General features: G+C 41.3%; 2 protein-coding genes across 2 annotated transcripts; both read left to right on the forward strand.

The window, feature by feature from the left end:
• The first annotated feature begins 251 nt into the window (after nucleotides 1-251).
• On the forward strand, nucleotides 252-106549 carry BMP7 (bone morphogenetic protein 7). The gene is made up of 7 exons (XM_063297024.1): nucleotides 252-969; nucleotides 84544-84736; nucleotides 95583-95731; nucleotides 98902-99099; nucleotides 100186-100262; nucleotides 103283-103393; nucleotides 106131-106549. The coding sequence occupies exons 1-7, from the start codon at nucleotides 543-545 to the stop codon at nucleotides 106278-106280; spliced, it is 1305 nt and encodes a 434-aa protein (XP_063153094.1). The 5' UTR covers nucleotides 252-542; the 3' UTR covers nucleotides 106281-106549.
• LOC134492948 (small EDRK-rich factor 1-like) lies at nucleotides 12289-12491 on the forward strand. The gene is given in 2 exon segments (XM_063297133.1): nucleotides 12289-12391; nucleotides 12394-12491. Coding segments are annotated over 2 exon segments (201 nt in total).
• Nucleotides 106550-144179: the final 37630 nt, after the last annotated feature.

Here is a 144179-nt window from a genome sequence, read left to right on the forward strand (position 1 = left end):
GGCTGGAGGCGGGGAATCAAGGGGCTCGCTTGGAATGCCTCCGAGACCGCGTTGGAGCCCGGCGAGGGAAGAGGCTTGATTTTCCTGCGGATTTTCCCCGAGACACTTCGGAGAGGCAGTGAGAAGAGGCGAGCTCCGCCCCCCGAGTGCCCGAGCTGCCGCTGCCGCCTGCTGCTTCGCGAAAGCTGCAGTTCAAACGCCCCTGGACTTGCGGCGAGGCGCGCACAGAGTGGAGCGGGCGGCCGGGCGAACGACCGCGGTCCCCGAAAGAAGCGGCGAGCTGGGGGATCGGTCGATCTCCTTTCTTTTCCCTGTGCATGGGTTTTGCCAACTGAGCCGCTTCCCGCCGCGATCGCCCAGGCTATCATGTGCGCCTCGAGATCGGCTTCCCAGGGCAGCTCCCGAGCCGAGTGATCCCTCCGCGGGGCGCTCCGCTCAGCTGCCCCCTTCTTTTTAATGGTCAGCTCTTTCGTCCGGCCGCCGCCGCTCTTGCCGCCGCCCAGCCCCTTGGCTTCCTAGATCTGCACCCCCCCGTGACGGAGATGCACGCGGCGGAGTGGTTCAAGCAGCTGGCGGCTGCCTCCCGGATCCTCTGGATCCTCCTCTGGACTCTGGAGCTGCGGTGCGCCCTGGCGGACTTCACCCTGGAGAACGAGGTGCATTCGAGTTTCATCCACAGGAGGCTCCGGAGTCAGGAGCGCCGGGAGATGCAGCGGGAGATCCTGTCCATCCTGGGTTTGCCCCACCGGCCGAGGCCCCACTTGCACGGCAAGCACAACTCGGCGCCCATGTTCATGCTGGACCTCTACAATGCTATGTCGGTGGAGGAAGAGGGCCCCAGTGAAAGCGGTGAGGGTTTCTCCTACCCCTACAAGCCTATCTTCAGTACGCAGGGGCCACCCCTGGCCAGCCTGCAGGACAGCAATTTCCTCACCGAGGCAGATATGGTCATGAGCTTCGTGAACTTGGGTGAGTCTCTTTGGCTGATGGTGGAAAGTGGTTGGTAGTACATACTAGGAAATCCGTGGGTTAGAAGGTGGCTCTTGGAAGGTCAGAACGAACCTGGTGGAGGTGGGACCAGCACTTGGTCCTAGTAGCCCCAAGCCTGGTGACCTGCCAGAGACCTTTGGGCACTGAGGATGCTTGTCCTAGATTCCCAGGTGCAGGTTTATCTGGCGGAGGCAGCCATCTTCGTCCATGCCCCATGCTGATCTGAGGTATTGTGGGAAACAAAAATGACCCACAATAATTGGGTCATTAAAGGCCTGCTTAAACCTGAACCTAGCCTTCCAGCAGCCTTCTTTTTCTTTATGGTTGGCATGAATCAGTCAGGAAATGTTGATTATCATCCTTTCAGACTTTGCTTGATCACTCACAGCCAACCACTCACTTTTAAACTGAACTTTAAAAAAACAGCCAACCTCTCTTAGAGCTTCTTTTGGATCCTCTGTTAAAGAAACAGAATTGTGTTTCTTATTTTTCAAATGCTTATATTTCCTCACCATTACAAAGTGGTTTTATCTCCTGGACTTTTCTGTCCCCACATCAACCCAGATGGACAACAGGGTGTCTCTAGATCCTTGGCACAGTGCCCTCAGTGTATGCTTTCTGATGCTGTGATGGCCAAATCTGTGGATTGGGACCCTTGTCCAATTTTGCCCTTGGAAAGGGAGACAGAACAAGCATTTCTGATTTCTCCTAAAATCACATGTAGAGAGATACCATTAGAATAAAGGGTGGAGATTCTCAAACCTGGTTGGGGTGATGATCAAATAGGGGGGCTATGATCTCCAAAATACTTTGTGAATCAGTGTGGATTCTTTATTAAGTTGCATTTATCCCAGCCATATATCTTGAACACTGAAAAAAGGGTTGACTTGTACTTCTCTGCTTTCTTTTCTTGGATTTCAGCATCTTTCTCTTCTGGATATGAGACCCACTAGATTAATGGGTAACCAGTTGTTGAGTGATCTTCAAGTGTTAGCCTATTCTTACAGATTTTTTTCCCAAGATACCCCTGAAGTCTTTTCAAGGGCTAAAGATTTGTGATCAGCTGGCCTTAAAGGACCTTGTAAAGTGCACCTGTATGGGATCTAATGCTGCAACACCATGCACACTAACTTGAGAATGAGTGGAGTACAATTCCTTTAGTGCAGTGTTTTTCAACCTTAGAGACTTGAAGCTGTGTGGACTTCAACTCCCAGAATTCCCCAGCTGGCATGCTGGCTGGGGAATTCTGGGAGCTGAAGTCCACATAGCTTAAAGTCGCTAAGGTTGAGAAATACTGCTTTAGTGTATGAAAGTAGATGACTGGGATTGATGACAAATTGCACTACTTTAACTAGTGAAATTAATTAATCTGTAACATCTGCAACCCATTAGGTTCTACCATTGCAATAACTAAGACAGACAAACACCTTGTTTAATCCTTGTCTCATCCAATGGACAGATGAAATAAACTGAGAACATCCATTTGCCACATTTTACTCTTCTTATGTATACAGTTCGGTTTGAGCCTACACATAATGAAATCTTGAATATGCTCCCCTAGAGCACTTGATTTATTCCTCAACATAAACTGGAAACAAAGAATGTGAGGTTTCTTCTATTTAAAAAGCATATGAACATAAGATGCAATCTTTGTTCTGGAGTGATTTGATGATACCATAGCCCCATTTAATCCAGTGATTAAATGTCCAGTGCAGGATTGGGAAAATAGCCTCATGTACGGTTACTGACCAAAAAGAAAAAAAATCAGAGTGAACAAAAGTGTGCTAAGAGATACAAACTGCTTATCAAGATGTTTGGAGAATTAGTCTAAAAAGCTCTCAGTTTTATTTGCTATCGTGACTTGCCATGAGCTGTTGTACATCATAAATGAATTAATCGCAGTTTTATGAATGCACTCTGGAAATTGCTCAGAGATACATGTTATCTTATTGCCACATGCAGGTGCATCGTATGTGTGCTTCTAGTCCTCTCAGCATTTTGCAATGAAGGTGAGTTCAATCCTGGGTCTGAGAGAGGAACAGAAGTTTCAGCCATAGTTTGTAGTACATGGTAAAGGACTTGGACCACTCTGAAGAGCAGTGGGGATGCTGTAGGAACAGCAGCTACAAATGGAAATGTCCCAGTGGAAAGAAGAAGACTCAGACCGGTTTTAAAGAGCCAGCTTGCTTAGGTTTACTCAATGAACTTCTTTCTCCTCTGGTTTGTAGTCCTCAAACTCATTACTTTTGAGACACATTTTCAGATGAGGAAAAAGTTTGCTTGGGGGCGCGGGGAAGCAAAGCAGGTTGTGGATTGGGAACTTAATGACCTAAGAAAGCTTTCCTGGCAGTTCCTCCTTTGCTGTGGCTTCGTAATGAGCAAAGCCTGAGTGCATGGCAGTCGGTTTATGCAAATTAGATGAAACTTGTCACTTTTAGTTTGGATGGTCTGATTTTTTTTTTAATGGAGAACTATTATTCCTGGGGATTTCTCTTTGCTTGTTAATGGGGCTGAATAAACTAGCTGGATTTGAGTAGAATACTCTCTGGGGCAAAGTTCTATTTAAAATATATAATTATAGGTACGGGTTTCTCTGTATCTGTTTTTAGCCTAGGTCACGTGTTGCCTGTGAAACCACCACATGTACAGATTGGATGCCTTTGAATCCACACCAAATCTGAATAGAATTCAGAACGAAGGGAACTTGAAACCCATTCCCCCTTCCCCAACCACCCAGTTTGGCCTAAACAAAAAGGAAGTAGTAAAGAGGGACACACCCTTTGCATAGGAAATGGCACAAATGATAGTCAGATTCTTCTTTATCATTGCAACAGGAGCTGTGGTTCCCCGGGACTTGCTTTCTAATTGTCCAAATGTCCACCCAGCTAAGAAAGTTGACTAACACGTGGTAGTTTTGGAAAAGAGTTCTGTGGACAATCAGTGAACTGTGCCTGCAGGGGCTGAAAGGACAGCAAAACATCAGGAGCTTAAAGCGGCTTTAATCAAACTGGCTGGCTATTCTGGGAGGTGAAGTCCAGACATATCTGGTGAATAGCAGGCTAGGAAAAGCTGCTTTAAGAATGTGTATTTGAGCCTTTATGCCATTGGGAGAAGGCACAGTAAAAAGTTTGGGGGCTGTTGATCCAAATTCCTATATGGGGCTCAGAGTCTAAGTCCAGATTAGCCTACCCTGTTTATACAAAGTACAGATTTGTTGAAGAAAATTGCTTATACTAGTAAAATCTTGCAATTTCTACATTAGTCAGACTTCTGGTCTGTTGTGGAAGATCTGAACTCTTTAGGAATTTTGGGCTACAACTCTTCCTAAGGCTAGGGCAAACTTGGACAGTAGAGAAACTTCAGTCCAAAACGTCTGGAAGGCAACTCAGTTCACCCCCATGTAGATGTGAATCAGTAATGCCCAGTGAACACCAGTGTCATATGCTTGGTACACTCAAGTCCATCACAAGTAAAATAGTTTTACAGTGGAGCTCATGTGAACCTCTCTTTGGCTGGATGGACAAATTATTTATTTGGTTGTATACTGCTGGTTTTACTAGAAATCACTCAAAAATTTATTTGTAAAGCATATATTTGCATGTATGAGATTGAATGAATTCAGGCATACTTTTCAAAACTAGGAGAATTAGAGTGAAACTCAGTTCATGTTCTTTTAACTTGATTATAAGCATGCTGACTGGCTGAGGTTACATGTGAAGAAAAACCTGGCAGGATAAAATGTGGTGCCTTGTGTTCTCATTACAAAGCTATGCACAAACAAACAAAAAATACATTATTATGGCTTAATATGAGGGACTGGTTCACATAGTATGCTAAGACAACAGCTGGGTCCCCACAGTGTACTGATCTGCAGGTAACCCAACTATTTTAGCCAGTATAGTGAGTTGTGCAAGCCAACTCTGAAGTAAAGTTTGCTGCATCCCATGGCAGGACCAATACGTATCTGTCCTAAGGACCAGTATCTCCGAGATGGTGTATAGCTACAGTAGCATCAAGTGATGACTCGTGTATGTGAATAAGCCATCACAGATGAATTGTCAGAGATAGAACCTTGTTATTCCATTAAATGCATGCTTTCTGTGTGGAGACCTTCAGCTACATAAAGCAGTGAAAAACCAAGAGGAATGTAAGAACAAATGAACCAGCTATTGTTTTCATTTAACAATATTTAGTGTTGCTTTATTTTCTGAAGTATTAATATAGGTATGGCTAGAGGTTAATAAAATAGAAGTTAAAAAACAGTAATAACAACAATTAGGAGTACAACAAAATGGATTATTAGTTTTCTAATAACCAAATATAGATGTTATTTGAGAGTAATATTCATCCCATCCTAAAAAGGAAACTGAAATTCTTTAAATATTTGAGAATCGGTTTCTGTGAAATGTGCTTTAGCACAAATTATTTGAAAAAAATAAAACTGCTTTGGCTTTAAACTCTGGCCTATGGTATTATTTGTTACTCATTGTTTATTGAATAAATCACAATTGGTTAAGTTTGCAAAGCTCACTAATCCATAAACCAGACCTCAATGGCTGGATACACATAAAGCCAAAGAAACCACATTATAATTTAACATGATGTGTAAACTCAGCCTATATGAAAGTTCAAGCAACTTCCCAAAAATTGTATTCCAAAAATACTTTTGAAACCTTTCTGTTGAAACACTGAATAGGGAGATCTTAATTATCCTTAGCTGGCAAAATTATGTTCTTTGAAACTATAAAAATCAATGCATAGTTCATAATATATTATATTGCATTTCTCTGCAGGATATATTTCTACAAGTTGGAGCCCTGATCTTATAGTGCTGGTGTATACAATCAACTAAGAAAACTTTTTCTGGTCTGAACTAGTTTAGGCTACGTGAATTTGGATGGGGAAGAAAATCCTTGTACCTAGACTATTCCTGCGATCCGTTTGTGTGAATTAACCTAGTACTGAATTAACCCATTTTCTAGTATCACACACTCCACTAAACCATAAAGTAACCAAACATGTGGGGTTCATATCACATGTGAAGCCAGACACACAAAAAAACCTCTTAACTAAAATCTAAAATTAACCAAGTTTATGATGTTGTGCTAATATAACTCCTGGGCATTTAACTGAGTTAAATGTGTGGTGTGAACACAGCTCTAGAAAAAAATAGCACGTCAGTGAGATGAAGGGTATTGCTTTATGGGAAAGCATTCAAACCTCCCCCTTCCCCGTACTCAGCTCATGGAAAGCTAATCCATTTGGTCATGCCTCTAATACGGACTGGGCTACACTGTAGGGGAAAGAAGCTCTTCTGGAAATTGTGATTCTATAGTAGTGGTATTTTCCCTCTATTGGTGTGGCTTTTCATTAGTAAGCTGATAGGAAAGATTCAGTCGTTTTAACAGAGACAGGTGGAACAAGGTGAGTTTTCTCTGCATGGATTTGTTCCCCTGTGAACAATGCATGCCAGGACAAGTTTAAGAAAGGACATAGATCCATAATAGCTTTCTTCATCCTTGTGCACACCTTTCATCCCATTATAGTTACAGGTCTTTCATCTCCGTAGGACAAAGGCCATCTTGTTTATGGAGTTTTTAATGCATTAGACTCATTGCTCACCAGACTATATAGTCAAGCACAGCATCTGTTTGGAGCATACAGATTTCTATTGACAGTGAAAATCAGAAGATCTATTGTCAGGCTGATTTCCCCCTCTTTTAATTGAAAGCTTTCTATAGCAATCTTTCAAAATTGCAGCCTCTGAATTAAAACTGTGCCATGGGTGCATAAAAAGATACCCTTGTGGGCATTGGGTTTCCCAGGTAGGGTCTTGTTACATACGAAGGAAGTGTCATAACACAAGACTGAAAATGTATTGCAGTGAGCAAGTGTCACAGCACCAAAAAGGTTGCTTATAGTTAAGAAGATTGAACTAAAGCACCTCAGTATTTGAAATAATTCATTGCAACTGTGTGTGTGTGTGTGTTAAATCAGGTCTTCTTTCTCACTTTTCTATGTCTGGCTGCTAAGAGCTAGAGAATGAGTTTTCAGGAAGGTGCAAAGTGGGTGAGCTTTGCAGGGATGGGTGAAGATTGAAAAGATTTTGTATTAGGAACACATAATCCTTTATGACAAAGACAGAGTGGCTTTGTGAGTTGTAAGGAAGCATCAAAAGATAAAGGAGGAGTGAGTGGCGCTTATTTTTTCTCTTGCCATGGTTAATATGCAGTAATGTGCATGGAGGGTACTGAGGTTGGAACAGCTGCTGAGAAGATATGCAATTTCTCCCTCCACAGGTTACCTTGATGTTGCCAAAAAAGGAAACAGAAAAGACTGTATTTCCTTATAATGACCAAAGATACTTCAAGAACATATACATGCCGCTAACCTCTCTCTCTGTGTATGTGTTACCTATGATCATAGTTTCCTTTGAAGAATCCAGAGATTAATTTTGTGAAGATGCCAAGACCTTATTGATGGTGGTTCTGTCTTTTCACAGAATAAAAGTTCTCAGCGTGTGATGTCCATTTTCTGGTATGCACAGCTCTTCCAGGATACCAGTCGGAACAGTTTGACTTTTGCTGTAGGATTTTGGGATAGTGAGGATTATAGCACCAAGTCTCACTGTCAGTAGAAGAATGGATTTGGAGGTATTCTGCCAAGCTAGCCTGCAGTGTGAAAGCAGAGTTTCTGGAGGTCAAGTGAATTTCAGAGATTGGCTTATTGTGGCAGCTGTGGGTATTTGGTGGCTGGTCAACAGCCCATTTCTGATATAGTACTGCCTTTGTTCTCCAGATTCTTTAAACTGAGGATGGGGAATCCTGAGAAACAAGGACTGGGTTAATGCATAGTTCAGACTTCTTCAATCAAGTACTCTCCAGATATCTTTCTGCTATAACTACTATTATACCCATTCATTGAACGCCTTCTAGTGCCTTCCAGTTGCGATATACCATAGTTCTCATCCAGCATGCTACCTCTAGAAGTTAAAAGCACAGGATTGCTCAAATGGGGAAAGATTATCATAGGATTAAGTTGCGGGATTGAATGCCAGACCACAATCAATGTCAAAACTCAGTTGCTTTCAAATAATGGGAAAACAAATGATGGGGGTTATTCACAAGAGGAACTTTGGAACAAATATTTTGGGGAAAGACAGATATGGGTAATACTTTGGGCCTGGGAAAGGTAAATCAAGAAGGGAATGGATTTGTGGATACAGTATTATGGGTTCATATTCTATCCTTTGATCAAGTTTGGAAGCCTAAAAGAAGGACGTGAAGAAAAAAGTTTTCTTTCTGTTTATCTCTGATGTCTCCTCTTTAGAAGCATTTGGAAGCCTCAGAACATGCAGTCTCCATAGCTGCTAAGAGAGGCTTTTGTGAATATTGCTGGGATAGAGCATGTGGGAAAAACTATATGGATAGAACTAATAAGAGGAAGATTGGTGTGATGGGAGTACTCTGCAGTCACTTACCCTTTATGCAGGTACCTCCACCATGGTTCATTTTCTGGGAAGTGAAAACCAATTCAAACCTGTGATGAAATATGTCAGCCTTTCCCTTTATATGGATCCTTTATATCACATTTAAATGTTTTTTTGACCAGGGTTCAGCAACATCATGCCTTCAAACTCCATGCCACATATAATCCCTTCCAATTCATCCACAGGATACCAGCTTTATTTTTTTTTCTAAACAAAACTTACAGCTCTCCAGACCTGAATAGCCCCAGCATGTAAAGAGGATGACGATGGAGACAGGAGAGCATCAAAGCATAGGATCCAAAACAAGGTGTGCATAAACATCTCAGTCAGACATCCCCCTAATTCACATGAATATAAAGAAAGGAAGGAGGTAAAGCATAATCAGACTTACAAGATTCTGTTACTGTAGCCCATCTTAATAAAACTAGTTGGTTTTATTTAACTATTTCTGTGGAGTTGGTCCAGTCTAATTGTTAGGCTGAGATCCAGTAAAGACAGAAGTGCAAAATGTTGGGAAAGGTAGTCCAGCCATGTTGGGAGAGCTACAGATTTCCCAGTCCCACCACACTACAGTGCTTCTCGTAAATTGGCAAAGCAAGTTAGCAAGGAAGAGAACATCATTAGGATTGGTCCCATTCTTTCAAATTCCATAAGAGTAGCAAGCAAGTGCTTGGCAGTTGCCTAGCAACCATGGTTTGCTTCCTCTATCTCAGAACAGGCCCCAGGCAAGTCTTCAGATTGTTGGCTTTGCCAGAGCCACAAGGAAATAAAACTTCTCCATGAAAGCAGAGACTGATACTATCCGCACCCTCCATACATAATATGTACATAGCTGGGGAGAGGTGGAGGAAAATAAAGTGTTTCTTCTTGCATTCAGCACACACCCAGAATGAAACCTGTACACTTTCTGGACTGAGTGGAGGCTTGAAATCATTTTCTGGAACACTTTTCTCAACCTGGTGCCCTCTAGATATTTTGGGTTCCAACTCCCATCCCTTCCAGCATGGTCTCAGTGGATGGTGCAACTTGTAGTCAAAGACATCTGGAGGAAACTGGCTTGAATGAAAGTTGGTCGTTCATGAGAATTCAGCCTCTCTTCTACCCCTGTCCCTGAACCCCCGCACCACCACTCCAAACCCAGCAAATGTGTTTCCGATTGATGTTTCAATATAGCCTTTCTCAAGCTGGTGCCCATGCTGGATTGGGATGATGGGAGCTACAATGTGAATTAGTGGTTCTCATGGGGGAAAGCCTCATTACAGAAGCCTTTTGAACAAATCCATATTTCCTAATGGGAAGAGTGCTATACTAGAAACCAAAAATGACATCATAACAATAACAGTAACAACAATAATTCAAACCGTACCCCCATCCTGTTGCTCAGAACAGCATTAAAAGTATTTGGCAGAATTCTTGTAAAAAAGTAAACAAAATATCAGAATTTAAATTCTTAGATAGGGAACTCAAAAGGACATTATAGAGGAAGGCAGTGGTAAACTGCTTTTATATCGTCCCAAGAAAACTGCACAAATGTACCCATAAAGCTCATCGGCATCTGAGTTCAGAGTGGTGGTCTCACTTTTTTCATTAGTGATAAAATCAGTTAACAATTAAACACCTGATGGTGAAAAGTTGCATCTTTACAGATTTTCTATAGGCAGAATGAACAGGGACCAAACATAGCTCCTTTGATGTTGTGGCCCTCACACTTTGCAACTCTCTATCCCCCACAGGTCTGCTTAGTCTGTCCAACGTGGTATTTTGAAAAGCAGCCCAAACAGCCCTATTCTACTGAGTTTTTAACCCTAGCTGGTTGCTGGAGGCATCCATCTTGCAGAAAGTGTTTCAGTTCCTGTATTGTTTGGTATTTATTTTTATTTATTTAATTTATTTATCATATTTTTATCACCGCCCATCTCCCCCCCACAGGTATTACAGCCTAGGTAGAGTCTTCTGATTGGGGTTGGCTATGAAAACTGCAAATCTATATACTACTAAAACTCTCCTGTCTGTTTGTAATCTTCAGTTGGCTGAAACGGTGCATCATAGGGCAACAATTTTTGAACCAAGGTACCTCCAATGGGCTAACTTAAAGAATGCGTCCAAAATCCGGGATCCATGACTCCAGTGGAATTGAAATTTCAAGGATCTTCACACCACTTCTATTCACAAAGTTGTGGCCATAATTTCCAACTATATTTCCCAGAAACCCATAGTGTGGTAGATTTTGGCGGTGCCATTGGTTCTCAGGAGCACATTCTAAAGACGTGGAGGAGGTAAGTGGAGGCACAGTCCAGAAGGCAATGGTGGGAAAACAAAGAGGTTCAGGATAGCCCTGCCCTAGAGCTCTCCCAGGTTATTTCCCCTTAGGTAGCTTTAGTCTGGCAAGATTCTGTCTATACGGTGTGATCAAATAAAGAACTGGAGTTTGGATGGACTGACTCTTCGTTGTTCTTGGGCTGGGCCTGATACATAACGTAGGTTGCAGGGTGCAAGGGAAGATGGGAGGGGTGTATCCCCACCCTCTTTCTTGCCTCCTTCTGGCCCCTGCCCCCAATTGGCTGCTAGCAAGGCCTGATGGGAGAGTGGTCATTGGCTGCTTTGGAACTGAGGCTGAAAATTGAAATCTCTTAATGGCAGTGCGTGGCAAGGGAAGGACAAGGGAGTGAATTGGATGTCTGCTGGCAAGGTAGGGCTGGCTGGGGCGCACTGGTGTTTCACAGGTGAGCCCTCTTCTTCCCTGGAGGGAGGGGCCCTTGGGGACACACTGGGATGGGGAACGGGTGCAGTTTTCCTTGTGGTCCACGGCTCCCTTTATTCCCCATTCCCCAGCAAAGTGGCAGGCAGAGGAGGCAGCGGGTTTGCCGTGGCTCTGCTGAGGGACATGAGGGGAGGGGAAATGGCGCCAGCCTATATTATATGTGGAAAGAAGGATGATTCAATGGGTCATGGGTTGCTAGTAAATAGATAAACTCTGAAATAAATGCATTCTAAAACCTGGAACTAATGCAGAAAAGCTTCTGTCCTATGTTGGATCAACAGGCATTTGACAGCAAGGACCTTTTCAGTGGGACCTCTCCTGCACATGTTAACATCCACGCAGGTTCATGATGGAAGAGTGGTCCCTCGGGTAGTCAGGGTCTAATCTGTTCAGAGAGTTAAAGGTCAGATCAATACCTTAAATTGTCCTCAGAGAGTAATTACTCAGAGAGTAATAGCAGATCTTTCAACAGGGATATCATGTCATCCTCTTACCTTGTACCAGTTAATAGCCAAGCTGATGCATTTTGCACCAGCTGCAAATTTATTTATTTATTTATTTATCCCGCCTTTATTAATTTTATAAATAACATCAAGGCAGTGAACATATCTAATACTCCTTCCTCCTCCTATTTTCTCCACAACAACAACCCTGTGAGGTGACTTGGGCTGAGACAGAGGGACTGGCCCTTTCTCTGTCCATGATGGCTGCAAAGTCTGGGAGTTGCCGCCCCAACATAGTCTGGAGGGCATCATCTTAACTGCCCAGAGTTGCTGGGAGTTGGGCAGCATATAAATTTAATAAAGTATTATTACTATTCTATTACTATTACCTTCGAAAAGGCAGCTGTGCATTATAAAACTCTGTGACAGCAAGTTCTCACAGGGTCACCAGCAAAAAGCCTGATAGCAGAACTGTCCATTACCAGATCAAGAGTCAGACTGAAGCCAAAACGCCTGAGCAAAAGGTTCTGGCATTTGGAGTGGTTGGTGGGAAGTTGGAGCTTGTGAGTATAATGGTTGTTACCACTGGTAATTATTGTTTTGCCATGGCCCATGGGAACCAGCATGAACTTGCCCGCCAGAAAGATATGAAGAAGGCACAAGAACTGAAGGAAGAGAACAAGGATAGTTTTTCAGCCTCTCAGGGGAAACAGACCCTGAGATTGCACAGCAGAAGTGAAAAGCAGTTGATGAGAAGAAAGCTCTTCAGGCCAGAGCAAAATCATCTGTGACTACAGAGAAGACCTAAAAATTTATTTATTTATTTATTTATCCAATTTGTCCCTACCCATCTCCTTCCTTCGGGGGGGCTCTGGGCGGTTTACAGTAATCAATTAAAACAACAATCATACAATGAATAAAATACACAATATAAAATTACAGTAATAAATAATATAAAGAAGAGTAAAAAATAACAATAAAAAATAACAACAACAATAATAATAATAATGCAGAATCTCAAAATGTAGGGCCTATAAAGATGTAATTGTAAAAGTAGCCATTCTGCTTGCTTACTTATCCAGTAAGCATTTGTTTTAGTATGTTTGGTTAGTATAATGCAATTACAGCTGATTTATCTTTGGCTGAATTACTAAAATATGATCCCCAAAATTGGATTTTAAGCTCCTATTTCTCTTTCTGTGTCTATTAGTAATAATAACAATAGCTCAATAACAGTTTTAATTGTTAAAATATTGGCTTACTAAATGGCTTAGGTTACTGAACATGTAAGTAGGATGGGAAAAGTACAGTGCAACACTTGAGAATAACATTCAGAAATGATATTGTTTAAAAGGTCAGGTATCTGTACTTGCTCTGCTTTGTAAAATGTCAGCCATAAAGTTAAGCATAAATTATATTTATATTTATTTATGTACCTTTCATGCAATAAAATATTGCGTGAAGAAGAGAAGAGAAGAGAATGGCTTCCAGCCCATTACATCATGTGAGAGCGGAAAGAATACAAAAATCTGAACCTTGATTTCACTATAAATGGGGTTCACAATTGATCCATAGCAATCCCTGGAATTCTTTCATAATGGCTTCTTTAGCTTTTCTATAGTAAATCTACTGATCAGATGTTCTTGTGCTTTTCACAATCTGTTTATCTCTTTCCAGTCCAACTTACTGAGAAGCTAACATCCTCCATGCTCTTCCTCTGCAGAGTTCCAAGCAGGATACTTGGAAACAGTCACAAGCTCTGCTTTAGCTCCAAAGGGACCGAGTGTTCTAGACGGAACTTTATGTATTATTTATTAATGCTATTTATTTATTTCCTCAATTTATATGGCTGCCCAATTAAAAACAACTGTGGACAGCTCTGTAAATTGAGGATCTAAATAAATAAATCTGAAACCAAATTAAGTGTTATGGAGATTGCTGGTGAAGAAGAGGGGGGAAAAGCACACACACAGTACTGAAACCAGAGTGCTTTCTCTAAATCATCATCATCATCATCATCATCATCATCATCATCCCAAATCAGTCCATTGTAGGATGAAGGTGTACCCCGTCTTCTTTGCAGGATGAAGGTGCAGGATGAAGGTGTACCCGGTCTTCTTTGCAGGATGAAGGTGCAGGATGAAGGTGTACCCGGGTGTACCCGCTCTTCCAATCAAGAAGACCAGAAAAGAACAGCCTTAGGTTTCTGGGTTTTTCCAGAAGGGTTTGCTAGTGCCTTTTCAGTTTAGGAGGATTTTGTCTTGTAGAGTAGAACAATAAACATTAGAGCTTAATCTTCTGGTCTCAGCGTGGTTCTTCGCTCTATATCCTGACATTAAGCCTATTTAATTTAAATTTAAACAAATTGAAAAACCAAGAGAAAAACATCTACTTCAAAACAGAATACACAGAACCTGAGAACTAATGTTTAACATCTCTTAAAATATCTCAGAGTTGGACTCACTCAACACCCTGGCTGATGCCTGAGGGAACAGCTGGGTCTTCAGTGCCTTTCAAAAGCCCAACAGGGTTGGAGCTGTCTGAATTCTCTTGGTAAGCTATTCCACAGGGCATAGCTCCAGGACAGAAGCAGTTGCTGAGAGCCCATGGAGTGGTTAAGGTGCTGGAGAGAACAAAGTTCTACTGCTCCCTTGGGCACAGAGCAGGCAATTGAGTAACTCTAGGCCAATCATTCTCTTTCAGCCCTAGACTGGGAGGCTGTAAAACATCTACCTACCAACCTGCATTGGACCAGTGTGGTAGATTACAGTCCATAATCTTCAAGTGAAGACACCTTCATCCTGCAATGGACTGATTTGGGATGATGATGATGATGATTTAGAGAAAGCAGATTTCTGTGCATCAGTTGGAGAGCTCAGGCAAAGAACCAAGAACTGTGACTCATTAATTTTCATTAATAATAAAATAGCAATAATATAAATTATGTAGGCATAGCCTTTCCAGTGGTGATTTTAGTGATCTGGTTGCAATAAGATATTATCCTGGCAGGTTTACGAACGGTCTTTGCTGTTCCGGGTATCCCTTTATAAAGGTTTGCTAAAATTTTCCTTTTGTTTTAGCAAATCTACTTTTGTTTGGATTGAAAGAAGATTGGTATGGGAGTCCTTTCTCTTTCTCTTCCCCTTCCTCCCCTTCCACCCCTCCTCCCCCAGTTCTATAATCTTCTGGGTCTTAAGTTTAACAAGGTTTCCACAAACAGCTGTCTGTGATGCCTTCCCACCTGCTTGGAGCAAGTTGCTGAAAATATATGCTGTTAAGAGCAGGCCTGTCTTTGATGTTTCCTTTCAGGCCCAGCCTCGGTGAAAAATGCTGTCAGCTCCAGTTGCTTCATTGACAACTATAAAATTGTGGTTAAATGCTTGACTAAGTAAGTAAGGGAGGGAGGTGGGAATGGGAAAATTAGTCATTCTTGGAAAGAGCATAGAAAAGTGGCTTTGGGTTCATGTAAACGAAGATGCTAAGAAACCCTTGAGTTTCAGTTTACTTCATACCATCTGGCAGCCCTCTTTCTTCCCCCCCCACCCATCTTTTCCCCCTGACAAGTGTTTGGCATCAGAAAATCCATCTCTTTGCCCCATTTAATAACAAGCTTTTAGCACTGTGGGGTATTAGAGTTTTCCTTCTACAACTGTGTATGAGAAGGGGGGGCACCCTCCTTTGGGGATTACTTTGTAAAGAGAATGCAGGGGGCAGGCATTTGCAGCTGTAACCTGGCTTGTGTTAAAATTTGGAAAGCCTGCCTTGCATTCCTTCTCACTACAGGCCTTCCTTGGTGTACAGCCAAAGGTTAATATAGATGTCGCAAAGTTTCTCTCCCCCTCAAAGCCTCCCCCTCCACTTTAGAGAGCTTCAGATATATGAGTATGTATACAGCTGTGTTTGTAGTAACCCTTTCATAATCGCCCTTCTTAAACTGCATTTTCCTGCTTGTATAAATCAAAAGAATTTTTGAAGGATATTTGACCTGCATTTGAACTTATTTGATCTTTGCGCATTTCCACTTGAAACAAAGCAGATTAAATCTTGGCCCTGAAAAGGCCTGTCCAGGATCACATGATGTGGTCCATACCTCAGGGTAAACATCCCCCGCTCCTGCCCACCCCTTTGGCCATCCTTTTAAGCTTCTCTGCTTGTTTTGAAAGCTTGTACATTGAATCGTTCCTTATTCCCTGGGATTTATAACCCACCCAGAGATTTGAATGAAAGAGAGCTTCAGTGTAAAAATTCTGTTATCATTATAACAGAATTCGTGATATTAATAAGGATAAGCCAAGAGTAGGTACTTTTGCTTTGTAGCTGAATGTAGAAATCAGAAAAATGCCTCTGCTTAGAACAGAAGTGAGCTTTACAGTTTGTGGCTCTCCAGTGTTGTTGTGTTGCAGCTTCTATCAGCCCCTTGGTAATTTCCATTTAGAGTTGATTGGATTTGGATTTCAACTACAATCTAGAAGTCATCAATTACTCAATCCAGTCTTAGGAGTAAGACTGGAGTTGGATCATATAACTCAGCTCTGCACCAGGCAGTAAAACCACAAATCTGATATGCAAAGTAAGTAAAGAGTAAAGTAAATGAGAAACACACTAGGTTAGCTACTGTTTTTGTGCTTTAGAATTTCTGGAGAAGGAGAATGTTGAGACTTGGGGAAGAGTTATGAAGATACTCCTTAATGCTTGGACCATCCTGGAGAAGATAGATATGAGCAGACTATCCTATTCCTTAATCACCTCTCAGTCAGATGGTTGATGCAAGGAACCATATGTTAGGATGGTTAAACTAGTTCAAAAGGCAACAGCAAAATGCTTTCCAGTGCATGTCAAACATGATCCTGTTGGCCTGGTCTTATATTAACTTTGATGATCTATCACCCTTATTCGTTTGATAATAATGGGGCACACAAACATGACTTGATATATATTACTTCTTTTTTAGGATATACACTTAGGTGGCAATAGAGTTAAATTTGCATCTGGTTTTAGTCTATCCAAAATAAATCTTAACATTTCAGAGAATATATGTTTTGAATGTTCTGCGCTAAAAATGGGATACCTATCTTTTGCCCTCACAGTAATTGGTTGAACATTTCAAGGGAAAGAATGAGCAAGGTGCTATATAAGCTTGTGTCAAAAACATTCTGACTTCCGAACATTTAGGATGATCGGGACAAGGCATCCTGTATAGACTTTTTCTCCTTCTAATGTCTATGTGCAGATGTTGTTTTCCATATTTTTAACACAGAGGAAAGCACTAAAATATGCAACAACTTCCTCCTATATTTTTTAATAGAAATGTTTCTGAATTTTCCTCTGTCTAAATTCTTCTTCGCCCTTTCACTTGGCAGTTCCAGTTTACTCTGTTATGGTCAGACACTCATTTTCTGATGTGAATTTCTTCCTTTGTAGAAATCACTGCATTAATAGGTTTGAAAGTCCTTGTGCAAGAAAAAAAAACTTTAAAAAAAATTATTTCAGAGATAATTGCAGTATGTACCAGTACTGATATTATCACGTTTTAAAAACCAATAAAATAAAATAAATTGCTTGCCTGTGTTATCTGGAGAAGGGAAGCAATAAATAACTATCTTTGGTGGAGATGATTGCTGCTTCAAGCAAAATTAACAAGGTGTGGCAGAAAAGGTTGCTATTTTTATTATTGGTTGATTTTAAAAATACATTACTATCAAACCACAGCTGGTATGCCCATCCTTTTGAACAGGCAGCTGAAATATCTAAAATTTAAAAGGGTATTTTTTGGGTAGGAAAAGGTTGCTTTAGCTGATGACTTAGGTAGAACATTGGGCTGAATCTAGGTTTAATAATGCTTGAAGTAGGGCCTTTAAACCAGTGGGACTTACGGTGGTTTCACTGAGTTCAATGGGTATATGCTTTAGCATATACTTTACTTCAGCAAAGGATCGTTACCTTGTCGTGGTGCTGGAGCTTGAGCACCTCAATGATGCCATGAGCTAAACCGTGAAGGGCCGCCCAAGATGGGAAGGTCATGACAGAGAGGTCAGACTAAATGCGATCCCTGGGGAAGGTAATGGCAACCCACCCCAGTATTCTTGCCGTGAAAACTAAATGGATCAGTATAACCAGAGATATGTCGGTATACCATCGGAAGATGAGAGCCCCAGGTCGGAAGATGGTCAAAATGCTATTGGGGAGGAACAGAGGATGAGTTCAACTAGCCCCAGATGTGATGACGCAGCTGGATCAAAGCCAAAAGGACGGCTAGCGGCCGACGGTGCTGGTGGTGAACGGCGAATCCGATGTTCTAAGGATCAACACACCATTGGAACCTGGAATGTAAGATCTATGAGCCAGGGCAAATTGGATGTGGTTATTGGTGAGATGTCAAGATTAAAGATAGACATTTTGGGCGTCAGTGAACTGAAATGGACTGGAATGGGCCACTTCACATCAAATGACCACCAGATCTACTACTGTGGACAAGAGGACCACAGAAGAAATGCAGTAGCCTTCATAATTAATAGCAAAGTGGCTAGAGCAGTGCTTGGATACAATCCAAAAAACGATAGAATGATCTCAGTTCGAATTCAGGGCAAGCCATCTAACATCACAGTGATCCAAATATAGGCCCCAACCACAGATGCTGAAGAAGCTGAAGTAGAGCAGTTCTATGAGGATCTGCAGCACCTACTGGACAACATGCCTAAAAGAGATGTTATTTTTGTCACGGGAGACTGGAATGCTAAGGTGGGCAGTCAAATGACACCTGGAATTACAGGTAAGCATGGCCTGGGAGAACAAAACGAAGCAGGACATAGGCTGATAGAATTTTGCCAAGATACCTCACTCTGCATAACAAACACTCTCTTCCAACAACCTAAGAGACGGCTTTATACATGGACTTCCCCAGATGGACAACACCAAAATCAGATTGACTACATCCTTTGCAGCCAAAGGTGGTGGACATCTATACAGTTGGTAAAAACAAGACCTGGAGCTGACTGTAGTTCCGATCACGAACTTCTTGCACCATTTAGGATCAGACTAAAGAGATTAGGGAAGACCCACAGATCAGCTAGATATGAGCTCACTAATATTCCTAAGGAATATGCAGTGGAGGTGAAGAATCGATTTAAGGGACTGGACTTAGTAGATAGGGTCCCGGAAGAACTCTGGACAGAAGTTCACAACGTTGTTCAGGAGGCGGCAACAAAATATATCCCAAAGAAAGAGAAAACCAAGAAGGCAAAATGGCTGTCTGCTGAGACACTAGAAGTAGCCCAAGAAAGAAGGAAAGCAAAGGGCAACAGTGATAGGGGGAGATATGCCCAATTAAATGCAACATTCCAGAGGTTAGCCAGAAGAGATAAGGAATTATTTTTAAACAAGCAATGCGTGGAAGTGGAAGAAGACAATAGAATAGGAAGGACAAGAGACCTCTTCCAGAAAATTAGAAACATCAGAGGTAAATTCCAGGCAAAAATGGGTATGATCAAAAACAAAGATGGCAAGGACCTAACAGAAGAAGAAGAGATCAAGGAAAGGTGGCAAGAATATACAGAAGACCTGCATAGGAAGGATAACAATATCGGGGATAGCTTTGACGGTGTGGTCAGTGAGCTAGAGCCAGACATCCTGAAGAGTGAGGTTGAATGGGCCTTAAGAAGCATTGCTAATAACAAGACAGCAGGAGACGACGGCATCCCAGCTGAACTGTTCAAAATCTTGCAAGATGATGCTGTCAAGGTAATGCATGCTCTATGCCAGCAAATTTGGAAAACACAAGAATGGCCATCAGACTGGAAAAAATCAACTTATATCCCCATACCAAAAAAGGGAAACACTAAAGAACGTTCAAACTATCGAACAGGGGCACTCATTTCACATGCCAGTAAGGTAATGCTCAAGATCCTGCAAGGTAGACTTCAGCAATTCATGGAGCGAGAATTGCCAGATGTACAAGCTGGGTTTAGAAAAGGCAGAGGAACTAGGGACCAAATTGCCAATATCCGCTGGATAATGGAAAAAGCCAGGGAGTTTCAGAAAAAGACCTATTTCTGTTTTATTGACTATTCTAAAGCCTTTGACTGTGTGGACCAGAACAAATTGTGGCAGGTTCTTAGTGGTATGGGAATACCAAGTCATCTTGTCTGCCTCCTGAAGTATCTGTATAACGACCAAGTTGCAACGGTAAGAACAGACCACGGAACAACAGACTGGTTTAAGATTGGGAAAGGAGTACGGCAGGGCTGTATCCTCTCACCCTACCTATTCAACTTGTATGCAGAACACATCATGCGACATGCTGGGCTTGAGGAATCCAAGGCTGGAGTTAAAATCGCTGGAAGAAGCATTAACAAACTCAGATATGCAGATGATACCACTTTGATGGCTGAAAGCGAAGAGGAACTGAGGAGCCTTATTGTAATGGTTGCCTATCCCAAACAAGAGGTTACTTAAATGAAATCTGATTTATTAGGGACATTATGGCAGATACAGAGAAAGCTGAGAATGACTAAAAGCGCGCCAAATACAAACTAAAAACCCTCAGCTCCAAACGTAATCCCTCCCCCCTACCAGCCATAGCAACCACCCCCCTCCCAGGTGCTGGTAACCGTTTTCCACACATCCTGGGAAAGCAACCTTGAACACATGAGATAACCCAAACACATTCCAACTCAGCGGCCAACAGATAACTCCCTGACGAGGAATCCTCCTCTCTCCCGAGATCAAACACGTATCAGGCAAATGACATGCGAAATGTTACGATGTACCAAGCACATTGAAACGGTGAACATGACATACTGCCCCCCCAAAAAAATTTACGGACCCGGTTTGGAGGGGTAAGCATTATGGAAACGATGAACAAGACTAGGGGAAGCCACATCGTGAGCGGCCACCCATTTCGGGTGGGGGAAATGTTTCCAGCGAACTAGGTACTGAAGGGTGTTGCGAAGCCGGCGAGAGTCAAGAATTTCTTTTACTTCGAAGTGTTGTTGCCCATCAATCATGATGGGAGGAGGCGGCGGAGGTTGATCATGCCAGCGGTCAGAGCGAGTAAGGGGTTTGAACAAACTGCAATGAAAGACAGGGTGTAAGCGTTTCAAATTATGTGGCAAATCAAGTTTAAAAGTCACTGGGTTAATTTGTGCGACAATAGGAAATGGACCCACAAACTTAGGAGCTAATTTCTTCAAAGGTTGAGAGGACTTGATGAACTTGGTAGACAGATACACCATGTCACCCACTTGAAATGAAGGGTGAGGGGCACGCTTTTTATCAGCGTGCTGTTTGTAAGCAGACTGTGCGTCCGCTAGTGCCTGCTGGATGACTGGCCAAGAGTCCGCCAGCTGTGTTGCCCATTCGGATGGTGAAGCAGGCGGGATAGATGGCTGTGGCAAGTCAGGGATTGGGACAAAATCCCTGCCATGAACGGTGCGAAAAGGGGTTTGACCGGTGCTTTGATGCACGGCGTTGTTGTAGGCAACCTCAGCAAAGGGAAGAAGGTCAACCCAGTCGTCTTGTTGATAATTCACGAAAGCATGCAAATATTGTTCCAGTGTTGAATTTAGCGCCTCTGTGGCCCCGTCAGTCTCAGGATGCCACGCCGTGGACAATGCCTGTTTAGTGCCCAAAAGTTTTAAAAATGCCCGCCAAAATTGAGAGGTGAATTGTGTGCCCCTGTCAGAAATTAAGCGGGAGGGACATCCGTGTAACCTGTACACGTGTACAAGGAATAGGCGGGCCAATTGTGCTGAAGGAATGGAGACGCATGGGATAAAATGAGCTTGCTTGGAGAAATAGTCTTTTACTACCCAAATAACAGTTTTTCGTTGGCTAGGAGGCAACTCCACTATGAAATCCATGGAAACCTCCTCCCAGGGGCAAGCAGGACTGGCCACTGGTTGTAACAAACCTTGAGGCTTTCCCACCTTACGTTTAGACATAGCACACACAGAACAAGACGCCACATAATCCTTCACATCTTTGCGCAATGTGGGCCACCAAAACTGTCTGTGAACCAGGTGCAAAGTTTTTACAAAGCCAAAATGCCCAGCAACCTTATCGTGCGAACGGAGTAAAACCTCCTTTCGCAAGCTGCCAGGGACATAGAGACGGTTGGATTTCCAAGTGAATCCCCGGTCAAAAGTAACATTGTCTCTATTGGCTAGCAACCAAGTGTCAGTTTTTTGCTCCTTTAGAAACTTTTGTTGCAATTGAGATGAAATGGACAAGGTGCCTTGTGGAGCGGAATCACTGCCGGCAGGCTGCTGCGCACGGGCTTGGCTGCGGGTCACAGCCGGCATTCCCAGTTGTGGCTGTGTCCACAGCATGCTGACCACCTCTGGTGCTGAGCTGGAGTCCTGGGGTTGCCGGGACAGCACGTCTGCTAAAAAGTTCTTTTTCCCTGGGATAAACTTCAGTTTGAAGTTGAACCGGTTAAAGAACTGAGCCCAGCGAACTTGTTTAGGGCTCAGCTTGGGAGGGGTACTAAGGGCTTCCAAGTTCTTATGGTCAGTCCACACCTCAAATGGATGATTAGCCCCTTCCAACAAGTGGCGCCAAGAGTCCAAAGCCGCTTTGACTGCAAAAGCCTCCTTTTCCCACACATGCCAACGTCTCTCGGTCTCAGAGAATTTACGGGACAGGTAGGCACATGGTTTTAAGCAACCCGCCCCATCTGCTTGCAACAACAGGGCTCCAATAGAATAATCAGAGGCATCCACCTGAACAACAAAAGGCTTGGAGGGGTCAGGATGTTGTAAAATAGGCTCCTGTGTAAAAGACTCCTTCAGCTTATCGAACGCCGCCTGACAAGCCGGAGTCCATCTAAGCAGCGCACCTGGGTTTTTTACCCGGTGGGTTTCTCCCACCCCCTTTGTCCGAAGCAAATCAGTCAGGGGCAAAGTTATTTCTGCGAACCCCTTTATGAACAACCTGTAGTAATTGCTGAACCCCAGGAAACTTTGAAGTTGCCTGCGGGTGCGGGGTCTCTCCCATTCTAAGATGGCCTGGATTTTAGCAGGATCCATTTCAATGCCTTTATCTGAGATCCTGTACCCCAGATAATCAATTTGTGTTTGATGGAAGGCACATTTTGACAGTTTGGCATACAACTCAGCTTTCCTTAGTTTGCTTAACCAAGTGTACATATTCTTCCAGAGTTTCAGTATAAATCAATACATCATCCAAGTAGACCAATACCCCTTTAAACAGATGTTCATGTAGTACTTCATTGATCAATTGCATAAACACCCCGGGAGCCCCAGCCAAACCAAAAGGTAAAACCTTATATTGAAAAGCTCCCAATGGGCAATTGAATGCCGTTTTCCATTCATCCCCCTCCCGGATCCTCACACGGTAATAGGCTTCCCTTAAATCCAGTTTTGAGAAGATTTTCCCCTTAGCCAGATGTGATAACATATCTTTTATCAAAGGCAGGGGATATTTATTTGATATTGAGACTGCATTGAACCCACGGAAATCGGTACAGAGTCTTAATGTCCCATCTTTCTTCGGGCGGAAGAGAACCGGTGCCCCCACTGGCGAGCTAGCTGGTTCAATGAACCCTCTTGCCAAGTTTTTGTCCACAAACTCCCGTAACAAAGTTAGTTCCTTCTGAGTCATTGAATAAATCTTTGGCTTAGACAATTGGGTGTTAGGCACCAGCTCAATGGCACAGTCAGTTTTCCGATGGGGGGGCAGTTGATCCGCTTCTTTCTCCCCAAACACATCAGCAAATGCCTGGTATTCCTCCGGTAGTCCCTCAAGAGGAGGGGTTGGGTACTGCGGAGTCGCAGCTGCCGCTACCCCCACCACCTCCTCTGGGGCTTCGTTTCCCTCTGGTGCTTGATAAAATCCATCCCTAAAGGTTACAGTTCGATAGACCCAATTTATCTGAGGATTCTGCTGGACCAACCATGGGACACCCAAAACCACCAAAGGACCCCCCACCAGAGCCACTACAAATGACAACCCTTCCCGGTGGCTACCCATTTGCAAGGCTACCAAACCAGTGAAATGCGTGACCGGTTTGCCCCCGGCCATGGATCCGTCCAATTGGGTGAAAGCAATGGGTCGTTGCAACAGAAAGGTGGGTAACTCCAAGGCAGCTACCACGTCGGGATGCATTAAGCACCGTGAGCACCCAGAATCGATCATCGCCCACACTTCTATCGTCTTCGAATGGGATCCCAATTTTACTTTCACAGTGAGAATGCGATAGTTGCCACTCACCGACACAGGCTCGCACCCGTCCTCTACCACCTGCCCTGCGGCGCCCTGCCATTTCCCGCCAGCTGCAGCAATTCCGGTTCACCCTCGTCCCCGTAGAACGGCACACTTTCCAGCTCGCTGTCGGCCACAGCTGCTTTCATTTTCCTCGGTAGAGAGGCGGACTTCGCAGTCGACTTTCCCTGCCGGTCCTCACCCTTTGCCCTCGGGCACGCCGCCGCGTGGTGCCCCTCCTTGCCGCAGCGCAGGCACTGCCCCTTTGCATAACGGCACTCCTTCTCCTCTTCCCACAAACGCTGTCCGGATCTTCCAAAGGAGCCCGAAGGGCGGGTGGGTTTTCCATCTCGCCCCGACTTCATCGCTCATCTCTGCGCAAACACCTCATGGGCATGCTCAGCCTTTCCAGCGAGCTGGATCCACCCGTACAAGCTGTCAGGGTCATCTCGCCCCAGCAACCAGCGCAGCACTTCAGTGTTTAAACCATCCTTGAACAGCTCTATGACAGTTGCCTGCGACCAATCTTCCACCTTCCCCACTAGCGCTTTAAACTCCAGCGCATAGTCAGCCACAGTTCTCAATCCCTGCTTGAGTTCTTTCAAGGCACGCTTCGCCCGCTCCTTCGCTAGTGGATCCTCGAAATTATGCTGTAGGGCCCAGAGGAATTCATCGAATTTCTCCAGTTCAGGGGCTTCCGACTGGCACATCTGTACATACCAGTCCACTGCCCTCCCCTTAAGCTTGGTGGCAATGGTGATGATTTTCGCTTTTTCTGATCGAAAAAGCGACCCCCTCTTCCATGTACGCCTTGGCATTCGTCAGGAAGAACGAGAGTTTTGTTGGGTCTCTATCGAACTTGACAGAGAAGTCCCTCAATCCTCCGCCCGACGGGCTGCGTCCCCCCACTGGCAGTTCAGCTGCTCTGACAGCTCCCGCCCGCCTCCGCTCAGGGACGGGCGGCAACGCTAGTTCCACCCTGGGAGCTCGGTCCCCCTCTCTCGGGCGAGCTCCCCTTCTCCCTTCCGGGGACTGTGCCTGGGAGGAAGGGGTCGAATGCCGCTGGCTTGACCCCTCCCGCACCTCTTTCAGCGAACTCAGGTCCATGCTCATTTTCTGCAGAATGAGCTCCAGAGAGTCCATCTTCGACTCTAGCACCCCAATTTGGTCTGGAGTGGGGGAGTCCCCCCTTGGCGGCACCTGTACCAACGTTGGGGACAGCGGGTATCTCTGCCTCCAGGTCGAGCCCCTTGCCTCTGAGAAGTCCCCCCGACTGTCGTCCCAGGTGACCAGTTCGCCCGGGGTCGTGACCGTGGTCTCTGGCGCGGTCTTCATGCCCGTAGCTTCGCCTTCAGACCCCGAACCCGCCTCCTCCTGAATCGCTGAGAGTTCTCCCAGGGGGGTTCTGTCGGGGCGCATCATGGTAGAATCGGGCTCTCCCTCACTCGACCCCTCACTCTCCATGAGTAGCACATCTGGATCGGTCATCGCCAGCACTCTCCCTCACAGGATCAGACGAACCTGTCTTTTCCTGGATAGGGGCCAGTGGGATTTGAAGTTTTGAATTCTCAGCTTTATGTAATGGTTGCCTATCCCAAACACTCAGACTCACAAGAGGTTACTTAAATAAAATCTGATTTATTAGGGAAATTATGGCAGATACAGAGAAAGCTGAGAATGACTAAAAGCGCGCCAAATACAAACTAAAAACCCTCGGCTCCAAACATAATCCCTCCCCCCTACCAGCCATAGCAACCACCCCCCTCCCAGGTGCTGGTAACCGTTTTCCACACATCCTGGGAAAGCAACCTTGAACACATGAGATAACCCAAACACATTCCAACTCAGCGGCCAACAGATAACTCCCTGACGAGGAATCCTCCTCTCTCCCGAGATCAAACACGTATCAGGCAAATGACATGCGAAACGTTACGATGTACCAAGCACATTGAAATGGTGAACATGACACTTATGATGAAGGTGAAAGAAGAAAGTGCAAAAGCTGGCTTGCAGCTAAACCTGAAAAAAACCAAGATTATGGCAACCAGCTTGATTGATAACTGGCAAATAGAGATATAAAATGTAGAAGCAGTGAAAGACTTTGTATATCTAGGTGCAAAGATTACTGCCGATGCTGACTGCAGTCAGAAGACGCTTAATCCTTGGGAGAAGAGCAATGATCAATCTCGATAAAATAGTTAAGAGCAGAGACATCACACTGACAACAAAGGTCCGCATAGTTAAAGCAATGGTGTTCCCCATAGTAACATATGGCTGCGAGAGCTGGACCATAAGGAAGGCTGAGAGAAGGAAGATAGATGCTTTTGAACTGTGGTGTTGGAGGAAAATTCTGAGAGTGCCTTGGGCTGCAAGAAGATCAAACCAGTCCATCCTCCAGGAAATAAAGCCAGACTGCTCACTTGAGGGAATGATATTAAAGGCCAAACTGAAATACTTTGGCCACATAATGAGAAGACAGGATACCCTGGAGAAGATGCTGATGCTAGGGAGAGTGGAAGGCAAAAGGAAGAGGGGCCGACCAAGGGCAAGATGGATGGATGATATTCTAGAGGTGACGGACTCGTCCCGGGGGAGCTGGGGGTGTTGACGACCGACAGGAAGCTCTGGCGTGGGCTGGTCCATGAAGTCACGAAGAGTCGGAAGGGACTAAACGAATAAACAAATGCTTTAGCATGACGAAGGCTGGATTGATATAGCAACTGAACCATAAATTAATTGCCCAGGCTTGGTTTACTCAATAAGGCTTAATACATTCCCTAAGTAAAGGACATTATGCTATTCTCTATCATAGATAGTTTGACTGAAGGGTGCTTAAGTTAAGCATCCACAGGGGAAGCAGGTGATGAAATGTGCATTATGACTACATGCAAATCATTTGTGACTTATATAAGAATCCAATGTCAAAAAGCAAGTATGGAAGACCAGAGTTTGCATCATGACCTCACAATGTCTCCCCCCCCCCCCATTATCATGGTTTGTGCAGGACACCCATGCACTAGAATATCGGAACCCATGGAATATATTATGAAAAATTAAGATACAGTATTCTCCAATCTAGTGCATTCCAGACTATAGAGAATACAGAGAACTTTCAGGATTTTCAGCTGACATGTCTAGTGTGGAGATGCTGGCTGGGGATTCTAGTACTTAAAATCTTAATCTATCTGAGGGCAGCAGTTTAGGGAGCAATAGTTTGTTTGCTAGTAACATGGGGGAAGGTGGCTCACATTTCTTCTGGCACATCCATTTTGTAGTGGGAAGAAAGTAATATTTATCATAATTTATCTGAAATATCTGATGGTTCATCCCTGGTCAATTAACTGGTTTCTTTTATTCAAAAGACTATGTGATATGATCTCTTTGGAAATTTCCTCAGTTATCTGAGAAGAAAAAATACTATTTGTGACATATTAATGAGGTGTAAATAGCTTCGAGAGAGGTGTAAATAGTTTTTAAAATGGCCTTAATAGCAGCTCATGGAAGGAAAAGAAGAATGAAAACAACAACAACAAAAAGATTTTCTTTCAACAGGAGAGAATCCTTTACAGAATGAAGGTGGCCTTATTGGAATCAGATAAGGAAAGATTTGAAAGGCCTATTAGAAATATTTTAATAGGTCCAAAGGGAAGCCCAGATTAGTAGCTTAATCACACTAGAGCAGTGTTTCTCAACCTTGGTAACTTGAAGATGTATGGACTTCAACTCCCAGAATTCCCCAGCCGGCCATGCTGGCTGGGGAATTCTGGGAGTTGAAGTCCACACATCTTCAAGCTGCCAAGGTTGAGAAACACTGCGCTAGAGGAATCTACATATGGTCTCAAAGGAAATGATTGAGTTTAGTCTACATTCAGAGTTGCCTTCACATGGATCAAACCTGTTGTCCCTGAAAAAAAGTTGACTTGACATGGATTGACCTAATCATTATCAATATGCTTTGAAGTGGTTATTCCTTTGTTGTTTATTCATTTAGTTGCTTCCGACTCTTCGTGACTTCATGGACCAGCCCACGCCAGAGCTTCCTGTCGGTCGTCAACACCCCCAGCTCCCCCGGAACGAGTCCATCACCTCTAGAATATCATCCATCCATCTTGCCCTTGGTCAGCCCCTCTTCCTTTAGCCTTCCACTCTCCCTAGCATCAGCATCTTCTCCAGGGTGTCCTGTCTTCTCATTATGTGGCCAAAGTATTTCAGTTTGGCCTTTAATAGCATTCCCTCAAGTGAGCAGTCTGGCTTTATTTCCTGGAGGATGGACTGGTTTGATCTTCTTGCAGTCCAAGGCACTCTCAGAATTTTCCTCCAACACCACAGTTCAAAAGCATCGATCTTCCTTCTCTCAGCCTTCCTTATGGTCCAGCTCTCGCAGCCATATGTTACTACAGGGAACACCATTGCTTTAACTATGTGGACCTTTGTTGTCAGTGTGATGTCTCTGCTCTTAACTATTTTATCGAGATTTGTCATTGCTCTTCTCCCAAGGATGGTTATTCCTTAACTCCCTGCATTTCTATCCCTATTGTACATGCTTTTTCCCCAAATGAATAACTGTAATTTGAACAGACATTATACTTTGTGAGACAGGTCCAGGCTGAGTAATGCAGGTTAATGTAGGATTGAAAGAACATTTGCCAAGGTTTCTTTAAGACTCTTCCATCTTGACATAATGATAATTAGAGCCAGAGAATGGTTAATTAATGCACATTGTAGTCTGTAACCCATAGAATGGCACATATGACTTATCCAAAAATGAAACCATAACCTTTGTAATAGATTATATTCTTTAACTAATGAACTTGAGTTGAATTAGGGGTCTGGGGCTTTTTTGAAAAATGAGTTTGCATAGAAGAGAGTTTAACTGCAATTCTAACTATATCTACACTAATATAAAGCCCAAATAATTCAGTGGGGCTTACTTTTAAGTAAAACAGTACAGAATTACAGGCTAATTTGTTTTGTTTTGTTTAATATGACAGCATAATAGGCTTGATTTTGTATGGTACTTGGGTAATTTTGCCCAAAGTAATGTTTCAGTATTTTCTCAAAAAGTGAATCTGCTTGATTCTGCTAGCTGATGACCTAATACTTAAGGTGTTTGACTAGGACTTAGAAGATCCAGATTTAAGTTAGATCTTAGCTACAGAGCATTGGGTGAGTCAGTCACTGTCTCTTAGCTTAGTCTACCTGGAGAGAGTACTGTGTATGCCATCTTGGTCTCCTGGAGGAGACCAGACAAAATACACTTCTAAGATATAATAACAGATTCTCTAGAATGATTTGTCTCACACGTGTGGTTTTGAAGCACCAAGATAAGGCTAATTAAAAAACTGCTTCAAATAATATCCCATCTTGACACCTGCTACTAAGTGTTCATGCAGTGCCACCATATTGGTGATTGACAGCTTATGATGGACTCAGTCACCAGCAAGAACAGATGCCAAGATGGTGGTGAAGCTGTTTCACATGAGTTTGGGATAGAGTTTTATTGCAGGACCCAGAGAAATGCAATTGGCTGTGTTGTGTTTCACACAATTGTTGCTTATTCAGCTGTTATTAAGATACCCCCCTCCTAATCTTCTGTTTTGTTCATAAAAATTTACTCAGTTTGGAATCTATTTGAGGAAGGAATGGCAGACAGGAGCAAAAATGGCTGGAAAGATTAATTTTTGCGAAAGCTTATAACTATCAAAGCTGAGTCAAGATCTGTTGACAGATTTCTTTTTAAATGGGACATGTTATGCTTTAGTTTAATACATTCTGGCAATGTCACTGGGGTTAAGGCTAATGCAGAGATGTGTGGATCCTGTCATGTTATTGTCAGGAAGAATGTGGGGATTAGGTTTAAAAAGGGCAGTGGGTGAGTGGTGCAGCTGTGTGTACATATTATTAAAGAAAAAGGGGGTTAGATCCCACTGCTAGAATCAATGTATTAAATTGCAAGGATCTTTGTTTTTAATTAGAATAAAATATGTTGCTAGAGCTCTTACGGCTTCCCTCCTTGAACCACAGTGAGGAAATGTTAATATTTACACAGAAACTGTTAATTTGTGGTTAAAATGATAACATCTTTAGTTTTTGCAGAACTCAATGTTTCTAACGCAATGGAAGCCCAAAGCAGCTGATGTGATTGACTGATAAAAATCAGGCAAACCAGTGAACAAAAGAGTTTGCACAGTAGAGGCTAGATTATTTATTTATATATTTATTTATTTGTCCGTTTGTTTAAAAGATTTGCATAGCCACCCATCTTATGTAGCATAACCCTGGGTGGTTCACAAGCAATAATAAAACAGTAAAAACAATTAAAAAAAACCATAAAAGCCAACAAAATCTTCCTGGCACCCCAAACCGAGCACATCCCCACACATCCTGGACAAAATTTCATCCTTCCCTGGAGTCCAGCCTCACTCTGCCCTAAGCCTTCATGGCTTTCTGGATCTCATGATGGAAGGTGTTCCAAAGAGCAGGGGCAGCTACTGAGAAGGTGTGCAGTCTAGTCCTGCTAGATGGCAACATTTAAAGGAAAGGACCTGGAATACCCCACTTTATCTGACCTGGTGAAATGGGCAGATACCCTCAGGGGAGGGATGGTCCCACAGATAAGTACAGGTCAAGTCAGGGGTGTCTGCAGGGTGTAGTAAACGCTGAGATGGCAACTGCAGCAGTGTGATTGAAGCTCTGTCTGTTTTTTATGTGCATTGTGTGATGTGCATAAAAAACAGGTGGAACTTTGATCACCCTGCCATGGCCACTAGCTTGACTTTTTTGACCATACCCCACCCAAACCTCTGGCTCAAGAAATGATAATTTACAGACATAAATCAACCAGTGGCAATTAGCCTTGGATATTAGGTTCTGGAGAGCAGAATCCAAGTCTTTACTTTAATGCCCTGCTGGTTATAGGCACTGGGTTGGCTGATATAGAAAGCAGGGAATTGAAATTAATGGACTCAAGGCCTGCTCTATTAAAGCCTTCATATAATAGTCTAATGTAGAACGATTACATATAGCCATCCCCAAAATGTTACATCAGTTGTATATTTGGAATGATTGATTGATTGATTGATAGATTTGATTATAGCAAAAGGCTGGTCAAATATATCTCAGGCACCTTGTTTTTATTTTGAAGTCTGGAACCGGTAGGAACAAACCCTTCCTCTGAGTTGAGAATTTACTGGCTCACCTTAGAAAAGCTATCTTTGAAAACAGCTCACAGTTGCTGGTGAGGTAGAATGTAGTTCACTGTTACTAGGATTGTTTTGTGCTAAAGTTGTATGGTGTTTAGGATAAAATGTTGCTAGCAAGTAACATAAATTACACTAACAGAAAGGTTCCTTGCACAATGAGTAGGTACCAATAATAAAGAGGGGGCTAGGGTTAAGGTTAAACCTTTTGTCTGACCTGATGTACTACAAAGCCTTTTGTCTGACCTGATATACTACAAAGCCTAAATTCTGTTTACAAGATGTTCTGCGTTCTGTTCTTTAAAAGCATAGTCAACATTCTTTGGCAAAATTACTCAGATTCTGTTTGGAAGAAAATTGGCATTCTAGTTAGCCGAATGATGGCAAGTAAAGTTAATTGCTAAGCCCAGATCTAAGGTATATGTTAAGTATGGGTGCAACAATTGGTAGAGGAATCAGTGTTCCGTGACAATGTAAGTGCATTGCCTCTTGTTGGAAAAATAGGTTTGATACTACTGAATAGGTAGGTTCACAGAGCCTTGTGTGGTGGACCTTCAACCTGATATCTCAGCTGTCTTCCTCTGTTACCAACTTACCTATATGATACATCTGCTTGCAATTGTAGGTACCTTCCGTTATTTTGTTGGTTTGTTGAAAGGTGATAGGCTATTTATTCTGCAGTAAAACTGATTTCATGTTAAAAGGTCCTAATATGTGTATACTAAGAAAGACATTTATTAAAGTGAGCTTCAGATAGCCATGTGGAATTGTAATGGTACGGCTTTTCTAGCTGGCTTGGATTTTTCTTCTTGAGGGAGAGTAGAATAATTACCTTTGCCACTGCTTTAGGAAAGGGTGTAGTAGTTGAAGAAACCAGAAGACTGAGTTCTATTCCTGCCTTGAGTGTAAACACTGCTGGTGACTATGAGCCAGTCATTGTCTCTCAGCCCTTGGAAGAAGGCAAGGGCAAACCACTTCTGAAAAATTCTGCCAAGAAAACTATGGAGTTGTTCATGTAGTCAATAAGACTGACTCAAAGGCACTATAAAGAGAGAGAGAACGAGAGACTGACAATATAGTATGATCAGTTCTGTTGTGACTTTTCAGAACATAGCTTGATGCTGGACCTCTTTAAAGGATGATGCAAGTGGGATTGCTATGGGGTATTTCCACAGTAGTACCATTTTAATTCAGAGGACCCTCAAGCAAGCAATGTGAATCCTAAGTGACCATGCATTCCTAGTAATTCACACCAGAAGAAGATTTAAAAAAACAACAACAACATGCAGTTATGCTGAGATGACTTGATGTACATCTATAGTAGTGTTTATTTGCCTCTAGAGCAAGCCAAAACTGCAAGTGAATGACACAGTTCTATGGTCACACCAGGTTTATAGAAGTCTCTCTCCTTGGAGGTCAGGATGGGCCCCTTCTTAATATCTTTTAGGAAAGAGATGAAAACTGTCCTCCTTTATTGGAACTCTAGAGCAAAGACTTGGTATTGTGATGGTTGGTGTTCACTGCGGTTGGTGACTTTCTCTTGCTTATAGTTTTGACGTTTTTATGATGGATTTTACTATTGTGAGCTGTTTGGAATTGATGATTGGATTGAGATACCAATACTGTGAAATAAAATAAATTGATAAAATCACACGCTCTACAGATCAGATGAATCAAAATATTGTTGGAGCATCAGATGAGAGTGTGTCATTGCCAGAAATGTAACAATGGTATTGTTGAAGGTATTTGATGTTATAATTCCTGTTCTGTAGGAAAATGGAGGTCTATTTGTATATTTCTGTGCAGATTATACCAGTGCAGTCTTGGGCAACTGAATGAAGTTTCCAGGCATTGCAGTCTCCACACACCTGGGGGAAGAACTACATTGGAGAAAAGTTGCACCAGTGGAATACAGCAGTCACACAGCTACTTTCTTGAACCCCCTGAGACACGAGACATTTTTCTTATATTATTTTATATTAAATGGCTTTTTTTGATCAAGACATCTACCAGCTATATGTCATAGTGGCTAAGCTCATATGTAATGCTAAGCCAGGATTTTTTATCCATGGTTTATTAAACAGATCATAGTGGTGTGGTTCATGCATAATCGAATAGTATAATGGGGCTGGTTCATACATCACACTAAACTAAGAACAAACCAACTGCATTGCCAAAATCCATCTCATAATATGAAAAGAAGTAAGATGTTTCTTAAATTCAGCCCTCACTTCTAGTATATAAAAAAAATGATGCTTCTAATAGATGCCCTTCAAGTCCTAATTGGTGATCTGGAGGAATAAGTCACCTTCCTTTCTTTTAATCACACATGATAGAGTTACAGTACATTTATGCAGTCACTAAGCTGTAGTTTGTTCGTTACAGTTTGCTGAATTCATATAATATGCCTAGCAAAAAGCAGACAAACCACCTTATGACTTAACATTATGACTTAATATGATGTGTGAATCCAGTCATCTGCCTGAATCAGAGAGCCATAACTTGATAATATCTACAGGTAAAGCAAAACTCATACTTCTAGGAAAATTGTTCAGAAAAAAGGAACATAGAGAAATCCTGGAGAACATTGAAGTACTAAATTCCTGGAGAGGAGCAAATGTGCCTATCTTCAAACCATGGAAAAAGGAGAATTAGAGACATTCAGACCAATCAATCTGACACTGATATCTAGGAAAATTTTTTAGTAGATCGTGCTTGTACCTTAAAAATAATGTGGCATTTATTAGAACAGTTTTTTTTTTTAATGTACCTCATGTTTTGATCAGGCAGCTTGCTTGGTAGGTTGTGGGAATGCTGTAGATGTAATATATCTTGACTTTTGCAAAGCATTTGACAAGGTATCCCATGACATTTTTGATTAATAAGCGAGTTAAGAATGGGTCAAATCTACACAAATGGATATATAGTTGGCTAGAAAATCATATATAAAGAGCCCTTATCAGCCACTCACTAGAGGATATTGTTATGTGCCATGAACTTCAGTCCTGGGTTCCATACTCTGAAACATTTTTTAAAATTAATGACTTGGATGAGGAAGTAGAAGGAATGCGGATCAAATTTCCAAACTTTCTCTGAGATGGTATCCTTGTAGGTATAGGGATCTAATTGTCAACAAAAGGGGCTGAGTAAACAATGGTTCACTCAATTAACTCTGTTATCTGAATAACACTGAGCTATAAACTAATCACACATGCTTGATTAAAGCCTTGATTAAAATATAGTTGGCTAGTTTGGAGTTCAGTGTGTCATGTGAACACACCTTATCTCAACTGCTGCCTCAGAGCCTCCAAGTCAGCTAGAACAGTATATCTCTTGCACATATACAGAGGTACATTTTTCACTGGGATGTTGCCACATCCAGGAAGGCAAAGCTTCTAAATCTGAAGAATGGCTGAAGTTTTTAGATGTGGATGTAGATGAAGATATAGATGAAGATTTGTGTCTCTGTGTAGCTGTAGATATAGGTGATACAGATATAGGCTCATATAACACAAAACCATATAATAAAGTGTAGTACAAATTTAAATTCCATAGTTATCATTTTAATTTTTTATATTTTTCTGGTGCATATATTGGAGATAACCTGAAGGCATTTCAGAGAGCAGACAATCTTCAAAGAGAGCTGAATTTTGCAACTGGATGGACAAAAGCTACCATTTCAGACTTCGGTGGAGGAAAGTGAATGACTGAATACTTATGAAGGAGTCTGGAATCTTGTCATATATCAGGGCAGAATATTTGTCTGTCTATTCCACGTGATCGCCATTTTTGATCTTCCCAGATGGTTTCTGCCAAGCAAAATCAATGGAGGACCGTGTGATTCACTTAATGACCATGTGGTTCGCTTAACGACCACGGCAAAAATGGTCATAATATTGAGTTGGATTTGCTTAATGACTGCTTTGCTTAGCAACCAAAATTCCGGTCCCAATTGTGGTTGTTAAGCAAGGACTACCTGCATTGTTTAGCAGTTGCCATCCAAAATGCTGATAGACCCTCCTGCCTGAGATCTTTTTGACTTTAAATCCCAAGGATTAAATAAGGGATATGCTATATAGAAGGCAAGTGCTATGCTCTGGGGAAAGGTCTGAATTCTGTTCTTACAGTATCTAAAGTCTTCTCTGTGTGAAAATTTTCTGTATGCAGAAAATCTGTGCACTAGGCAAACAACTAGAAATGTCTTTTCCCTCTTAATACTCCAGCATTCCACAAACAATTTTGGTGTGCTGTTTTTTTGATTTTTTGTTTTTGAAGGAGAGAAGTTCAGTTGCATCCTTTTTTTAAAAAAAAAAATCTACATTTTATGCTTCTATAATCCCTAAACTCCCTGAACATGTACTTCAGATCTGGGTGTACTCAGTTTTGAGACTGCAAGTCCCACTGTATTTGCTTTATTGTTTAGGAACCAAGATGTTTATAATCTGATTCCTGTGCAAACATGCTGAATATGTGTTAATGTGTTTCAGAACCAGACCCCCTCAGCAAAATCTCTGCTTTTCATTAATTGACATCAGTAGCACATGGTACAGTATTTCAAAGTGCCGGCCAAATCTGAACTGTGTTTCTAATTTCTTGACTTTCCTGTGCTTGGAATTCCAATGTTAATTTGTTCCCATGGAAGAGCAAGCCATGGCCAACCATCATTTTATGTAAATGGATTTGCCGTGTAGAGCTGCCAATGCTAAAATGGTATTTGGGGAGATCCCTTGGCTAAGCACATCAGATTTGGTACCTAACACTGGGAGCACCAAGTAAAGATAGGATATAGTATTGATACAGAGAGATCAGCTCTTTTTCCCACAGAAAAGGTTTAGTAAAATAGGCTTGTTTTCAGTTAATGATTAATCAAAGTTATTGAATGAGTTTGTTCAATTAAGTAAACCCATGGAAAACATTGACTGTTTCCATAATTTCCAAATTTCACCCAAAGGCACGGAAACTTGCAGGCTAATCCTCGGATTTACTTGATTTTAGTGAGATTTTCTATGAAGCCAGTACATTTAGAAGGTCAGCCCTAATAGGTACAATATGTAATTCATGGTTTACCTCTATTCCCCTCCAGGAGTTTTAAGATATTTAATTTTATGTATCATAGCGTCCTATCCGGTTCTTTCTGGAATCGCTATGGTACGCCCTGACAAACAGGGTGGGTATGGCTTTTTCATAATATTATCCAGCTGCAACAGATTTTTTTTTTTTACATGCATGTCTTTGGCTGGCATAAAGGCATGTCCACAGAGCATTTGTCACTCCCTCCCTACTCAGTTTTGAACAAAGGACTAGTACATTTAAAGAAACATTACATGATGCATCTCTGTCTGTCTGTCAATTGCTGCTGGACTCATCTTTCTCCATTTCTCCTTATTCTCTTTTAAGAGATAATGCTTAAATGTATTTTTTAAAATATAAATTTAATATATTTCATGTCACTTTCCATGTGGTCATTTCAAAGTCAGTTAACATTTTTTGGAAAAAAAAATCAAAATTTAATCAGTGGCATTAAAGCAGTATAAAATATTCATTAAACATTCATTAAAAAAGGTATGAAAGAGAAACAGTGTTGGGGGAGAGAGGGAAGAGAACAGGAAGAACAAAACAAAACCGTTCATCCATAAAGGACAGAAAATCTAGTTCAGCTTTTTTCCATTATGGCTCTTCTAATTATCAGTGGTAACCCTTTTTGCATTATCTCACAGAGAAGGGTTCTCTATTCAATAGATTTAAAGTGATGTACATTGCAATTGTGGTCATGTCTTTTCATAAGAAAATGCTATTAACTTCTGTAGCATTTCTCCCAAGTAAGTGTATACAGGATTTCAGTTTTAATGTCAATTCCTTGTCTCCTAGAAGAGGTAATCTCGAAACAAGATTTGCAAATCAAAATTTATGCCACTCCAGCCAGCTGCAAATAATTGGTTATACCAATTCAACTTTCTCTTGGCTGGGAATTCTGGGAGATGCAGTCTCAGAGTAACTGGAAAGTACCATGTTGGAAAAGTTTTGTTCATGCAAACAATATAACATCTGAAGTGAGTTTTCAGTGAATAATGTACCAGCTACTTTGGTGGTTCTAAAAATTCCAATACGATTTTTTCTGTGCTTGTGGGAGTGCACATATTAAACATAAATTAATTCAAAGAACATCTTAATGTAATGCCTGCAAAACATCTTCCAATATATTCTGATGCTAAGAAACATATGCACAGCCACGGAGTGTCTGAAAACAGTAATTAAGGCAGGGGGTGGCATTTTTAATAGTAAGCCGTTGAATGTTGAACGAGCCATGAGCTTCTTCCTCCAGATTCCTCTCTACCCAGCTGCCAACTTAAGCAGAAAGACTATAGGCAACACGAAAGGGTTAAATGAAGATTCTGAATTGGTCATTCTCCCAGTGTTATCAACGAAGACTAACTGCTAATGATGCTGGAATTATGAAAGAATGAAACCGTTGGGAGAGAGAAAGAAAAACTATTTGAGACACCTTGAAAAGTCAGTTTAATTAGTTTCAAATCTGGGATGTGCAGAGATGCCAAACTGTTCTCAATTTTTGCTATTGCTATCCACTGTCAAAGCACTTTTACCCACTGTATTTATCTGAAAGGAAGAGTAGAGTTTTTCCTAAAATAATTTACTCTTAAAATCTGAAGGTCTTCTTACATTTATTAAGAATACTGTAATGAAGGCCAATGAGGATTTTTTTCTGTTTATTTTTCCTTTTTGGCAGAAGGGTGGGAAATCATCCCCAGTTTACAATGGCGTCAGGTAAATACTGTTTGGTGGAGCATCCATTTCCCCCTCATCACCACCATCAACAGCAGGAGTTCTTGGGAAGGGGTTGGATAAGGAAAGATCTCCTTTCCTTATCCAACCCCTTCCCAAGAACTCCTGCTGCCTATTCCCAGTTTTGCTCCATCTTTACCCTTTAACACATTATTGTTGCAAGAGTTTCGTAGGCATAAAATAAAATTCCTAAGACTCTCTGGGGAAAGTCATTATTTTTAAAATTGTATCAAACTAATATATGTAGATACAGCCTTAAAAGAAAGAGTTCTATTTTCCACAGGACTCATGACATTATACAGATGAGGCTGGTTTTTAGATAATCTAATCTCTTTCCCCTGCTAGATCTATTTCTGACGGATGGCTCTCTAGTAATCTTCTAGGGAAAAAATCCCATCAGTTGAGTAAGGCCGCTACAGGAGATTCATCTTATCAAGCAGTTTTTCCTCAGATTCAACAAAAAACCTGCTTTCCTGTCATTTAAACCTATTAAATCTCATCTTGACTTTTGGGTCTGAAGAACAAGTCTGCCTCATAATGTGATATTCTTCAGATTTCTGAAGCATCTCCCATCCCATTCAGCTTTCACCAGGCTCAGCATATTCAGTTCCTTCAATATTTCTTCAAAGGATTGTTTTCCATTCCACTGACCAGCTTAGATTCTTCCCCATTCCAATTTGCCCACATCCTCCTTAAAGTATTTTGAGGTGTGACTGGTAGAGAATAAGTTATTTTTCCTGATGTTTTCAAAACTAGTTGAAAATTGTATTCACCTCTGTTAAGTTATATTTGTGGTGATAATGCCAAGTTGAAATGTTATCAGTTGGTTAAAAGTTAAACTGTAAATCAATTAGCATGCACATTTTGTTGATCATTGAATTGCTTATAATTTTGTCCACCGGTAATACATTCCTGGCACCAAAGAGTCCTACAGATCAAGGCCTGTCTACAGGCCCCAACTAGGTTCTGTGTCACCCGGGGCAAACATGGATTCTGCACCCATTTTGGCGCCCCCCGTGCTCATTTTGGCACCCCTTCAGCGTGGCACCCGGGGCACATGCCCCGGTTGCCCCCCCCCCAAGTTGCAGTCCCGCCTGTCAAATCCAACTTCCTTTTTTGGGGGGCGGGGATTGGCCAACTAGATCCTATGGGAAACATACAAGTAGTTGAGAGTAGTTGTTCTGTGGTTGTCCATATTTATTTTGCCTTGCAGGGTAGCTTACAAATATTAGTAGTAAGATGTGGTTTCCCCTGGAAAAAAAGATGGAAAGTAAGCAACACTAGTGCCTGAGCTAGCTTTATGTTTTTTTATTCTCCTTTCATCCTTTTTCTTCCAAGGAGGCTTATCTGCACTGCTTCCTAACTAACAACTGGAAAGATTCAAAAGTAGATGGTTCCTGAGCAGAGGTGACCACTGTTTCTTTCCTCTCCTCCTCTTCTGATTTCTATTTGTCAGATTTACATTTCATCTTTCTTCCAGGTGCTCAAGATAGCATGAGTAGCATTCTCACCTCCAGTTTTTCCCACAACAGTAAACATGTGAAGTAGAGAGGGCTGAGGGCAAGCTGCTGGTTGAAGGTGGACAGATAGGGAGATAAAACAGAAGTGTTCCAACATGTGATCCACCTATACCACACAACTTCCCCTCACTCTGGCTGCTTCTCCTGATGTCATTTTCCCTCTGGGCACATCCGTTTTCCACAGTCACCACCACAAACTGGTGGTTGGTCAGTGCTAGATTTTTTTTTTTAATCTGTTCAATTGTGTCCAATTCTTGGCGACTGCCTGGACTAGTCCCTGCAGTTTTCTTGGCAAGATTTCAGAAGTGGTTTGCTGTTGCTTCCTTCCTAGCTGGCTCTCAATGCTAGATTAGTCTTCCCTAATATGGTGATAATATTAACCAGCCTGGTACCCTACAGCCTGCCATTGCCACTCAGTAGTATGCACAAGGGAAGTAAAAGTCAAAATGGTAGCCATGACCATCTTTGTGCATGTAATCTTGATACCTATTCATGTAGCCCCAACTGCCTTCTTGACTTTTTTGACCCCCATCTTGCAGACACCCCTGCTTTGGCTATAATGGCTGGGAGTTCCAACAGATGCAGCTCTAAGAAATCTGGGAATACCACACTGAGGAGGACTGCCTTAAATGCAAAATTTACTCAATTTGCATGTATGGAAATGATGCTCAGTTCATAAAGCACTGACACATTATGAACTGAGTAAATTTACTTTCTCAATCTAGGAATTTATAAATGTTTCAGACTGGGCTAAAAAAGAGACAGGACTCCATCTCAGCCTAGGAAAATTCCAGACTGTTTCCTCATATTTCAAGATAAAAATAGAAGTTAGAAAAGAAAAATAAAGGAGGCTGATTATTCAGGGATTCTCTTTTTATGGGTTTTCCTCAGATTGAGCCACAAATTTAGAAACGTACCACTGGGTAAAAGTGTCTGCACTGAGACCAAAAGGAAACCTTTAGCAGTTAGACGTAAGGAGAAGTAAAAAAAAATTAACAAGCACCTGTATAATTATGTAAAGCTATTTATTTCAGGGTTGTTTTCTCATTAAGCAAAGGGGTGCCAAGAGGGAAAAGAGTAGATGGTGCTTAAAATGTTTTAAGGAGTTTCCTAGAACAATAAAACCAGCTGGAAAAAGTCAGTTTAAATTCCCAAACTAAATAGATCTGATATTAGAAACTGCAGACTGAAAACGTGGAGGGAGTTCATTTGCCTGCCTCAGGCACTTTAGTTCTTAAGCCTTTCTCTGACACATTGACTTCTCTGTGTCAGATCAGATGGCATAGAAGGTGGCCGTGGTCGTTTTAGTTGCATTCTTGTTTTCGCTTTAGAACCTGCCCTTTTCAAAGGCATGGAGGAGATTATGGTGCGAACTTTTTAAAGTTTCACGAATCGAAGGGAATCAGCTCACTTTTCCAGCTTTGAAAATTGGTGCCACATTTTATATTTTGGGGGGAGGGAAAGCATACTCTTTATGGAATACATCTAGACAACAACAAAGGAACACCCCTTAAAGGAACGTTCAAGAAGATACAGATGTTAAGAATACACAGTGCGAATAGAACACTCTTTTGATGGCTTCCTGCTCTTCTGTCCTCCATTCCACCCTCCCCTTCCCCTAAGTAGTTTTAGGAATATTTGAAGGCAATTTTCTAGAAGCCTTGAGTGACAAAACTCATTACTTAAAGCGCCTTTCCTTGCCAAGTGCTTTCTGCATTTGTTCACTGCTTCGCTCTCAAGAGACATTTAAATCCATTGAACCAAAACAGCCCTCGCTTTGCTGGCTTAGGAAGATCCTGGCAGAGCTGATAGTGGCTACACCTGTTCCAATAAAACAGGAGATTTAAACCCATTTGGTGCCCTTATCTGGATGAAACCTAAGGCAGCCTGTACTCTGAAACCCTTCTCAGGAGAGGTAGAAACAGGGGGAAGAAACCATTTGTTTATGTCATGCTATGCTTTTAACAAAAAGAGGTATACTCTGACTCTTCTAGGAAAGAGAACATATGCGATTAAAGCTAAACATGAACACATGCAATTTCATGTTGTTTCTTTTGGGAAAAGAGGTTAACAGTGTTGTTTTTCTAAAGATCCCTTTTCACATCACTTCACATCATGGGGAAGTTACAGTGCCTCACTTAGCCTGTTATTCTAATCATACTTGCAAGGAAGCAGTCACTCAGCTACCAACTTGGGTGACTTTAGAACAGCCTTTCTCAACCTTTTGACCCCGGAGGGACCCTTGAAATATTTTTCAGGCCTTGGGGAACTCCTACACATTTAGGCTCCAATATAGGCCAGAAGGTACAAAATTATTATATGCATTTCATTGTAGGCCTGTATGTATGCATTAACAGAGTTCTTAAACTAAAAGAATGAAACTTACCTCTTTAATGTGAAGTTACCAAAATTTGAAACAATTTTTTAAATAAGTCATGATCTCCCAGGGAACCCCTGGTGACCTCTCATGGAGCCCTAGGGTTCCATGGAACCCTGGTTGAGAAACCCTGCTTTACAAGAACAGGCATGGCAACTTTTTCCTAAAAAGGCTGCATTTGCTCATGGGTAAGCTAGTGTAGGCCACCTAGGAGGCAGGGCTAATGAAAGCAACGGAGGGTGCCAGAAACAAAAATAGGTAGGGACCTCATTTCCTCTGTTACTCTTTTTAATTTTTCTGGTTACCCCTTCCCTCAGTCCCCAACTGAAGGCTTTAAAGAAGAGACAACTCTACCCTAATGTCCTGCAGAAGGCTTTTGAAGTTAGCTCTAGGGTTACAAGTTGGCCAATCATGTTTTGGAAGGAACTTAGACAAATCTATGGAGGATAAAGCTCTCCATAGCTCTTGGCCATAATGGCATGAACTACCCCAAGGATCAAGAGCAGAAGAAGGGAGATCCAAGATCAAGTCCACCCTGAAGTCCTTTTTGCTTCTTGTTCCCTTCTACATCTGCTGTGCCTGTTTGTCAGATGGAGATGTCACGAAGCCTTTTCAGGACACTAGTGTCATGGGCTTATGGGATAGTGTGCACTTCCTGAAGAAAGTGGGTGAAGATTTTATTTTCCCAAAATGGCAGCCTTTGAACCAGCTAGTGTGATTATTTGCTGAGAGACACCCCCGCCCCCTCACGAGGAGATTGACTGGGGAGATCTGACTGGGTCAACCCTGTTATGAAGACAGGACCAGAGAACTGGAAAAGGCTATTTCAACTATTAAATTCTACTCCCAATGAATGTCAATTTGGCAGGTGCCTCAACGCATCTAAAAAGGGGGCACTCATCACTTTTCCGATAGTTGTTCCACTGTCAAACTGCTGTTACTGTTACACATTTCTAATATTCAACCAGAATCTCTGTCCTTCATTTCAGGATGATAGACAAAAGGATGTGGTCTTCTTCCATCTGATACTCCTTTGGATATGAGTGCTATTATATCTCTCATCGCTCCTCTTTTTTCAAGGCTAAACATATCTAATATTCTCAGTCTCTCCATCAGACTTAGCTTTCACTTTCTTCATCATCCTACTTGGTCTTCTTCATACAGGATTCTGTTTCTCTAAATCTTTCTTAAAATGAAGTGCCCAGAATTGGGCACAGTATTCAAGGTGGAGTCTGCTCAGTGCAAAATAAAGTGGAACTAGGCTAGGCTAGATCGCCTCCACATCGCTACCAATAAAACTTCATGGACATGTCCATGAAGTCACCTGGAGTTGATCTCAATTGAGGGAGGCATTACATTTAATACTTCTGGTGGCTTAGAAACTGTATTTCTGTTGATGCAGCCCAAAATGTTGTTTGCCTTTTTAGTAGTTATATTATGCCGCTGGTTCATATTCAGCTTATGAATGGCTATGGTTCTAAGTACTGAAACTTACGTAGAAATTGATAATTTATATAACATGTAGCTTCCATGTTCATAGAAAAGTCTGTGTGTGATGATGAAGGGGGGAGGTCCAGCCTCCCAACAGTAAAATTAGTTCCGGTGATTTCAACTTTTTCATAGGCTCCAACCAGATTTATCCACAGGAAATATGTAAGCTGGACATAAAGGCAACAGTTGCCCTCACAGTTGTCTTCCTCAATAATTCCTATTTAGAGATGTTCTATCTCTGATTCTGAAGTTATTGCCATATTTAAGATAACTTCCCCCCACCACCCTCCAAAAAAACCCACTCAAGAGCAGACCAAAGTTACAAACACAGGGAAAATCCTCTGCATTGCCCAACTTCCATACTTCATTAACCTAGGGTTGTCTACACAAGCTGAAACCAGTCTTGGAGGTTTCTTCCTCCCCAATAAATGTGTACATGTATCACTTTGTATTTGCATCCAAATATACTCATCAGAAGCCCTTGTCAACAAAAAAGCAGACTGAGCCCCCCCCAAATATTAAAAAATAGTAATTAAAATGGATTTCTTCTAAAATAAAGAAATTAACCATTTATAAAATTAATGGATCCCCATGCATATGACCGTTCTTTCTCTCACATGTAAAATCACACAATTGTACATACATCCTAAAAAAATACAAGTATATATACCCATATTTCTCACACCCTTCCAGCTGAAACTGCAAAGAACCATTATAGTTGTTGGAGATTTCTGTGTGTGCTTTATGCATGCGTAGAAGCCTCTTGTGATACTCTCAGTATCAGATAGGAAGTGTCTTCCAGCTTTTACAAGTGCTAGTCAGAGCTGGTGGAGCAAAAGAACAGAGACACGTCAAATTCTCTCTCAATGAATGAAGTCTTGGAAGAGATGGGCTGCATTGCTTGCTAAATAGCTTTGAACAGATTTGAGGAAGTGCATCCCTTGGGCCTCTTTCAAAGCACTCCCTCTACAATCTGCACAGACGTAAAAGCACACAAACAAAAAAATACTATGTTAGACCATTTTTCTACAGGGGAGGCCATGCAAGTGTAGGCTGCTTATTCTGCTTTGGCCAGCTGGCAAAACCAATCTTTTTTGTTTTTAATCGTTCTTAATATGAGAGGAAGACCTACTTTCTGATCTTGTCTAGTTCGGAGTTGCAGGATTTTGCTGAGCACTCCATAGTTCCCTAGGTCAATGCTTTTTAACTAAATAAATGTTTGGAAAATGCAGGGACCGCTGCTGCCTGTGTTTTTGTGTTTAAGATTATTGCTCTATATGTTTTTTTTTCGACAAATAAGGTAATGATTATATTTGCATTTCTCTGTGCCTCCCCATCCTCTTCCTTTTAAATGCTCTTTTTATACTGTAAGCTGCCTTTGTGAATATTTAGAGCCAGATCACCATCGATCACAGAGTTTTTCACAATTTCTACTTCCCCAAGATTTCAGTGTCCACAACAGCACAGTGTTCTACTTTGAGCTGTTGGCAACCTGAGTCAAATCAAGGCAACAGACTTGATGCCATTTGTGAAAATGTTCTGTAACTCTTATTTTATTTCACAAGGCCTAAGAACATGGTTTGTCACCAGGCTTGGAGACCCAGATGTGTTGCACTGATTATGTTGATTTGTTGGTGGTGGTTCTGGTTTTTTAACTTAGCTTGTATTGTTTTATAGTTAGGTGTTTTTAACTGTTGTTAGCCACCCACAGTAATGAATTTGAGATGGGTGGCCATATAAACTGAATTAATTAATATATAAATATTCTTCTTTAGCCTAAAAGAGAACCGGGACTGAAATATTCTAGATCTCAAATGGTGAATTAATGTGCCAACACAGACAAATGTCATAGGGGTACCCTTACAACCATTTCACATACCATCTCACCTCTTCCATCTAATTATCTTCAGCCCTTGGGGGTGATTCTGGACACAGAAACAGGATTGTGTTTTTTTCTCCTGAAATCTTTGTGATAGACCATCCATGAAACAAAAGACATACATGCTGTGACTCTAAGCAAGACTCCGAGGTCTTATGATAGCCATTATCTAAGTACCACAGGCAAGGATTCACTCCCACCCAGATTTGTGTGGGTTATGACTTCATGCCTGGAGGCTTAGCAGGGCCAATTCTCTATGCCAGGAAAGGAATAAAATGGCATTATTCTTGCCTAACACTTGGGTTTCATCAATTATGGCTATAAAATCACCTAGAGAGCTTTTTTGTGGATGGTACAAAAATTACACCTCCATACTTAGCTGCTGCCTTTAACAGCAACAGGATGTAAAACTTCAGCCTAGCGCTCTGTATAGACAGGTGCCTGTCCTTTCCTCAGTTATTCAGCTGACAAGGGTTTTCAGCCAAGAGATCACCAAGTAAAGTTGCTCTCTTGAATCTTTTCCCAGTGCTTTGTTTTCATAGAATCACAGGGTTGGAAGGGACCTTGGAGGTCTTCTAGTCCAACCCCCTGCCCAAGGCAGGAATCCTCATACCATCTCAGACAAATGTTGGCCAGTCTTTTCTTGAAAACTTCCAGCGATGGAGCACCCACAACTCCGGGAGGCAAGCTTAATAGTTCTCCATGTCAGGAAATTCCTCCTTGTTTCCCGGTTGGATCTCCCTCTGACGAGCTTCCACCCATGGCTTCTTGTCCTGCTCTCAGGTGCCATGGAGAATAAGTTGGCGCCCTCTTCCCTGTGGCAGCTCTTCAAGTATTGGAGGACGGCTATCATGTCTCCCCCCAGCCTTCTCTTCGTTACGCTAAACAAACCTAGTTCCTTTAGCTGTTCTTCATAGGATTTAGCCGCCGGACCCCTTAATATCTTTGTTGTTCTTGTCTGCACTCTTTCTAGGGCCTCAGCATCTCTTTTGCTGTGTAAAAGCGAGGATTGGTCATTTTCCCTCTTGGGATCTAGGCCTAGGTCTGAAGGCCCTGTGGTACCCTCCATTTGCACCTTTATCATCTGTGTGAAACATCTGTCCTGGAAATTAGCATGTTTGATGGCTATAAGAACTGGGGACTTTTTTTAGAACAGGAACTCTTTGTCATGCTTAGGCTCAAACATACAGTATTACATCCAGATCCCTTATTTATAGTAAAAGTCAGTCCTATTTTTCACCCATGTACGGAGTTATCATTACTTTCATTTTATCCTACCTGTGGAACCAAAGAGAAAGCCCTATTGGAAAAATAATGTCTCAAACTAGTTGTCCACAAAGCTACAAGTAGTCCGCGTTTAGCAACTACAACTGGGGCCAGAAACTCGGACATTAAGCAAAGCAGTCGCTAAGTGAAATGGCGACTGTGCTTATGATCTTACTTCAGCTTTCCTTTGCTTTACAGACATGCAAAGGTTATAAATACAAGGATGGGTTGTAAAGTTACTTTTTCATCACCATTGTAACTGCAAATGGTCACTAAATGAGGCAGTCACTAAATGAGGACTCCCTGTACTTAGATACACTTGGCAAAAGCTGCAGAATTTTGGCCCTTCTAATTATTTGTCTAATTTCAGCTTTTTCTTTAGGCTGCATGGGGTTTTGTTGCAATTTTATTCATGAGGATCCATGCATATACTGTATTACCTTGGTTTATGGGTCTCAGTCTGTTGCTGATCCAGAAGAAATCAGGGCATACGTCACTAGGAGTGCAGCTACTTCATCTGTATCTGGCTTCTAATGCTGCTTTGGTAAGCATTTGAAGAGCCACTATGTGATCTTCCAATCTCCTTGTCAGATGTTTGGCAGATGCGTTCTGCAGAAAACATTCTACTCATTAGCTAATGTTCTACAAATCTTCCTTCCCAGTGGGACAACTCTGGTATGTACTATGCTAGAATGTTTTCCTGCACTATAATAAAATGATACGTTTGACTTAGGGTGAAATATCCATTTTCTATAGCGGAGGGAAGACATCTGGCTCTCCTGTTGTTGTTGGTATTGATACAGAAAGGTTTTCTATTCTTTTTTCTTTCTTACTCTTTCTCTCTTTGATGCCGTAATTGTTCTACTTGTGTGCTGAAGCCCTCTTGGGATGATATCCAGAAACTGGAGAAATTGGTCTTTTTCCTATAGTAAGAACGAAATGATTTTGGTTTCCTTCTGGAGTAAGTGGGAGAAATACAGGCAGTTCTCGACTTACCACCATTTGTTCAGCGACTGTTCGAAGTTACGACGGAGCTGAATGAATGGTGGTTATAACTGGTCCTCGGAGTTCCGGTCCCAGCACCTCCGCGGTAATGTGATCACGATCTGGGTGCTTGGCAAGTGGTTTGCACTTATGACCGGTTGCAGTGCCCACAATCACGTGATCGCCATTTGCGACCTTCCCTGCCGGCTTCCCCAGAAAGTCAACGGGGAAGCCGGCAGGGAAGGTTGCAAGTTGCTGAGGTAAGTCTCCCCCACCTGTGCACTCTCCCCAAGGCTTGCCGTGCCTCCCTTGCACGCTTATGCACCTCTGCACACCCTCCCTGAGCCTTGCCATGCCTCCCTCGCACCCTCACGCACCCCCATGTACTCTTCCTGAGCCTCGCCACTCCGCACCTCCTCCTCACACCGCCTTGCTGTGCTTGCACCGTGCCACTTAGCCACCTGCCCCCCCCCTCACCTGCCCCCCCCCCTGCATGTCCCCCACTTACCCGGCAGCAGCCACTTGCCTGCCTGCCAATCTGCTTGCGAGCCACCCGGGACTTGCAACTTCCTGCCGGCATCCCCATTGACTTTGCACTGCAATTCAGTTAATTCAGTTGGACTGCAGGGATTATGACCGCATCGTTTACTGACAGAAATCTCAGTCCCAATTGTCATTGTAACTCGAGGACTACCTGTAAACCAATATAAGTAGATAACTGGAGAAAATGCACCTTTGCCGTCAGTCTAATGCAGTATTTACTTGAACAGTAAGTAGCTGATGGGGGAATAGACAATTTTATGTTTCCTGGGATAAGCATATATTATTATTATTATTATTATTGTTATTGTTATTGTTATTGTTATTGTTATTATTATTTTAAACTACTGAATATTTTATTAGCCTTTTGGTGTTTTGGAGGTTTTTTCAAAAACATTTTGAGAAACACTTTATTTATTTATTTCTCGCATTACTGTACTGACAATTAAAAAGTCTTTGGTTTATGAAAGAAGTAACATTTTTTTAAATGTAAAAAAGAACGTTAATTAATTTACTTATTAAGTAAGGACGTAAATCCAGAACCTAACTTCAGTTTAGGATTATAGAAGTACCTGAAAAATCCAGAGACCATTCTTTCAGCACCTGAATGAATTTGTTTTTATACTCATTGCTGGAGGTTAAAGTTGCAGATAAAATAATCACTCAGTTCCCACCTGTTGAGTTCTAGAATGGCATAAAAAAAATCCAGACTAGACACAGATGTCTTAGATCACACACAGGCACACACATAGAGGCAATACACTCAATTTGCCTAGTATACACAGCTACCCCAAATCATACGTGAAAGCCCTTGCAAACCCAAGTGTACCCCCAAAATGCTGAAGTCAAATACACCCTTTTCTGAGCATTCCCAGACATTTCTCTGATCTGTTGCTCTGGAGGTATGTTTGAGTTCAGCACCCATAATTTGAAATTCCTAGTATGGCCAGAGGTAGTTTTGCTGAGTTATTTTGACAGTGAATCTAGGCATATTCTCAGGGCTGCAACATGGGACTGCAGCATGACTTGTCCATTGCCCATCCCTGGACTATGCCATAAACCCATTGTTGTTATAAACCACAATGGCTGGGTTTGCACACCCTGCTAAGCCACAATGTTTATGTTGTGTGAACTCAGCCACTGAGTGCTTCTAAGTCTGGTCTATTCAGTAAAGGAGCAGGTTTTATATTTTTAGACAGGGTGCAAGCCAGCAGGATAATTGTATCACTACGATCCCTGTGGAACTGTGCCAAGCAGAGGAAGCAATAAACTGCTACTGACTCCATCATGGATCTTTTGAACATGCCTAAACAGAAGACTTTGGAGCCTGTGAGTTTTGCTAATCTGTATTTGGCAAAGAGCATCCAGGCTAAACAGAGAAAAGCTACCTAGCTATAAATAAGTATTCACTCATTGTTAATTCTGTGTGACGACCTATATGCTTTCCACTTATTTAGTAACATATTTTTAATAAATATTCTGGCAACAAATATTAAGGCCTGCACTCAGGCTTCCAGTAAAGTGAACACCCTGAATTGCTTGATCATGATGTTTTAAAAGAACACGTTGCTGAATAGAGCCTCGGGGAATCCAGATTCCGGGCTTGTACAGATCAAGATAGTCCAAGTCTTGAAAACATTCCTCCTCCAATTTCTGCTTGTCTCCCAAGTATGTGGTAGCTTGGGATAAATGTGTTTGTTTTACACTCTCATGGGAACTCACTCAGTTTGCACTTGCTCCATAGGCGCTGAGTAGAAGCCACAACGACATCCTGCATGTTATGGCACATTCTTACCAATGACGCCAGTTATGGAACACATCAGTCAGAATGCAGTTATGTCCTGTTGCCTGCATTTCTCAGAATGTTGAGGTGTACTTTGCAAATAAAAATGAGCATTAAAATGGGTATATGAGGGGGAGGTGTATTCAAAGGAAATATGATTTTACATACACATAGCTAAATTGTAGATTTTTCTGCAAGGTGTTGTGGTAATGGGAGCCAGTTTAGATGTCTTTAAAAGGGAAGAGCTTAAATTCTGGCAGGACCAGCTGTCAGTGGCTACTGACTTGGATGGTTATTTGCTGACTCTTGAATCACACCCAGTAGTCTTAAATATTGGTTGCTGGAAAAAGGCTCTCACTCTATAGTCCAGACTGATGAGCTTCCCCAAAGCATCTAGTTGGCTATTAAGCCCAGAATGCTTAACTAGGTGGGCTGGTGGCCTGATCTAGTAGGGCTCATATAGGAGTACCTGGATATGACAGAAGATAGCTGGCAAAAAGCACTATGTTAGTCACACAGACACACATGCATATACTGTATGTGTATAAGATCCTGTGCAGGTACTGGCCAATCAACCAGACATCGTGGTAGTAGACAAGGACCAGAAGACGGCGGTGGTGATAGATGTAGCGGTGCCAAGTGACAGCAGCATCAGGAAGAAGGAGTATGAGAGCTGGAGAAGGACCAGGGCCTGAAGGAGGAACTAGAGAGGATGTGGAAAGTGAAGGCCAAAGTGGTCCCAGTGGTGGTAGGAGCACTCGGGGCTGTGACTCCCAAGCTGGGAAAGGGGCTCCAACAGATCCCAGGAGCAACATCAGAGTACTCTGTCCAGGGGAGTGCAGTGCTGGGAGCAGCTAAGATACTGTGCAGAACCCTCAAACTCCCAGGCCTCTGGTACAGGACCCGAGGTTGAGGAAGACACATACTAGCCATAGGGGTGAGAAGGGATTATATATATATATATATATATATATATATATATATATCCATCCATCCATCCATCCATCCATCCATCCATCCATCCATCCTTCAAGTCAGTGTTGACTCTCGCAGGGCCGCAACTAGGTCTGTGTCAACCGGGGCAAACATGGCTTCCATGCCCATTTTGGCACCGCCCCCAGCGTGGCACCCAGGGCAAATGGACTGCTTGCCCCCCCCCCCCCAGTTGTGGCCCTGGACTCCCAGCAATTGCCTGGGCTAGGCCCTGAAGTTTTCTTGGCAAGGTTTTTTTGGAAGTGGGTTCCCCTTGCCTCCTTCCCAGGGCTGAGAGAGAGGGACTGGCCCAGGTGACCCACCTGGCTTTCATGCCTATAGCGCATAGAATTCACGGTCCCCTGGTTTCTGGCATGGTGCCTTAACCACTACACCGGACTAGCTCTCATATGTATATTAAGTGACGTTATGTACAAGTATGTACAAGAATCTTCAGCAAAAGATCATTACCTTGTCGTGGTGCTGGAGCTTGAGCACCTCAATGATGCCATGAGCTAAACCATGAAGGGCCACCCAAGACGGGAAGGTCATGACAGAGAGGTCAGACTAAATGCGATCCCTGGGGAAGGTAATGGCAACCCACCCCAGTATTCTTGCCGTGAAAACTAAATGGATCAGTACAACCAGAGATATGTCGGTATACCATTGGAAGATGAGACCCCCAGGTCGGAAGATGGTCAAAATGCTACTGGGGAGGAACAGAGGATGAGCTCAACTAGCCCCAGACGTGATGACGCAGCTAGCTCAAAGCCGAAAGGACGGCTAGCGGCCGACGGTGCTGGTGGTGAACGGCGAATCCGATGTTCTAAGGATCAACACACCATTGGAACCTGGAATGTAAGATCTATGAGCCAGGGCAAATTGGATGTGGTTATTGGTGAGATGTCAAGATTAAAGATAGACATTTTGGGTGTCAGTGAACTGAAATGGACTGGAATGGGCCACTTCACATCAAATGACCACCAGATCTACTACTGTGGACAAGAGGACCACAGAAGAAATGGAGTAGCCTTCCTAATTAATAGCAAAGTGGCTAAAGCAGTGCTTGGATACAATCCCAAAAATGATAGAATGATCTCAATTTGAATTCAGGGCAAGCCATCTAACATCACAGTGATCCAAATATAGGCCCCAACCACAGATGCTGAAGAAGCTGAAGTAGAGCAGTTCTATGAGGATCTGCAGCACCTACTGGACAACATGCCTAAAAGAGATGTTATTTTCATCACAGGAGACTGGAATGCTAAGGTGGGCAGTCAAATGACACCTGGAATTACAGGTAAGCATGGCCTGGGAGAACAAAATGAAGCAGGACATAGGCTGATAGAATTTTGCCAAGACAACTCACTCTGCATAACAAACACTCTCTTCCAACAACCTAAGAGATGGCTTTATACATGGACTTCCCCAGATGGACAACACCGAAATCAGATTGACTACATCCTTTGCAGCCAAAGGTGGCGGACATCTATACAGTTGGTAAAAACAAGACCTGGAGTTGACTGTAGTTCCGATCAAGAACTTCTTGCACAATTTAGGATCAGACTAAAGAGATTAGGGAAGACCCACAGATCAGCTAGTTATGAGCTCACTAATATTCCTAAGGAATATGCAGTGGAGGTGAAGAATCGATTTAAGGGACTGGACTTAGTATATAGGGTCCCGGAAGAACTCTGGACAGAAGTTCGCAACATTGTTCAGGAGGCGGCAACAAAATACATCCCAAAGAAAGAGAAAACCAAGAAGGCAAAATGGCTGTCTGCTGAGACACTAGAAGTAGCCCAAGAAAGAAGGAAAGCAAAAGGCAACAGTGATAGGGGGAGATATGGCCAATTAAATGCAAAATTCCAGAGGTTAGCCAGAAGAGAAAAGGAATTATTTTTAAACAAGCAATGCACGGAAGTGGAAGCAGACAATAGAATAGGAAGGACAAGAGACCTCTTCCAGAAAATTAGAAACATCAGAGGTAAATTCCAGGCAAAAATGGGTACGATCAAAAACAAAGTTGGCAAGGACCTAACAGCATTGCTAATAACAAGGCAGCAGGAGACGACAGCACCCCAGCTGAACTGTTCAAAATCTTGCAAGATGATGCTGTCAAGGTAATGCATGCTCTATGCCAGCAAATTTGGAAAACACAAGAATGGCCATCAGATTGGAAAAAATCAACTTATATCCCCATACCAAAAAAGGGAAACACTAAAGAATGTTCAAACTATCGAACAGTGGCACTCATTTCACATGCCAGTAAGGTAATGCTCAAGATCCTGCAAGGTAGACTTCAGCAATTCATGGAGCGAGAATTGCCAGATGTACAAGCTGGGTTTAGAAAAGGCAGAGGAACTAGGGACCAAATTGCCAATATCCGCTGGATAATGGAAAAAGCCAGGGAGTTTCAGAAAAACATCTATTTCTGTTTTATTGACTATTCTAAAGCCTTTGACTGTGTGGACCATAACAAATTGTGGCAAGTTCTTAGTGGTATGGGGATACCAAGTCATCTTGTCTGCCTCCTGAAGTATCTGTATAACGACCAAGTAGCAACGATAAGAACAGACCACGGAACAACAGACTGGTTTAAGATTGGGAAAGGAGTACAGCAGGGCTGTATCCTCTCACCCTACCTATTCAACTTGTATGCAGAACACATCATGCGACATGCTGGGCCTGAGGAATCCAAGGCTGGAGTTAAAATCGCTGGAAGAAGCATTAACAATCTGAGATATGCAGATGATACCACTTTGATGGCTGAAAGCGAAGAGGAACTGAGAAGCCTTATGATGAAGATGAAAGAAGAAAGTGCAAAAGCTGGCTTGCAGCTAAACCTCAAAAAAACCAAGATGATGGCAACCAGCTTGATTGATAACTGGCAAATAGAGGGAGAAAATGTAGAAGCAGTGAAGGACTTTGTATTTCTAGGTGCGAAGATTACTGCTGATGCTGACTCCAGTCAGGAAATCAGAAGACGCTTAATCCTTGGGAGAAGAGCAATGACCAATCTCGATAAAATAGTTAAGAGCAGAGACATCACACTGACAACAAAGGTCCGCATAGTTAAAGCAATGGTGTTCCCCATAGTAACATATGGCTGCGAGAGCTGGACCATAAGGAAGGCTGAGAGAAGGAAGATCGATGCTTTTGAACTGTGGTGTTGGAGGAAAATTCTGAGAGTGCCTTGGACTGCAAGAAGATCAAACCAGTCCATCCTCCAGGAAATCAAGCCAGACTGCTCACTTAAGGGAATGATATTAAAGGCCAAACTGAAATACTTTGGCCACCTAATGAGAAGACAGGACACCCTGGAGAAGATGCTGATGCTAGGGAGAGTGGAGGGCAAAAGGAAGAGGGGCCGACCAAGGGCAAGGTGGATGGATGATATTCTAGAGGTGACGGACCCGTCCCTGGGGGAGCTGGGGGTGTTGACGACCGACAGGAAGTTCTGGCATGGGCTGGTCCATGAAGTCACGAAGAGTCGGAAGCGACTAAACGAATAAACAACAACAATGTACAAGAATGCATGCAGTATTTAGATAAATGCATACAAAAATGTATACAGATTTCCATGCAGATGTCTTTAAAAAAAGACTGTTTCTGATGGAGAAATAGGACCAATGAACATAAGATTGTAATGATGACAGGGAAATACTTGATTGATTTTGCCAACCATTAGGGAACTGGCTTCTAAGATTCCAAATAGGTTGTTGTGATTCAGTTTAGGCATAGTAATGAAAATGTTACAAGTAATGCTTTAGCTGTGAAGTAATTGAAAGATGAGTAAACCTCTTCCCAATTTCATTTTAAATATGATTGAAATTATATTTAAAAGTCTAATTAAGTTTCCAGTTAAGGCCAGGATAATGTCTGTCCAGTGCTGACATAGTGCTTGTTTAACTGCAAACTTTGATCTACAAATGCTGTCCTGATACATGCAACGGTTAACCAGTATTGTGATCAGATGTAGTGTGACATCCACATGCAGACCATGGGTTATGGTTAAGGAGAAATGTCTCTATCATAGTTTGAAATCTTGAATTGTAGTAAGTTTCCTTAACTGAATCTCAGCTTGGTGTGTTAACAGTCTGAACAGAAGATGTTCAGAATATACGTACATACATACATACATACATACATACATATTAATGTAAGATTGTTGCTATTGTATAGTTTTATTGTGTCTGGCCTTAGGGCTGTAATAAATGTGATGATGATGATGAATTATGTGTAGGTTCATAGGGGGGCAGTTAATTTATGGCAGTCTGAGTACTCTTCAGGTGTGTGAACTTCAACTCTCAGAATTTACCAGGCCTTTGCTGAGAATTCTGGGAACTGAAGTCCAGATATCTGGAGGGTGCCCAAGCTGGGGAAATGTGATCTGTGTTCCATCACGGCTTCTGTCTCTTTTGATATCTCTGGGGAATGAGATGGGGAAATGGAGTGAATGAGGGAGTCTGTTTTCCCCCACCCATCCATGGTGATTGTGACTCATTTGAGGTCTCAGCAGTTTAAAAAAACTATCCAAAGGTGGTTAGGATGTCAGCCAAAATAGAAGTAGCAAGCTGCAAAGTGCTGCTGTTTCTGATGTCATTCAAAGCAGATGGCTTACCCATGGTTTGCACCAGATTTAGGGTTACGTATTATGTGATCATATTCCATGTTTCTCATTTTCCAAGCAGATAACCATCTTCTCACTCTGGCTTAATCATTCCCTTTTCTCCCATATTGGCTTGCACTATCATTTAGTTTTACACCAGAACTAACTGGAATACTAACTGTGGTTAATGACAGCTCTTTTAATTAACCATTCTGGTTAAGATGCCAGTGTTACTATCCTGTGTGTTGAAGATGGGTGACAGATCAATTAAAAAAGCATATTGGCTTGTACATTTCAAGGGCTTATCCCAGGGGCAAGATTTAATGCCATTTTGGTGGCAGCTTTCTTTTTGTGGAATTCCTGATCTTATGAAACTTCTTAGTCCCCTCTTTTTTAGTTTCCAGGTGTAAAAAGTTTTTTTTTTTTTTACCTCTGCTTTGCCTGGCTTTGCTTAGCTGATCTTTTAACTGACCCTTCTGACTGACTGATGTTTTAAATCATACTGGCTTTTTTAAAAATGTGGTTTTAGACACTGGTTGTATTTATAACTCTCTTACTGTTAGGTGCTTCAAATATTTTAAATAGAAAAGTGGGATAAAAATAATTTAAATAATAGAGTGGGATAAAAATAATTTAAATAATAGAGCCAGTTTGGTCTAGTGGTTAAGGCACCAAGCAAGAAACTGGGAGACTGAGAGTTCTAGTCCTGCCTTAGGCCTGAAAGCCGGCTGGGTGACCTTGGGCCAATCACACACTCTCAGCCCAACTCACCTCACAGGGTTGTTGTTGTGGGAAAATAGGAGGAGGAAGGAGTGTTAGATATGTTCGCCACCTTGAGTTATTTATAAAAATAATAAAGGCGGGATAGAAAATAAATAAGCAAACAAACAAACAAATAAATAAAATAACCTTAGATCATACCGATTTGCAATTTAGTCTGTTGGCCTGTACAATATACTGTGAAGGCCCACTAAGAGCAAAATGCAAACAGTGGGAATATTGCGTAGAGTCCACTTCTTTGTGTTGTCTGTTCCCCCTATTTTGCCATTTTAATTGGAGACTTGAGTCCTGATTGCATGTCTCCCAAATTATTTTGGATTGTGATGAATCAAATTACATGTGATGAGAGACCTGTGATTAGTCTGTTGACTGCTTGTGCTAGGGTGTGTATACCCAATTACAGTAACAGAGGGATCTGAATTCAGTTGGTCGTTTGTGTGCATGCATATACACATATATATTTGTGCTATGTCTTTTTCCAGTTATAAGCAAGTTTCTTAGCCCTTCTCCTGTTCATGGGAAGCGGGTAATTTTCATTTTAAAAAGAGGCTAAAAAGAAGGGGTGAAGCACACATTCCCTCCAATTAGATTCATGACTTATTCTAGAGTTTAATCTCCCAGCATGCTTATTTTTGAACCATGGAGCTCCCACATCTCATGTAATTTAATCCTGATCTAAGATGTTGTGGCATAGGCTCTACAAAAACTTTTACAGCTATTTAAAATCCCAATTGGATTTTAAAAATCCATTCAGCTTCTGATGTTGTTTTTCCTAGACCAGCATTTCTCAACCTTAGCAACTTTAAGACATGTGGACTTCTACTCCCAGAATTTCCACAGGGAATTCTGGGAGTTGAAGTCCACATGTCTTAAAGTTGCTAAGGTTGAGAAACACTGCCCTAGAGTGATGCCCTTTGCCTGTTCTAGAGTCTAGTTTTCTTCATCCCACCTGGCACGTTTACTGGTCATATTGGCCAGAGATGATGTGAGCTATAATATAGCACTTCCAGAGGGCACCACGTTGGGGAAGACAGCATAAGAAACAGAACTAGATAAATGAAGTAGAGCAGGTGTCTGGAGAGTTAGACTTTGACAGGGAAATCTTTTTGTACTATAAGGAGCCTTGCTTTTCCAAGTCAACATCAATTTAGAAAAGAGCACATTCCACTGATAGCATTAACCCATTAGAAGATTCTGTCACCTAAGCTCCTGCTTTTAAGTGTTGCTAGTTGATGGATGTACCCATACTATATGCTTGTGCTTTTGAAGGACTTTTATTCTGAACTCAAGATGTGGATCTTAAGGTATTAAGGAAAACAGAGCAATCCTTTATGTAGCTGCACCTGCATCTTAATGCCTAATGAGTTTAGTTTGATGGAATCCAGACCTCAGGAAGGATTATAAATTCTCGTTTGATTTCATTTACTTCTGAAATACCTTAAACCAGCTGTACCAGTCTGGAATCCAGTTGGCTCTTTGAGACTGCTTTTTTCAAAGACCTGTGAATCTACTGCATTTGTAACTTTGACTTTCTAATGTACACCCAATAACTAAGAACAGAAGGATGGTTAAAGGAGGGGGAAAATCAACCAAAAAACAAATTAAATATGCAGTATATGAATTTGGAAGCAAACATCTTCTGAGTATGAAAGAAGCATTTGAAAAAAAATAACAACAGAATGCACTGCAGCCTTGTTACATTCGGAAGGAAGGAAGCTGTTTCATTGGTGAGGCTTGAATTAACAACAATGTTCTAAGCCAGAGATTTTTAAACCATGATTTATTGAATCTGGTACAATGGTTGAAGTCACCTATTGCACTAAACCCACATCATATAAGCCATGAAATGGCTTGGTCTAGCTGAGATATGTGAACCTAGCCAATGTTTAATAGAGTATTTAATGTATTAATCTGTCTGACCTAATTATAGCCTCATCCCCTGCTTCGTTAGCTACTCTTCCCTCATGTTGCTTAGAAAAATTCTCTTTCCTTATTTATTTTGCCTGTTCATGCTTCCTCTCTCCTTTGCTGCTGCTCTTGCTGCTACCTATCACCGGCAGCAGTTCTGAGGTACTTCATTTGATGAAGACCCCGTACTCAAAGGAAGCTATGGATTTTTCCCTTGAGGTCTGTCCATAATGATGCCTCCAGGTGGTACAACCTCTTCCTTCTTTCTTCTGTCAGCAGGCTGGCTTAGACATCAAGCTGACGATGTAGCGTCTCCAACTCTGTCCTCCAACATCCTTCTGTTTGTGCTCATGGGTTGCTAGCGTACTTTTTCACTGGATGTGTTCAAGCAGAGGGTGGATAGCCAACTGTTGGGAAGGCTTTAATTTTCATTTTGGTATAGAACAAGACGTAGCGCTTGGTGGGCAAGGTGGGCCCTTCAAACTGTGTGATTTTATAGTCACAGCATCTGCTTCTAGAGAGAGCAACAACTGTCTGAATAGTGGTAGGGCCACCTAGCTGAGAACACCTTCTGGGGTTCACCATTTAAAAATGTAAACATTTAAAAGTACACATATATTTTTATAGACCAGTATCCTTTAAACCAGCTTCTTCCAGGTATGTTAGACTAGAATTCTCATCATCTCCCCACTATAGTCCAGTGCATCATAGTAGAATTGATGGAACAATATGGTCTCTGGCATCTGCATCAGAGAGGAAGACATTATTATGATCTTAATAGGTATGACTGCCCCTGAATGACAGTATTTCCATCTAAAAACAATAGATGAACAAAACTGTTTCAGTGCATATAACAATAAGAGGTACAGAATCATTAAATTTATTTATTTATCATATTTTTATTACCGCCCACCTCCCCCACTTGGGGGACCCTGGGCAGTTCACAATAAATCAGTATAAAATATAATAAAATCAGAATAATATTAATAAATATACATATAAAATATAATAAAATCCAAGTGATGGCAGATCTAATTTCCCCCAAAGGGGACTGGAACTGGTCCTGGCAGGACTAGGGAACCAACCAGCCCCAAGAGTGGCTCTTCCTCTCCCCACTCCAGGCATGGTGACAAAGCCAGGTCTTCAATCATTTCCTGAAGTCCAGGAGGGAGGGGGCTAACCTCACTTCCAGGGGAAGGATGTTCCAAAGGGCGGGAGCTGCTGCAGAGAAGGCCCGCCTCCTGGGCCCCACCAGATGGAATTCTCTTGCAGACGGGGTCCGCAGCATATCTGCATGAGTGGGTGGGACGGGTTGATGTAACGGGGATGAGACGGTCCCTCAGGTAACCTGGACCCATGCCATGTAGGTCTTTAAAGGTGGTAACCAACACCTTGAATTGGAACACCTTAAATGGTACATACATAACTACAAGTGCAGCCAAGTCAGTTTGGAATCTCCTCACAACATACAGTACACACAGAAAAAGTGCTTCATGAAACTGTTACTCTACAGACATGGCTAAATATGGGTACAAATGCTACCAGGGGAAAGACATGCAGATGTCTTCAGAAAGCAGTAGTGGCAATGCACACAACACCAGCATATATTTTATACACCAAACTCTACAATCTGAGAACACTTACGTCAGACGAACCCCTTCCTCAAATAGTGGGACTGTGGTTACAACATACACATTAATTCAATGCTTAAACTTTCCCTCTGTGGGCAGCTGTCAACAGTCCTTTACTCTATTACTCCCTGGCTGACTTCTGTGAAGCAAAACTCCCTCTGATAATGTTGCTTTGGCCACAGTTAGAATTAAAATAACTTTCTAATATCCCACTGTTGCATTTCTAGAACATATTTAAGTTGTTTCTTTTCTGACAGATTGTGGCATTGAGTTAACAAACAAGCTGATTTTGCTCTTCTAATCACCAACAATCAGTAAGATTCTCCTTTACAACCCATCTGTTCTGAACCACTTTATCAGTATCTTTTTGATGTGCTGTTTTGTCACTGACTCGAAGTGTTGGAGAGGATATTTCAATTAAAGCAGAATAAGTGCAGAATAAAGCTACTTCCAGCCAGGGGTGTGAAGCTATGGTTCTCCGGACAACCATGTCCTCAGAGAACATGGCCGTTGCTGAAGGATATTGGTAGTTGTAATTCAGCAAGTTCTAGAGGACCTCATATTCCCCACCTCTTTTCTATGTAAAGATGGTATTTCTGCCTCGTAATTACAACCTACAATAATTGCAGCCTATTCTGATCCAGGGATTTTAATCTGTAGCCATCATTTTATGTTCGAACTCATTATTATATTCTTTCTCAGCAGCTGCAAGAGAAGAAATACATGCAAAAACATAACGTTCTGGGAAGGAACTCTTCCAAGAACTCTGGAATGTTCTGTCTCTCCTCTGGATTGTGCTAATCAATCAGCCTGATCTGGAGGATGGTCCAGCAGTTTTCCAGAAGCAGTTTATAATGTTCTGACTGGGATTCCCGCTTCTCGTTTGAAAGAATAACTAATGGAAACTGCTCGACCAACCCCAAACAGTAGGATCAGCATGATCTGGAAGGGAAATGGAAAGTTAAGGAGTTTTCTGGAATGTTCCTTTTCCAGAATGAGAACATTTTACACACCTCTGTAGGAGAACCTCTGTAGGGAAGAGGAGTTTGTCTCCATACCCTGAGAGCATCCCAGAAGCATATGGTGGACTTCTGTGAGGATTAGTCTTGGTCTTGAAGCAGCAGAGCTATTCTTATGACATGCAGTCCTATGTGAAGATTAATATATCAGCACTCACCATCTAATTCGAGGTCCCATGTGCCCTGGACCTGGGACCAGCGCTTAATCTGAGCCATTTTCACAATCTCCAGCTTCCACATGTGCTCTGTAGGTGCTAGAAGTATTGTTGGTTCTACCAACCAGGCAGACTTACATACCCTTTGGGGCTCACAAAGGATTAGTTTTAGCAATGTAATGGATCTATCAATTAGAACCATTTGGAAAACAACTGCAAACACTCATATTTCATATTCCCATGGTTCTGCTTGCTGCCCATTAGCAATTGTTCTAGTGAGTAAGTTGGCTCAAGAAGAATTAGGAAACAAAGCTCATGATGTACCAAGTGATGTTGTTGAGAGTTTCCACTGAAATCAACTTCTCAGGACTCTCCGAAATCTGAAACTGGGCCTTTGCATAGCTGTCTTCTATCACACTGCAGTTTCTTTTTGTCTTTGCATCATTTGTCCTTGGATCTGGTGACCATTGTTTTGCTGTCTTCATCATGGAGAGCCCACTCCACGATTTACAACATTCTAAATTTCATTCTTCATTTTTGCCTGCATAGTTGTAAGAATTCTTGGAGTTCGTAGGGAATAGGAATATATGATGTTTTCTAACTCATTGCGAGGCAGTTCTTGGATATTGGATAACTCAATACAATTTCTTCTGACAGAGGCTGGAAAAGACGTGTCCTATGAATGTATTCATTACAGAGAGTAAATGTGGGGATGGCTATTTCAGGTTTGCACAGATTAGTTTTCTAGGGTTTGATGCCATTTGAGAAGAACTCTTGAGAGTTCAAGAGATAATTGGTTCCACCTTCTTTTCAGTTCTGTCTTGTTGGGTTCTTACACAATGGTACTTTTGTTCACAGCAAATATGTTGATGTTGAAGTGTTTAATCTTGTACTACGGTATTTGGGGGGTCCCCCTAACATCTGTATATGATAAGAAATGGTTTGTATTAAGAGGATTTGTTGACAAAGTAATAGCTAATGCTTATACATGAGCAGATGGAAAATCTCTTCCCCCGTTACATTCAGCAAGAAGGAGGGGCATTCCTTTTTTCCATTCGGGTTGCAGATGTGATATGCCCCATTGCTATCAAATCTGTCTTATTTTATTTATTAGTGAAAAGTCTGTGTTGGGTGGGAAGAATGCTAAAAACTCACTGCTCTCTTCTAGGCTCTAGGTTGTTTTAGCTTGCCACAGCAGTTATTTATTTATTTTATTTAACACATTTTTTAAACTGCCCACTTCCTTTGCTCTGGAGGGACGAAAATACAGCATAAACCAGTAAAAAGTGGAACTGCAGACACCAAAATATTAGAATATTAAAAGCTTGGGTAAATAAAAAAAAAATAGAATCCCCTCCTACATTGTAATAGGCAGGGAGCTTGCCTCAACCCTGGTGGGCTGTTTGTTCCATAGGAATGAAAACTCGAGGATGACATCGATTCAAGGGAATAGTACTAGTTTTTGAAGTTTATGAAACTGAGGTTAGTCTTTCTATCTGTTAATCCTTTAGATCAGCTTTTCCTACCCAGCATTTCCAGATGTGCTTCCTAGCTAACAGATGCACAATGCCTGGATATGATGGAAACTGTAGCCCAAAACATCTGGAAGGCCCTACATTGAGGATGGCTGGAATAAACAGAAAGCTCCAATGGAGCCCCTGTTGGCGTGGGGTGGGGGAAGCTCTTGGAAATAGGAAACGTGTCTCAAGGATGTGCTTTAAATCTCATTTGATTCAAGGCAATACTACTGAATTTACACTTGCTTGGCTGCACTATAAATTAGTTTCATTTGCTATTTTCAGATTTTCAGATTTTTTGTGTATGTGTTTGTGACAGTGAAAGAATAGAGGTACAAATGGATAAAACTATTTTAATTGGATCGGTTTTCTTGCATTTGTTTGACAACATAGGGGAATATTTTTTTTTGGTGGGGAATAGAAGCTTGCACTATGATAGGTTGCCTGTTTATCTGTTTAATCCAGTATTGTCTAATCTGGCTATCATTAGGTATTTATAGTCCTACATGAGATGTTCTCCATCCTTGTTATTTAATCTTTCTTTTTTTAAAAAAAATAACAAACTTCCTCAATAATTAAATATAAAATAATTTTAGATATTCAGCCTCTTTCCTAAGCCAAGATCTGATAATATTTCCTTGTAGAAATTCATTCTGCAAATTCTCTTAGATATATTAGCTTGTTATATTTAAAATTTACATTGATATATTAACTTGTTATATTTAAAATTTACATTGAGTGATAAGAACATATATATTTTAAGTCTATTGTAGAATCCATATACCTTCATTTTTAAAGCATTTTCACTAAGTACAGGTAGTCCTCTGTTAACAACCACAATTGGGACCAGAATTTTGGTTGCTAAGCAAAGCGATCATTAAGTGAATCCAACTCGATTTTATGACCTTTTTTGTGGTGGTCATTAAGTGAACTATGCAGATGTTAAGTGAATCATGCAGTTCCCCACTGATTTTGCTTGCCAGAAGCTGGTTGGGAAGAACAAAAATGGTGATCATGTGACCATGGGACGCTGCAATGGTCATAAATGCAAACTGGTTGCCAAGTGCCCAAATTGTGATCATGTGACTGTGGGGATGCCATGATGGTCATAAGTGTAAGGACAGGTCACAAGTCGCTTTTTTCAGCACTGTCTTAAGTCCAAATTGTCACTAAACGTATGGTCATTAAATGAGGACTACCTGTAAATATCCAGGTTACATGCATTTTTTTTTTTACAGGTTAGTTTCTGCTGTTCTTGATGGACACGCACTCAATGGCAACTGTTCCTTCCCACACCTTCCCTCCTGGTTGGCTGTGTTTTCGAACATGAAGACATTTAGTTTTTTCTTGAAATAACAATTGAAAGTTTTGGTTGCTCTGTGCCTGTGTTTTTGGATGCTGTTATGTACATCAACACATCCAGGCAGAAATGACAGTAATTCTGTGGCATTCTTCCCACTTCTGTGTTGATCTGATTCCTCTAAAAAGTGCAAAGAATGGTACTGTGTGCTTTTAGTTAGAAAGGTTTAAAACCATTAGATGCTCTGGTTTCCATATTGCTATATATATCATTTTCAATTTTCACAAAAAAGGTAGCTTTGCACTACCACCCGCATAAGGCAAGACACAAGTGCCTATTTGCAAAAGCAGGGGACCAAATTTCCATTGAAGCTGGAATTTTAGGGAAGCCGCAGATACTGGTGAAAGCAGAATTGCTTTCTTCTAATGTAAAACCTCTCTCCTTTGGAAAGAATTCCATGAGTCAGCAACTAGCAGCCTCAGAACTAATCTGGCCCTAGAGCAGTGTTTCTCAACCTTGGCCACTTTCAGGTGTGTGGACTTCATCTCCCAGAATTCCCCAGCCAGGGGAAACACTGCCTAGAGGAATACTGCCTGACCTAAAGGTAGCAGGGTTTTATTCTGAAAACGAGTGTACCTTTGTAGTTCATGTAAAAGGTACTATTGGAATGCCTGTGATAATACTCAAAGAAGTCACTGTTTCCAAAATAGCCACGTGGACCATAGCAGTGAACCGATAGTCAGATTAATTTACTGAAAACCAGGAAAGCTGTGTGTTGTTCTCCTAGAGCAAAGCCTCTTTCTTTTTTAAAAATCAATTTGCTTTCCTTTCAGCGTGTTCCAAAATAATCTAATCGGGCAAGGGAGTTCATGCCTATAAATTTTGACAGTGTCAGGAAAATTCTGTTTTAACAGTATTAAAGAAACATTTTCATGTTGGTTGCACAGTGTGGAGCATTTGCTGTGCTCTCCTTCCAGAACCCCTTATTTATAGCGTTAGAAAAAAATAAAAATAAAAAGATACAAATGCTGATTCAGCTCTGTGGTCAAGTATGTTAATTCTTTTACTCAAGGGAGCCTGGATAAAGAAAAGCAAACTTGCGTAACAATGCTGTGTTGCCCATCTTAATTTTGTTGCAACAAATCCACAGAATGTAAAGCCAAGACATAATTGAGCTAGAAATACATTCTAGCTTGTCCAAGCTGTTATCACAGAGAATTAGCTTTGCAAAGTTATTAGTCTAGGGAGAATTTAGACATTAACTGTTGTATTCTTTCTTTAAAAAAAACAAACCGTTTGCTTGGCTGTTATGTCAGAATTGTTTAAAAGTTATTTGGAGCTATGGTCAATGGTGAATCTAGGGGATTTTGGGGGGAAGCTTAGTAGCAGCCCCATTTCTTCCTTATTCTCCCAACTGTCTATCCCAGCCTTTTTTAACCTTTTAACCCTGGAGGAACCCTTGAAATATTTTTCAGGCCTTGGGGAACCCCTGCACATTCAGGCTCAAATATAGGCCAGAAGTTACAAAATTATTATATTTGTTTCATGTGCAGGCCAGTATATATGCATTAACAGTGTTCTTAAACTAAAAATAAAGAATGAAACTTACCTCTTTAATGTGAAATTGCCCAAATTTGAAACAACTTTTTAGCTAAATCATGATCTCCCAGGGAACCCCCAGTGACCTCTTGCGGAACCCTAAGGTGCCATGGAACCCTGGTTGAGAAACCCTGGCCTATCCAGTTGACTTTTGACTTGGGTCTAGCACTAGAGAAAAAACGGAAGGCAAAGAGAGGAAATGCTTCCAGCTCTTCACTCTTATTGTGGCTTGCTTAACTTGGAGGCCTAATAAATAGGCAGAAGACTTTGAGAAGAAGCATCAGGGAAACGGGGGCTCAGGAAGCTAACCCTTGGCCTCTTACAGAGTGTTGGGCTTCAGTATTTGTCTGGCGATACTAGCCTTTGAAGCTATTTCTGGCCATGGCACTAGAAACTTGGAACATCTGTTAAGCTTGGTGATGTAATGGATAAAACTATGGAACATCTTGCAAACTAAACTGAGTATTACAGCAATATGGTATCCAGAAGAGTTGGTGCTTTGGCATCTGGGAAAGCTTCTGTGTGCCAGCATGGATGGAAAAAAGAAGTGTGAATGGAATGGAGTGCTTGGTCCATTATTCCTCCTTTGTCCCCAAGCAACTTTGTTTTGGATGTGATTGTATCCACTCCTAATTTAGCAGTGGAGCAACATGAATAACTCTGAAAGGAAACAGCCTCCCGCAGCATCTGTGCATGAGCCAGTGCTTCCAGGCTTGGCCTGTAATCAGGAGTTACAGCGATGTGGAAGAGCCAATGCAGTGACTTAGAAAGGAAAGAGTGGGCTACTCTATTTCATATTGGCTTTTTTCCCTTTCTTCAGAGCACAATTCCCAAAAAACAAAACTATCACACCGCAGCATGATGGGCCAATACAGGCCACTTTGACTTGCATGCATGGAACAGTTAATTGAAGTATGGTTGACCAGTCATTCCAGTGTTAGCATGTCACTTTGGATGATCTCAATGTCCATCAGTTTGGATCCATGCCATCAAGAATCACAGTTGTGCCAGGAGGGTTTATGGTTGCATAAGCATAACTCTTGCACACATGGGCTTAAAGGCCCTTGACTGCATAGATGTGGGGGCATAAATAAATAAATAGTCATAAAAAGGTTCTGATTTTGGAAGCATTGCTAAATGAGACAGCTCCCCTTACTTCTCTATTCCTTCTAGGAAATGGAAGGGGCTATTTTGGTTGTATCGGATCTTTAGTCGAGTGAGGCGAGGATTAGAGCAGTGCACTTAAGCTCCTGATCTGTCTCTTTTTCTTTCCCTGTATAAAGAGAATATATGGTTTAGTCTTTTGGAATCTACTTTCTCTTCACTTCTCTTTGAGTCTCAGGAATTCACTCAAGGAGAAGATTAAGATCTTCTGCAAATCCCCCATGGCCTTTTCTGGGGAGGAAAGCAGTCACAGATATTTAAATGTGCATTCCTGATGGTGTGGCCTTTTCTGCATCTTAGGCTATGCATGTGAAAGGGGATTTTGATCCCCAGGGTGATGCTATCAGGACCCACTTTCCCTTAGGAATGGGAAAAGGGCCACTGTTAGGAATATTTACAACCTGACTTTCCAACCAACGATTGCTTGAGGCAGCTAAAAATGAGGACACATTTGTGAAAATATACAACTAAGCCATAGTTCCCTGTAAAACAGCACCCGGATCTTTAGTGAGAGTGTGTACACCAATCTAGTTAGTGTAATCTAAATGGTTGATCCAAAAAGCAGACCCTGAACTTGCGGGAAAATGAGGAGGAGGAGGAATAGAATCATAGGATTGGAAGGGACCTTGGAGGTCTTCTAGTCCAACCCCCTGCCCAAGGCAGGAATCGTCATACCATCTTGGACAAATGGTTGTCCAATCTTTTCTTGAAAACCTCCAGCGACGGAGCACCCACAACTCCAGGGGGCAAGCTGTTCCACGGAGGAGGAGGAGGAGGAGGAGGAGGAGGAGGAACACTAATCTTACCTACAACAGAACTGGAACATACAGTGAAAACTACCCATCTGCTAGCTAGAATGAATGTAGTTGAGTAAGAAGGGCTTTGCCTCCCCCAGGAACACCATCAGAGAAGTGACACTGTTGAGGAAGGAGGGAATTTCAGAATCTGGAAATTCTGTTTAGAACATGGGAAACTACCTTATATTGAGTGAAATCTGGCTCAGTCTTTAGCTAGATCAGAAGTGTGTAGATTACAGTTTCCATAAGCCCCAGTCAGCTCCCACAAAGAATAATGGATTGGGAACAATCTGGTGAAGGCAGCTTTGGCCTACAGGCAAGTGTTACATTACTAAGTTAAGGTTGTCAGGTTGCAGAGCAGAACTATACTGCATATCTTGATGTCTGGACAGGCTCATATTAAAATGAAGCCACCTGGTTCTCATATCCAAGCCATTTTTGAAATGCAACCAGAAGTCCATGAGAATACTATAAATAGTCTCTAGCACAGGTGCCAAAGTGATTTTTTAAAAATGGCCAAAATCTCGCAAGATTGTGGCATCTCTCAAGATTTTGGCATTGTCACTCCAAATCTCAAAGATTTTTGTATGGGTTTGGCAATTAATGCAACAATTAAAACCATATGTTTAATTAGGGGTCATACAAATTCCATTTGGGGGTACATAAGTACCATGGTACCACAGGACCCATACTCCTGGCTGGCTGGTTTTATATGTTGATCTCTTTTCATTGATGTTGCTTCTATTGGTTCCCATGTCAGAAAAGATGGGAGTGTGGTTTAGTGTGTTATAGAATACTTACCAGTGGAATAATTGGCATAACATCACTATGAAGGGATTTGTTTTTGTTATCCAGCAAGAATACTTTCACTGGAGTTCCAAAGTCAGAAACATTCCTGGGAGAAAATCTAAGGAGTTTTCCTCTAATTCAGAGTAAAGTGGCAAAAGAACTTAGATAGTCTGGTATAGACATAAACCACAATAGTCCAATAGGATTTAGTCTCAGGTAAGTGTACAAAACAGCATCCCCCAACCTGGAACCCTCCTAATAGGTTAGGATTGCAGTTCCCAAATTCTCCAACCAGTTTGGAAGGCACCAAGTTGGAGAAAGCTGGCGTGTAGGATCGCAGCCTTAGTTTGTTACCCCAGACTAAAGTATATTTTAAGTGTGAGATATCCAAAGCTAAGGTAAGAGAAGCTTTATTGGATCACACCAGAGATCTATCAACTTGTCACAGTAGCTCACTAGAGATTCCTAGGAAATCCATTCCTGTGGTGACATCACTTTCCTGCTAAAGCTGTCCTGATGATGTTTTTTTAGTGGTATATTGCCACTAAATCCTAGAGATATTATATAGTCAACCTGACTAAGAGCAATCGGGAAGGTTTTCTGTTGAGTGCTAGAATGTAGAGTAAACAGGAACAAAAATATAGGATTGATTGTTTTGTTCTGGAGTACTGGGAGAAGCTTTGAATGGCAAATACTAAGGCACCTGTTTTGCTTCCTGAACCCCCTCCAGAAAACCCTAATATTAAAAAAGGGCTCAAAACATCATTACCCTCCCAAGTTTAGGGTATCTTCTGCAATAACCCAATGGTACCCAGGGAGGACAGTAGGCTGTAAATAGAGCTGGAAATTTAATTTTGGCATCTAGCCCCCCAAAAGTCTTCATTAACTTTACTGCACATGTCAAATTCTTAAGGCAGGAATTCTTTGCAAGTGTTTCAACATTAAAGTGAATAAATAAATAAACATAATGCCTTTTTAAAAAGTTGTTAGTAAAACACTGGTACAGAGACATGCTGTTGAGCACAAGACAATGCAAACTATAGCTGTCTTTGTGTGTGTGTGTGTTTATGTATGTGTGAGATGTAGCATTCTCAGGGAGAAAGTGGGTGTAGTGGAGAAAACAAATCTAACAAACAAAATGGAGGCTGCACTCTCTTTTCCTCCCTGTCTTATAGACATGACCGGGGTCAAACCCAGTTCATCTTTTTGCCTAATCCTATCAGACCCAAATTGACCCTCCCTGCCCCAGACAAAGCCCCCCTTGCAATCCCATCAAGCCAAAGAATAAAAGCCTCCTTACCAGCTCACAGCACAGCCCAAGGGCTGCCATTACAAAGAAATTGCAACCTAGAGAAGCCCCAGCACTCCATCCTCCAGCAGCTCATGACCTCAACATTCCATCTCCTTCACTATGGACTTCCCCAGCTCTGCTGCCTTCCTGAAAGGCCCATTTTGCCTAATAATAGAACTAACCCCAGGCACACTGACAAAGACCTGCCTAGCTTCCCCAAACTGGCCAACAAATCAGAGCCCTAGGATTTCCCACCTTGTAGCCCTCAACTTCTATAAAAATCTTTGCTTTTCAATTTCGAGGTCCCTCTTTCTTGTAAAGCTTGGTTCTTCTATTCAGTGCTGTGCTCCTTCTTCAGACCGGATCTACAACATTGGAATGTGTGCTAAACAGGTTTCCATTTCTCTCCTGTAAAACCATAATAGGGAAGCATGTAATGTTTCCTTTATGGTGCAGGGCTCAAGACAACCAAGCCTTATTGGCTACTAGATACTCATTGACTGCTAAGGTCTGTTTAGTCAAATGTACTGCTTCAGTCTTCCTTGGTCTACCTTGATGACCTTCAAATACATTGGACTTTGGTAGAATCCTTGGTGTTGTCTGAGCTTAGCTGATTTCTTGCAAATGTTTTGTTACCTGACTAAGTAACATCTTCAGTGCTAGGACTTCCTTTGGCCATACTAGCTGGAAATGATGGGACTTGTAGTCTAACAGAAAGAGACTGTTTGGTGTCATGTGTAAAGGCACCAGGCTAGAAACCAGGAGACCATGAATTCTAGTCCCACCTTAGGCATGAAGCCAGCTGGGTGACCTTGGGCCAATCACTCTCTCACAGCCTTAGGAAGAAGAACGGAAAGCAAACCACTTCCAAAAAGTGGAAGGAGGATGGGAGGAGATGGGCAGGGACAAGTTGGATAAATAAATAAATAGATAAATAAATAAAAATGTTTCTAAGAAAACTACAGGGATTCATCCAGTGAAAACTGACTCAAAGGAACACACATCCAAAAGTCCAACAGAAGATATGGGAATGGAGAAGACTGAACAATGCATTTGATAGAATGAATCCTAGTAAAGTCTTATTTAAGACAAGCTCTACCCCTGATAATTTCATGGGGACACATCCAAGTGCTATTCTTGGCATTGATTCAGAAATGATTTGCTCTTTATCTTCTTCCAGGGTGGTTTTACAACTTCCTAGCCCTACCTGCAGTCTGCTACTTTCTGGAGATCCCCCATCCGAGTACTAACCAGTCCCAGTCATGCTTGCCTTCTGAGTCCCTATAAGATTGACATGGTGTTATTTGTATGGGTGGATAACCCTATTGTCCACGTCAATATATTTGGTATTTGAATAGCTACAAGAATCCATATAATAATGCTGTGGGCAACTGCGGCTAGTTAAAAGACCTGGCTGCTTTAATGTGCCACCGTCTGCATTAATTGTGTTACTGCTCCTTTGCATTCTGCATCAGAAGCACCTTATAACTAAATCTGAAACTGTGTATCTGTGTTTCCTGTAACACTATCTAAATTCTAACAAGCATAGTACTCCAATGACTTGCTTCAGGTTGACCATTTGTGGTTATATTCCCAATTTTAAAGCTGCAGTGACTTGGTTCAGTAAACAGCAGGCATGGGAATCATACTGCTGTATCATTCCCATATATCATGTGACTGCTCATGCATAAACAGGAACATTTTCTTTGTTGTTGTTTGTAGTTCAGCTGCATTACTGGCATGAGAAGTGAGAAAAATCTTCAAGTACTGAGGTGCAGTCAGACTGGTTAGGTCACAGTGAACTTTTACTATATATTATTAAATGATTTGAAAGTCATCATAGTGCAATTAATTTATAGCTGGCACCAATACTAGAGAAGAGATATTAATCTTTAGATTATTGGAACCCAACTCTTAATATTGCAAATAAAGTCTTATATGCTTTGAATCAGGCATCTTGAAGTGAAAGACCAAAAGGCATTGTTGGTGTGATTAAATATATGAATTACTCCTCTATCCTCAGATGTTAGATCCACAGCAGCTTATAATGTTAAAGTGACAGAATAATATAAATAACTGTAAAAAATTAGTTAGACCCAGACTATGTACTGTTTCAGATTAGTTCTTGCTAACATCGTCTGTGATTTCAATAGGGCTAAAGAAGCCTTTCCCAACCTGGTGCCCTTTAGTTGGTGCCAACTATAATGTTTGCACTTCTCAGCATCATGGCCATAGGCTGTGCTAGCTGGAATTTTGGAGGCTGTAGTCCAACATATCTAGAGGGCACCCGGTTGCTAAGGCTGGACTGAAAGATACCCAAAACATGTTAAAAGCTTTAGTGGCTTATGTGTGTATGTGCCTTTGAGTCAGTCTTGGCTCCTGGCAACTGCCTGGACAAGTCCCTGCAGTTTTCTTGGCAACATTTTCAGAAGTGGTTTACCATTGCCTTCTTCCTAGGGCTGAGTGAAAGTGACTGGCCCAAGGTCACCCAGCTGGCTTTGTCTCCCGGTTTCTAGCCCAATGCCTTTAACCACTACACCAAACTGACTCAATTTGATGTTTTTTATGTGCCTATTCCCAAATAGATTAAGGTAACCTTTGAGAAAGATTGTAGCAAAATAATTTTTATGGATACTTATAATTATTGCTCCATCTTTTCTCCATCCTGAGTGCTGATAAGGTCACTAATGGTACTCCCCGTGAAACTTTGGTGCACTGTCCCAGCTCCCATGCTGCCTTCTTGTCGCTTCAGCATCTCAATTTAATGGCTGAAATATGGATGGGGGAGATTTAAGTAAAACATAGTGACTGAGTAAAAAGTACCCAATGAGCTTCATTTCAAAACAGGGGTTTGAATTCATTCTTCCACAGCGGTGGTTTAATGTTTTTGTTAAACCCCTCTGGCTATCACTGGAATATAGTGGCTACTTATAGCACTTGGTCTGATAAATGCTTTTTGCAAAACCACAGTAACATGTGCCTAGTAATAGATATTTGAGGATTAGGAGCTTATTTACATGTGTCACTTTATTGCTGGAATTTTTCCATGCAATTATCCTCCATTGTATATTTGCAATTTAATTCAGAAAATGCCATGTGAAAATACTCAGCAGCAATCTCCATGCTAATCATGGTCATAATTTTGAGCTTGGTCACAATCACTGAAATTTTGCAAGAGAGAGTGTGTGATTACTTCCTGTTGATACTTCTTGTTAATGAACAAAAAAGGTGGGTTCGACTAAAGATGCAGACTCTGTAAACAGGTTCTCAGAAACCAACCCACCATGTGGCTGTTTTTGGTTTAAGTAATCAAACTAGAAGGTCAAATGGGGATTTGTTGATAATGTATGTGTAACTTCCCAGAGTTAATTGTTAATTGGGTAGCACAGGAAGTGTAAATGAGATCAATAGATACAACCTCAAGCCAAGCAAATACACAGAGTGGGTAAAGTACTCACTGTAGCCACAAATGGGTGATTAATTATTGGGAGATTTATGAAAGCACTCAACAGTAATCAGGATCTCTCTTCTCTCTTCTTAGCTTTCAAGTCAGAGACCAAACCAGATATGGTGGTGGCCATATAAGCATTCCATGCATGCCTCACTCCCATTTAAATAAAATCCAACTGCATTGTGCCAGTGCTTCTCATGATAGGAATTGACAGTCTCAGAGGAGTATGGTGTTGGCAAGGGCTTTGTTCATGGCCATCATTACAGCAAACCATTGTTTCAGATTTTGGAAGCATTTAATCGTATCTCACTTTTATTTTTAATTAATATATTTGTGGAGAAAGAAGATCAGTGGTACCATCAGTATGAAGTCAGTGGTGATCTACCCCTATGATTTAGCTACCATACCATTGGGTCATTTTGTTCGAGTTGGCTCAGGGTGCCGAACCATATATATTTTGAAATTAGATTCAGGGGATTTAAGAAGAAGAATGAATAATTCAGTGTGGCAGAGCACTGGACGAGGGCTGAGAAGATCCGGATTCAGGTTCCCACTTAATCATAGAGCTTATAGACTACAATAGCAACTTACTTCTAAGCCCAACCTTACAGGGCTAATGAAGCACTGCTTTCCATAAGCTCCCAGAATTAAGGCTGTCACCACACTTCTGAATGCCATTGATCTAAGGAAAGGTGGTTTTTTCCCCCCAATGTCATAATAATAACTTTTAACAGCTAACAAAAATGGATAACTCACTGATCACCACAGAGTCAGTGTGGTGTAGTGGTTAAGGTATTTGTCATGAGTAAGGATGGCGAGCAGGGGGCTCTCACCCAGACTGTCAAGCGCATGCGTAGCACTGAGGAACTGTTCAGCCATTCAAAGAGACACAGATCGGGACCGCCTTAACCTTTGGGGTTTATATGGCTGGGTTTTCCCACGCTTTCTCAGTTTGTTAGGATTCTTGTTAAGTACTACTAATAAATATTAGAGACCAAGTCCTCGCCTCAGTGTGTTTCCTGGTAATCAGGACAGTATTGGACTGGCATTAGAAGACTTGGGGTCTAGTCCATCCTCGGCTACAGAAGCTGTCAGGCCAACTTACCTGTAAGGAAGCATGGAGATAGTCTTAAATAAAATATGTAGCAGCTGTTACAAAGATGTGAATTTAGCCCTTTCAAGACTGATGTCAGCCTTTCAAGGTAGGCTAAGTCAGGAAACAGACCCCGCAGGGACTACTGTAACTCCAGTTGATTGCTATATGTAAAATGACAGATCTTGCTCAAGGCACAAATTACCAGGCTCAAAAGTATAGCTGAGACTCATTATGCAAAGACCTGGCTCGCAGGAGAAGGTTCTAATGCTGGACAAGGTGGAAGGAAAAAGAAGAAGAGGACAACCAGCAACAAAGGGGATGGATCCAACTACAGTGGCAATGGATGCACCGTTGGAAGACGTGGACCAGGTTAGGGACAGATCATCACGGAGAGTATCAACAGCAAATTGTGGCATGTAGTTAATAATAACAGAATACTGAAAGCCTGATAGTGTTTCTCTTTCCTTCCTCTTATACACAAGAGAATCAAGGTGGGCCAACCTTGAATTTCATCCTCCTTTCCTCCTCCCTTTCAGGGCTAAGCTGATGCTTTTGTAATGGCCGCTACATATTTTCTTCAAGGCTATCTTTGTACTCCTCTATACCACCTCACTGAAATACTGAAATACTTTGGCCACATAATGAGAAGACAGGACACCCTGGAGAAGGTGCTGATGCTAGGGAGAGTGGAAGGCAAAAGGAAGAGGGGCCGACCAAAGTCAAGATGGATGGATGATATTCTAGAGGTGACGGACTTGTCCTTGGGGGAGCTGGGGGTGATGACGACCGACAGGAAGCTCTGGCGTGGGCTGGTCCATGAAGTCACGAAGAGTTGGAAGCGACTGAATGAATAAACAGCAACAATACCACCTCACAGGGTTGTGTGAGGAGAAATTGGGGAGGAGAATATGTATGCCACCTTGAGTTCTGAAGGAAAGGTGGAATATAAATCGAAGGAAGGAAGGAAGGAAGGAAGGAAGGAAGGAATCGCATCTTTGTGATGTGCACAACTGCTATTCCCAGCTGACTGCATGGGTCGGTGCATGCCTAGCTGCTTTGCTGACAGTTTTGGAGATCGTGTTGTCTGTGCAGAGAACCAGGGATGATCTTCAAAGCAGCTGCATAAGGACAGGGCTGCTTTAACACTTGGAGGAGCTGGGCTTCCCTCAAAGTAGTGTGCTTTGTGGAGACCTTCTTTCAAAGTGAGTGTTCTCCAGTGCTGCCCCCCCTCCAAATTGCTCCTACCCTGTTGGTTTTTAAGAAGGTGATTAAAACTTGTCTATTCCAGCAGATCTTGAGAGTTGGGCTGTTCCAGTGTTGGTTTCTTTGGTATTGGCATTTTTTGATTCCTGTAACTGATGCTCGCAGGGTTTAGATAAGTTGAAAAGTTTTGCTTTTATTATCATGATTTATTTTTCACATAAAATAAAATCTTCCTGTTCCTTGAACTGATCATATTTATTATTGTGTTTAAAATGTGAGTGAACAAGGAATGGGAGAAGAGGGGAAGAATTGAGGGTCAGAACACATTTTCACCTACTTTAAATTTCTAAGGAAAATGTTAATATTGATCTGCAGTAGAAGAGAAGACTATCTTAATAACAAGGAGAAAGGGCATTGTCCTAATGGACTGAGAGTCTAGCACCAACCCATGTTGTGTCCACTGAACAAGTCTTGGCCCTGTTGTACAGCACATGCTGGTTATTGTGTTGGCCCATTTTCTAGGGTTGCACAATACATTGTACATAAACTAACTCAAGGCTTGTTTTCACAAACAAAACAATGCCTCAGTTTGGTCTCAAGAAGTGAGGATTCATGGAGGATTCTTTTGGGGAAAATGAAAGAATTCTGATGATGTGTACATTGGTCATCATGACTGTGACCTTTATCATACTAGATTGCTGTGATTTCAACCTTTAAGCCTGATGTCAAAAACTGTGGCTTAGGGGGTCCAGTGCAGCCTCGGTATTCCCCCAGATTTGAATGCCTACCAGCAAGTCCCACAATACTGCTAATACCTCTGTTTTTCTTGTCATGCTATCTAATAGGTATGTGGGAATATTTAATTTTTAGATTTATTTTAAACCTGAGAATTAATTGACATGAAAGGATAGGTGTTTGTTAACTTCTAACAGTTAGATAGTAATATTCTTTACTTAATTTACATTTGCTTCCCCTCCACTTCACTTTTAAAATGGTTTGATGTGGTTCTAGACTTTTTTATGTCCAGCCCTCAGTTTTCCATTCTGAGACCAGTACAACCCTCAACCTAACAAAAAGCAGAGAAACCCTGCCCAAGGTAGTAACAAGCAGAGCTAGAACACAAGCTGAGGTAGGAAATCTAAAAACAAGATAACAATTGTTGGGATTAAGTGCCAGTCACTTGGAAAGCTGCCTTCTTGTATTTTTGCCAGATGAATCAATAGTGCTGATGAAGGTCTTAAAACCTGGGCAAACTCACAAAGAAGAATGCATTCTTCCAAATTGCCTGATCTTCAGTTCTGTAGAATTTTACTAGTTACGTCCAGCATTTGAATGGTGACATAATATAGTAGATGGTGAAACTGTCATTAATAGCAGGTTTCTGATAATTGGCCCCAAGCAATATCACTGGGTAAAGTATTCTGAACCAGTTCCATCTCTTTTTTCAAAAGCTAGTAAGCTAAGCCAATGTCTGTGGATTCTTGGCTATTCTCAGAGGGCATAACTAGAGCAATCATTTATCTGAGAAAGGTATTAGAAAACAGGGAGAGTTTCAGTATTACACATATACATAGTAGTTATTTGATTTGAAATAACCCAGAGGTTGTGAGTTATAAGATTTTTTTTAATCATTTGTTTTCTTCTCTCCTTTCCATATAGTTTATCCATAACCAATTTGGTTGGATCTTCAATCCAGTTTAGTTTGTTAAGAGCACAATTCAGTGTACTTCTTTGCAAAGGGCAAGTCTTGGGTTCAATTCAGGTACAAGGATAAGACTCAAATCTGTATAAGACCCTGGAGTGTCTCTCCCAATCAGATTAGACAACGCTCAGCTTCACAGACCAACAGTCTGACCTGATATAAGGCAGCTTCCAGTGTCAATTTAGCTCTAGGATATTCATTTATTTTTTCTTGGAACAGGTGTCGGGCCATTTCACTTTGAATATGCGTTTGCATAATACACAGCCCATTTGATCTTCAAAGGGTTTAATAATGAATTCTTCCAGCTCAGCCCATCAAGAGGTACTGCTGCCTTAGCAGATGAGAAAGCTGGCAGTAGGTTGATAAAGAGCTTTCCCATGGGTACCTCTGAGTGATGCAGTCAGGGCCGGATTGTGGATTTTCTTGTGGCAGTTATTGTTGAGCTGAGTAAAAGAACGTTGAGCTGAGGGAGGGAGGACAGAAATGTTAATGAAAATATTTTCTCAGGTCTATTTGCATCCATCATATTCAGGCAGATAGTTGCATCATTTTAATAAATGATTGGCTTATTTAAAGCTGTCTTATGCGTCAAGTTGCATCCTCAGGTTGAATTAAGTCTTATCTCCTCAAGTTGAATTTGACACTTGGTCTGTGCAGCTTTCCTGGCAACAGTAAGGAAGTAGTTTGCAACTACCTTTTTCAGGATTTTTAATTTCGGTTCTAGTCAATAGCCTTCATATTCTCTGCATGTCACCCATCCAGTACTAAGTACACACAGACCCTGCTTAGCTTCTCAGTCCAGACAGAAACAATTGACCAGCTGCTGCCACCTGCTGTGGACTCTTTAACCAGACTGAGACTGTTACATTGATGGTAGGGTAAATTCTACTGTAAGGGCAGATATCCTGAAAAAATAATAGCTATGAACATATTATTAGTAAATAACATAAGGATTCTTTTAGGGCTGCCTCTAATCTTGCTCACCTTCCTTTAACATGAGGACAGGTAGTGTAATAATCATTTATAGGGATAAATGCAATTCCATACCTTCATTTGGCTTGCCCTTTCTATATAGGGCAGCCTATTCATGTTCAGAGTGGTGGGAACAGGGAACTAAACTTTATTGAGCAGTCTGGGAATCACCCATGTATATTGTTGCAGTTATGGTGATACTAGATCATAACTTTCAAAAATATAGGTCTATGTTCTGTTTTTATTGTACACTACCCAGTCACTTGAGTTGAGTGGCTCTACACATCTGATAAAATAAAAAGTATCAGAATTCTACTCTGAAGTGGGTTCAACTTGGGGAAAGGGCAGAAGTTGACAACATTATTATTTTCTTGATTCATCAAGAAATTCTGTGTTAGCTACATTTCTTAAAACAAAGAAATGAAAGTTTGTGTTTTGATTTCCAAAGACACACAGCTCTTGCTGGAATCAGTAGTTTACTGGTGTTTTCTCTGCTTTCTTTGTGGCCATTTGGCTTTTCTTGATCCTAACCTCTACATAAGTAAAATGATTGTTATCTGAGCACTTCCATCTTAATGGCCTCAGACTTTAAAGGATTAAAACAAGTCAATAAAGAACTAAAATGCATGAAATCAAAGCATAAGCATGAAGTACTTAAGTACAGGGGCTATTACAGTACAGGAAATAATATCTGTACATTCAGTTACTAACTCTGGTCCAGAGTTGAATGGCATGGCATCCGGATCCTTAGTTTAAAACCTAGAGTTGTCCAAAGGATGTGGAAAGCAGAAGAGGTCTGTGTGAGTAATTTTTGAATAGAGTTACGATGTTGGAAGGGAATGATTGTACTGTGTATAAGTTTAGATTATACTCTCCTCTGTCTTTTTGTTGTTGTAGTTTTTAATTGTTTTAATTGGTATTAATGGTTGGATTTTGTGATTGTTAATTTGTGTTCAAATTGTGCATGCCTCCTAGAGTCACATGCAAGTGAGATGGGTGGCCATATAAATTCAATCAATCAATCAATTCGCTTCAGTAATCAATCTCTTTAACAGCATCATTTTCTTACATGTTTTTAATGCTTTCTCCTGATGCACTTCAAACAGTACACTTAGACCATAATGTAGTTAGGAATCTGCACAGACAAGGGGTTTGAGGGTGGGATGATGCCCAGACAATGTCTAGTTGGTGCCTGTGACATGTAGCTTCATTCCAATCATGGTCATAGTGCCTGGGTGCTGGCATAGGAGGAAAGCTGTATCATCTCAGTGACAAAACATTGTGGTGAGTTTGGGAAAATGTGATCAAGTACAACTCAGACAAAGAACATCTGGATTATCCCAGAACAAATGACTAACAGGCAGCTATGTTGTATAAAACGGATTGCTTTGAAAAGCCCAAGATGAGACTTCTCTGAATTTGTGCTTCATGTATAAAAGACAGCACATGTTGACCATCTTATTTTTATTTTTATATCAAATTTATTCCCTGCCAATCTCACTCAGAGAGTGACTCTGGGCAGTTTACCTAAAATAGGAATAAAACTTTAATTAAAATACAATAAAACAATAAAACTTTTGCTGTAATATGGAAGTGCCTATTAGCTGAAAGTTTTTGCTGCCCTTTATATACAGTACTTTTTTTTAAAGTGGGAATAGGGAACACTTAGTCAAAGTTTCCAGTAAGGAAGATTTAATAGACAAAGTGGAAGCTGGGGAGAAAGTGATCCTGTTGGAATTCTTAAGGTGATGAGAAACCCAGCCCAGCCCAGCCCAGCCCTAAACTAAAGCTGAGTATAACCAGATTCATGTTTTGGGCTTCAAGAAACCACTTTTTAATAAACTCAGAGGAATAGTAAGCAGAATTCCATGGCAGGAGAAGCTAATGGGGAAAGAAGCCCAAGGAGTTCCTTAAAAAGGAGCTATTGAAACAATCACAAAAAATGAGGTGTAAAAATGGGACAGTAGAGGAACCTAAGGGACGCGGTGGTGCTGCGGGTTAAACCGCTGAGCTAGCCGATCGGAAGGTCGGCAGTTCGAATCTGCGTGACGGGGCGAGCTCCCGTTGCTAGTCCCAGCTCCTGCCAACCTAGCAGTTCGAAAACATGCAAATGTGAGTAAATTAATAGGCACCGCTTTGGCGGGCAGGTAATGGCATTCCATTCAGTAATGCCGGCCACATGACCACGGAAGTGTCTACTGACAAATGCCGGCTCTTCGGCTTTGAAACGGAGATGATCACTGCCCCTTAGAGTCAGACACGACTGGACTTAATGTCAAGGGAAACCTTTACCTTTACCTAGAGGAACCTAATTGTTGGTCAAAGGCCAGCGGAAAAGAGGAAGAGGAATCTAGTACATGTATGCAAAAAAGGATAATGAAAGACTAAAACAGGACAAATAAAGGAGATGGAAAGAAGAACAGGTTATCATGGAGGAGCACATATGGGTATTCTGGATTTGTAGAGATGATACCAGGAAAATTAAAGCTTAGACTGAGGCTGGTGACCAATGGTTAGACAAACCAAAAAGGCTTTTTCTAAACAAATAAATAAAAAGAAGAAAAAAGAAACAGTATGCCAGTTATTAAATGAAAATGGAAAAGAACTAGAACATTAAAAAAGACAGAAATACTTAAATCCTATTAAAACCCAGTCTTTTCCAAACAGTGGACATCTGCCTGGCAATTAGGAAGAAGCAGTATTCAAGCTTGGGCTTGACATCCTTGCAGAATATTTAGTGACCATGAGGGAGTTCAAAGCTCAAGGATTTCATTCTAAGATGTTGAGGGGACTTGCTAATAGTCTGACTGAAACTTTTCCCATTATCTTTGAGAAATCCAAATAAATGAAGAAAGTTCTGGTGATTTTTGTCTCTATCTTTTAAAAGGAGAACTCAAGGAATTACAGACCAGTCAGTCTGATATCAGTACCTGAGAAGATTCTAGGTCAAATCATAAAGTGATAGATCTGAAATTGTAATTTTAACTATATACGTTGAAATTGAATAAAGTTTTCATTTAAAAAAAAGAAAGAAAAAGTGCCCCATGACATTCTGATTGGCAAGTTAGTTAAAAGTTGGGAATCCCTTTCTGCAATTAAAAGCCTGGGTAGAAATATTTAAAAAGTCAAATTGTATTGTATTTCATTTTGTTGTTAACCATTGGGAGTAGGAATGATTCCACAGCAGTCAAATTTAATAAATAATAAATCTAATTAATAATAATTGTGTTCAAATCTGGAACACTCAGATAGGGATAGAGAACACTCTATCTTTTATTGTGGAAAGAATAATCAGTTATTGCAATGCAGCAGAATTGATATATACTATATTCAAGGAAGGTTGTTGGCGGATAACACAGAGCAGTCTTTTACAAGCAACACAGACCATGTAAAGGTGTTGATCTCCAACAATTTTGGTACTAACTGGGGTGACATGCTTATTGTCCAGCATGTCGGAGGGCACCAAGTTGGGGAAGGCTGACGTAGAATAATAGGGAAAAAAATTAAAGATTGGCAACTGCAGTGTGTTGGCATGGACCACATCCTGCAACCTATTTTACTTTGGATAAATAGATTTAGGTTTTGACGAGAGAGTTCATTGCTCATAATAAGCATTTTTCTGCATAACTATCCTTTGTAGAAGGTAGGAAGTAGAGAACAACATAGAGAACCTCAGATGAAATAAAAATATTAAAATCAACATGACCTTCAGGTTTACCACTATTCAGTTCTGACTCAAGCAGTATAAAATCATGGGAAGCAATGGACAATGTTATATGAATCACACCGTTCATACAGCTCACTGTAGCCCCCTTACTAAATGAAAATAATGTTAAGTGTCATGCTCTAACATTCCCAGAACATCTGATTGGACTCGCATGCATGAATGATGTCAACACGTGTCAAGAGTTGCAAGTTGATAGAGGTGGGAGGGGAACAAGCCAGAAGAGTGAAACCATCTTGTCTGGGCTATCTTTGGCATCCAAGGTCAAGGTGCCGAGCCATTGGAGACATCGGCACAGAACTGAATGAACTGGCACAAGAAGGGGGGCTGCATACCGAAGGGAGGGGATTGACTTCGTTGGGCTGTTTAACTCGGACAAAGCGCGGGAACTTCTATTTACAACTTTTTTGCTGTACTGCACGCTACACACCATTAAAGAGATTTCTACTTTAACCACGTATGAATCGAATTTAATAGTAAGCTGAGTAGGGCAGTCGTCACATTAAGTATGTCTGGTTTTATACTTTCCTTAACCTCAGTGCACTGACTAGCCAACCACACTTGATTGCCTCACTTGTGCCTCATCAGTGATTTTTGTACAAAAAAAAAAAAAGGGAAAACACAGGTTTGCCTAAATTACTAACTGATTCTTACTCACAGGTACCTAGAGTTACCAGTGGGCTGGATGAAGCTAACAGTCTAAAAATCATTTCAGTCTTTTTATTTTTATTTCTATCCTGCCATTATTAGTTTTATAAATAACTCAAGGCAGTGAACATACCTAATACTCCTTCCTCCTCCTCCTTTCTCCACAACAACAACCCTGTGAAGTGAGTTGGGCTGAGAGAGAGTGACTGGCCCAAGGTCACCCAGCGGGCTTTTATGCCTCAGGCGGGACTAGAACTCTCATACCACGCCTGATTGGCTCTTGGGCTGAGAGAGAGGGACTGGCCCAAGGTCAACCAGCCAGCTTTCATGCCTCAGGCAGGACTAGAACTCATGGTCTCCTGGTTTCTAGCCCATTGCCTTAACCACTAAACCAAACTGGCTCTCTTTTCCTGATGATAGGGCTGTTCAGCCTCCTGCTGATGGAACTGAGTCCATCTTAATGTTCAGTTTGAGCATAGGGGTGTTGGTAAATGCACCCCTGAATATGGAGTAACATCTGTGCCCAGGAGTGCTTTTCCTCAACTCTGGTTGATGCGTATAACCATATTAGATCAGTTCAAAATCCTATCTAGTTGAACATCATGGTTTTAACAGTGGTCTGCCAGTTATTGATGGGAATGTTTGTAGATTCTTTTCTTATTGTATAACCACTACCGTATTCTTTTCTATTGGTATTGCAATTGTTTGTATTCTAATAATAATAATAATATATTGATGCAAAGTTCACAAGGAAAATTAACACAGTTATCACCTCATGTTCCTCAACAACTATATGGAGAGCCATACTGTCTCCATTGTCTCAGCAGGTGGCAGCATCTGGTTGATCTTGTCTGAGCTCAAAAGATTAGCAGGGTCAGGCCTGATTGGCCCTTGGATAGAAAACATCCATGGAATACAAAGACTACTCTGGGTAAGTCCCAGAAGAAGGCAATGGCAAACCATTTCCTTACCGTTGCCAAGAAAACTACATGTCCAGGTCCATGAAGTCATCAGAAGTTGAGGGAAATGATAATTGTGGGTAATGCACTGCCATCGTGATTTGTAGCTATTATTTATTTATTTATTTTTCAAATTTGGTCACCGCCCATCTCTCTCAAAGAGTGACTCTGGGCAGTTTACAATAAAACTAGAATAAATAGAGATTAAAATACAATAAAAACAACATTCTTAAATAAAAATATACAGTCCAAGATATGAAGGTTAGTTCTCACACAGTCAGAAAAAAAACCCTACAGTAACAGATCCAATGGTTGCAAAAACAAAGGACAGATGGATGGAAGCAAGCTGGCTTGCTCAAAAGAGGGGCCAAGTAGTCAGTTACCTAGGGCAAGAAAGGGAAGGACATGCAAGAGAGTTTGAATACTGTTTCTATATAGAGAGCTTGTTTTTGAATCACAGCAATTGCTGAAATTCTTTGGTTGTTTCTATTATTTTTTCAATACATATGACTTATCTGTCATCTAACAGCTATTGAGAGACAAATTTATGGAGAATAACGTAATAGTGTTTATGGAGTGATACCACATTTTAAAGCCATCTGTTTTAACGGCCATGGTCTATTTCTTTCCTAGAAGCAAATTCCATAGTTTAACCATGGGTTGTGTGAAGAAATATTTCTTGGCAAAAAGAGTGGAGTGGTGTGTCCCCCCCTCCTTTTTCCAGTATGTTTTTCCACTTCCCAGTCTAGTCTACAGCCTTGAGATTTCCCATGGCCTCTTCTAACTACTAACCAGGGCTGACCCTACTTAGCTTTGTTGAGATCAGCCACAACTAGTTAGGTATCATCATCTGTTGTGATTCTTCCCAATATTAGTGCTCTCCAAAAGTTGATAAAGCAAGAATTTCCAGAATTCTGTTGCATTGTATCTGATAGTCTAAAGAAAAAATCTACTTGGAAAGGCTGATATATCCTATATGCCCTCCCAGAAAGTGCAGTGAGAGCTGATATTAACAACTTTCTAAGATGGACCAAATAAACACACTTCTGCCTACCTACTTCATGGGAATAACAGTACTCTAAATATTTTATAACACTAATTCCACAAGAGACCCAGAGATGATCAATAATGTGTATCTGGTTTCTCATCCCTTATATTGTACTTTGTATTATACACTATATTTTCTTTTAGATAGTCTAGCTTGTGAATCTTAAGTTCAGAGTGGAATGGATTGGTTTCTCATTCTTATAAATAGGGCACAAGAGCGGACGGATCCTTCCCAACATCTGGCACGTCCATCTAGTTTGAATGACCAGCAGACACACTCTTAAATGTTGTTTCTGCAAAGGTTTAAAATGTGTTGTTAGTAGAAATGTCCTCCTATCCTATGGATACATTCTCTTCTCTACTAGACATTTTCTTTGTTAATACATAGATAATAATTGTACCATAGGATGCTTTATGGGTCTTTGAAAAATCGTTGGTGCCAATACATTGCTTTTCTTTTTGTAGTGGAACATGACAAGGAGTTCTATCATCAGCGCAGTCATCGTCGTGAGTTCCGATTTGACCTCTCCAGAATCCCTGAGGGTGAAGCAGTGACTGCAGCTGAATTTCGAATTTACAAGGACTACATTAGAGAACGCTTTGATAATGAAACATTCCAAATCAGTGTCTACCAGGTCCTCCAAGAAAATCCAGGAAGGTGAGTGACTAAAAGGACCTCATTTGCGTTGGTGCTGAAAACCCTACAGACAGTAGAATGAAATATAATTCAGTAGTACCTGTAACATTTCACATATGTATGCTTGTTGTTTAGTATCTCCCCATCTAAAGACTCAGGGATGAATGTGTGAAGTGATCTTCTGAAACTTCCTTTGCTGAGATGACATGGAAACTCTGTCTTTAGCACTTGACCTCCAGAGGCTGTTTCTGTTCAACTTAATTATCCCCCTTAAAATGCAACTATACTTGTGTATTCAATGTATTTAGCTCTGAGGTAAGAAGCCAAGATTGAGAAGTAAACCTTTGAAGAGCAGTTGGTTTAATTAATGTAGAACTTGCTTATGAAACAGGTAGAAAGATTAGGCCAATTCCAGGGGTAGAAGATGGTTTGATGGCTCTGTTGCTTCAGCAGCACTGAGTTCCCCCATGGCTGGTCAAGCAGGACTCATTTTGCTAAAAGTCTCTCAGAGTGGTCAGTGTTGCAGAATCTCCTCCCATCTGAATTTTGTGCAGGGCCCTTATATTACTTGAGGATGGCTTAATATGGTAGATTCCAGCAGTGGAACTTTTAAGTCCTGATAGATTTAAATAACAAGAAGGTGAATTCCCATTGAAAGTTAGAAAATAGTAACAGAGCAGTGGATACTGGGTAGTGGAATCAATTATCCAGATAGGTGGTGGACTCCCTTTCACTGGAGGTGTTCAGGCAGAGATCTGTCAAGTGTGCTTTACTGTGTATCCCACGCTGAGGAGGCTGAAGTCAATGGCCCCTTCTGATTGTATTATTTTCTGTTTACTTGAAGTGTTGCAATGCCTGTAAGAGATTTTAATAACGATGTGGTTGGTAGCATGTAAAATATGGATGGAAACTTTAGCTATTTGCTTTGTCTGTTCTGTAACCAGGTCAGGTTTTCAGGTCAGTTACTTATATCAGAGCCAGTAAGCAATCTAAAGTTCATTCCAGAGTTCAGACAAAGGGTCTAGCTGTAAGCAGACTCTAAAGCCAGGCCAAAGGTCAACATCAGTGTATCGGCAACAAGGATGCTCAACTGAAGATCAGAAGAGAGGCTTTTGCAGAGTTCCCATTGATGAGTAAATCTTTACTCACATGCAGTTCTGTTTCTCAAGAGAGCATTCCTTTGCCTAGCTATTACCTTATCTTCTGCTGTCCATCATCCCATTGATTCTATCCCAACAAGAGAACTCTATCATTCTCAGGAAGCAAAGATGAGGGATCTCCTCTAAGGAAATAGGAGCCCCCTGTTCCACTTAGGGATCATAGTGAAAGTTGCTGCTATAACTCAGGAGCTTTCAATCTTCCTCCAAAGTGGAATCCTTTGTGGTAAAAGAAGACCACGCTGCCCCAGCTTGCCACTGTTTACTTTCAAACAAGATGCAATGTCTTCTTCTGTTAATTGACACAATTTTTTTTGAGATTCAAGTTATTAATTGGCATAACTTTGTGATTTTGCTTTGTGTTATGTCTGCCACATTTATGTCTGCTGAATAAATAACAACTCAAGGCTAATTTTTGTGTTAAAAAATAGGAGATGAAGCAAATAAATTATTTAGTTTGGAATGACATCCGTATACATGGATGTTCTTCCAAGGCTGCTAATCCATTATTGCTGCTGAGTGTATTATGAGACACCAGGATAGGAAAGTTCCAAATAATTGTGGGAAAAATGATTCCCTTTGATCTCTCTTCCTGAGGGGGTTCCCCTCCCGGCCTGCTGCGTGCACAGGAGTCTAAGTAACTGCAGGAAAACAGATGCATTGTACAGCTTCCCAGGCTGACTCATGGCCTGCAATGAGCCATGTCATGCATTCATTTCAGCAAGGGAATTGAGATGAAAAAAAGGGGAGGTGCTGGCTTCTTTCTGCATAAGGTTAATCCAAGTTGTAATTTTTAAGACGTGTCTGTTTCCCTCATTCTCCAAAAAGAAAACCTTCGTGAACTATGGTCTGTGAGTAATAGAAGATGGTTGAATCAAGCAAGTCAAGTCAAGTCAAGTCAAACTCTGGAAATTCCACATCAGATTTCAGCATTTAAGTCTTGAGTGTAGTGCTTTCTCATCTGTGTTTCCTGTTAGTCCTCCTTGGGGAACATCGGGTTATGATTTGAAAGCTCATCAATGAATTTCAGTGACAGAGACCTGACTGACAAGCAGTGGGGTCTTCTTGACACAAACTGGCAGAGAAGCCACAAAGCATTGTCTGTTTCTACGTTGGCTCTGTCAAAAGGAAGAGAACAGTTTGGTGCCCTGGTTTTCAAAGGGTCACCCAAGGAATATGGAAGAGTGTCCTATATCAGTTTGGATTGTATATCAATTAGCTGGTTACTGACTGCTCTGTCTGGCAGCAGAATTCATGCAGATGCCTTTCCTGTTATCTGATACCCACAGGTAATTTACAAAAGAGGCCAGATGGGATTGGGGTAGGAGTGGGGGTTCTACCTTTGTCACTAACTGCTGTTCAGCTCTTAAATCTAGGGGTGTAGAGGAGCACAGAGATGACATTGGAGAAGGTTTGCAGCAACCGTTAGTAAAATATAAGCTTAGCCCAGGAACACTGTTACCTTCCTGCCGAAGCAGTACCTATTTATCTACTCACATTTGCATGCTTTTGAACTGCTAGGTTGGCAAGAGCTGGGGCAAGTGCGGGAGCCCACTCCATCATGCGGCACTCGGGTCTTGAAGCGTTTGTAACACGTAACAGTGTTCCGTGACTGTCATGCTGACCACATGACCGCGAAAGTGTCTTCGGACAATGCTGGCTCTTCGGCCATGAAACAGAGAGATGAGCACCGCCCCCTAGTGTCGGACACGACTAAACTTTACCTTTACCCCAGGAAAACAAGGAAGAATGAGAAAGAAACTCAAGATCTTCCCATCTTGACTCTTTTAATATAAGAGGGAGGGAAGGGACAATGCTGCCAGGCTTTCAAGATTCTGTTACTATAATAGAGTTCTAATACTTTTTGTGGTGTCTGTTTCTTAATCTGGCTTACCTTGAAGGGCTGACATGGGGTTCCTTGTAAGCCTGTGTATTTATTTTAAGAATATATAGGGCCCTTTTGTTCCATTTGCAATGTAAAATATTCTCAAAAGAGTAAATCTTCAGAAACACTCTAGCAGCCAACAACAGTTTTAGCAGGGACATCCTGATCAGATGATCAGAAACAGTTAACTCATTTCCTTGAAAAGTGACTGGCTGACGTACCATAGCCAGCCTTTCGTTCTAAGGTGCAGCTGTACCTGGGTCCCCCACATGGTGCCCACAGACCTTGGGGGTCCCAAGACTTCACATGCCACCTGATTTTTCTAAAATATTGTTTTAACTTAAAAAGAGAGAGAAAAAGAGAGAGAAGTGATAGTACATTGTAAAGCAGATTAGCAGCCTGAAGCACAATTTAATTTCCAGAAATATTTCTAGGCCCCACACAGATACTAAGATCATTATAAAGTAATGAGCAACCATGGCAGCCATTTTATATGAATGTCCATAAACCCTTTCGGCATTTCAAATGTGTCCACAAGCCCCAAAAGATTACGACTCTACAGTACACTAGGATTCCTTTGTAAATGTGCAAGAAGTCACTGTCACATGCAGAAAAAAGTTCTCTGAAGGCCAAAAATGTGCAATTCATTGGGGATAGATAGGTCTGGGATCGTATTAGGGAAATTGCTTTTTAAATTGTTCAGAAGTGTTTTGAACTTATTCAGATTTGCTGACACTATTACATTATCTGGGGGTTAAATATCTACAAAAAGATCTTTCAACTAGGGACTTCTAATGTTTTCTTCCTCCTCAGTTTCTTAAAACAAAACAAAACAAAACAAAACAAAACCTCCACCCTTCCCCACCTCTACCTAAGTTCCGGGGTCCCTGGGTATAAAAGGCAGATAGTTAAATTACTACTCTCTGTTCTTGATCTGAGCTGCACCCATCCAGAGGACCACTAGATGGCAGCTGAGAGGCACAGAAAAACATCTCTCTGCTGCCATCTTGTGATTGTCCAGAATTTTTTGCCCTAGAGATGCCCCTGGAACCTGAATTAAGCAAAGCAGGAGACCCTCCCTTGCCACTTGGAAAATACATTTAATAGCTCTCTTTTAATCAGGCCCAATGAGTGCGCGGTGCCAGTAACCTCTAAACAGAGTACCATACTCACAACAATACAGAGGATCAGAAAGAGGACTGAAGATAAAATAGCTAGCTGAACAAAGCAGCACTGAAAAGTAATAAAAATACATCCTGATGCTTCTGTCTATACTTTCCCTGCCAAATTTATCTTACTGATTCCAGTTCTCTAAGGGCTTTGGAGCAGAAGGCCTGAATGCCATTCAGAAAACCTTTTAGTTGCTCTTGGAGATTGCAGCCCACCCAGACGGGGAGAAAAAGTGCCATTTTCAGTCCAAATTCCCCCAAGCCCACAGCTTCTCATTGGCAGAGGACAGTGGGCCTTTTAGTGTTATAAAATATTTAGAGTAACCATCCAGCCTGCAGCACTCAACAATGATTACACTAGTTGAAAATTCTGGGAATTAATGTCTTGGTATCTGGAGGCTGCTCAGGATATGGAAAGCTGGTCTGGTTGTTACTCTGATCCAGAGCAGCTCTTACATATTTAAAAATATATTGCCTTACAACACAACTATAATTTGCTTTTATTTGTTTTAAAGAGGCCATCAGACTATCATTGCATGCAGTTATATTATTATAACCAGTCCATAAAAGCAAATTAATGTGAAATAATCGTTCCCCCAAGATTAAGGTCAGATGTTCTTTAGCAGCCATTGCAGCAAGTGAAACCACCCTAGCAGCATCTTTTTTTTGGCCTTCTAATCAAGTAGTTTATTTCCTGCCAAATTGAGCAATGCACTGGGGTATCATCAGAATGGAATAAGGAACATACTGCAATTGTTTCTTTTCTTCCTTGCCTGTTAAAACCTAAGAAGCTGTTAGAAGATGAATGGGTATTTTAAAATGCCTTCTGTTGTTGGGTTTGATTTGTTAAGGCATAAGCAAAGATGTTTTCAGAATTAGTCCTTAGTTCAGGTCCATATGACCTTCATTATTATGGTGGACATAGGGTTCCATCCTTCTGATTCTATATTTTCATAATTTATTGAGCATTTTTTTAAAACAACAGTCACTAGGACATTATTGTGCATATCTTTCATACACAGCCTATTCCAATATTCTGCCAATTCTTAAAGAGTGCTGTATTCTTTCTACTACAGTTAGAAAACTGAATGCTTAGATAGGTTTCAGGTGGCCCAGCATGAAACTATGATGGAACTGATGAGATAAAAACTGTATTCTTCCATTATTTTGATCCCCCAGTATGTCAACAAGGTCAGAAAAAGTGGTAAGGGGCATGGAAAGAAGCTAGAGGGGATACTTGGGAGCATTCCCACTTGTTTGCCTTCTGGTATTTTCTGAAAATACCCATAATATGCTTTCAGAACTTACCGGCACAAAAAGTTTGAATACCGCTGTTCTGCCAGATGGTTCAGCATTAGCATGCCACCCACCAAATCCTAATGATAATTGCCTCATTAGTTTTCATTTAAAAGACTGAAACGAGATCTCGCCAGCCGGTTTAAGAAAACTCAATTGAAGTTAGTAACGCTTCATCCAGACTTAATCTTGAATGGGTGAACTGTTGATCACAGCTGAATTCCCTTAATATATTCCTATAGTTGAAAACTTGCGAGAGAAAGTGCTTACCGTGACATTGCATATGTTCCTTCATCTGCTCTTGAGGCAGTCCCAGATGTGGGACTTTAGCCTTGCTGTAGAAGGTCCAAATGTTGCTCTGTGCAGGCAAGGAATTCACACGTGTAACTGCACAGATTACGAGGAAGCAACGTAGATACTGCTTCTGTCTCAAGCCTCCTGATTTTCTTTCTTGATCTTTGTGCTCAGCCTTCACATTGTTCTAGTCCTTTGCTGAATGCTAAACTCCGCACCTCTGCCTTTTTTTTCCCTTCCATGAGCATGCTTTCCTGTTTGGTGCTTCTATTATCTATAGAACCCTGTACTATCATTCGACCGGTAGTAGTAGTAGTTAGTACTGGTAGTATTAATAGTTCAGGAATTTATAAAGAGCCCTAAGATTTTCATAATCACACAGATGGTCTTATCTTTGCCTCAGCTGGAACCAACCCAAAGTAATTAGTTACGCAAATATCTATGCAAAAGTGTTCACAATGTGTTTGGCAAGATGATGCATGCGAGTCAGCAAAATGAGTTTGTAAATGAAGTTGGTGTGTTTGCGTATCCAATTACTGAGCTTGCACAAACAGTTGCAACTTCCAAGTGGCCTATATTAACTATAAATGGATTGTATCAGGATTGTACAATGTGGGGGGGGGGGAATTAAGGCCCCCATTGGGCTCCCGAATAGTCCATGGGTTACCGCAGTCCAAAAGATGAGTAGGAACAAGGACAAAGAAGTGGCCAAAACAGATATACATATATTTACACACACTCATACGCACAGTTAAGGCAATCCCTCCCATATACTTAATATTATCACATTAGAATTACAATTTGGTGGCAACTTTTGGAATAAGTCTGCAGCCCGCTCTCAAAGCTTGATGGAAAGGGCTACATTCAGCTTGGGGCTGTAGGTAGCGCACCCCTGATTTATTTGAAAAGCTTGTCCAACAGTTGTACCTGGCTAGACTTGACCTTTGAAACAGAGTGGGTGAACCTCTGTGCCATAGGGTACCTACAAGGCCTGTCTGAAGGGGGGGGGGCAGTTGCTTCAAGTTTCACATAAAGGGATCCCATTCAAAGTATAATTCATTATTTGAAATGGTGGGATGAAATCCCCATTCAAAGCAGTAAAAGTATAACCCAGTATGTAGTTTAGGATTTGGGGGTTTCTCCACACTGTTGGCCAATGTCTTCGATGGACAAAAAATGACAGAGGAAAAAAATATATAATATAGCATAATCACAGGCAAAGACAGAGAAAATTCCACCCAGGGTGGCTTGAGAATCATAGTCAATATACCCCTGATTCTAGGAAGAAAGTTGGTTGCCAGTGAAGCTGATCTCTTTGCTCCATGCAGTAGAGAATGTCTCCATAGAAGAGGAGAGAGCTTTTTCTGTTTTCCCATGGATAACACTAGTTTGCTGCTGGACCACCTAACTGGGCTTCAGCCTGCCTCACTTGCACCAAGATGGTAGGTAGCAATCATGTGCTAAAGACCAAGAGAAGATCAAAGTTTGACTGATGAATAAAAGTACCAAGAGTCAGGACAAGAACTGCCCAAGAACAGCTAGACCCCCTCCCTAAATTGTCTTATAAATAGGAACAATATTTCATGAGAAGTTTGATGAAAACCAGCTGGTGAGAGTCCAGCTCTTTTAAGTTGTAAAACAGGAGCCCTGTTTGTAAGCTGGCAGAAGTGTGTAAAGTGTGTGAGGGCATGCATGTAGAACAGAATAGAACTTCTCTATTCTATACCTTGCTATTTTGTTTGTTGTTTTTTCCCTGATACTTTCCCTGCTATCTTTTCCACAGTGGGAAATATTTCTGGAATTAAAAAAACCCTACAAGACAATTTTTGGTATCTGTTTGCTAATTTAGGTAACCTCTCTGCTTCCACTGGTTGATCAGCAACATGTACTTCTAATGAGTTGTGCTACAATTGAGAAATATACTAAAGGGGCAACTGCGTTCAAGGTTTGATTCCATAAAGATAAGCAAATTTTGTACTGTGCACTTTTGTCTTCTGTGGTGATTGTGCCCACTGGTGACAAAGATCCTGAGAGGGGAGGAATTAAGAGGAGAGTGTGTGGATGAGCCTCTAATGTGTGAGTCTGTATTTTTGGCATAGGATTGCATATGGTGTTGCATAGATTAAGGGCTGATTCACAAGTGCAAGCACATCAATTATGTTTATTCGATTTTTAATCGCCAAAACCTTGCAGATCAATTCCCTATTTTCACTGTTAATGAAATTTTCTAGAGTGAAAATACTCTCCATGTACCTGCATGGTACATCCTTCAAGGTTTCAGTGGAACCTTCATCATATGCAACTGCCTTAAGTAGAACTGCTTCTCAAGGAAGCTGCTACTCCTGTAGAAGGTGATCATCAGAGTTTATGCTGAAATAATAGCTTTAGCACCTCCTGAATGGAATTCAAGAAGTTATTTATTATCTACTTTTAATTTGTTTGGGTACTGAAGGCTGCAGTACATAAGGCTGAGATTTTCCATTTCTTTTCTTTGGGGCTTGGATTGTTTTTTAATATGATTGTAATTATGGCTTAATTGATAATATTTGTCCTTGCTCCAGTATAGAAAGAGTAGAAAAGTATGCTGCAAATACTTCATGGGAAACTGCCAGATTTTAGAGGCACTGTCAGCAGGTGCCCTGGGGATTGCAAAGAATGTTGGAACCAACAAGCTGTGGGTTGCTTTGCACTTTGGATGTCTGCCTATCATTAGCTCTCCATTTTTCAAGTTCTGGCAGGAAATGAAATGTGTTCCAGAAAATGTTGAACTAAAAAAGAATTGCCGTTGCCTTAGATTAGTATAATTTTTTATTGTTGGGTGAAGTCTTCAAGTCACTCTTGACTCCTGGGGACTGCCTGGATTAGTTTTGTGCCTAAGGCAGGACTAGAACTCACGGTCTCCTGGTTTCTAGCCTTGTGCCTTTAACCATTATGCCCACCAGGCTCTCAGAATTTTGAATTGGCAGGTTTATATTTAGTAAAATGAAACTAAATAAGGATTACTTGTGTATGTTCTATAAATACATGAACAGTTGTTCAATAGCCAAAAGTAATTGAACAGAAAATATTGGTGGTGGTGGGGAATCGTATAAGAATCAATAAATTGTTTTTAATGTGATTGAAATATTTAAAGGTTACATTTAAACAAATTGAATGTTTCATTTGAAATTATTTTAGTTGGAATGCTTGCACATATTTTTAGATATAAGTCTCCCAAAGTATTTATTTCTGTGAGGTTATTTAGATTTTAGGGAGGATATAAAGGCACTAAACCTATTAAATATTAATTTCAGAAGGTCTGAATAGTTGGAAATATAAATATCTGTACTCTTGGCCAAATGTTGATTAGCCTTTGATTTTAATTTTGATCTCATTGTGTTTACTAGAGAGAACTGTGTCTTAATTGGAACAAAGATAGTGATAAATGCAGCCTGCTTGTTACTGTTTGGCTACACCAACTATTATTTATTTATTTCTAACTTTTTTGTGCCATTCTATTCCCAATGGCTTATAGCAGAGTACACACACACACAAAAAGAGAGGATGAAAAGCAACGTCACAATAATACACAATGGTGGCACCTCCCATTTGGGATAGATGCCTAAATCTAACATTGCCCAAATGCTCTCTCACCAGTCAGGTTTTTAGTTCTTTACAGAAACTCATTAGCAAGGAGGCACTTCTTATATATGAGGGCAAACTCCTTGATAAATCCCTGCTACAGAGTCTGTGTCAATGGAAGTCTTTTGGAGACAGGATGCTCAGCAGGGCCTCTTTCCTTGATCTTACTGGATAAGCAGGTTCACTATGGAGTTGATGGTCTTGGAGATAACCAGGCCCTGAACCATGGAGAATTTTAATAAATGGGTGGGTGGCTTTTTTGGGAGGTTTGGGATCACATGTTCTGTGGGATATGATGGTATGTGGGCAGGGGGAATGGGGAAATTATCAAAATAGAAATGCTGCATAATAAAGCCCATATTTTTATTAAAACCCACCCATTTTTAATAAGTCGATATCGCTCCTCTTTCCACTGTGTACAAATGAGCTCCGAGCCATATAAAAACCACATGTATATGAGCTGAAGATTACGTGTCCATGTACTAGTGTAACTAGTAAAGGTAAAGGTAAAGGTTTCCCTTGATATTAAGTCCAGTTGTGTCCGACTCTAGGGGGCGGTGCTCATCTCCGTTTCAAAGCCAAAGAGCCAGCGTTGGTCCGCAGACACTTCCGTGGTCATGTGGCCGGCATGACTAAACGGAACGCAGTTACCTGCCCGCCGAAGCAGTACCTATTAATCTACTCACATTTGCATGTTTTCGAACTGCTAGGTTGGCAGGAGCTGGGACTAGCAACGGGAGCTCACCCCGTCACGCGGATTCGAGCTGCCGACCTTCTGATCAGCAAGCTCAGCAGCTCATTGGTTTAACCTGCAGCGCCACCGCGTCTCCCACTAGTGTAACTAGCCAAACATTATTTATACCGATTTGTAATCCTGCTTGCAAAAAAAGCAATACATGATGATGATGATGATGATTGATGATGATGGTGATAATGATGGACTCTGGTTCAGATTACTAGGTGTTTACAGTTTTCTTTACTTGCTCTCACTCTTATGAGAAAGGAAGCCAGAGTGAAAGACCACACGTAGATTATTCCTGGACATCCTGAGGTCCATCCATCTTGCCTTACTTTTTTGGATAACAGCCATTATGTTATAATTAACACTGGATATATTTTTTTAAAAAGACTTTTCTGTGAAAAAAACATGTATAGGTGGAAAAATAGGGTATCACTGCTAGATAGGAAAGATTGCTTGATGCACTTCCATTTTAGATATGTCATTTACTGGGAATTGAGAAAAAGTTTCCTCCATTAAGGTTCCAGCTCATTGGAATTTGTATTTTTAAGCAAAATTCAGTATATTACACCACATATTGTGATCAAAACATGCTTGTTCTTTAAAGTACAAGTTTAGATATAATAGGCTGTCCTAATTTTCTGAGGAAATTCTAGCAATTTTGAAAGGTTTTCTCTCCCATTTCCCTTTTGTTTTGTGTCTCTAGGGATTCAGATTTGTTCTTACTTGATACTCGGACGATTTGGGCTGAAGAAGAAGGTTGGCTGGTATTTGATATTACAGCAACTAGTAATCACTGGGTGGTAAATCCACAGCACAATCTTGGCTTGCAGCTATCAGTGGAGAGTATAGATGGTAAGTATCAAAAATGAACATTTTTGGTAAATCTTTTACCATTTGTGTTTGGGATAGTGACCAGTAGTTTTTAGAGATGGTGTCACTTTTATGTGTCCCCCTGTAGAGAGGACAGTCCTTTATTCAAAGGCATCCTCTGTTTTAAGGCTGTCTAGCCTATATCTGGGTGAGGAGTCGTAAAAAGGAAGACAAGGTCCTTGGTTACTTATTGTCTGCTTCATTGATTTAGCTTCAGGTTAGTCTCCTTCATCTCTCTCAAAATGGTTTTCAAGCCCTGGTTTAGAATTTCCATTGACTCCCCAAAGTTTATTGATGTGTGTTTTATGAACCTGGACATCACCTTAGCTAAAATCTCTGGATCCAGGGGTGCTTTTTTCCCCCCCTTTTGCTTCTGGCAATAGAAGGAAACTACCAGATTCAGACTTCTTCCTCTTTAGATTGAATGGAGACTAAGTGGGATGAGTTAAATTTGTTACTGTAAGAAAAGTACATGTGGAACGTGGGCATCGGCTTGAGTGTTATGTCCATTTCACTTACCCCATGGAGATCTGAGTCTAGGTGGAATGGTTTTGAGGACATGGTTAAAGTTCTAACTGAAACATAAGCTCACATTTAATAGTGGTAACAATTCCTGTTCTTTGACGATTAGATCCAATAATGGTAGCAAAAAAACAAAGAGAGGGAAAGGGAGAGAATTTTAGAGGGTCTTAGTTTACTTTTAGAAAGCTTGGCTAAAGTGAAGCAATATAAGAAAGGCTGAAGTAATTCATTAGCCTCGGGCACTCTGTTATCTTCTAAGCCCTCTAATGCTTTCCTCCCTGACATTATATTAGAGCAACAGCTGACTTTGTAAAGTTAACTTGATTTCTTACTGGTTCATATCCTGTTTGTCTCATTACTGAGTCTAGTTGAAGAAAACTCTTATGCAGCTTGATTCTAGATATACATGCTTGGCAGTAAATCCTATGCAATATATAGGCCTTCATAGCTAAGGAAATTTTCACTGAATTGTAGACTTAAGGCCACAGCAAGTCTAAAGCATAGTTGCATCTTTTCATCTGAATGAAGGGTATTGATATAATGTTTTAAAATTAATACAACCATATTCTTCTCTAAAGTCTTAATGAGAACCCATCAGAGTGTCTGCCAAGGAACTTCCACTATGAGGTTGGATCCCAGGATAGTAGGTTACTAGAGATAGGAATAAGAGCCTTAAAAAAAAAAAAGACTTGTTAATTTAAAAATAGGTTTTATTTAATTTATCAATAAAATACTGTATAAGAAAGACATAGTAACCACTAAATCCTCTGCCAAACTTCCCAAATCTACACTTCTGGTCTATTTAAAAAAATGAATGATTTTGCCCAGCACCACTGTTCAACTGAATAGATTAAGTATTATTGATATTATATGCATTATTTACTGAATGGATATGCTCAAGGGAGCTAAACTGGGTGCCCGCTGGGTGCCTCAGAGATTCATTGGCTGCTGGTATGATTTGGAACTGGTGTAAATAAAGTTCCTATAAAAAGTCAGTCTGTGCTCTGGGCTTCCATCCTGGTCAATCAAATGAGGGTGGGGTTTTGGAAGTGGCTCACAAAGTGCTGATGGTGTCCCCAGCACTACTGACTTGGGAGCTAGAGCACTTAGAGCATTCATGTGTTCTGTCCCACGTCAGCTTGCCTAAGTACTGAGAAGGACTTCAGGGCCTGTCTGATTTCCAGCAAATCCCCAAGTCAAGCTCTGTGACACTTTCACATTGACAGATCACACAAAGCAATTACTTGCACATCCATGGTTTGTCCAATAAATCACACAGAATGCTTTGCCATTAAGCATGGTTTACCAACTGCATACTCTACTGAGCTCAGACAAAACCAACAAGCCTTCCCAACCTGGTGAAGCCCTTCCACCTCCCCAAGATGTGTTGTAACCGCAACTACTAGGATTTGCAATTACTGGCTATGGTATCTGGAATTCGGAGAATCAGGTTGGGGAAGATTGCCTTAGGCCAGAAAGAATGAGCATGGTTTTACATAAAATAAAAATGCCTTTAAAAGTTATGTCTTGGCATTATATAGTGTCATATTGCAAAGGACTGCTGGTGGTTTACAATAGTATAGAACTACAACACACAATGCAGTTAGAACATTCATGGTGAATGAAAGAAATGTAAAAATATATTGAATTGAAAGAAAAACAACAAGCAGATGCTAGCATTCCATTCATTCCCCAATACTCTGTGGAACAATTCCAATTTGACTAATCTCTGGAAGGCTACTACAGAGGGGGCTAATCTAGCTTCCAAGCTAAGGTTGTTCCATGAACAGGAGCCATCGCAGAGAAACTTTGTCTTCAGGCCTCAACCTTACCTTCCCAAAATGGAGCACCAGCGGCAGCTTCTTCTGGGATACTCATCTTGGACGGATCTCAATGATACCTAGTTGCTGAGCCACAAAGGGCTTTATAGGTTGAAACTTGCAGTTTGAATTGTACCCAGAAACATATTAGTAACATGTGCAGAGCCATCAATGTAGGTATAATATGATTGTGTAGTGAGCACTAACCAGCAAGTGGGCCACTGTATTCCGAACCAGCTGCAGTGTTGAAGTGGTCTTCATAGGTAACCCCATGTCAAGGGTGTTGCAGTAGTCCTCCAAATCATCTTTGGTTATCTAAGACCAAAAAATTTATAGTGATGTCCTTTAGTAAGAAGAAGCTGTTTCTTTCTCTCTCTCAAATGGAATTTTTCTGGAATCACATTAGCTTTTATTTTAGACAGGACATTTTTATTTTACGCTAATAACTTTCCAAGGAGAATTTAGTGTTCTGTTGGGCTTAGTTTTATGGTCCCTTTTTTTTACAGGAGCACATTAATTATAAATGGTTGAACGCAAGAAACCTACCACCCCCTCTTTTTGTTTTTGTTTTAAAGAAACAGCTTTCATGAGAAATATCTGCTTCAGGAATGGCACACCAAAATGGAAAATGATTTTTTTTAATTGAGCCATTTCTTGTATGAAAAGTCTTGCATTCATTTCCATGTTTAATCCGTGTTCTATATTCATACACCTTGGAGGCTTCCACTATTGCTGGCATAACTGGAAAATAGGCCAAAGCCATCTGCAACACTGACTTGCCTCCCTCTTCTTTTTTCTCCTTCCATGTAGGACAAAGCATCAATCCCAAGTTTGCTGGTCTCATTGGGCGGCATGGTCCACAAAACAAGCAGCCTTTCACTGTGGCCTTTTTCAAAGCTACCGAAGTACATCTCCGAAGCATCCGTTCCGCAGGAGGTAAACAGCGGAACCAGAACCGATCAAAGACACCAAAGAACCAAGAAGCCTTTCGAGTGTCAAATCTCGGAGGTATGCAAACATTAGGTGTGCGATTTCCATAAAATTAACACTGGGGATTCAGTTAAGAAGATGAAGATGTTTCTGGTTGTTTTGTCTCCTTCCTAAATTATTTTCATATTAGCTGAGAAGAGAGGAAATCTGAGCCTTGCTTTCTCTGCTCTGAAAATAGTTAGATAGTGAGAAGCCCGGAAAAACATTTCTCTGCATCCAACTGGTTTTCAGAGGTAACAGGTAGTGAGCAATTGGAATGTGGAAAACGTTCTTAGCTCAGAACAGCCATTTTGAGTCTTCTAAACCCACTGAGTTCAGGACAAAATAGAGACACTGCTTTGAGTGTTTTGCTCTAGAAAAGAAAAAGCCCCTTGCTCCCAATGTGTCATCCGAAGGCCACTGTCCAAATGGGGTAACCATCCATGCTAAGCAGTGTATACTGTTAGGTTCCCCAAGCATGACGCTTGGATGAATACACCAAGGAATTGAGTTCTTATTGTCACATAGGAATTGCAACCATAATATATACTGTAGTTGACAATTTCTGTATTATGGGGGAAAAGCTACAGAATATGTGCCCAGTCATACTTCCAAGGAGGAAACTTACCAGTTTCGATTTTCAGTACATGGCTGTTTTATGATTGGCCGTGCCCGCCATTTTGTGCTTCCTACTTAAGGGGGAGGGAGGAATTTATTGGATTTAGGTGTTGCACCTATGCTGCAGGGTAGAAATTCTATGCTCTCACAAATTTTCTTCAAACTCTTCCCACCCTTCCTTTCAGTCGGTTGTTAAAATATTTATAGAAGTCAGATGACTATATTAATGTGTGGGAGGAATATTAAGGAATTATTAACATGTGGTTTTTATGAACTGTTTTCCTTTCTTATCCCTTATATGTATGTATTGAGTTTTACTGCACTGTTTATAGATACTGTCAATATTTTAGGAATAAAAAAATATTTTTAAAAAAGTCATTTATGAACGTAACTACATACCCTCAGCTAGGCTGTGCGTTATCAATAAAATTGCCAGGCTGGTTGCTGTGAGACACTTGATCTAACATTGCTTTCTCCTTCTTTTCTGCCCAACACTCTCCAACTCAGAAAACAGCAGCAGTGACCAGAGGCAAGCTTGCAAGAAACATGAACTATATGTCAGTTTCAGGGATCTTGGCTGGCAGGTAATACTACTTTTGTGCTTGGAATTGGAGATCCCTGGTGCACTTTAGCCTATTTATTATCAAGTGGGTAATATGAATCCTGTGACCTAATTTTCCTGTTATGTCCACTCTTAGAAAAGCAAAAGCCAAACTTGCTTCGGCAGGTAAGAACATGGAGGACTCCATGATGCTTGCAAATAATTTGAGGACAAGCATTCATTCCCTATAGAATATTCAGTTCCGCTCATTTCTATATAAACCAATAGAATCAGTAATTTTAAAGCCCTCTTCTGTTTTTTTGCTCTATACGAATGCACGCGCACACACATTTTTTCCAGGCTAATCGGTTGCAAGCTACGTGTGGCTTGTCCATTTGTAAAACAGTCTACTCGTTCATTATTGTTAAATTCATCGTTTTTTTCTGTGTGGCATCAGATGTTACTTCCCTCCATAGAAATTCTTCTGTGAAAACCTCACTAAAACTGACAAGATCTTTACAGGAGCTCTACTATGTTCTATCAGAGCTTCTAATCAGGTTGGTTTTGGCACTGATACGCCAAACATCATACACTGATATGTATGCATAGAAAGGTAGTTCTAAGGTCACAAGAAGAATCCTTCAGGATTGGACCAATGAGCCATTTAGTCAGCCAGTGAGCAATCACTATGATTGCCCACAATCAGGACATGAAAATGACAAACCCTGGCCACTGTTGAATGCGAGCAAGCAGTTTTCAATGCTGCTTCTAAACATGGACATTCCACATAAGCTTCAGCAATGGGGGCAAATGACAAAACATGTCATAATGAAAACTCTGCATCTTATATGCTTGCATGCAGTGCAAGAGGAAAAGGGTGGAATTTCCATATGATGTCATGATGCATATTTCACTATTTTGGTGCCATCAACTTCTATGGGCTACAGCTATCCATCCTGGCCAGTAGCCATTTGCAAACTCATCCACCGTGCTATTACTTCATCATGCTAGAATGTTCATTCATTGCCACAAAGATTCAGCCATAAAATCTTAAAAGAGTGTATAATTATAAAAATGTACAGTGATTTCTTCAGGAGCCCTATTCAGACATTCAAAGAATATATTAACAATATATTGTGGAGGAACAAGTGTGAGACCCAGCTCACAATGGTCAAGCTGAGAAGGAAGGAAGGAAGGAGAGAGGGAAACAAGGGAAGATAAACATTCCCTTGTTTATTGCCTGGGGAGAAGCACTTAACTACCACCAGTGTGCGATCATAGTTTTGTGTTGTGCTGGACTAGAAACCAGGAGACCGTGAGTTCTAGGCCTCCTTGAGGCATGAAAGTTGGTGGGTGACTTTGGAACCATCACTCTGTCTCAGCCCAACCCGCCTCACAGCGTGATTGTTGTGGGGAAAATAGAAGGCGGGAGCATTATCTATGCCTTCTTAAGGTGGGGTGTAAATCTAATAATAAGTTTTTAAAAAATTGAAAGTAAAAAAGTCACTCTAATCTAGTGTTTCTCAACCTCGGCAACTTTAAGATGTGTAGACTTCAACTCCCAGAATTCCCTAGCCAGCATGGGAAGTTGAAGTCCACTCACTTTAAAGCTGCTGAGGTTGAGAAACACTGCTGTAGGGGAAATGAAAAAAATCCACAGCAGCCCCATTGGAATTTGGTACATTGTATTCGGTCAAGGGATAAGTAATGTGCCTGCAGCAGGAAATGAAGGTTAAGCTTCTGTTAACCCCCTCTTTGATCTTTGGATGATAGCACTGACCAGAGACATTATTTTAGCCCCAATCTATTCCTAGGCTGTTTTGAGCTAAAACAAACCTCCCTTAACTTCCATCCTTTTTATCATTATTCTTTTATTTTAACTTTAAAAAAAGAAACACAGGAAGAAACAATATACAGAAACAAATTAAGAGAAAAAAAATGTCTAACAAATGAGTTATGAAATTGTAGCACCAAAGCAAGCAGAATTTTTTTTTAAAAAGCATTAAACAGAAAAAAACCATAGAAAATGAACATAGTAAATTAATATGAATCGCCCAAATATAGCACATGTTCATATAATATGTAATAACAATGAATGAAATTGTACATAATATCCTTGTAAAATATTAAATTTATACCGAAGGGAAATTTATTATGTTTTTTGTTTTGATAAGTAGAAAAAAATAGCCTCCTCAAAAATGCATACATTACATTTATTAACATAAATAAATTACATTATTTCTCAAATCCAGTCTTTGATATCTGGGGTTATAGTGCTTTTGCAATCTCCCAGTGTAATTCTCTTGGCTATTCCTCATGGCCAATATAACCTGAACTCCTCAAAAACAGTCAGATTCCACAATTTTGGACCCTCTTACCCCACCCTGCAGGTTATTTATTTATTTCTATTTATTTATTTATTTATTTTTACCCCACCTTTATTATTCTTTTTAAAAATAAGGCAGCGAACTTGTTGATATTTTCCTCCCCTGACCCAGCTAAGCATGTCAAGTCACTAAATGGTAAAGCTAAAAGGGTCAAATGTCATGTCACAAAGCATGTAGTCTTCTCTGGACTTGGGCAAATGGAGCTTGCTGATCTTCGCCTCACATTGTTCTTGGAATGTTTTGGACAAGAAGAAGTCTAAGAAGGCTTTGTTGTCTCTGAGCCTTCCGTGAAAAACATCCTCTTGAGTTCTACTGTGACTTTGCATTTCTAGTCCTGACTTCTACCTGGCTTCTCAGACACGTCACCGAGTTTGTGCTTCCGCTTGTAGTTTGTTCTTCTCTTCTTCTGGCCTGCTTCATGATCTTGCTACCTGCTTTGTCCTTTGAAGACCATCAGTTTCTAACCACAGAGGAGTAATTAATTTGGATTCTTCTGGATCCTTCTGTCCTCATCCGCCTTTGTGCCCTTGATTGGCTGAACCTCTTTCTTTTAAATCACCATTTAAGAGAATGTCCTATATGTATTGAGATGCATTTCAAGACTTCCAGAAAAGATGATGTTGTTTACTGTATAGCTTATTAAATCTTCTCCATCTCTCTGCCTTACCTGACCCAGGACTGGATTATTGCTCCCGAAGGTTATGCTGCTTATTACTGCGAAGGAGAATGTGCTTTTCCACTGAACTCTTACATGAATGCCACCAATCATGCTATTGTACAGACACTGGTAAGTGTTTCTTAAAAGTCTTCCACAACAGTCCTGTAGCCTGATCAGTGTTATTCTGTTAACACAAGAGAGGCGAACTATATGGATTTCAGGAAAGCAAAATAATAATTAGCGAAACACGAGCATTGCTTGTTCCTTCCATTTGGTAGTATTTGGTGAAATCTGAAATAGGGAGAAGGAGCTGGTATAAATTAGAACTGGAGTTTTTATCAGATTCAAAGGCAAAAAGGTTATATGGTGCATAGGGGAACATGGATACTGTACATGCCTGCAGCTCCTTCTATCAAAGCAGCTGTCGGATCCCAGGAAAAGACACAGCTGCTTTAAGACAGCGGTTCCCAACCTTTTTAGCACCAGGGACCGGTTTCGTGGAAGACAATTTTCCCACGGACCAGGGTGGGTGGGGATGGTTTTGGGATGATTCAAGCACTTCCTCTTTTTCCTGACCTTTTATTCTTTTTTCTTCACACCATTTGGAGATAGCAGCCAATGGGCTTGCTTTCTCTGACAGGAGGCGGAGCTCAGGCGGTCATGCGAGTGATGGGAGTGGCTGTAAATACTCAGGCTGTAACTTCGCTCGCTGCCCACTGCTCACCTCCTGCTGTGCCACTCTCTGCCAGTTGATTTGGAAAGCTTAAATTGGCTGCTTGTTCTTCTCAGGACTGGATTACAATCATGTTATCACGTATCCACAATTTGCCATTTCTGGATAGGATGGTCATTCCAGTTCTCTTCTCCTTCTGCCCTGTTTATATGGGTGTGTAAGACTACTGCTTTTAATCACGCTAAGGAAATAGATCCACTAGAAACCTTTTTCTCATAGCAATGTCCTTCTCATAGGTAAAGGTAAAGGTTTCCCTTGACGTAAAGTCCAGTCGTGTCCGACTCTAGGGGGCGGTGCTCATCTCCATTTCTAAGCCTTAGAGCCGGCGTTGTCCATAGGACACTTCCGGGTCATGTGGCCAGCATGACTCACGGAACGCCGTTACCTTCCCGCCGAAGCGGTACCTATTGATCTACTCACATTTGCATGTTTTCGAACTGCTTGGTGTGCAGGAGCTGGGACTAGCAACGGGAGCTCACCCCGCCGCACGGTTTCGAACCGCCGACCTTCCGATCGGCAGCTCAGCGGTTTAACCCGCAGCGCCACCGCGTCCCGCATGTCCTTCTCATATTCCCTCAAAAAACCTGACATAAGAAAATTTGCATACATGGTCTGGTTATTAGATGTGCAGATTTTGTCATTGGTTTTCAGAGGTCTGATTTCACCAGAACACCAGTATTTCCAATAGCTGGTGATTAGCTAGGCTTTGCTTAGATTTCTGTCTTGAGCAATATTTTCCATCACCATAGATTATCAGGAGCCAAAGCTCCATATATGGAAGGGGATTTTGGGTTACTCCAAGATTATAGACGAGATATAGCTATTAATTGATACTATGAGTAAAGCTACATCGACAGTTCAGGAATAGCTAGTTCAGCTACTTTGACAGTGGTAACTTGCCTTCTTTGGGCAACACCCATTGTTGGTACAAGTTGCCATGCAATCAGAGGAAATCAAGTGTTGGTAATAATAGGTGCCAAAACTGGATCTGCTAGTAGGATAATGGGAGGAAACTGACAGGAAGGAAGAGTATGAAACTCAACCAATTAATATGTGTGTGTGTGTGTGTGTGTGTGTGTGTGTGTGTATACACCACTATAAAAATGAAAAGTGGATAAAAGTGAATTAAGTACAGTTTTACCTAAATACTGTATATTTTCACTAAGAATGGGAGTTTGAAAAGTACGGATGAAATCATTTAGATATTTGAGAAACCCAGTGCTACATCTCTTGGGTAGGGAAATGATCCAAAGAAAGCTTTTCCCACAAAAAAGAGGAGGAGAAGCAAGCAAGAAAAAGAGGAAGAGAAAGATTATTGTAGTGATGCTGTTTATACCCATATCAATCATCTCTTCATATCATCCAGTTCCCAAGACTAGGAAAAATATCAAAAGAACAGTCACAAACCCACAGGGACAAGTGATTTTTTGGCTGTAAGGGCTGCATTAATGATAGTGGGGTGAGGGTTGCGCGCGCGCGCACACACACAAACACACACACATACTGCACATAGTAATATGCCTATACACATATACAGAAAGCCTCTGCTCTTCACCCTTCTTGCCCACTGCCCCTTCCTGACTTCCTTATGTTACAACTGCTGTTGATCTTCTGCAAGGCCTATTCATACTAAACCCAGTAATCATAGTCTTCTTGGTACAGAAGTCGGGGTGTCAGATCTCCTGGCTTCAGTTCTGAGAGAACGTGGTGGTGGTTTTCTTAAAAAGCACTGTTCCTCTATGCAAAGTCCAGTAACCACAAAGTCTGCTCAATTCAAAGCTCAGAACATATCTTGTTTAGTTCTTGCACAGTGGTCATGGAGTCTGTAGAAGTAGGCCTTTCAAGAAACTGGCAGCAGAGGCAGTGGTTGTAACACCAATGAATCAGAAACAGGCAAACAGGTATGGAGGGGGAGGGAAGCCTGTTCATTTGTTGAGAGTGATATGCCAGTGTTGCAAAATTCCACTGACCACTAGATGGCAGCAAGGAGTTAAGAACTTTCAGTGTCTTTCCTGCCATCTAGTGGTTGCCTGGATTCTTATGGTCTCTCTGGTAGCCCATCTTATGCTGTTGTATTGTATTTGTATTCAATGTTCAGCTTATATCTTTGTAATCATCCTGATTTGCTTCCAGGTTCACTTTATAAACCCGGATACGGTGCCGAAGCCTTGCTGTGCCCCAACACAACTCAATGCTATTTCCGTTCTCTACTTCGATGACAGCTCCAATGTCATTTTGAAGAAATACAGAAACATGGTGGTACGAGCCTGTGGCTGCCATTAACAGCATAGTCAGGAAAGCTATATGAGGATTTCAAAATGTGCAGACTGAATTGTTTTTATAAAATGGAGAGTAAAAAGAAAAAGAAAAGAAAAGAAAACTATCTTAGGAAGAACATTTCTAAAGGGGCCAAAGGTTCAGGAATGATTTTGAGATGCAAGTGCTGCTTTGAGCAAAGTTGGCCTTAGTTTGCACATGAGCATCATTTGCTTATGATGAAAATAAGGACAAACAAATTTTGGGAACACTTTTTTTTCCTGCAAGTGCCTTGTCAAGGAAACAGACCTCTTTTTCTTTCTTTCTTTTTTTAACAAGAAAGCCATTTGAGCTGTATATGAATGAGGAACATGTCCATGTGCAGTACACACAGGTTTATAGATCTTCCTAAAGAAATGCACCGTATGAATTTAAATGTATGACTGAACTTGCCCAAATCAAAGGCTATCTTGTCCAAATTATTAGGAGGTGTGAATTCTGACTTTTAAAAAATCCCATGGCCTTACATGTTTGAGATGCTTCCCTGCCAAGGCAGCTATGAAATTTTTGCAGTGATTCCAGTCACTGAGCATTGTATATATTCTGTATTTTCTGCGGTTGGATATCCTGTTTCCCATTCAAAATGAGCAGGCAGCATTACAAATCTAAGAATCAGGGCTGAACATAATATCCTTGTATGGCCATGCACAGTGTCCTCATACAAGCACAGGGACAGCAGGATAAACTGAATGCAGGTTTGAATTCAAGTTGGCTGTATTCAGAGTAATTGATGGAACTGCACAATTAAGTCTCCACTCTCTTTAGGAAAACAGGGCTGACAATAGCATTCACTAGAAAACTGACAACAAAATTTCCCAATCTATTTCCCAAGTCACAGAAACAAACATGCAGTTTTACTTTAATAATTTTTAAAATCACTTTTTCTGGAACTCTATGATTTCTTTTTTTCCTGTGATTTAGTCCAACTTGATAGGCAAGAGAAAAGTCTACATATTCAAAAGACTGGATCTCTTAATGTCCAGGAAGAATGTGCTCAGCCAGCACAGAGATCTTTTGTTTCTGAACAGTCCCTTCTCCCTTTCTGTTTCGGCAATGCTAATTTAAATCTTCCCCTAATCTGGAATGGGAAGGGAGCAGAAAGGACTAACGTAAGATTGTGTATGAAAAGTTAATACAATAATTGCTATTGAATTAAGAGGTTACATCCTGTGGGATTCCAAACTGGTCACACTGATCTGGATGAAGAGGTGTACAGTTTGTCAAGATTTCAACAATGCTAAATGACGTGGAATTGTAACTTTGTTGAACAGTGGTAAGCATTTTGTGACCCTCCAGATGCTACTGGATTGTAAGTCTCATGTTTCGCTATTAATCATTGTGGCTCAGAAGCTGGAATTCAACATCTATAGCTCCATGTGTTACCTATTTCTGCATAGATCATGCATGCAAAACTATTCACTGGAAAGAGGGGTTGGGGAAAAAAGTACAAGGATAGAGATTAGCTAAAGCACTGTAATGGGGAACAAACGTTAATCAAAAAGATGGTACCAAGGCAAATAATTCAGGTCCCATCATCAAGGAGAATTGTTTCCAAAACTTGAGAATGTTATTGCTCTTTCAATTAGCTTGAGGATGTCCATGCATGGAGATATGCCTTTTGGTTGAATTGTTTGTTGTCTCAAAAAGAATTTTGACCATTCAGGAAAGTTTCATAGGGGGAAGGTACCAAGATAAGTACCTAGACAGGAAGGCTGAAGGAACTGAGTCTACAACATTCTAATAATGTTTGGCATAAATAAGAAAAGTATTGAATTTCAAACAGCAAGTGTTATATGCTATCAGCTAAAGCTTCATGAATAGTGCATTTGCAATACTGGGTATAATAGTGGTGGTCCTATTTCAAAAAGGAAGTTGTTCAAATTTGTTAATTCAGTTTGTTATAACTCTAGCACAGGGTTGCAGATAATAAATCTCAATCCCCTGGACAAAGTCCCAGGGAAAGCCATCACTTGCTTTAAAAAAATTAATCTGAACCAAATCAAAGGCTTTTTCTGCATCTAAAGATACTAATACAGCAGAGTCCACTTTATCCTTGGCTATATCAAATATGTCAATAACAGTAAATTATCTGATGCCTGAAGATTTTTGATAAACCCCAACTGGGAGGAATGAATTATATCTGGTAAGATCTTCTGCAAGCGTCTAGCCAGTATGGTAGTTAAGATCTTGGTATCCATATTAATTAATGAAATAGGCTTAGAGCTAGCACAAAATTTTGGATCCTTACCTGGTTTTAAAATCAATATATACCTCATAAAATGATGATGGCAATTTAGCAACCTTAAATTTTACCTCATTATACACCTCCCAAAGTATAGGAGCCAACAAAGTCACACCTGCTTTATACTATCCCTAAATACCATTTGGGCCAGGAGCTTTACGACTGCGCAACAATTCTGTATGATAAATGTGCAAAGGAACATAATATTTTTTTTCAGTCTCCCTGACTATTAAAGCCAGAGAGATTTCTTCCCTTCTTACTGCTAATAAGGTTGCCTGATGAAGTTAATTTGCCACAAGAGAACACAGAAAGTATTTTATCACACAGTGCCTCAGTAATTTCTAGGATTCATTACCACATGATGAAATGCCTTTTTTTAAAAAAAAAGCTCATGGGGGATAGATCCACCGAAGACTCTGAACCATGAAAGCTAATTGCTAAATGATCACGTATTTAGGATTTTAGGAACAAACCATATTGATTAACATTGCCTTGCTGTCTATGAAGTTGTGCTTGGAAATGTTTTAGATTGGGTGGCTGCTAGGTGCAGAAGGTAGAAAGTGGACTCTCTGCTCTTCCACCAGCTTGTTTCAGCTAGGTAGAATGGTTGTGGCTATGGGTCCCAATGGGAAAGTAAACAGAGCAGAGAGGTTTTCAAGCAGCCCTTGGAATCACAGCTGACCCTGATCGTTACCTTCTCTCCCAATCAGTATGCCTTTGGATCAGATACCTGCCCTGCCCATGCTGATCAAGTCAGGAGGGCAGAGTCCTTGCCTATTTTTATAGAGATGCTCACCAGCTTCATCTATCTTTCTGGGGTTTGATGAACCTTGTTCAGGGAACTCTTTTTTAATGCTATAATATGTAAAAGAAAGGTGTGGTCTTTCTGAGCCTGTGTTGGGATAACCAAAGCAGGATTCCTGGCCATCATGCAAATTCTGAGAATTGTAGCCCTAGTACCTGCAGAGGACACCAGCTTAGGGAAGACAGCCCTTGTGAGTGAGTATGTATATAATATATGGGTGATCTATAGTGCCTTCTTTTCCCGATCATGTTGATAAATGTTTTGGCAGAAACCCTTCATGAATGAGCTCAGCCTCTTTATGTGTATTACGGGGATAATATTCCTAGGGTTGTTTTTCTTCCCAATCCTTAAATGGCAGATCTTCTGCTAATTTCTGTTTAAGGTTCATTCTTTGTACATGTTTTTGTAAATAGTTCTCACAAAAACCAAAAAAAAATATTATTTATTTCAGCCTGTGTATTTCTTTTCTCCATTACATTCGGGAAAAACAAAACAAAACCAACCAACCAGCAAAAAAAAAAAAAAAAAAAACCATCTCTCCTTTGAAGACATGTTGTTTCCTTATTTAATAAAATATTTATTAACAACTGCTGGTTAAATAAATAAATAAATAAATAAATGCTTTGGGACTTTTTATTTTCTTACAGCAGTTGTTTTTAGATGGTTGTTTGTACAAATTAATCAAATAAACCGTTGCCATTTTACGTGGTTTTAAAACGAAGCCTCTCCTGTGGTGTTTTTATGTGGTTATTCTGTTTCCTCTGCTTCTTCACAACCCCATCCTGTGAATGTTCCTTTGAGTTCAGTGGGCTTCACTGTCTGGACAATGTAATCCTGTGGAACATCCCATCCAAAGGGCCACAAATCAATAAACTTCATTTATGTACCTGAGACTTAAGTTCCATTCAACACAAGGAGATTTTCTTTTGAGTATATTTGCATGTGGACACTCTAGAAATGTTGAAAACTTGATGGGACTCAGTTTTGTCTGGAATTAGGCTCTGTACGTATGTACTGCATTTATTTGAAAACACTTATATTCCACTTTGACTCCAAGGTCTTCCAGTTGGCTTATGACAAAATAAATAAACACGGCTCACAGCAAGGAAGATACAACATTGTAAATGATGGTGAGGGGGGGAGAATCAGATGCAAAGTGGAACAGAAAAATTTACCCTAAGGCTGGGTTTATTTATTTCATGGAGGCAAATGTTTAAATTGTCCAATAGCCAAAGCTCTCTGGGTGGTTTATAAGAAACATGTTACAAGATACAATTTTGAATAAAAACATATACAATAAATTGCAAAATAAAAACATATAAACTAGGCAGCTGCAAGGCAGTTATTCAAGAGCTAAAACAATATTAATTAAAATACAAAGAAAAACCAGGGAAAATAGGTCTTGACCTGGCACCCAAATGATGCCAATGTGGGTGACAGTCGAGCCACTCTGGGAAGGGAATTCCACAAATGAGGTGCTACCACTACAGAAAAAATTCTCCCACTTGTTAAGGTCTACCTCACCTCCTTTGGTGAGAGGACCTGGAGAAGGGCCTTGTTAGACAAGCTTAAAGTCCAGGTAGATACATACAGTACGGGAGAAGGTGCTTCTTCAAGTCACCTGGTCCTAAGCCATTTAGGGCTTTGAAGGTCAAAACTAACACTTTGAATTGGATCTGGAAATGGACTGACAGCCAGTATAGATGGTGAAATACTGGCGTAATAATGTTCCTACTGGCCAATCTCAGTGAACAGTCTAGCTCCTCTATTTTGAACTAACTGAAGTTTCTGGACTGTTTTCAAAGACAACCCCACATACAGTATATTGCAATAATCCAACTGGAAAATTACTGGAGCATGAGTAACTACTGCAAGGCTGTCTCTATCCAGGTAAGGTCACAGTTGGTAAATCAGCTGAAGCTGATAAAAAGTACTCTGTGCAACCAAGGTCACCTGGGCCTTTAGTGACAGTGATGGATGTGGGAACATCTCCCAGCTTGTGAACCTGATCACTTAGGGCAAGTGCAGGCCCCTCCAGGACAGGAATGCACCATCCAATAATAGTATCTACAACTTGTCTGGTTGCGAGTTTCAGTTTATTGGCAGGCTATCACCCTGTCCAAACAGTGGCTCAGGACACTAACTGACTCACCTGTGTTAGATAAAAAGGAAAAGTAGAGCTATTTTTTCTTAACTGATTATGTGCTGTTGCTGTTGACCCTTAGCAGCCACATAGATTTTCTCAAAGATGATCTGTCTTTCAGGTCTTCCAACAGTGCACTCATTGCCAGTGTAACTGAGTCCATTCACCTTGTTGCTGGTTGTCATCTCTTTCCTTCCATTTTTCCCAGCATTACAGCCTTCTCCAGAGAGCTAGGTATCATTCACGTATTGATGGCACCTCAGCCCACGTCCCCAGATGATCTCTCCCAGTGGTTTCTTGTAGAGATTTAAAAGCATAGGGGATAAAATAGAACACTGAGGGACTTCATAACCCAACCACCATGAGGAAGAATAGTATTCCCCCAGCACCACCTTCTGGAAATGGCCATCCAAATAAGAGTGAAACCACTATAGCACAGTGTCTCCACATCCCAAATCTTGACAACCTATCCAGGAGGATACCATGGCCAATGGTATCAAAAACTGCTGAGAGGCCCAAGAGGATCACATTCCCTCTTTTTCCTGGCACAGATCATTCTGCAGAGTGACCAAGGCAGTTTCTGTTCAATAGCTAGGATAGAAATGAATCTAGAAAATCAGTTTCTCCTGGGAGAGTCTAGAGTTGCTCACTCATCAGATTATGCTGTAGTTTATTTAACCATGGTATATTGAATAAACCACCCACTGAATTTTGCACAGCTTGCTAAGCCAAAAGCAATGTATCTTTTGACTTGGCATTATGGGTGTAGTAGTTGGCACTTGCTTTCCCATCCTATCTGCTATAGACATGAAGTAGCTCAGCAGGAAATAGGCTGAACAAAACGTTGGCAGCTAGATTGCAGTTAAATAGCAAAGTATAGACCAAGAACGGTTAAATGGCAACGTGTATCAGGTTAGATGCCAAGAGAATAAAACATAGACTGTACAAATGCCGCAAACCTGCTAAAGTCTTGGGGGCACCCAGGCTAAAGAGTTCTACCTGGTTTCTAGGCACAGGAACCCAAACATGTTAGGTAGCTCTAGGGCTAGCTTTAGGCTAAGGCCAAGTAGATGCTGGTCTAGAGTGCTAAAACTTAAGAGGCACCAACACCACCCCTCCTTCTGAAAAAAACGGTATATTCTGCTATTCTAAAACTGTAAATCTTTGGGTCGGCAGGAGCGGGCATCAGTCAAGGTGGCCTAAGAGTGCCATGGACCCTCAAGAGAGCGCTGAGTATCTGTACCATAAGTGGCCCTTACAATTAACATTTCAAAAATCTTTGGAAGGAAGTCACAGCCCAAAGATGTAAACTATGGATGTGTCCCAAGAAGATTTATTTGCTCGTTTGTTTGTTTGTTTAATTTAGCCACCTCCCCACAAAGGGGGGACTCTGGGCGGTTTACAACAAAGTTAAAAATATTAAAATACTCTAATAAATATAAATAAAAATATGAGATAGACATAAATAACATATACAATCCAGATGATGGTAGCAGTTGGCATATCATTCACGTGTATCTAAAGGGGCCATTTAAGGTGCTTACCATCTCCAGGTGTTATTACTTCCCTTCCTGCCCCAAGCGAGGTGGCAGAACAAAGTCTTCAATTTTTCCAGAAGGCCTCAAGAGATGGAATCTGTCTTATCTCTGGAGGAAGAGTGTTCCAGAAAGCCCTTGCAGAGAAGGCCCACTTCCTGGACCCCGCCAGATGGAACTCTCTTACAGACGGGGTCTGTAACATGCCCTCTCTGCATGATTGGGTGGGATGGGTTGATGCAATGGGGATGAGACAGACCCTCAGGTAGCCAGGCCCCATGCCATGAAGGGCTTTAAAGGTGATAACCAACACCTTGAATTGCACCTGGAAGCAGACTGGTACCCAATGCAGCTCGCGAAGCAGCAGTATAACACGTGCCGATCTAGGGGCACCAAGAATTGCCTGTGCATGATGGGCAGGGCTAGAGCCAGAAGTGGATAGTGGGACACCCATTCTGTAATGAGAAGAAGGAGTAACCTTGAGGAACAGGAGGAAGAGCCAGTACCAAGACAACGGTCAGATAACAGAAACCTGAATCCGGGCCAGAACTGTAACCTGACAAAGCATCTCAGACAAGACCCTCCCTAGTTCTCAAGAGTAGAGCTGGTCTGGCATAGTGGTTAAGGCATCAGGCTAGAAACAGGGAGACAGTGAGTTCTAGTTCTGCCTTAGGCACAGCCAGATGGGTGACCTAGGGCCAGTCACTTTCTCTGAGCCCTAGGAAGGGCAGTGGCAAACCACTTCTGAAAAACCTTGCCAAGAAAATTGCAGGGACTTGTCCAGGCAGTCTCTGAGAATCGGTCATGACAGCAGATTTTTTTAAAAAAAAGTTCTCAAGAAGATAAAGGGAAGGAGGAGAAAGCACATTCAGACTTGCAAGATTCTGTAACTGTAACCTTATAATAAAAGTAGTATTAGCTTGTGTATCTTTGGTTTCCAAGTTTGATCTACCTTGAAGAACTGACATATTCTTTTCTGAGCACCCTTTTATATCTTTCTGGTATATTCCTTTTTGCCTCCAAGCAGCAGGTTGTGGGGAAGGAACAGATGTTTTCTTTTACCAGGGGCCTGAAATGATCTCTTATAAAGGCCATATGAACATTATAAGGTTACCCCCTGTCCTAGTTATCCTTCCAGATCATTACATGCTATATGTTTACATGCACGCTGTTTTTCCAATTTGACTTTCCTCTTCTTTCCCCCTCTCCTTCATGCTTTTCGACTGCACAACACACTCTCTTCCAAGTTGCTCAGCTTCTGTGTCTTGGTTACTTGTCAACATTCACTGCAACTGCATAAATCTAAATGCAGAATTATTGGGATGCAGAGAGAGATACACGGAAAAATGTGAACTCGTTGCTGGCAGCCCAGCAAAGATGCCCAGTTGATTATAGCACAGCTGTCAGCAGCTGTTTCAAAGAAGTAGGAGGTAAATTAATTCTGTTTACTGCTGACATAGCTTTGAGATTTAGTCATCCTAGTAAAATCAGAAGCACAAGAAAGGGGGGCGGTGGTTAGAAACTTAAGAACCATCAGCCAAGAAGCTGATGCTTTTCCCCCAAATTAGGTGGATATAATATGGTTTTGCAGATGTTGCCAGCATCAAACATTTCTCCTGCCTACATAATATTGTTATGGGGAGTGAGTGGCTGAGCCACACTGGAAAATATTTATTTGTAGCTGCTGCTACCTGAATGCCTGCATGTAATACAGCTCATTATCAGCTGAATACTTGTCCATCATGCTAGAAATAGCCTTGAAACTTTGCACTGCAGATGCTGAGATGCCTTTTCAACAGGAAAAAAGAAAGGATAATCTATATCCAGGACTGCTGGGCCAACAATGATTGTCTTGTCTTTTCCACTGCTACTATTGACTTTAGCTACATCAGTCTTTCCCCAGGTGAGATGTGCTTGGCTTCAACTCCAGTCATCTGTGGCCAGGTGGTTTAGGATATATAGCACATCTGGTGGGTTCCAGGTTGGGAAGGCTGGCCTATCTCGCAGAGGAATAAGCACAGCGGTAGGAATGAGTATAAAATAAAGACACAGGAGTCAGAAAAATTACCTTTGATCAGGTTGAAACCCTGCATGTCCCAAACTGAGATGACTGAAAATATCTTTCAGCTCAGTTTTGTAAGTCCTAACCCAAATCAGGAAGTTCTTCATATGAAGATGAAAAGAACTGATTTTTTTTTTTAAACAAGTGAGGAAAAAAGAAGAACAGAAGAATTTGCCCTCTGAAATATAGAGACTCAACTGCTTGGTTCAGGGCTAGACAATCTAGTTCTCTCTGAGTTCTGGACTACACCTCCCATCATTCAGGGTATTTGGCCCTGCTGGATGGAACTTACAGGAATGGTTGTCTAAAATATCCAAAAGACACCAGTTTGCCAACCTCTGGCTTTGTGCTTCAAATTCTCTATGTGCTTATCCCTGTTTATTTCACCAAAATAAGGTTATCACTTTTCGTTTTTCTTTAAACCAGACTTCTCATATTTAACAGTTGCATAGAAGGCATGTCCAACTTTGCCTTCTCATATTTGGAATAATTGGCCCACAAAGATGGGTGAGATTTTATGTGGTTCATTTTTTAATACAAGAACTTATCAGAGTTTACAAATTGCTTTACAAATAGGCTGGAAAGAACTTTTCAAAATGGGAATGTCTGAACAAATGAAATAGAAATCTCTGTCCATCACTTGTCCCAGAAGGTTCATGGGGTCAGTAGGAGAAAGATGGGAGCTTCTGATACAGCTCACGATAGATTTTCTTCAAGTTTTCCATTCTTTTATTTATATTTTCTTTTTTTCCCCCAGACTCTTCCCTATCACACTCTTCTGCAGGGTGGTTTTAATTAGGAATGTGCAATAGTCCTATGCATTTAAATACAGTAATAGTTTCATGGATATAGATGAAGAGATGAGAAACTTTACCCCAACTGGGTGGGCTCACTTTTGAAAAAGATGTTTGGCTTCCAGTGGGCAGAATGGTGGTATGATGATGACAAAGGAAGAATGAAAATAAATTTGGGCCATTTTGGAGACACCAGTGATTTTCTTTTTAATTAGGTGCCTTAATCCAATCATCAACCCAGCTCATATGTTTTAGAACTTAACTTGTTAAAAAGAAGAAGAAATATGGAATAAATGAGTGAGAGAGAAACTTAAATAGGTATGTTTTCAATATTAAAATTTCAGCATCAGGAAAACCTGTTTCTATTAAGCTTCTACCTAGGATAGAAATGATACAGTCCATGTGGGCAATTTATAATGACCATATCACAAAGGGCCAAAGTTTGAGCTGCAAAATTTTTAAAAAACTTGGTGCAGGAAAAAAACTTAATCCGCTGTCACTCTGACCATTGAAATATATTTTAGGGTGATTTTGTTTGCTGCAACATCTCCAACACTAATCTTTCTGGCTTCAGTATAAACTCTGGCCCATCTAACACAGAGAAACAAGTCAATGTCGGTGGATTTTCCCCAATGTTATGTGCTATTGGTGTGTCAAGTTCCTTGGATGACTTCACATAAACTATGTGAAAGCGGAAAGATTCCAAATCTGGAATGAGTTACCAAGGGTCAAAGCTCAGCTATGTTGTCTCGGTGTTCTCTTGCAACTGAAACCATTTCCCGCCCCTGCCCCAGTAATTGAGAATCTTATTTAACAGTTACCCCTAATCTTAAACCAATTTAATTTGGAAAATAAGTCCATTGGGATCAGCAGTATTCTTTTTATTTTTTATTTTTTATTATTCAGGTGAACAAATTAATGCATTGGCAAGGCAGAATCAAATTGCTACTGGATTTATTTAATTTGTTTTAAAATGTATGTCACCGTTTTGTTCTGTAAAACAAGTCACAAGGGATTGGGAAATTACACAATACAGAGAGTCTCTATAGCCCCCCACCCTGCTTCCTGGGTTTTCTTAATTAAAAGACAATGATGGGTTATCAAAATTGGCATCACCATTCAGGACTGGTGACCCTATTATTTTCCCCAGTCCCCCTTTTAAATAAATTGCATGCCTTGGCAGCATCACTGGAGTGGAATATTTTTTCTTTTTAGAAGGTTTGGGAATGAAAGATGGGAATCCTCCTGCCTTCTAGTTCAGGGTATCATTCTCTTGAAAAACAAAAACAAAAACAAAAAGGTTGATTAGGAAGTACAGTGGTTTGGGATCCTATGATTTCTATATACAGGTAGTCCTTGCTTAACAACCGTTCATTTAATGATGGTGCTGAAAAAACCAACTTAAAACTGGTCCTCACACTTACAACTGTTGCAGCATCCCCATGGTCACATGCAATTTGGACGCTTGGCCACCAGTTTGTATTTATGACCATCACAGTGTCACATGGTCATGTAATCACCATTTTTGATCTTCCTGGCCAGCTTCTGGCAAGCAAAATCAATTGGGAACCACATGATGCACTAAACAACCATGTGGTTCGCTTAATGCCTGCAGTGATTCACTTAATGACCACTACAAAAAGGTCATAAATTCGGGTCAGATTCACTTAATGATCACTTTGCTTAGCAACTGAAATTCCAGACCTAATTGTGGTCATTAAGTGAGGACTATCCATATATATCATCTGGTTCGCTCCTCAATCAAAGTTAGAGTAGAACCCCTGGAATAAATGAGACCACATGAGCAATGAAGCCTCATTGATTTCACTGGACCTATCTCAACCCTGGATGCAGTCCAGTATGGATAAATATAAAGTTATATAATCAAGTATTAAGACACAATCTCCCTTGGTGAGGGTATGAACTGAGGGGCAGATGTACTGCCCAGGTGAGAAGGATGGCATTGAGTGCCTGTAGCTCTCTTCAGCAGTTAAACATTTCAACTTGGGCTGAAATGTTGAACGTTGCAGCTCTGTAGTCACCAGTGGGTTATTGCAGGGATGAGTGTAAGAGGCAGCAGATGGCCTCCTCGCAAGTCAGGAACGTCAGAAAATAAAACTGGAGATGTGAAACCTTCTCCAAGTGCCCTACCAATGTCTGATGCTGGTTTTTTCATATAATTTTATTGAAATTGTATCCAAACTAAAATAGAGCAAAAAAAAGGGGGGGGGGAAAGGAAAAAAGAAAAGAAAAAACTGAAGGTCCAAAAGAAAAAGAGTAGCAGAAAAATAGAAAAGAAAGAAAAAAGATATAAAGAAGTGGCTTCCGGTCTTCTTCACAGCATTTATCAGTTATAACCTCTCTCTCTAAGGTTACATCGTGACTCTCTTCTTTCTATAATCAGTCCTATCTAATCATCAAAACCCATAAATCTGATGCTGGCCTTTTCGGATGGCAGTTGAATAGGTTGCTTATTCTTTATTTTTTCCTTCCCACTGGCACTAATGGAAGGGAAATTGCTATGACAGCTCTGGGGGCCTTTGAGAGCTGTGTTGTGGGAAAGAGAGGCTATCAGACCGACATTAATGCCTGTCCAATATTCCAATTGCCCTTGGAAGGCCCCTGTTTCAGGATCTGTTGCTGACATTTGCAAGGCATTCTATGGGGGCACTATCCTGGAATGGGTGAGGGGAGAGAGTTGGCTCTGATGAAGGGACAACTGTGGGAAGTGAGATTAAAAAAACCCAAGATGGTAGTCACACCTTGTTTTTACCAGCTTTGCACATGTGGCATTCCTGCTCTGCAGATGTCCCTACTCAGATGGTATAAAAATGCCGTCTAGATGGCAAGTGTCCATGCCCTCCAGTCCTGGATTAACCATTAAGCAAAATAAGCATGTGCTCAGGGTACCAAAGGAAGGGGGCACCACCGAGCTTTTCCCCCTAGCTATCATGCCTTAACTCTTTCACTACCACACTTGGCTTTAGTCAAATGTTCTGTGATTGTCCTTATCTGCCGTGTTTGACTTTAATCTGCATTGTTAAAAAAACGTTTTCTTTGCCATGATGAGAAACTAAAGTTTAAGTTTGGCTTGAAGGTGTTGTCAGATATCACATTTGTTTCCGTCTCATGGCGTGAGAGTTTTGCTTCGAACGAGGGGCATCTTTGCTTAGGGCATCAGTTGGCCTTAATCTAGCCCTGCTGCCCACCAATGATCAGCTTGCCAAATACCAGGTTTTAGTTAACACCCAAATTTACCGAATATTGAAGCTTTCTGTTAAAAATGTGAGCCATGAGTATATTTTGTAATCCCTTTTCTCAACACAGAGAACTCATTTTTTCTGAAACGTAGACATTACTTTTTTCTCAATAACATTTTGCGCAATGTTTTTAGGAAAAACGAAAAGTGAAACAAAGTATAAAATTGCAGGTGACAGGAGGCTTCATTAAAACACATGCACGAAAAACTCAGCCCATTATTTTGGTTTTGCATTACTGCCAAGAAGTCAATTGTAAAATGGGCAAGGTAACATGTGTGTATACACAGAATGTACAATCATAAATACTGTCAGGGCATCTGGGTTTAAGAAGGTGTAGTTAACTTTCTGTCAGCACTGCCACTGGAAACATTTATTTTCTCAAATTTATATCTTCATTTTGGGAGAGGAGGAAAAAAGTTGGTGGAGAAGAGGAGGGTGGGTTCCCTTGGACCATGGACCTTGATGCTTAGTAATCAAGCATTTCTTTTGGAAGTTTATATTGCATATGGCTAGGGATGGATTCAATTTGTTATGAGCTTCAGAGGATCATGTAACCTGTAGTCCTACATACATACGTGACTGGGTGCATGCATGCACACACACACCAGAGAGAGAGAGAGAGAGAGAGAGAGAGCTTAATGGTTATTGACATGCTTTCTGCTTAGCAGAGAACAGTGAACCCCGGCAGATTCTGCACAGAGTCACCATTACTCATTTAGGATATCCAAAGTTAGGGCATTTTTAAAAGCTTGGAAATACCAGCTGAAGACAGATATAGACTGATAATCATCCTGCCTTCTGGATCCTAGTTGTACAGAAACTAAAATCATAATAATCTTATTTCAAACCTCGTTCCCTATTATAGTAATAGTCAACCTGTGTCTCGGGGCCTCCTTGTGATTCCTAGGGAGACCCCTGAAAATAATTGCTCCAAACTGGGGTCACTCTTGCCTATTATTTTAAGTGAGTAATACCTAAAAAACTGTGTTCTAAGGCTTAAAATACAGTTCATATAATTAAAAAACTCTGGAACTACCACACAAAACAGGAAGACATAACCCTTCCAAATTTGCCTAATTGCTCTGTCTACTACAACCTGCACTTTCTTGAAAAAAATTAAGTGTAGTACCCAGCTACTGATAGGGCAGTGCAATGAAGTGTGAAATTACCTTTCTTGATGGCCCATGAAACATTGAAAAGAAAGCGGTACTGAAATGGCCATGCAAAAGAACTTGAAGGGTACTTTTGTTCTTCCACACGCTGTTTGGGACAGAACCAATCAGGGCAATTGAAGAAGGAAGGTATACCTAGTGAAACTGCATCATATATTGCCTGTTTGAATTTTGCTATTCAGTCAATAGATTTAAAAATACAGAAGGCATTTTTCAAGGAATCCTGCACCTAATTTATGGTAGAAAGCCCCATGTCTAGTTGCAAGCTTCACATATATATGTTCCCACTGTTTTAAAGGTGCTGTGCTACTTCTAGAGAAATGTCCACATATTTGCACACTGTGGAAAATAGGAAACACTGGTGTGGTTACAGTACGCTTGTAAGCCATGCTGCTTTCTGAAAATGTCGTGGTTTGACCACTTAGCCAAGAAGCTGGGGAATGAAACCTTCAGCTTTCTTTGGAGAAACCACCAAACCACTGATAGTATCCTCCTGGGATGCAGGGAGGTGGAGAGATGGAGGCTGCCAAAACGTGTGGAATGTCCTGTGGATAACTCTAGACCACAAATTCAAATCTTACCAAATCTAGCTCGTGACTGCAATAAATGAGCTTGTTGCAGTAGGATTTCTCTTCAGTCCTTCAGAATGACTTTCAGACATATAGCTAGACCCAGCTATGTGAGCTTATATATTTATCTGACATTAGAAAAATGGTGTGTTAGATAAAAATCTGACCATGCTTAGGAATACAATTCTGGATGTACACTGATGTTGACATAATTCTACATGTTTTCTAGAAACGGTAGAAGCACACAGTGTTACTCTACCCCCCCCCCCCAATCTTTATTGACAATTGGAAATACACACCTCTTGGGAAGTGAAGGACATCACTGCTAGATTAACAGTTACGCCCCTTCCTGGACCAGGAGGCCCTTCGAACAGTCACTCATGCCCTTGTTATCTCTCAGATAGACTATTGCAATGCGCTCTACATGGGGCTACCCTTGAAAAGTATCCGGAAGCTTCAGCTGGTCCAGAATGCAGCTGTGCGAGCTGTTTTTGGTGCCCCCAGAAGGGCACATGTAACACCACTGCTGCGCGAGTTGTACTGGGTTGTACCAGTTTGCTTCCAGGTCCAATTCAAGGTGTTGGTTATCACCTTTAAAGCCCTACATGGCATGGGGCCAGGTTACCTGAGGGACCGCCTCTTCCCCATTACATCAACCCGTCCCACCCAATCGTGCAGAGAGGGCATGCTGTGGACCCCATCTTTAAGACAACTCCATTTGGCAGGGTCCAGGAAGCGGGCCTTCTCTGCAGTAGCTCCCACCCTGTGGAACATGCTGCCCCTGGAGATGAGATTGGCCCCATCGCTCCTGGCCTTTCGGCGGAGTCTGAAGACCTGGTTCTGCTGCCTTGCTTGGGGTGGAGCGGGGAATAGAGCTACATGGGGATGGTTGTTATAGACTACTCCTCCCACACTTGGACTGTTTTAGATGCTTCACCGCTTGGATTTTTTATTTTTTATTTTTTATTTCTATTTATAGTATTTTTTACTGTATTTTACTTTTTGTATTATTATGATGGTTTTAATCAATTGTTGTAAACCGCCCAGAGGCCTCCGACGGGAGGAGATGGGTGGGGATAAATTAGATAAATAAAAATAAATAAATAAATAAATAAACACACATGCATGTAACATATCTGTCATGAAACTCGAACAGAAAAGCTGACTCAACTGTTCTGACACAATTTCTAAGATTGTGCCACATTAGGGAGAAAATTATAAGGATGCATGTTTGATCACACACAGATAATCCTTCTCTAAAGGTGTCAGGACAGATCAATGTACATTATCCCATTTTATCATCACAACAATCCTGTTAGTTAAGTTCTTCTGAAATGTAGGAAATGGATGAACTTCTAGGCTGAACAGAGGTTTCAATTTGGATTTCTATACTTTATGCAAATCACTTGCATTCACTGTGCATCATAGTTAACTTAGATAAAGACTCCTTCCTGCTAGACTGTTCTAATAAAAACCTATGCTATGAAAAAAGTTCTAGTTAACCTTGAATCACTTTTTTCCCCACAAAATAAGGCTGCAAACTTTAGTCAGGCCTTCATCCATTCTGTTGGTGTTAATTCCTGGGAAATGCAAACGATTTGAGTTAATTTAACATGGTTTGGGGAAAGCCAAATTAAGCTGAGTATAATTCCTGGAATTTTTTCCAGTCCCTTTGCCAGCAATAGCCAAAGGAACTGTCTGTATTTTTTGCTGCATAACAATGTGCAATGTGTCTTTCTCTCCCCTTGTACCGGATGTGTTCGTATGTCTGTACTGGGAAGCGCATAGTGGGCTGTATATCGTCCACCCCGAGTCACATGACCAGGAGGGAGGAGGGGGAGGCTTATCATGGAGCAGGTGCTAACATTTTGAGCCTTTAGCCAACTGTTTCTCCCAGGACTTCTTTCTGATTTTTTTCTTTTTTCCTTTCCAGCCTCCCAGCCAGATCCAGCCAATTTTCAGACTTGATCTTTCTTTTGACAGCTTCTCCCACAACTAAATCTGGTCCAGTTCCATTCTAGTTTTACAGAATTATCCTTATCCTGCTGATGGACCAGCAGATAGATACATTCAGAAGTTTTATACCGCTTTGCATATTTTTTTTCCTATATTCCACTGGATTGGAAAATAAACAAGGAAAGGCAGTCATGCAAAACCTGGCTTCTGGAATTATTGCTGTCCCTTTACCAGCTGTGTTATGAAGTAATGTGTTGCATCTTTGCGCCTTGTATACTTTCTCCTCAGGGATCAATCAGGGTGCATGCATATGGGTTGCATCTCTCTGTGTATGCTCTGCTGTCCCCTTCTTTGTGTCTAGGTGTGTTTGGGTATATGTATGAGCCAGTTTGGTCTAGTGGTTAAGGCACCAGGCTAGAAACTGGGAGATCGTGAGTTCTAGTCCTGCCTTAGGCACAAAGACAGCTGGGTGACCTTGGGCCAGTCCCTCTCTCTCAGCCCTAGGAAGCAGGCAATGGCAGACCACTTCTGAAATCTTGCCAAGAAAACTGCAGAGACTTTTCCAGGCAGTCTACGAGAATCAGACACAATTGAACAGAAAAAAAAAATGCACTAAGAAGCAAAGGGTGGGTTGCTTAGGCTCCATTCTGGGTCACATGACCAGAAGGAAGGTGGGAGGGAGGCTCAGAATGGCAGAAACAGCAGCAGTCCGAGCAGCTGCCCAAATGGGATGCTCTGGAGAATTCTTTGTGATTCTTTTTTTTCCTCTGCAGGTCCCAGCCAGGACCAGCCTATTTTTGAACACAATATTTCTTTTGTCAGCTTCTCCTGCCACTCCAAATTTAGACTTTGGTGAATGGACAGACAGGTAGAGAGTGTTCTGAGGTCTTCTATACAATTTTCCCCCAACATTCTGTTTGGTTGGAAAAAATAAAAAGGAATGTTGTATTGGTGTGAACAATGTAAAACTGATATCAAGGTTAATATAGGATAGTGTTTCTCAACCTTGGCAACTTTAAGATGTGTGGACTTCAGCTCCCAGAATTCCCCAGCCAGTGTGCCTGGCTGGGGAATTCTGGGAGCTGAAGTCCACACATCTTAAAGTTGCCAAGGTTGAGAAACACTGATATAGAGAAATAAACCTGGGAAAGAGGACATTGTCTTTTTATTGTTCTATTGGTTTAGTTAGGTGCTTAATAGCTATAGTCTGGAAGAGGGCAATCTAGTTCTTGAAGTAACTTTAGCCAGCCCTTTGCAGTATTCTTAGCTGAGCATAAGAGCGAGACATTGAAGTCTGTGACTTTTCAGGGTATCCTCAACTGCCAGCTGCCCTCAGACAGTAAATGTGTAAACACTGTAGCTGAATTCACACAAAAGTTAACCAGGTCAAGTTAAGCTGGCAGATGCATTTAAGCTTGTTTTTTCCCCCCTTGCATATATTTTGTAGTTTAGCATGTTATAGAAATCCAGTCCATTCATTATATGTACCAAGAAATCCAGTCACCAGGTTAAACACAACACATACACAGCCTGTCCCAAGAGTTCCGGACTTATGAATTGACTGGCTTCTTTTGGATTGTAACAGCTCTTTAAGCAATGTCCGTAGGCCCAAATGCTGAGAGCTTGTTGATCTGTGATTGGATCTTTTGCCCTTTTTTCCAGAGCGAGCTGAAAGCAGCAAAAGTGGCGAGGAAGGTTTTGACAGAGGAACCATTACTTCCTTGGCCTTGCAAGCTTAGACCTTCGGCCAGCCTGGTCGCCAGCTTTTGCATTTGCATAGTTTCTAACACTGTTTGTAAGCCTGCCAGGAAAATAAGATGACCAAGTATCTTGCAGACCAACATGCTTCTAACATGCCCCCTCCAAAAGATCTGATGTTTTATCCCCCACCAGCATAGAATCCACCCAGAGTGAAACTCTAGCGCTGAACAGGAGGACCTCTGTGAGTGAAGAGGAATAGCTGAAGTGTCCAGGAATACAGCTGCTTCTTTTGTTTATTGAAAAACAGACATAGAAAAGACCTGAACTGGATCGGGACCACAGAGTTGGGGCAAGGAGATATACAAGCGTCATTTCATCGTTTTCTAATCAAAATGGCTTCCTCCCATTTCTACTGTTGTCCCTATTTATGTGAGGCTTCTCTGAAAAGTAATTAATAATGCTGAGAAATTAATTATCCATTGCTCTGTCTGGTTTGACCTTACGATAGACCAATTTCTCTCTGTGCAGGAACAAATACATTCCTTTCTTGCAATTTCCCATGAAGCGATCCTCCTATCCTTCTATCATATTAATTCATTTACTTGACCATTAAGTAAATGGTGTGTGTGTGTGTGTGTGCGTGTGTGTGCGCGTGTGTGTATTTGACATCAGAATATGGTGATAGGAGTGCAATTTCAAGAGCCGAGGAGCTATATTTAGGCTCCATTGAATGAATGAGCTAGCCTCTTTTTCAAGCCACAGTGCCACTAAGATAGGCAGTATGAATTACTGTCATTTCCAAAATTGCTAGCTGTAGAAGAAACATCCCAAACACTATATCATATGCTCCAGCGCTGTGACTGTCAACTTAACTGTAATTATACAAAAATGTTTAAATGGAGCGTCCTCTGGAAATGGAAAGCAGACGGTGTCAGTCCCTGCAGCTGAAGCCTTATGGCAGCTTAAGGGCCATGCTTGGTGACACACAATTTTCTTGTATCTGTGAAGAACCACTGTTTTCCTGCATCTGTTCTTTCTTGCTCAAGTCCCTGCCTAGCTTAGCATCCTGAGTTCTTGAAGAACCAAGTTATAGACTACTGCAATGCGCTCTTGGGGCTACTCTTGAAGAGTATCCGGAAGCTACAGCTGGTGCAAAACGCAGCCACGTGGGCAATCTTAGGTGCCTCAAGATCAGCACATGTTACTTTTTTGCTCCGTGAGCTGCACTGGGTGCCAGTATGCTTCCAGGTTCAATTCAAGGTGTTGGTTACCATGTTTAAAGCCCTACATGGCATGGGGCCAGGTTACCTGAGGGACCGTCTCATCCCCATCACATCAACCCGTCTCACCCAGTCATGCAGAGAGGGCATGCTGCGGACCCCGTCTGGAAGAGAATTCCATCTGGCGGGGTCCAGGAGGTGGGCCTTCTCTGCAACAGCTCCCACCCTTTGGAATATCCTTCCCCCGGAAGTGAGGCTGGCCCCCTCCCTCCTGGACTTTAGAAAACAATTATAGACCTGGTTTTGCCATCATGCCTGGGGCGGGAGGGAGAATAGTCACCTTTGGGGATGGCTAGTTTCCTAGGTTAGCCCTACTCATCTTGTGGGTTATAGAGACCTTTTAGCCATCGGGTTCCTATCATATTTATATTTTATCACGTATTATATTTATTCTGTTGTTTTATAGGGTTTTTATCTATATTTGATTGTAAACTGCCCAGAGTCCCTTTTCTGGGGAGATGGGCGGTGATAAATTTAATAAATAAATAAATAAATAAATAAATAAATAAATAGTTTCTGGTTTAAAGCAAATGTGGGTCATCTGGGGATCTCTGAAGGAGAGGGTAAAAAAAAAATTAAGAAAATTGTTGCAACCATGCAATCGAAAACTTCCCATTCTGATGTGTGTTACCAGTGTGGTGCATATGAAAAAGGGGTAGGGCTTTGAAACCTTGCTTGGAGTTGCCATCTTGATTTTTTTTTTTTTACAGGTTGTCCTTGTTTAGCTATCACAATTTGGACCAGCAAATTGGTTGTTAAGTGAAGCGGTTGCTAAGTGAAACCACAACTGCACTTATGATCTTCCTTCAGCTTTCCTTTGCTTTACAGACCTGTGAAGGTCATAAATGCAAGGACTGGTTACTTTTTCATCAATGTCGTAACTGCAAAGAGTTGCTAAATGAGGCACTTGCTGAATGAGGACTACCTGCACTAATTGAGGTGCTGGTAATCATAACACTTTCAATAAGATGAGCACCAAGCTCTTTAAAAGAAAAATGTAACTTTTAAAAAAATAACTCCTCAATCTCTCTAGAGATTCTTTTCCCTGGCTGCCTAAGTCAGATAAAAAGGCCCATTTATAAGCCCATCACTTTTGACTCATCACAGTTGTGTTTGCCAAGCCATTGAAAATGACCCAAAATGTCATGAAAAGCTAGGAACAAACAAGCGATAGACAATCAGGAAATTGGGAGAGGTCACAAAACAAATAATCAATCAAACAAACAAAACTTCCAAAGGAGCAGCAAGATCAAGCAAAGGAAAGGTGGTCATGGAAAAGGGCAGGTTAGATGAGGATACATTTGGTCAAAGAATCAGGTATTCCTCCAGCAGGTTTTAACCTTTTCATATGTTGTTGTTCACATACATAAATACAAAACATGCACTGAATGTTGTAGCAATATATTATGCTTAATTGATTCAACAACATGCATGAGATGCTGTCCACAGAATACCAGAACAGAATCTATGATGCACTATTTATCATGCAATATATCATGCTCTATCTGCTAGACGGAAGGCTGAGAGAAGGAAGACCGATGCTTTGGAACTGTGGTGCTGGAGGAAAGTTCTGAGTGCCTTGGACTGCAAGAAGATCAAACCAGTCCATCCTCCAGGAAATAAAGCCAGACTGCTCACTTGAGGGAATGATATTAAAGGCAAGACTGAAATACTTTGGTCACATAATGAGAAGACAGGACACCCTGGAGAAGATGCTGATGCTGGGGAGAGTGGAGGGCAAAAGGAAGAGGGGCCGACCAAGGGCAAGATGGATGGATGATATTCTAGAGATGATGGATTTGTCCCTGGGGGAGCTGGGGGTGTTGACGACCAACAGGAAGCTCTGGCGTGGGCTGGTCCATGAAGTCACGAAGAGTCGGAAGCGACTGAACGAATAAACAACAACACATCTGCTAGACAGCTTTGCAAAGGTGTAGGCTAGAGAAGGGCAAATTACTTTGCTATCCCTGTAGCCAGGCTCCTCTTCCCCTTTCTTTGTATCTGGTGAAGGAGTGGGAGGCACAGAGACTGCTTCTACAGCAACTAAGGAGGTCAACAGAGCACCAAGGTTTTTGATGCGTAAGGCAAGCTGGGGATCACGTCAGTTTGTCCATTTCATGTTGCTGCTTTTCTGTATGTCTTTTTGTTGACTTTTGAAAACTTAAGAGTGTTCCTTATAGTTCAGAGATGAGCATGTAGTCTCTGGATATGATTTAGTATGGCAGTCTATTGCCCATTAATCCAATTTGGGCTCTACTTTGCTTAGTTTTATGGTGCTATACTCTCTCTTGTGCAATCTTCTGACAACTGATGACCTGCAAGCTTTGCCTTATCTCTTACAAACATGATATTTGCAGCTGTTGTGGATTTCTGCTATGAGATGAAAGAACAAGAACAAGGTCCTTCCAGTAAATTTTATAGTACCCACAACAGAGCAGTTGGAAGATACTAGGATTAAAAAAAAAATACTACTGCCTAGTCGGTAATAAGTAAGGAGCATACCAACAAAATAAACACAAAGGCTACATCTAAAGACAGGGCTGAAGTAACTGAATTAAAGGATCTCCAGTGATGGAAAATACAAGGAAGAGATAAACCAGCTGTTGTATCCAGTTGTTTAGTTATTGAAGACTCTGAAGAATATATCTGTTCTTCTATATCCCGAGCTATTCCTTTGTGGGCGTACAAAACATACTGAGAATTATTTAGACATGATAGTGACTAGTTGGGGTACTTGGTTCCTTACAAATATTTTGTATAATTGCTGCCCTAACTCTAATCAGCAGATAGAAATGATGGGAGTTGTAGTCTGAAACAGCTGGAGGGATTCAGGGTCCTTACTTGCAGTCATCACTCTGCCATGAGACTTGGATTGCCAGTAACTGTCATTATGCATAATTCTCTTCTTTCTAACATTTCTGTCTGCTGAGGAAAATGATGTTAATCTATAATCCATATTTATTTTTATTTTTCTACCTCAAAACAATGTTTGAATAGGACACCTCCCAAACACCAGAAATCACTGCCAGAATTCTTAATGTCTTCACAAAGCTACATTTCCCAAGATTCTGTGAGTAAAACTATCAACATCAGGCAGGCCAAAGCTAGAAATATGCAGGGTTGATTTGGACAGGGGGACAGAATATGAAAAAAAAAGTATGCTCATCTCTTCCCTAAAAGTGGAAACCCAACTGTCTAAATCAAAGTTTCAGATGAACCCAAAGTCTGAGACAGAAGTAAGACTCAATCTTCCTAATAACCATCATAAATATATATGTACTGTAAACAAGATCCCATAATCTGTAACACCCCTTCCCAGATCTCTTTTGGAGACCCCCTGACCTAGGTCAGGCTGTGACAAGTCAAAACCCAACTTGGTAGAGTCAGAAGGCTTAGCTTATCATCTAAGATTCTTTGCTTTGTCTGTAGGAAAATGTCAAGAGAACCGCTGTCCTAGCAATGTTTTTATTTCTTGTAAACTTTTTCTATCCTGTGTTACAATGGTGGCCTGAGGCAAGGAAGCTTATCTTCAATCTATTTTAGCTTTTAGAAAAGCTGCTCAAGAGAACTACTTAGCATCTCTTTAGTTCCATGGTGCATGATTTGATTTTAAAGTTTTCCCATTTTGAATGCCAGATGCAAATGCAGCTGGGCTTCAGTTGCCAGTGAAAATTACTTTTGCTGGTTCCTGCTTTAGCTAGAAGAAAGCAGGACTTTAGTTTTCTGGTTGAAGATTGAATACACACAGCTTGTGAAGCACTGTGCATCTCATTCCTCCAACTTTGTAAAGCCTGGAAAGATATGAAGTCCTTCTCAGAATAATTCAGATGACCCATTTCCTGGTAGTGTATAATGCACACCTCTAGTATTTCACAGACGGGAGTAAGACATGCTTCCAACACCTTAATTCACATTCCTAGGATCGCTGTCCAACTTTTTCCCTTCTCCATCAATTACACATTATAGAAAGCTCTATCTCACCTTTGATAGCTATTCCTTCTGAAATTCTGCTGAAATCTGTCCTACAGTTATCTGTATGTTTCACTTTCCCCTGGAATGGCCTGATCTGAGCATTCTGGGGTGCCTTGCATATTCTTGGAATTAAATAAAGTGTGGGAAGTCAAGCGTAGGTGCCCAGTACCAGCCAAGATGATATCAGGTGCATCATAATGTTGAAATGAATTATTTAACTTGTATCACTCTCAGGTCATGACACATGTGATGTCACTTCTCTTCCCTTTCTCCCCCTTGTGGACACTCATGAAACCAAAGATGCTTCATACAGTTGGAGCAATGAAAGGACATTAGTACATCCACTCCTCACCTACCCCTTCCTCCCTTCCTGTTGGCTGCCCAACTGCAAAAGACTCTGGGTGGCATACAAAGCTAGGGAAAAAAACATAAAAACAACTAAAAGCATTAAATCAGATGGACAGCCCAGACTAAAATGATCTAATAGACAACAAAATTAACAAAACAAAACAGGATCCTTAGACTTATCTGATGCAGCATCATGCTCAGCTGAAGTGGGGTGAGCTGCGAGGCTTTGGTCTTTAATAAGAGGGGACAATATATCCTTCCCTCTTCTAATTTTTGTACCCCAAGGGTATCTTGAGATACAGTCTTTGAAATTTAGCAATTAATCAATTCTCAGCTCTGTCTCCAATTCTCAGCTCTGTCTCCAAATTTTTGAGTTGTTAGCAAAATAAAAAGATTTCAATGCTTTAAAAATCCAGAAGGAGGAGGAGGAGGAGGAGGTGGAGGAGGAGGTGGAGGAGGGAGCAGCCACTGTCCATGTATTTCAGAACAAACATAATTTTTTTTGTACTGGTTTAGGAAATAAGGATCTGTGGGTGGGAATCAGAAATGACATTGTTTAACATGCTTGTTGTTCTGATCTTTTCCAGGGGAGTATGACTGATTTTGGTTGCAGGCTATGTATAATCAGAACATATAATATCAATGTTGTGTATTTCTATTGATAACATTTAAAACCACTAGAAATGAGAGAACCTTCCATGTTTAATGAAATGACAATGAAGTCCACAGAAGGTGCTCAAAAGAGTTAAGATGGTGGTCACAGCCACCCAGTCAAAGCCCAGCCTCTTTTACGTACGTGTGACATTGAAGTATGCACAAACGGAGTGGGGGTTTAATTGCACAGTCCGGATTGTTATTTTGACTTTTTTGGACACACACACACACCCTGGATGCCCTGGTACAATGAACAAACAGGATGGTCCATGAATATCAGTTCTTCCACCAGTTGCATCAGTTTCAAGTGCACTGCTAGCTCCACCCCGAAATCATTTTACCACATTATCTTGCACTGATATTTACAATGCTGGGCTTTACTTGTCAATTAAGATCCTTTGTTACCTGCAGAAATCCAAGCAATGACAAGAAGCTTAGAAAGCTAAAGTACTTATACTTGCAGTCTGAAATAACATCCATATCCTGAGTGTACTTTTAAAATTGAAATGTTGCCCTTGGGATCTGAATGTAATTTCTGCACTGGGAACATTTGGGGAACTTCTTTTCGGCCCCACTTGGGATGAAGGTATAAACCAAATTAAATGTACTTGGAACGATGCCTATAAAAGCTAACCTTGAAGTCTTTTCTTTGAGCATTCCCACAAAAAGACAAGGACACTAACTTTCACCTATCTCTTTACCACACACTTCCTCATGTGCTTCCAAATCTGCAGCTCATACTTTTTGAGACACTTTGATGTGGTCCTTGTTATTTTTCCCATCTGGGTCCCACATTTACGAATTATGTGCTTGGTGATGATCTGGAGGAGGGGTCTAAAGGCAGTGGTATCCTAGAGCAGGATTACTTAATGAATTGTTCACTAAAAGATATCCCAGGGTGTCTTTGTTTTGTTGCAGAATACAGCTTTGCCCTTCCCTTGTTCTTCTTCTGGGTACAAAATTAACCAGATGTGGAAACTCTAATGTACTGTAAACTCTAATACTATTAATTGGCATCATTATTTTTAGTTCTGAGTTAGCAAGCATAAGCACAAAGAGAGCACAACTGGCCACAAAGTTTCCACATAAAACCAGTTGGGAACAATAGAAGCCAAACCAAGTTTCCACTGATACAATTTCCTTTAGTGTCAGTAGCATGTCCATCAGAAGATGCCCCAGGCAGATGGAAATTCTAGCACACATGAGCTAGATGTTTTGAAGCAGTGTTCCCCCAACTGGAAGTCCAGACGGGCTGTGTCTTCAACTCTGAGAATTCTTAAGTTTTGTTAAGATTGTAATCTGGCTTGAGCCCAAGGAATGAGGTGATATATAAAACATTGTATAAAATAAATACAGACGGTCTCAGCCCACCTGAAAGGCAGCAGGTTGATGAAGGCTGCTTTGCAGAATCAAAGTTTGAGGCAAAAATAATTCCGTTAATTGTGTCTTCAATTTATAGTATTGAATTTTGGATGGTTTGTAGTCACATTTGCAGGGGAGGGCAAGGGGAGTCAGACGGACAATAGCAGAGTTGTAGTGTTGTTCTGAAAGTCCTGCCCATTTTCTACATTCATTGCGACATCACATATATGCCTCCAAGGGATGGAGCTTGCAGCATGACACCATACTGCTGCTTTCATCAGTCTGACCTTCCTGGCCCAACTCTGCAATACATCTGGTGTAATGTTGAGAACCTTGAATTCATTTTTCTCTTCATATGTCAGGACTCACGTTTTGCACACATGTACAGGATAATGTTCAGACCATGCAAGTTAGTTAATTACAGACACTAGCCTAATCTTGGTTTGGAAGGACTTGTAAATTGAAATCTGCCTTTCTGACTCAATGGGCCAACAGCAGTGTCATAGTTTATAAGTTGTCATGGATGGGACAACCTTCTAGGATCTTCTTGTTAACCAAATGTCTTCACACAAACCCCTTCCAATGCTTCCTTGCTGCTGAATATGATCCTACACACTATAGGGTAACCCAAAATGGCAGGTGTTCATAAAGTAAAATAATTACATAGAACTGTCAATCTGCCAAAATCGTAAAATTTTATATATACATATACATATACATATACATATACATATACATATACATATACATATACATATACAACAGCTTGTTCTTGTTGCCCACACAGAGCTCAAAGAAAAACAATTAGAGGTTATAGTAAAGCAAACAAATGTTTCCCGTGGTTGGATTACGTGTGGATGGAATTATTTCAACATGTATTAAAATTTAACAGATTGACTATGAAGGGTACATTGGGTAGTTCTGAAGAGTTTTTGTTTAGATTTTGGAGAAATTCCACCATTCTTTCTCCTGAAAACAATTTTCTAGCTAGCATTGAATCCATTGTGTAACTGAAGAAAGTAGAGCATTATTACATTTTAATTCTAGGTACAAATTCTGCTTCTGTTATCCTGTAATTTTTTTTCAAGTTACTGAACATTGAATTAAATATTAGATTGATTTTTTAAAACTTGGCAGTTAAAATGTCCTTATCACCCCACTTAATTGGCTGTAGTCCAGTGGTTTCCAATCTATGATGCAGGTGGTCCAGGAGGATGCTATAGGTAGTCCTTGATGCAAGTGCTGCCAATTCATATATTCAAAATCATGGGACACTGACTGATTTTCCATTACTTGCATACCACCACACTTGCATAATTCTAGGCAGTTCATAAACCTGCATAATAAAACATCAAACCCATAAAAACCACATCACACTTCTTACTGAAAGCAATACAAAACTAAGATTGCCAAAATGATCCTACCAAGTCAAAGCATAGATATTCATCTCCAAAGGCTTGTCAGAACAGCCATGTTTTAACACCTTTATGGAAGGTGACTAAAGTGAAGGGCAGTTGGATCTTGGGAGTGGGGAGAGCAATGAAGTAGCAATGCTTCCATGCTCCCACCCCATTTACCTCCCAAATTGATGGTAGCTGGAGCATCCTCTTGTGAGCAGAATGAACAGAATGACCAGAGTCAACTTGAAGGAGATAGTTCTGTAGGCATCCTGGACTTAAACCCTTTATAGCTTACAACCAGCACTTTGAATTTTTCTTAGAAATGCACTGGAAGCTGGTGCAGCACTCACAATATATGTATTGTGTAATTGTACTGGTTCTCACCAGTCAGTGTGTGGACTGCTGTATTCTACATGAGCAGCAATTTCTGGGTACTTGTCATGACCTCGTTGCAAGGCACAAAGAGCCTCACAACGTAGATCATGATCATCAAGGAATAGAGGAAGAAGATAATTAAACCAGGGATTAAAACAAGCACCCAAAGCACCCACACCCATGGACCCATATACAGCTGAAAAGAAGGACATCGGATGAGCAGAGATAAGCCGCACCTGGTGCCCTGGAGGACACACCAGAATTGAGAGGACAGGAGAAGACACCAGGAAAACGCCCATGCAGCAATCAAGGGTCCCATCAAGTGGGATTGGGACAATAGAGGGTGGAGGAGCCCGGGGCCATACAAGAGGGTATAAAATGGGCACCTCCACACCACACACCCCCGTTCCCGTTTTTCGTCCTGTCAGCCACCATTCCAATAAACCAGAAATCCTTAATACCCATTAAGTGAGTCTGTGTCTTATTGCGAAGCGAGACTGACCCTGACAGTACTCTTCAAAGGCAGCCCAGATAAAACACACAGAAGCAATCCATTCTGTAGCTAATGAAGGTGTGGGCAAGGGCACCTTCCACTCCCTAAAAGACCTGTGACTGAGTGGAGCTGAGAATCCAGAAAACCCCCTAAGTGTGGATCTGTTCCTTTGAGGATATCACTATCTTTTCCAGACCAGGGGAAAGCCACCCAATACCCATGTACAGCCATTCTGTCTTCCTGGGACTCCAACTCAACTTGTTTCATCCTATTGAAAATTTACAGCCTCTAGACACTGCATAAGGACCTCCACTTCAGCCCCAAGTATAGATGTATAGCTGTTTATCATCAGCATATGGATGGTACCTCAGCCAAACCAACAGATAACCTCTCCCAGTTGTTTCATGTATATATATATTATATAGAGGAAAGCACTAAGACCTATGGCACCATATTTGAAAGATGCCACAGGCTCAACTGCATATCCCCCACCACTATCAGTTGGACTGCCCACACTCAAAGAAGTGGAAGACTCTAAAACAGTGCCCTCAATTCCCAATAGGCAGTCCAAGAGGGTATTTTGATTGATGGTATCAGAAGTAGCTGAGAAACTTAACAGAACAAGGAAAGTTGTTCTCCCAGCAACCAGGTAATCCACAAGAGTGACCAATGCTTTTCTGTCATGTACCTGGATCTCAATCCTTGCTGAAAGGGATCCTGATAGTCAACTTCATCCAGAATCCTTTGCAGCTGAAGTCCTACCAGCTTCTCTAATATTTTCTCTAAAAATGGAAAGTTGGAGACTGGGCAGAAGTTACCTAACACTGAGGAGCCAAGAGATGGCTTCTTCGAGAGAGGTAGCACCACCACCTTCTTCAAGGTAGCAGGTACAACGTTCTCCCTCAAAGAAGCATTTACTACCTCCTGAAGCTACTCCCTCACTATTGGGTTAGCCACCCAATGTTGCTAGGAGGGGCAGGGATTCAAATTGTCAAGAATCCTACCCACATTTTCAAAGTCAGTAAGATCATAAGAAATTCATATAACTTTATAAGATGTTACCCCTAGTTACTTCTACTGGTACTGTCAATATGATGTCCAACTCTGAGTGAATGCAAGCAACTTGGGTTATGACTTTCTTTTTCTTTTCTCTTTTGGCTTGTAACTCCAAAAGGGAGCTATAAGTAGGTTCATGAAAAACAGAAGCTCACCACTCCATCTTCTTAAAAGTCCCTAAAGAAATATCTTACTGTATATGCCCAGGCTATTGACTGAAAAAATTTAACCCCATAGGAAGGTCTGGCTGCTCTTCAGCTAGGCTTTGTACTCAGGACTGACTCTGCCAGTAGAATAAGAAGACCACCTCAAATGGCAGATTCTAAGATGGGTGAAATTGCAGCAGAATGAGGAGATGGGATAGAGCCATGAAATCTGCACAGGCTGTGCTGCACCTCCTAACCTAGGTTGCTTTCATCAGGGGAGGTGGAAGACACTGTTCCACTTGGAGCAAGGTTAACAACTGCCCCAGTCTGAAATGGAGGACCATTTTAACCTTCTCTTCAGGCAACAATGAAGAGATTTTAACCTTGCTGGTGCCTCATGTTTTTTACTTTGATGGAGCAGAGCTGTTTTGGAAATGGAAGTGCTGTGAAGCAGAACGGCTCTGGGAAATTGTGTTCTGTCCATGGATCAGAAGTCAGATCGACAGATTCATCCCTTGCCTGTATACACACATGCCAACATTTGGCATCTTCCATTCTGGCTGACATAATAGGGCAGTTCCATTGCAAGCTCGTTAACATGTGACCCAGGTTTTTTTAAGTGTCAGTTGGCCAGTTGGGGTATCTTTCTCCCTGTTTCAAGCTGGTTTCCTCAAACTGCTTCCCCCCCTAATACACACGCAGACACACACACTCAGCATCCCTCCTACAATCTGGTTATGATTATGGGTTACAGCCACCCGCAGCTTGATAAACTTATAACAGCTGCATTGCAGGAAATCACCCGCAATTCAACCCTGATGTTCCAGGGATGTCTTTCGTTAACTAAAATAGGCTTTTAACATTTCTCTGGGTGTGCATGTGTTGTGTGTGTGCATTGCACGTGTGTGTGTGTGTGTGTGTGCATGCATGCATGTGTGGGTGCACAGAACACTAATCACAAGTTTTGACTTAAGAGATCAAAAAGCTAACAATGTGTTGATCCTGGATTGCTTTCCAGTGATGTATTGTTATCATTTTGGAAAGTTATGAGAAATGGAGGCTTCCTTTTGCTAATGGATCAAAGTTGATAAGTGAATAGGGTGAAGCCACGTCCTGGGAGAGGAAGCTATTAACAGCTATGCTTGAAGCATTTGGAGGGTCACGCTGCATTGTAGCTCTTGAGTTTATTGAAAGTTAAATTATATTCTTCCCCCATCCCCAGCAAAGGAAATGAGTTCCTATAATCCACTGCTTTGGGCCACATCCTCAGCAGGATAATGAAAAATGACCTACCCTGTTTGATAGGAGACTGCTTGCACACCATTCATCATCACAAGGCTGAATGCTATCCAACAAATAAAAATATTGGTCCTGAACGTTGAACATCAATGCTTCATAATGGAATTCTTTATTGCAGAACTGCAAGAGGCGTAGAGTGGGGGAGGTTGCATCTGCACTGGGTTTTCTATTCTTCTCTGAGCACAGGGCAAGCAGCAGGGTATTAATAAACAGCTTGAACCAGCCTTTCCTAATCACCCACCTTCCCGATGTGCCCAGCAACAAGACCCATCATGCTTCTCCAGCAGGGCAAGAGAGTCTGATGTATCTGGAGGCTACTTGGTTTAGGAAGGTTGGTTCCTTCTGTGTTACTAGGACTAAACCCAACATGACTTTTGGTATGGTGGCTTCCAGAAAAAAGAAAAGAAAAGAAATATTGGTAGCTCTGTATATTTATGTTGGTGTGAGAAGGAATGTGAGATCCAGTTTGGGGCTACATTGTGACTTATGGGTGGAATAGAGAAAGGTAGGGATGGAATAGGGAGGAATTGTTTTGTTACTATTTTTACCCATAGTTTTCTTGTCTATCATGTAGTCATTAATTTTGGTTGGTTTGGGTAGAGTCTGAGATTCGGGGCTTGTCCTGTTGCATTTCTTGTTCTTCCCCATTGCTTCATCGTAACTGAAGCCTGTATGATGTTTTAAGAACTTGGTGTTTGGTTTTAGAATATCTCTTGCAGAGAATGTGTTGATGAAATAAGGCTAGATAATGATTAAGGTATGTAGCTAGGCTGTTTATAAAAATGGATAGAACAAATAAAATACCATAAGGAGCTCAGCAGGGAAGCTGCTGCTCCATCACCATCTTAGCTCCGCTTCCGTGACTGATGGGTGGATTTAACCTTTTCACACACTGTCGTGTTTCTGCCTACATATGCCATCCTGCATCTGATCTTTTCTCCAGGAATGTATGCTGTTATCAGGATCAATCTGTAATGATTGCCTATTCTGACATACTCAGTCTCACAAGGGGATTCTTTATGAAAACTGATTTATTGAAAGAATAGTATGCAAATACGAAGAGAGCTGAGAATGAGCAAAAGCACGCCAAATACAAACTAAAAACCCTCGCTTCAAAACCAGCCCCGCCCTTCCTCCCTCCTAGCAATCCTAGCAACCACCTCCTCCCAGGTGTTAGCAACCGTTACCCACATCGGCCTGAGAAAGTAACCTTGAACAGAGTCAATAACCCAAACATACATTCCACAGTTGCAGTAAGAAGATTACCGCCTGGCATGGCTGGAAATTTCCAACCTGCAAACACGGGTTAGAAAAGTGACATGCGAAACGTTACGATGTATACAGAACATTGAAACGATGAACATGACACAATCACTGAGCCTCTCCTGGGTCAAATGAAAGTTCTGGATCTCCCCATTGCCTCTCTCTGTGATTTACAGTTCTAATTTGAGCTACTGTACTCAACCTTGGCAACTTTAAGACATGTGGACTTCAACTCCCAGAATTCCCCAGCCTGCTGTAGATCCTTTGTGGCATGAATCAAGGGGAAAAAACCCCTGATATACAGAGCAATCGCATGTTTAAAGCCATGTCTAGTTTGACTTCACCATAACCCACTTATGTTCCAATAGCACAACCCTGAGCATTTCCATGTACCCTAATTTGGAAATATCTAACATCAGTGACAGAAAATGAAAAACTGAAGGAGTGACAGTGTGACAGCAGCCATGCATTCATCCAGGCCCTGATTTGCTAAACCAAATTGGACCACTTTGGAAGCTCCTCAGTTTGATTCAGGACCTGAACACTGATGTCCATGTGGTTCATTTAAAATAATAATAATAATAATAATAATAATAATAATAATAATGACAACAACAATAGCAAAGCTTCAGCAACATTACAATTAACATTTCTTTTTAAAAAGTTAACTATAATATTATATAAAACTAAGTATGGAGTCCCTCCAGTGGGAGGAGATGGGCAGTGACAAATCTGATAAATAAAATAAAAATAAAGTAGCAATGAAAGAGATTCAAGGTGCTGGTTGCTACCTATAAAGCCCTACATGGCATAGGGCCTGGTTGCTTGAGGGACTGCCTGTGTCCCATAGTATCTACCCAGCCAATTCCCTCTGCTGATGTCAGGCTGGCCCAAGAACAGTGTTGAGTCAGTGTATTCCAATCTCCAGTTCTTTACTGCTTCCACCATGAAGACAGAATCTTGCCAGACTAAAGCTATCCTAAGTAACCTGAGGGCAAACAACCTAAGAGACTCTAGAGCGAGGCTACTCTAACTTTCTTTGTCTCCCTGCCAAGGCTCTCCAGACTGCGAGTCCTCTTATCTCCCTGGAATGCACTCCCTAAGAACCAGCGGCAGCCTCGAAATCCATCACATCACACACCCCCTTTCAGGGACACATTCCATCACAGGTAGGGTTGGTGTACTCCAGGTACCTTTAATTGAACAAGGCCATCTACTGGGACCTCAGAAGTGCCCCTTGTCTGTAGCAACACCTGCCCTCTGGAATGAGGTTGCCCCCTGAGATCCAGATGACCCCCACCCTACTGGTGTTTTGGAGGGCCTTGAAGACCTGACCCTTCACCCAGGCCTTTGGCTAAGGTGAGCAAAGTCCCCTTGGACAGTGGATTTGTTTCTCTGTCCTTCCTGTCCAGTTCTTGTCATCCTTGCTATCTTTTATTCTTTTCTTTTTATCTGTTATCATACTTTTTTCTTGTTTTTAATGTTTTTACTTGTGAGCTGCCCAGAGTCATTGGGAGTCAGGTGGCATACCAATTAAATAAATAAAATAACGATATTACTATTGTGTAACAAAACTATATCATTTAAGATAGATACTTAATCTATTATATATATATGAAAATAAGGTGAAGGGAAAAAAATAAAAAGTAAAACACTGTATTAAACCACCTAAAAACAAAATAAAACAAAGACAACAAAAAGTGAAAAAAACTACACTAAACTAAAAAAAATCACAATAACAAAACAAAACATCTAAATATCTTACTTCCTTTTCTAAATATGTAGATATGTACTGTATATAAAAGCCCATTTAAAGAATAGATGATAGAGTCTAGCATGGCCCAAACTTCCACAGTTTTGGTTTTTGAGCCCAGTCTAACTTTAACAGTCAGTGTGGGGAAGTTTCCACTCACCGAATCGTGGTTACGCCTGGTCTCTTCCACCTGCCCTAGGGCGCCCTTCAGGGCAGGTGGTAGGCTTTTCTCGCCGGCTGCTCAAATTGCAACTCTTCTTCCTCTTCTCCAAAGGGTAGTTCTGGGGGGTCCAGTTCTGCGACGGCAGCTTTCAGTTTCCGTGGTAGAGCAGGAGCAGGCGACTTTACTGCAGGTTTCGTCTGTCGTTCTTCTGGACGGCGTCTGGGGCACGACGTGGCTCGATGCCCTTCTTTCCCACATCTCAGGCACTGACCTTTGGAGAACCGTCGTTCCCTTTCCTCTTCCCAGGTTTTTGGTTTGGGGCGGCTGGCAAGTCCAGTTGTGCGCGCTCCTCTAGCAAGTCGGGATTGTCTAAGCTCTTTGGTATGGGCATAGGTTTGCAGGGCATTTTCTGCGCTGCCCGCCAACTGAATCCACCCGTATAGCGTTTTAGGATCGTCTCTTCCTAGTGCCCAACGAAGGATTTCTGGTTCTAGCCCCTGCTTAAACATTTCAATTAAAGTTGGCTCAGACCAGTCTTCTACTTTCCCTGATAAAGCTTTAAATTCCAGCGCATAATTGGCAACTGAGAGGGACCCTTGGTAGAGCTTCCTCAGGGCGTTTTTAGCTGTTTCTTGGGCTAGAGGGTCTTTGAAATGCTGTTTAAGTGCCCACAAAAAGTCATCGAAGTCCTCTAACTCAGTTGCCTCTGTCTGGCACAGTTGCACATACCAATCAGCTGCCCTTCCTCTCAGTTTGTTGGCAATGAAATTGATTTTGCCATGTTCTGACTGAAAGTTCCGGCCCCAATCCTCCATATAATGCTTAGCATTAGTGATAAAGAAGGAGAGCGTAGTGGGATCCCCATCGAACTTCACTCCAAACGGTGGGAAGTTTCTTACCGGCTCAGCTGGCTGTGGCGGTTCCGCGAATGTCAGCGTACGCCGAGCCCCCATGGGTGGCCGATCCCTAGGAGGTCTTGCCTCTCGCCCCCCCACCTGACGGGCTGATCGAGTCTTGCTTCTCCCCCTGGGTGGCAGGGTGCTATGCCTTGGGTACTGTGACGGCTCTTCCTCCCAATCTTCCGGGGTCGGCTCTGCACCCCTGGGGAGATCCTTAAGGATTGTCACTATTAGATACATTTTGTCCTCTAATGCTCTCATACGAGCAGGAGTGACCGGCTCTTCCAGGGGTTGGTTGGTTACCACCACCCTCGGTGACAAGGGAATTTCGGGCTCCCAGGATAGTTGTGGAGACCCCCTCCCAGGTGCTCTTTCCATTACAGTTTTGTGTTCACTCCTGAGGCTCTCCTGCATGGATATCAGCAACTCATCTAATTGGACATCCCGCATCTCCCGACGTGCCGCTCTTTGCGCTCTCGAGGTTAGAGCTGGCCGGATCCTTGCCGCCTCCTGCTCTTCCTCGCTCCCTTCACTTGCGCGAAGCTGATGTTCGGTCATCGCTAGCGTTCCCTCTTATCCAACGATTGGATGGGGCTAGCGGAAGATGGTTGAAATGATTCTCAGCTTTATGTAATGGTTGCCTAATCCCAAACACTCAGTCTCACAAGCTCGGGCTCAAAGATAACTGATTTATTAAAGGAATAGTATGCAAATACAGAGAAAGCTGAGAATGAGCAAAAGCGCACCAAATACAAACTTAAAAGCATTGCCTGTGAGCAAGTTCCGCCCCCATCCCTCGTCAGTGCGCACCCCCTCCCAGGTGCTAGGAACCGTTAGACGCGCCTGGGAAAGTAACCTTGAGCAGGAGCGCAAACCCAAACATACATTCCAAGCCCTTAAAACAACGGAGGGCGGAGGAATGGAAAAACCCGGGATGGGTGAAGAAACACGGAACAGAAGATGACATGTGAAACGTTACAATGTTAACAGCACATTGAAATGGGTAACATGACAATACACCTCTTTTGCAGATCCGGGTCTATACCTTTTGGGCAGAGCAAACTGATTCCAAAGAGGAAGGAATTTGAACCTTTCTCCCCCCTCTTGACAGAATTTGTATGTGAATTGGAGATGTTGAGTGATTCATGCAAACATTAAACTTACACTAAATCAATCTCTATTAGGGGGAAAAGGGGGAATGCTTTTCCCCCCCTTGAACAGCTACAGAATTAGAAGCTAGAAGTCTGAACATGAGGTCTGAAGTGGCAAAGCAAATGGCCACTGGTAATTTGGGAAATGCAATGTAAGTACAGCTGGTCAATTTCAATCTGCTCCTTTTTTAACATTCCACAAATTGAATAAAAATGTGTATTCAGTTATGTCCTATGAAAGGATCTCACTTGCAAGGGGGAAAAAACCTTTTTGGTTTGCACTTTTCCAGTTGAATATGAGAAAGCTGTTCCATTTTCCTTCCTTCCTTCCTTCCTTCCTTCCTTCCTTCCTTCCTTCCTTCCTTCCTTCCTTCCTTCCTTCCTTCCTTCCTTCCTTCCTTCCTTCCTTCCTTCCTTCCTTCCTTCCTTCCTTCCTTCCTTCCTTCCTTCCTTCCTTCCTTCCTTCCTTCCTTCCTTCCTTCCTTCCTTCCTTCCTTCCTTCCTTCCTTCCTTCCTTCCTTCCTTCCTTCCTTCCTTCCTTCCTTCCTGTCAGACTCTGCATAGTTCAGTTTCACACATCTAATGAAAATGCAGTATGTTTGATAATATACAGTAATGAATCATCAACTCTTATGTAGCTCACAAAATGGTTTCCAAAACACTTTCTAAAAGTGTAGATAATCCACTTTATAGAGGCATCTATTGAGAGAGGGTGTAATGCAGGGAGCTCTGTATAATTTGCTATTCTCTTCTTTGTTTCAACAGTCGTGTGAGGCCAGTAAATATTTTATCCTTCCAGACTCATTCATAGACTCTACTGATATGTCAGAAGATGGCTTTGCACATTATATTAAAATTTATTTGCTTGACATAGGTTATTTATTTATTTAAAGTACTTACAAGGCCATCTTATGCACCCATCTTATGCACGATAACCTTGGGCGGCTCACAAAGGCAACAAATAACTACGCAATAAGAACAATAAAACCAGCATCAAACAACTCCCAGCTCCTCCCCCCCAAAAACACTGCCCTGTACATAGGGTGGCCTTAACAAATCCAGTCAATAACACAAAATAAATAAATCACATTTGCTGGGTTCCAGCGTCACCCTATTCCAATGCTTAGGAGAACAGCCAGCTATTTAAGACCACCTGGGAAGGTTTACTGCATAGAGTATCCCACATTTCCTTGAAGGGCAACAGGTGGCAAACATATCTCTCCTTGTGCCCAATTGCTATTGTCTTGTCTTTGGTTGTGTTTGAGAGATAGTGACTGGCCCAGCATAACACTGTGAGTATCTATGGCTGAAGGGCGTTGTGATCCTGGATCTCCCTCTGAGTATTTTAACCACTTTACCACTCTGGCTTTCTAGATGTGAGGAGAGGAAGAACAAGTGATTCACACTGTTTAGAGAACCAGCATGGCAATCCTCAGCTGTAAAAAAAAAGCATTTATATCAAAGCCCTTTTGGAAATTTTTCCACAGACTCACCAGAGTTGATGGGACCTGTAATGGTTGCCCTAGCCCCAAATACTCAGACTCACAAGAGGCTGCTAAATGAAATCTGATTTATTTAGAGTACTAAAGACAGATACAAAAAAAGCTGAGAATGAGCAAAAGCGCGCCAAATACAAACTTAAACCCTTGGTGCAAACGTATCCCGCCTCCCTCGTAACAGCCCCGCCCGACACAGGTGCTAGCAATCGTCAGAGTTGCTAGCCTGGGAAAGTAACCTTGAGCGCAGTAGATAATACAAATACATTCCAAAGCAAAGCCAAAAGATAACTACTCCCATCCTCCCGAGAAAGATGAAACACGCATCCAATTAATGACATGCGAAACGTTACGATGCATCAAAGACATTGAAACGGCGAACATGACAGGACCAGCTGTCAGCTGAGGTGTCATATGAATGTTTTCCCAAGTACAGGTGCATCCACAGGGGAGTCAAAAAAGTCAAGAGAGTGAATGCAACCTCACAATTAAAGCCTTGCTCCTTCTCTTTGTGCGT

The sequence above is a fragment of the Candoia aspera genome, chromosome 3, assembly GCF_035149785.1.
Source record: "Candoia aspera isolate rCanAsp1 chromosome 3, rCanAsp1.hap2, whole genome shotgun sequence".
NCBI lineage: Eukaryota > Metazoa > Chordata > Lepidosauria > Squamata > Boidae > Candoia > Candoia aspera.

Coding starts and splice junctions, on each gene's coding strand:
- BMP7 (XM_063297024.1), top strand. CDS start 543: ATGCACGCGGCGGAGTGGTTCAAGCAGCTGGCGGCTGCCTCCCGGATC. Junction 84,737..95,582: donor CTCCAAGAAAATCCAGGAAG/GTGAGTGACTAA, acceptor TTGTGTCTCTAG/GGATTCAGATTTGTTCTTAC. Junction 99,100..100,185: donor TCGAGTGTCAAATCTCGGAG/GTATGCAAACAT, acceptor TCTCCAACTCAG/AAAACAGCAGCAGTGACCAG.